The sequence below is a fragment of the Hemitrygon akajei genome, chromosome 11 (genome assembly GCF_048418815.1).
Source record: "Hemitrygon akajei chromosome 11, sHemAka1.3, whole genome shotgun sequence".
Lineage (NCBI taxonomy): Eukaryota > Metazoa > Chordata > Chondrichthyes > Myliobatiformes > Dasyatidae > Hemitrygon > Hemitrygon akajei.
The window spans coordinates 106,939,887-107,084,065 of NC_133134.1; positions in this window are offsets into that span (position 1 = coordinate 106,939,887).

The following is a 144,179-nucleotide window of genomic DNA, read 5'->3' on the forward strand; positions in this document are numbered from 1 at the left end:
TTCATCAAAGGTAATAAGTCCCATGGTTAAGGATATTAATAAATGTCATGTCTTTCCTGATGTCCCTATCCTGAGAATTAATTTAAAAATACCTAATCTATTTCATCTGCTGATTTGGCTCCTGCATGAGTCTGGTTTTTAAGCTCAGCTAATGAATTTCAGAGTAATTTTCCCTATGAATTTGTAGCAAACCAAGGCACACTGTGGGCAGCTCACCGTATTTCCTGAAAACACCTCAGAATTGAAATAATTATTGTTTGCACTATGGCAACCATAACTCAAATATTTAATGCACAAGATCAAGTACAGGTTTACAAGAAATACAGCAAGTTAAGATACTGGATAGTTTATTATTATCTTCAGCACCTGCATTTTTTTTAACTTTGACGTTGCCTGGAAAGTTTTCTGAATTGTAATAATCACCTCCTCAGAAGATCTTAAAGTGAGGGGAAAACTTCTAATCAGCTGCCAAGATTTTATTGGTTGATCATCAGTGTTACGACAATAGATGGGTGGAAGACTTGGCAAAAGTGGAGAGTGAAGTTTATCACCTGAGATATGGTTGTGAAAAGGAAGAATGCCCAGTTTTTATCGATGTATTGTTGAAAGCGTTCTATTTGGATGCATAACAGCTTGGTATGCAAACTTTTCTGATTGTGATTGCAAGAAACTGCAGATAGTTGTGAACCAGCCTCCTCTCCATGGACTCTGTCTGTACATCTCACTGCCTCAGTAAGGCAGCAAACATAATCAGTGACCCCACCTACCCTGGACATTCTCTCTTATACCCTGTCCCATTAGTCATAAGATAGAAAAGCCTGAAAACACGTACCACCAGGCTCAAGTACAGCTTCTATCCAACTGTTATCAGACTGTTGAACAGACCTCTTGCATGATAACTTGAATTGTTAGCCTCACAATCTATCTCATTATGATCTTGCACTTTCTCTGTAGGCTTTACACTAAATTCTGCATTGTTATTATTTTACTGTACTGTATTCTAACTCAACATGCAATGATTTACTCTGTATGTACAGTATGAAAGACGTGCTTTTCTCGTTATCTGAAGAGACCAGTACAAATACCAATTAGGTAGAATAATTAGAGTTCATTTGTTGGCTACAGTGATGAGAAATATTACAGAGTGATATTGGTAAGAACTACTCAAACAAATTTTCTCAGAATATTATGAGACATATTGGGAGGAGTTGAGGATGTCACAGTTCTTTTTGCAGCAGCAGGCAACAAATAAAGTTAACTTCATTTATTTCACAAGTTTCACACGTAGCTTGGATTGGATTGTCTGGACTTACTTCCCCAAGAGTGAGGGAGACTGCGAGGTGGTCTGATAAAGGTATATAACATTATCAGACTACAGATAGGGTAGAGAGCAAGAAGCTTTTCCCCGTGGTGGGGATGTCAGAAACAAAAGGGTGTAAGTTCCAAGTGAGACGGAGGAAACTTAGAGAGGATCAGAGGGGAAAGTTTTTTTTTTAAACACAGAATGGTTGACTTCTGGAACTCACTATCAGAGGAGCTAGTGGAATTATGTACAATCACTTCACTTAAGAGGCCCTTACTTGGGGTTTCAATATCCAAGACAGGCAGTAGGAGGCAATGGATAAATGTGGGCTAATGGCACCAGTATGGATATGCATATTCAATGGTTAGCATGGACATGGTGGGGTGAAGAGCATGTTTCTACATGATCATTGCATGATCTTTTATAGAACAAATAAAGAACATAATAGTGACTGTTTCCTATTTCCCTTCATAGCTGCAGTCTGACTCTTTGAGTTCCTCAAGCACGTTATATGTTGCTACAAATTCCAGCATCTGTTGTCTCTTATGTGCCTAAGGCAGTGTTTTCCCTGAAATTTTCATTACTTGCCGAGCTTGGTAGAGTAACAGAGCATTATTGGTCTAGAAGTTATGTAATGTTTTGACCTGAAAAACCAACTTTTCAAATAATATAATTTTCTAGTGAACAACGTATTTTGAAAACGAGGAAGCATTAAGAAGAGAAGAGGGACGCCTCACGTCTTAATAAGCTGGTAAGGAAGGCGGGCTCTGTCGTGGGCAAAGTACTGGAGAGTTTAACATCGGTAGCTGAGCGAAGGGCGCTGAGTAGGCTACGGTCAATTATGGATAACTCTGAACATCCTCTACATAGCACCATCCAGAGACAGAGAAGCAGTTTCAGCGACAGGTTACTATCGATGCAATGCTCCTCAGACAGGATGAAGAGGTCAATACTCCCCAATGCCATTAGGCTTTACAATTCTACCGCCAGGACTTAAGAACTTTTTAAAAGCTATTATTAATGCTTTTTGAGATAGTGATTTAGATGCATATCATATTTTTTTACTGAGTTAAGTATTGTATGTAATTAGTTTTGCTACAACAAGTGTATGGGACATTGGAAAAAAAGTTGAATTTCCCCATGGGGATGAATAAAGTATCTATCTATCTATCTATCTATCTATCTAAAAAGGATCTAGTGCTTTCCCGGCGTACTTGATGAATAAACTCTGCTCAGGCTTTCAGTCAGGTAAGGTATTGATTATAATTGAAATTTCAATGACTAACTCTGCCATCTTCTTTAGGGATGTAATTTTGCCTTAGACAACGTTCTATGTGCTGAGAAGAACCAATATCCTTTATAAGACAAAATGAAAAAGTAACAACAGACAGTGAACAAAAAACAAGGTCAACAAATCAGGAAAAGTATTCAATAACAGCTTTCAGCAGAATTTCACAACAAGATTACCCATAACAGAAAGCTGAGTTCCCTCAATACATTTATATTAAAGTTTAGCATCAAGCAGCAAGAAGGGCTTTCATTGAACATACTGAGCAGAGCACTCAAACAGACCAGCTTCAATCAATGCCTGAAGTAGAGTGAGTTCACATTGATTGGGGTGATATGCACTCATTGGTCATTTTATTAGGTACCTCCTGTAACCAATTATGTGATCATTGAGTGTATGATCATAGAATTCTGCTGCTGTCATCCATCCACTTCAAGGTTCAATGTGTTTTGCATTCAGAGATGCTTTTCTGCACACCACTGTCGCAATGTTTGGTCATTTGAGTTACTGTCACTTTCCTGTCATCTCAAACCAATTTGGCCATTCTTCTCTGACCTCTCTCATTAACACGACATCTTCACCCACAGAACTGCCATTCACTGTGTGTTTTCGTATTTTGTACTGCTCTCTGTAAACTCTAAAAAGTACTGTGTGTGAAAATCCTAGGAGATCAGCAGTTTCTGAGATTCTCAAACTATTCCCTTTAGCACCAACAGTTATTCCATGGTCACAGCCACTTAGATCACATTTCTTCCCCATTCTGATGTTTGGTTTGAACAACACATGAAACTCTTGACCATGCCTGCATGCTTTTATGCATTGAGCTGCTGCCAAATGATCGACTGATTAAATATTTACATTAATGACCACGTGTACAGACCTACTTAATAAAGTGGCCACTGAATGTACCCCTTAACAAATATTGTCCTAGTACAGCAGGGGAGGGTGGACAAAAAGCCGGAGGTTAAAGAAAGAGGCAAGTGCATCTGAATGGATGGTGCCATTGAGGTTTGGCTTGGACTTAGTTGGTTTTATAGCTTCAGATGGATGATTTGTGGTGCAGAGAGAGTAATTAGAATTCATGTTAGGGTTTAGGTACCGGGATATGGGGCTGTTAGAGATCATGACAATGTCTAGGCCGCCACTCCACATTCAAAGGCCTGCAATGTAAACATGGTACAAAGGACATCTTTGCTCAAATGTTTTATAACTTCAAAGCATTAAATTATTCAAAGAAACTGTCAGCTGATTTCACTGAGTACATTCCGATTTAAGTCGCATTGTCTTACGCATAATTCCTCATGGAGGCTGAGGAAAGAATGTACCTCCCTGAGCCCTTTTGATGGAAGTGCCCTCCTGCAGTGAGCAGCTTATCAAGACTAAGCCCATCAGTGCATCCAAGAATGAGCATAGTTTCAACCACAAGAAATACTGGCAACCAGCACAAAATGTTGGAGGGACTCAGGCAGCATCCATGGAAATGAACAAACAGTTGATGTTTTGGGCTAAGACCCTGCATCAGGACTGGAAAAGAAGGGGAATGATGCTAGAATAAATAGATGGGGGAGGGGAAGGAGAAGAACTAGAAGATGATAGGTAAGGCCAGGTGGGTGGGAAGGTAAAAGGCTGGAGAAGAAGGAATTGGACAAGGAGAACATAGTGGACCTTAGGAGAAAGGGAAGGTGGAGTGACGCCGACTGGGGGCGGGGGTGGTCAGAAGCAGGTGAGAAGAGGCCAGAGTAGGGAATAGAAGATGAGAGGGGGAGGGGAAAATTTTTTTACTAAAAGGAGAAATCAATTTTCATCCCGTCAGGTTGGAGGCTACAAAGATAGAATGTTAGGTATTGCTCCTTCACCCTGAGGGTGGCCTCATCATGGCACAAGGGGCGACCATGGACTGACATGTTGGAACAGGAATGGGAATGGGAATGAAAATGTTTGGTGGTCACCAGGAATTTCCACTTTTAGTACATGGAGTGGAGGTGCTCAACAAGGTGATCCCCTAAACTGCAACGGGTCTCACCAAGGTAGAGGAGGTTGCATTGGGAGCACTGGATAGAATAGATGACCTCAACAGATTTTTCAGGTGGAGGGTTGCCTCAGCTGGAAGGACTATATAGATGTGAGTGAGGAGGTGAATGGGCACATGTAGCACTTCTTCCCCTTGCAGGTTAAGTGCCAGGAAGGAGATTAGTGGGAAGGGATGAAAGGACAAGGGAATCATGGAGGTAGCAAACCCAGTGGAAAGTGGGAAGAGGGTGGGTAAGTTAAAGATGTGTTTAGTGGTAGGTTCCCTTTTGAGAAGGAGGAGGTGTGGAGACTCTTGGGCTGGTAGGTAAGGGCAAGAGAAAGCCGGCGGGAAGATGGTGTGAGCATGGATGTCTGGGAAATGGAGAAGATGGGGGTGGGAACAGCATCAATGGTAGAGGAAGGGAAACCCCGTTCTTTGAAGAATGATGACACCTCTTATATGCTGGAAAGGAAAGCCTCATCTCAGAAGCAGAAGTAGTAAAGACCAAGGAACCGAGAAAAAGGAATAGTATTCTTACAGGAGACAGGGTGGGAAGAGATATAGTGAAGATAGCCATGGGAATTGGATGGTTTATAAAAGATGTCATTGGACATTTTGTCTCCAGAGATGGAGACAGAGAGATCGAGGAAGGAGACCAAGTAAATTTAAGGGCAGGGTGGAAGTTGAAGGCAAAGTTGATGAAATTGACTAGGGAAGCATGGGGGCATAAGCAGCTCCAATGAAACCGTCAATGCAGCAGAGGAGGAGTTGGGGAGCATTGCCCGGGAAGGGTTGCAACATGGAGTGTTCTACATTGCCAATGAAAAGATGGGCATAGTTGGGGATCATGCGGATGTCTATAGTTACCCTTTGAGTCTGAAGAAAGTGGGAGGAGCTGAAAGAGACATTGTTGACCAGTTTTCCAGAAGGAAGAGGTTGGCGGTGGCAGGAAACTGGTTGGTTCTTTCTTTAAGAAAGAAGCAGAGAGCATTAAGGCTTACTTTATGGAGGATAGAAGTGTGTGGGGTCTGGATATTCATGATGAAAATAAGGCAGTCCATTCCAGGGAACTGAAAGTTAATAAGATCAAGATCATGAGAATTGTTGTGGATGTAGGTGGAAAGGGACTGAACCAAAGGGGATAGAATGGATTTGAGGCATGAGATCATGAGTTCAGTGGGGCAGGAGCTGGTAGAGGCAATGGGCCTACCTGGACAGTCAGATTTGTGTGCCAGGAGTGTAACAGTCAGTGAGGAGTGGAATTAGATTTCACTAAAGATAATTCAGTCAGCCAGGATGGAAACTTCCACTGCCTGCAGTCAGACTGCACACAAAGGAAGTGGTTGTGTTTGTCAGAGCTCAATCATTCCACCTCAGGACATCATTGCAGGAATTCCTCAGGGCTGTGTTCTTCATCCAACTATCTTCAGCTGCTTCATCAATGCTTCCTTCTTTAAGGTAAGAATTGGGGATGTTCAATTCACAAGATAGTGCCAATGAACAACACAGCCAAGGATGAGGTCGTCCAGTTTGTTAAAAAAAACCTACTTCTTTCGCATCTTCTTTTTCTTTCAAATGTAGTTTTTCAGCTGTTGGAGACTGTAATCTTTAGCGATCCAGTACCTTGCTGTTTATGAGAGGGTTCCGTGAGGCTGCAGGTGAAGCAGGCAGCTTCGAGACCAAAAAGCCTGGAGATGAGGTGCGAGCCCATGATAGACTCCACTTCTCACTGATTGAAGCATTGAAGAAGATTGAAATCATCAAGGAGTGACTGGAAGCTGAGAAGGTGCTCAGCGCCGTCTACCAGCCTCTTGCTGGCTGCTGTTGGAGGAAGGTGGCTGCGTGTGCTGGTCTCTCTTTCTCTCTCCTTCTCATGATGCTCCCGGAAAAAGGTCTCTGCATTCTCTCTCTCTCTCTCGCTTGATGATGCTAGAGGAACATCCCTGCGTTTGAATTATTTCTCGCTCGAAACTGCCAGAGGATTATGCTGGAATTGTGGGTCTTGGGCAAAGTTTAATCAATATGGTTTGGGGATTGGACTCTGTTGTTTACATTCTGGTGTGCTTCTCATTCATGGTGCTTCTTTTTTGTTGTTATTTGGAGCGATATTGATCTGGGCAGCCTGCGGATTGCAAGTAACACACTGCTAGATTGAACTGAACAGAGTTGAACCGAATATTCCTGGACTATTTTGTTTTTATATCTTATATTCTATGTGTTTCATTCGTTTCTTACCCTTTGCACGTTTTTTTTGTGCGTGAGGGGCTCAGTGTTTGATGTTTTTCTTTGAACAGGTTCTAGAGTTTTCTTTGTTTCATGGCTGTCTGTGAGAAGTCAAAACTCTGTGTTGTATACTCTATATGTACTTCCATAATAAATGTAATTTGAACTACTTCTCAACAGATGAACCAGCCTGCCCCTGCAAGCAGCAAGACCAAGGAATGGGTTGATAACCAGTGAGTAACACATACATCACAGGATTCCCTACAGTGATCTCCCCCAATCGGACAGATCACCCTACACTTGACATTCATAGTCATTACCAGTATAATGCCCTGGTTCACATGGTTCATATTATTTCTCTGCTATGCTTTTCTGTTCTCTGTGTAAGCAGCTTGTTCGGGTTACTGTTGACGATAAGACATGGGAGAAATGTATGTCGTCCAATGGGAAAGAACGCATTCAGGGGAGGTTTCTCTGATGAGGGACACTAAGGTTGGGCTTGCATCTTTTGAGAGGAGAGAAGAGAGAAGACACCAGAGGGAAGAGGTCAGAGGAGTTGAACAGGAGCGAGGACAGGATTCGATGACGTCCGGCGAGATCGAAGGAGGATCAGTGAAGGGGAAACCGTGAGCTCCAATTTGTGCACATTAGATTGTTTCATTTAAAATGGGCCCTTTTCCTTTTTTGTTCTTTCTTTACTAACCCTCTAGTCAGATTAAGAATTATAAAGCTAAATCTTTAAATTGAACATGGTGTTAAGTTGTATGCGGTGTACAATAACTGTCTGTTAATTCGTGGTACTGATTTGTAAGAGGGTAGCAAATCATGCAGCATCCACGCAAACAGAGGGGATCTGGGGAGCTTGCTCTTCAATATCCCATGTTTGGCAAGGCTGGAGGGTGTCTTTCCTAGACTTACGCAGCCAGCGGAACCAGAGTGTTCCACCAGCACTGAGTCATTTCAATTGAGAGACTCAGCTGAACCAACCACATTAGTACAGTGGCTATAACAACAGTTTTGAGACTAGGTATTCTGCAATGCAATTCCACAACCCCTTACATCCACAGACCTCTTCACCTGCAGACAAGGAGTGTGATGAAATACTCTTCGTTTACATGGATGAATACAGGCTCCAACAACACCCGGCAAGCTCAACATCATCTTGCACAGTTTGATTGGGACATCATCCATCCTAATCATTCAGTCCCGATCCTCCATTAACCTATGAACTGAAAAGTTAACTCTGTTGCTCTCTCCCCAGAAACTGCCTGAACTGCTGAGTGCTTCAACAGTTCCTCCATCACAGTGCATGTTGGCCGTAGTGTGTACCAAAAATAAAATGCTTGGCTGGATACCAAAGATGCAATTTTGAATTTTAAGCTATTCCTTTCCTTAAATTTTAAAATAAGTAGCAACATCAAAATGCACCATTTGTTCTGAAACAATTTGAAGGAATTCCATTAAAGTGACAATTCTGGCATCAAATTATCATATAGTCTTCCTACTCTGCTTGTGGATGTTAATAGCATACACACCAGTTGCTGCATCAAACGGGAGCAATGCATGGCAGAGACATGTGATTACCACCTGCAGCATCCAAATTTCAATGTCAAGTTCAAGTTTGTTGTCATCTGTACAACTACATGTTTGCACAGGTGTAAATAAAAACTCCATAAAGCAACATCATGGCATATAGCATCATATAAGCAACATATCACAAGAAAAAAATGAAATAAAACATGAATTATACACAATTTTTAAAAGAATACCTTTAAAATAAAAGTGGTCCATTTTAGTGCAGGTTTATCAAAGTGGTCATAGTGTTGCTAAACTGTAGTGATAAGGGTTGTACAGGTTGATACAAGTATTGAATGGTTGAAGGGTCGTAACTATTCTTGAGCCTGGTGGTGTGGAACATCAAGCTTCTGCATGTCCAGCCAGATGATAGCTGCAAGAAGATGGTATGGCCTGGATGGCGACAACCTTTTACGATCAATGTTGCCTTCTTGAAGAGAAGTAACTGTGCTTGAAGCTGGTGATGTGGGACTTCAGTCTTCTGTACGTAATACATTCATACCCAATATGTTTTGTGTATTGGTTGCCTCTTACCCGATTTTCTACATTACTTTCGATTTCTCATGAGCTTGATTTCAATAATTTGGATAGGTACATGGATAGTAGGGATATATATGGAGGGCTATGGTCCTGGTGCAGGTCAAAGTGAGTAGGAAGTTTAAATGGATTTAGCATGGACTAGATAGGCTGAAGGGCCTGTTTTGTGCTGTATTTCTCTATGCCTCTCTAATGACAAATAGTGCCAAAACTGATTTGGAAATCCACGATGCAAAACTTAAGTTAACCCAATTTAAAGGCTTGCAATATTACTTTGAAAGATTGCTTGTACTTGGCTTACATTTGATTAAGTTTTCAATGATTAGCCAGTCTCTCTGAGCACAAAATGTACTGCATACAGCTCTGGTCACCATAGTATAGGAAGGACATAATTAAGCTGGAGAGGGTGCAAAATAGATTGGGAAAGATGTTGGAGAGTTTGTGTTATCAAGAGGGATTGGATAGGCTGGCACATTTTCTCTGCAGCAAAGGATGCTGAGAGGTGACATAATGGAAATACATAAAATTATGAGAGGCACAGAAATGGTGGATTGTTAGTGTCTGTTTCCCATGGTAGGAATATTCCAAAACTAGAGAAAATAGGTTCAAAGCGAGAAGGGATGATTTAAAGGAGATCTTTAAAGGAAATTTTTCAGCCAAAGAGTAATTGGTATCTGGAGAAATCTGCCAGAGGAGGTAGTGGAGGCAGGAACAATAAGCATCTGGGCAGGCACTTGAACAAGCAGGTTATAGGGGGATATGGAGGTAAGTGCGATTGGTATAGATAGAGATGATGTTTGGCATACACCTATTGAGCTGAAGGGTTTGATTCTGTCCTGTACAGCTCTGGGATTTTATGATGTGGATAACCATCTCATTTTGGCTGTGAGAAGCCTGTAAATATTGAGGTGTACACTCTACTCTATGCTGTACACGCTATGATTCTATCTAATATGGGATATGGAGCAGTCCCTTTTTTCCCTAGGGTATGAGTTCAGCCTTTAAGGGCAGTCAGCCCTTTCTCAGTTGACCAGCTAAACCAAGAGTTATGATAATGCCATGCTGCTGCAGTATAATTGGATTCAACTGCAAGTGCTAAACCAAGCAGCCACATTATTTGCGGCAAGAGGGACGTAATTAACATTTCGCATCAAAGATCCAATGTCAGAGTCATTGACTCTTGTTTCCCTGTTCACAAAAGCTGTCTAATCTGCAGAATGTTTTCAGCATTTCCTGTATTTATTTCAGATTTCTAGCACTTGCAGTTGAGTCCAGTTGTTCTGTTAACGCATGGCATTATTATAATTCTATTTATTCATCATTTGCTCAGAGTTGGTTGGTGCTTCTTCACGATCCAATGTGGTTTGACAGCTCTTCAAGACTTCCCCTCAGAAATGACTAAGCAGAGGATACATTTAAATAATTCAAAACAGTCCTCTTTAAGGGCATGACTTTAAATGACGAGCTAAGGTGATTGGTTGCAATCCCACAGATCCTTTGTTGTGGAATTGTTCATGTGGACCAGCTTGTGTCAAAGCCATAACTGGGAGATTTTAGTAATTTTGACAAAGGACAAGAATCCAATTACATGGTACACTTCTTCCTTCTGCTCTGTGTTTAAATCACAAGAAAGACATATTTCTCAATGCAAGAATTGCTAACCTACCTGTTAGTGAAGTCACTCACCTACCTGTTCGGGGCCTGTAACACATTAAATCATTTACCAGTCCCCAGCTGCAGTCAGCATCATTTCATACCATGTCAGGTTTCTATATGTAAACATGGGCTGGTCGCAGGATTAAGGAGCTCTTTGCCCTTGCCCAAAATGTGAACTCTTATAGTTTTCCAAGAAATCCTCTTTGATAACTTGGTATTGTGTATGCACACTAACAACACATAGAACCATACAGCACAGGAGCAGAGCCTTTGGTCAACAATATTCTGCTGGCCTAATTAAACTAGTGAATCAAATGCCTACTAATCTAGTCCCTTCTGCTACACAAGTACATATCACTCCGTTCTCTGCCCATTCATGTGCATCTTAAAACTCTATCGTATTTGCCTCCACTACCACCCCTGCAGAGCATTCCACAAACCCACCACTCTGTATGTAAAAAAAACTTTGAATCTACAGAATCTCCTTTCACCTTAAGTGTATGCTGTCTGACAATGGACATTTCAATGCTGAGAAAAATGATACTGCTGTCTACTCAATCTATACAGGTCTTTAGCCATCTGTTGATCTCAGGGGATCATGGATTTGCATCTTTGGTGAACTGGGTTAAGCAGTGTCTGCTATCACCAGTACCTGCTGCTTCCTGCGTTGTGTCATCGCTGAGTAGTGATACTGGAGTGTCCTCTCCAGGGTGCAAGCCTGGGCGGGAAGATTTGAAGAACCAGCTGTTGCCCAGGCAGTGGGTTCTGCCTCTCTACGTCACTGATGTAGTCCAAGAGGAGGGCAAGCGCCAATACAGTTTGGCACCAGTGTCATCGCAGAGGTTGCCAAAGTGAAGTTCTTCCTTAGGTACCCCGATTCTGGATTTCTTCCTTGGGGTTTACTTCCAAAGCCTTTCCCACAGGTGGGTATGTCTGCGAGGCAGCGGAGGTCAAAATTGGATTTTTCCTTCTCCTGGGCGGGCTGCCGTCCAAGACTGACGAGCCCCACCTGCCTGAAGCAACTGGTTTTGAGGCGCCAGTGGTCCACCTTTGCCCTTCCGCTTGTCAATAGAAACAGTTCTGCTGGGCCTAGTAACTAAGCCACACATAAAGGCCAAGAGTTGAACTTGGTTGTCAGAGGCTGTTAGAGGCGCACCCCATTTGGAGAACTTTACAGGTAGTGGGAGCTTATCCCCACTACCATTCCCGGCTATGACAACATTAGGAACCCTATCTATGCTACTCAATCTGTGCTTCTCATAATTTTATAAATTTATATCATGTCTCCCCTCAGCTTCTGCTGCTCCAGAGAGCACAAGTTTATCCAACCTCTCCTCTGGTTTAGGCAGCATCTTCATAAAACCTCTCCAAAGTCTGCAAATCATTTCAATAATGGGACAACTGGAACTGTATGCAATACTCCAGATGCGATCTAACCAGAGTTTTATAAAGCTGCAACACAGCTTCCTGACTGTTGAATTTAGTGCCTCTGCTAACAAAGGCAATCATGCCATATGCTTTCTTTACCACCCTATAAAAGTGTGCAGCCACTTTCAGGGAGCTAAGACTTGGGCCCCAGGATCCCCGTTATGAATCAACACTATTAATGTCTGCAATTAAAAGTCAACCGTCCTGCTCCTGCCATCTGGGAAACTGGTTACTTTATTATCTGGGCAAGTGTGAGGTAATAGAGCAACCAGTTTTACAAACGGCAGGAGCACGGAATTGAAACCAGCCAAAATCAGCAGCATCCACTTGTGGGAAGACAGTAGGGGGTTGGGGCATCACGGTGCCACATTGTTCTAATCCTCTCATTCTCCTCACGAAACGTCCCCAGCGTTTGTTTAAACTTCTGTTCCAGTCCTAGCCATTTTATTTGAGCAAGAAGATCAACTGCACCTTGCAATAAACAAGCAGAAAACTGTTTAGGAATGCCGGAATTTGGAAGTTATTCCCACAGGAAGTTATTCAGGAAAATAGACTGACTACCAGAAAGAGAAAATGCGAGGGAAAAAGGAATAGAAACCTCTGTCAGTTGGGATTGGATGAGATCAGGTACGAGAGTCCTTTGCAAAGACTGAGCAGCAAAATCATGCATCAGACCACAAGAAGCCACCATCAAAACAATATCAGATTATTTGGTTCTGATGAGATTTAGGTAGGGCAAATATTCTTGATGTTTACCAACACACCTGATTTTTGTATAGTTTGAAGAGAAAAATAAAACATATTAACAGGACTAGTTCCCCAAATGTATTCACTCTCTACTATTGTCTCTTATCAGATACATTGGTAAAAATAGAAAATTGGGTTATTAATGTCACATGTACAAAGGTATAGTGAAAAAGTTTGTTTGCAATGCCATTTATATCACAACAGTGCATAGAAACAATAACAGAATGCAAAATCATGTGCAACTAATACTGAGAAAGAGTAATGTACACAGACCAAAAAAAATGCAAGGCCAGAATAAAGTAGATTGTGATGTCAAGAGTACATTTTGTTATATTAGGGGTTTGTTCAGTAGTTCATTAACAGTGGGATAGATGCTGTCCTTGAGCCCGCTGCTGGGTACTTTCGAGCTTCTCTGTCTTCTGCCCAGTGGGAGGGGGAGAGGAGAAAGAATGTTCAGGTATTTTGTGCAGAGAATGTCCGGGATATATGTGGCCTTTGGTAATGATGACTGTTTTACCGAGGCAATGAGAAGTGAATAAAGAGTCCATGAAACCTTCTGTGATGTGCTGAGCTGTCTCCACAACTCTTAATCGTTTTCAGCCTTGTGTCACTTCCACCTACAACACCTAGCTTCTGACAACATTCCTGCTTTGCCCCATTGCCCCAGAACTTGTTCATTCACATAGAACAGCACTGCACTAAACAAGCCTTTCAGCTCACAATGTGGTCTTGATTGTGGTGCAGAATTTATACTAAATGGCCTCCTCCTGTGTATCATCCATATCCCTCCATTCACTTCATATTCATGTGTCTAATATGTCAAACTGTCTGCTTCCACTATTCTCTCTGGTAACCCTGTCCAGGTCCTTACCACTCTCTGCATAATCACTTGACCCTCACTTTCCCCTTTAACTTAAAAGAATGTCTTTTAGTGTTTCCTTAAGGTTGTTATAACTGGGGGTGGTAATGGGAACAAGCTCCCACCGCCTATTAAATGATCCCAATGGCATGCGCCCCAAATAGCCTCCGACAACCAAGTCCAGCTCCTGGCCTTCGCGTGTGGCTTAGCTACTAAGCCCGGCAGAACTGTTTCTACTAATAGGAGGAGGAGCAAAGGCGGGTTACTGGCACTTTAAAGCCAGTCACTTCAGGCAGATGGGGCTTGTCAGCCATGGTTGGCAGCTCATGTAGGAGAAGGAAAACTTTGATTTCAAATCTCCACTGCCTTGCGGCTATACCCACTCATGAGGAAGGCTTTGGGAGTAAAACCCCGATGGAAAAATAGGGAGCTGGAGTCCCGAAAGCAGTCCAACATTGAGCTCAATGCTGACTGGCAACTCCTACAATGATGCTGGTACCAACATGTGTTGGCCACTGCAGTTCCTTTGGGTTCATCAGATGCATGGAGAGGGGGAGCTTGCTACATGGGCAACAGCTTGCTCTCCATATTGTAAACACAAAGTACACTGCAGATGCTGTGGTCAAATCAACACGTACAACAAGCTGGAGGAACTCAGCAGGTCCTGACGAAGGGTCTCGGCCCGAAACGTTGATTACTCATTTCCACGGATGCTGCCCAACCTGCTGAGTTCCTCCAGCTTGTTCTCCATTTCGTACTGCCCAAGTGTGTATCTAGACAGGTAGGACGCAATATCCATGGTCAACTCTGATTGTTGGAGGCTCTCACCTCAGTTCACCTCATGTCCTCTGGTGTTTGATATTTCTATCCTGGGAAAAAGATTTTCTCTATCTATCCTAGTTCTGCCTCTCATAATGTTAAACACCTCTCTCAGGTCTCCCCTCAGCCCTTGACTCTCTATGTCTGTCCTTATAAATCACAGCCTCTAATCCTGCCAACGTGCTAGTAAACATCATCGGCACCCTTAGGGGTGGGAGGGAACTCTGAACTCACAACTGTGAGAGTGCAGCTAAGGCAAATAGTACCAATCAATACATTAATACACCAATCTTCACCAGTGGCACACACAAAAGTTTTCAGATCAGGGTAAGCACTGAGGACTTATGATGAAATTAAATGAATGGTACGTGTTATGGTAGTCATGGACTCTGTCGATGTTTCTGGCTCTCTACGTGTGAATCAGTAACATAATGTACCAGTGACATTCAGTGGCAGAGCCAATACACTACAACAATGTGTGTTACACAGCAGATCAGGCAGCATCTATGGAAATGAATAAACAGTTGACGTTTCGTGCGAGACCCTTCTTCAGAACTGGAAAGGAAGGGGGAACATGATACCAGAATAAACAAGTGGAGGGAGGGGAAGGAAGGCTAGCAAGAAGGTTAAGCCAGGTGGGTGGGAAAGGCAAAAAGGCTGCAGGAGAAGGAATCTGACAGGAGAGGAGAGTGGACCATGGGAACAGGAAAGAAGGGGGGCACCATCATTTTGTGCGTGTTGTTCTGGAGAATCTCTTGTGTGTTCTCGAGCTTCAGTTCCTGCTATTACCCAATGAGATTATCATCTTGTGTGTAACCTGTCTATTTAAAGATTATGCCTAGGTATTAATATTGAGATTGAAGTTTGGGTGAGGTATGGAAAGATCCATATTGAACATGAGATCAAGAGTGAATTATATTGTAAATTATGTAAATTGGTGTCAAGTAATGTGTAGCTCTAGAACAATTTACACTATGCACATCAAAGAGGAACATCCCAACTGATGTTCTCCTGTCACATATTTCTGTGATGACATAACTCATAAATAACAGATGTGTAAGTCATCTTATGTGCCATTTCAACAAACCGAATGGTGTGAAAAGAGCTGCTTTTTATTTTGATCTCCTTCTAGGTCACACAATGCACCCACAATGCCTGTGCAGTGTCCTATACAGCATCTGATGCAAATAGGACCTGACTGGTTCTTGCTGTGCATATAAAATACACATCTATTGCGTCTCTCAGTGAAGCGTTAAATGTGAAACATCAGGATCAAGAAATTAATTCCTTCTACTATCTTCTAATCAGCTAAAGAACTATGACATACCTCCAGCTGGTTTATGCAGCAAATTATTGAAATGGATTTACATATTTGAAATCCTTTAAACGAATAACTTGCAGGGTCACAGGAAAAGAAATACAGCATAACAAATGGGCACCGAGACATGGAACAACTGATGCGCTGAGCTGTATAATTCAGGCAACAAGTCTAATGATAAACAACAGAACAAGAACTGATAACAATCTGTGAAGTGTTTAGCATTTCTCAGCTTTAAATTTATGTGCAATAAAAAAAAAGCATCTGCATTCCAGGCATGGATTACTTCTAAACTAAGCTCTCTTTGAAGGCCATAAAACACCATCCATTCTGCAGAAAAATACACATCTTCATATAGAAAGTATCAGACTGCTAATTGTAGGTCACTAAATTCACAAGTACCTGGGTTGCTCCATTCAGATATATGACTTCAGTTTCACTGGTACTCGTAGCGCCTTATTCACTGCATTTGAGAGGTAATGGCAATTGTCTGCTCAAGGACAGCAAATTCATCTCAATGACCTTGTAGCTAGGATGCAAGCTGTGTGGTGCTGTACATGTGAATCCCTCCAGATGCGTGCACACTGTCCAGGAACCACAGGAGAATTCACTTCCCAAGCATTGGATTGGCTGAAGATTTGTTGGCCAATATCATGCCCCAGGGAGCTTCCTTAATTCTCTCCCTGCTGTGCAAGGATGCTATAATAACAAGTGGCCGACAGGACAAAATGTTATTTTCTTGAATTCCTGGCTTGAATTCTTGAATTTTCCTGCTCCTATATAGCGACTTGCCTTGGGAGCAAATTAAGATGCAGCCTGAGGAAAAGATTCAAGGATGTTTACCAAGTCTTTTTGAAGAAACATAAGATCCTCACTGACTCTGGGAACATCTGGCCTCTGTTCAGAAGAAACGTTCATATTGGTGCTGAGAATCTTGGATCCAGGCATCGGGAGATCACAGAAAATAAACATAAACAGTGGAAATGGTGACACACCCACTTGACCCAGCAGCCATCTGCAACTTCATCTATGGATGAGTTAGGCCCTCATTAGCTGTCTCACAGCTCACTAACGTGAAAAGAAGTAAGGTATCCGCAAGCTTGAGGGTCAGCTTAGGTAGACATTCTGTAGTGTCCAGATGTGCAAAACTGATAGAGACCTATCCACAAAGATTCAAGACCCAAGATGCATGTACTAAATACTGACTTGAAGGAGGTGAATACTTAAGTTATAATTAATTTAGATCACTTTGTAGAGATCTGTTTTCACTTTGACAAGAAAGAGTCTTTTTTTTGTTAATCAAAAAAAAGCCAAATTAAATCCATTGTGTTTCAGGGTTGCTAAACAATAAAGCATGAAAACTTCCAAGGGGTTTGAATACTTTTTATAGACACTGTATGATACAGAAAAAACAATCAGAAGTTGTGGACATTGATAAAATACTTGAGTGGAAGTTTTAGAAGCCTGAAAGTGGACTTCAGTATTGTATGGAGAGTTTCTTGTGTCATTGTTGAATGGTGACCTCTCCATCTTCTTGTTGCAAGGAGAAGTAACAGAGATGTACAAGATCATGATATATTTAAATCAGAAGAAACTGTTCCTATGGGCAGGTGATTGAAGAACCAAGGGGAGGGGGGAATCACAAAGATTGTCAGTGATGAGTAAATGACATGAAGGGAGGTGTGAAGGAAAACTTTACTTTCAGAGAACAGTTATGAATGGAACTCACGTCCTGCAGGAGGTGGTGAAGAGTCAATCAAGCTTCCAAAAGTGGACTCAAGAAGCATTTGCAGGAAACTACCGTAGCTGAGTGGGGAAGTGGGGATATGGTGGGAGAATGGGAATTGGATAGCCCTGAATCAGGCTAGTATGAACCAGATTTACATAGTCATGCAGCACAGAAACAGGCCCGTCAGATTACCAAGGCCACAATGCTAGCCAGGTCACCATCTATACTATCCTATTTTCCTGCACTTTCCTGCCTTGTTGATTCAAATTTTCACCTGCATGCTTGTCAACTATTGGGTCAGTCTCTGCTCCTGCCATCTCCTCAGCCAGAGCAACCAGAAAGGTTGAATTGTCCCTTCTTGTAATTTAATGCAGCATCAAAAAAGGTTTTGCTAAATCAGAATTATTTCCTGAGTACACATCAGTCTACGCCACTAAACTATGCATTCACTGTCTATTAACTATATTAAAGAAATCCCGCAGCATGATGTAAATTTCAACATCGTACCCTGGTGTTTGACCTATATATAGAAATCAATATCAATTGACATGATTTGGCTCAAATTTTGTGCTAATAAAACTACAACAAATCACGTCTCAAAGGTCGGCAATAAATCAGGAGTGAGGAAAACAGTTCAAAAAGCAGTCAGCAAAGGGCCTCTGAAAATACTTAGGAAGCTAAAATGAAGCAAATTGCAAGTATCAAAATCCACGGTTGAAGAGATTGTCACAGAAAATGTATCTGGAAAATCCTTTCTGGTTAATTTGGAAACTGTTACTGTGTGAAAGTGCTTGCAATGAGAGGCAAAGATTGGGGAAATGTGAATTGATTGACTTAACATCACCTTAATTCAGGTGCTCCTACTATCCTGTCCTTCGATGCTTAGAGGAAACATGATTTTGGGCCAATGGACTTTTTTAAACGGCATTTTGAGCTGTTTCATCTCTCAGCCTTGAGAGTGCATCTCTCACTTTCAGCCCAGGTGGCAGAGGAAAAACCATCGCAATGTTGTGGTCACTGCCTTCTTGACATTTCCTCTCTCTCTCTCTCTCTCACACACACACACACACACACACACACTCTCTCTCTCTCTCTCTCTCTCTCTCACTCTCTCTCTCTCCCTCTCTTTTCACTCTGCTCTGTCATTCTCCGAGTATTACATGGATGCGCTCTACACCACGCATCACAGGCATGAAAGTCAAAATATGACTGCAAATGTTTGAAAAATTCAATACAGAAACAGAAAATGTTGAGAACACTCAGCAGGTCAGACGACATCTATGTAAAGAGTAATAGTTAACACTTCAGCATCAGAAACCCTATGCGAAGGGTGGCGAGTTAAGGGTCATAGACTCAACTTGTTGACTGTTCCTCTCCCCACAGAGGTAACCTGCCCTAATGGGTGTTTCCAGTATTTTCTTGCTTTTGTTACAAGCTGCATCATGATGTCGGCTGGGTGATTGCAACCTGTCATTGGTTAACAATGAGGGTGACCTCTAGGAGAAGGCACTGCTCCTTCCCTTTTGGGCCAGCAACATAACCCTCAGTAATTACGATTGTTACCAAATAAAACACTAACTTGCAGCAAAACTACTATATTTTCCTTCAGAATAACACTTTGTGAAACTTATTTCTGGTCATCCTCACCATATTGCTGAATGTGCATTGGGTTCTGCTTTCACAAGCTGATTTTATTGAAGTCTGAGGCACTTTTGTGCTGGCTTCAATTAAATAAGTAAGTTATTTATTTCGGTTCTGACATTTATCACTGTAAGTGAGGCTGGCTAATATACCTTACTGTTAATGATTGTGTTCTGTCCTAGCTCTTGTAACTACTTCCAAATGTTTGATTGATTCCTCGGGATACATGTAAAGTGTCATCAAATATTCAATAATTAAGAGGAAGAAACAAATAAAAGATACCCTTACCTGTCTCAGGCAGCATTTTATATCTTTCCAAGATGTCCCAATGTTCTTTTCTGCTAAGGAACTACTTTAGAGTGCAGACATGTTTGCAATACTAAAACATGGCAATCAATCTGTAACCAGAAACCTCCCAAAAACTGATGTACCAGAACAAACTAATAGTCCTGGCTTTTAAACATGATAAATGAAATGGAACAATGATAACTCCTCTGCTCTTCAAATCCTTTATACACCAGAAAAATCAGATGTATCCTTGATTAAGATTAAAGGGTTTTGTCAAGAAAATTGGGGTAGTGTTAGATCTAAAAGGGGATGCTTATAATGTATTTCAAAAAAAACAAAAACCACTAGCCAGCCAATTTGGAGCATTGCGAATCCATCAAAGGAGGACAAAAGGTTCATTTATGAGGAGGAAGAGAAGGGGTGAAAGTAAAAGGTGTGTGAAGGCAAATATGGGTCCCCTACAGTCAAATAAAGGGGAAATTATAATTGAATAAAGAAATGGCAGAAAAAAGAGGTATTTACCTTGGTTCTCTCTGTGACGTGGTATCAAAAGACTACTCAGTCAGGATACTGGAGGAACTCAGTATTGATAAAGACATAATATTTGGGAAATCAATGGGCCTGATTTTCTACATGTCAGAAAACTAATGGAAGTGGTCCTGGGAAATGTTGGCTGCATTGGTGATCTTCTTCCAAACTTCACTGGTTTCAAGAGAATTAAGGTTGAACAAAAATGACAGCAAAATCCACATGCTGAAAATGGATCAATATTGTTGTGTCAACATATTATCAATTGACCATTTAGTTTTCTCCCAAAATGTCCTAAACAAAATTCAGATAGCTTTCTATTTATATCAGTACTGGGAGAGTTTAAAAAAGAAAACCTCTTACTGGCCTTTCTATTTATTGTGGGATCTGAGCATTCAAAACCACAGACAGTCTGAAGCATTTATCAATTCAAAATGATAAAGAATAAAAGTGACTGACATTGATTCAAAATTGTTTGTCCCCCTTCTCTATGCTTTGCATTAATTCTGTCCCAAATAATTGAACTTTGTTTCCACCCTTTCATCACATTTTACCCTGATTTATTTTATCACACGGCTGCAGCCAGTGAATGGGGCAACAATAGAAATATAAATAACCATAGCAACTGAGCCTTCTGAAGGAGTACATTAGAAAATATGTTTCAATCTATCCTTCCTCCTCATACACTTCAAATTAAAATATAATCCTCACGTACAAAATTGTTTTTGTATTAAATATATGGCTGATTTTCTTTAGATTCTATGAATGTAGTAGAGAACTCTGTTCCTTGCCACTATACTTAGGCCATGTAAGAGTTTTTTTAATATTATAAATGACATAAATATAGCAGAAAATAACAGAAAAAAGGTAATTACTTTAAAATAGCATTTCATCCTCTGTGGCTACAAAGAGTGCACAGCTGACTATATCCCTTATAATATTCAAACAGCACCAGTAAGCTCTTCAGGGAACCACTCATTTTACCCAAAGGGATAGACTCCTGAAGCAAAAGTTCTCCAGCAGACAATGCCTGTGAGGATCCTGTATACTGCCTCATCAGCAACATTTTATCATATGTAAGCAGCCTGTCATTCCTTTTAGCACAGCAATATCTGTGTCCTTGCTGCAATTTCTCTTAAGATGTTCCTGAAGTTAATTCTTTACCATGTGATCCTTGTGCTCTGGTAATGGGATGTTGCATGCTCCAATAGTCTATTTTCCTTATTGTTAAGGAAACCACTTTCAGATGCTGAATCAACATAAATAGAAATTTCAGTCAGTGCACAGCTTATATTGTTGCTTGGGTATTCATTTGTGCAACGCTGGAGTCGATTCACAATCACTGTAAAACCCTTACACTGGAAGTGCTGAGTGCATGGAAATGCGACTTCCTGTCACTCACCAGGTTTCTCACAGGTTATGTCATGGCAGTCAGTCGGCAGTTTCTCAATGGAGCAGGAGGTTCAGTGAGAGCAATGCTGTGTTCACTGAGACTCCATCGTCATCAGCAGTGTGATGAGGGGAGTGAAACAAGATCATCCACTTGTTTATCTAGAGCCTGTTGTAGGCACAGAGAGACTCCAGATGAGGCATTCCGGAGCACAAATCTGCTGGAGGAGCTCAAACAGGTCGAGCAGCAGAGGCAGAGGAATGGTTCACAGTTCATCACAGGAGAGAGAAGGCTGTGCCTTGGATCACACCTTTCCTGATATCCCAGAATTGAACAGCTCTGAAATTAGGAAGTGAACAAATACAAAAACATAAATGGTGGACTGGACTGTATCCGGGGATTCATCTTCGAGTCTGAATGAGTACATCATTTCTGCCACTGACTTCATTAAAATTTGCATGGGTGTGTGCCTATGAGAACTTACTGCATATACCCAAATCAAAAGCTGCGGATGAACCAAGAGGTTTGCAGTCTGCTGAGGGCTAGATCCGTGGCGCTCAAGACTGGCCACCCATGTTTGTACCAACTATGAATTACGGTCAGCTTTTTCAAGAGGTAAGGATTAATTCAGAGCGAGGTTGGAGGCGAACATTGGATGTATGTCAAATCTGGCAGGGTCTGCAGGACATTACTTCCTACAAAGTGAAACCTAACAGTGTGATTGGCAATGAAGCTTCACTCGCAGATGAGCTCAATACCTTTCATGCTCACTTTGAAATGAAGAATTAAACTACAGCTATGAGACTCCTTGCAGCTGCCAGTGACTCTGTGATCTGTCTCGGAGGCTGACGTCAGGCTATCTTTCAAGAGGGTGAGCCCTCGCAAGGCGACAGGCCCCAGTGGTAAGGCTCTGAAAACCTGTGACAACCAACTTGCGGAATTGTTCAAAGACATTTTCAAACTTTCATTGCTACAGTTAGAACTTCCTTTCTGATTCAAAAGGGCAACAATCATACCAGTGCCCAAGAAGAGCATGGTGAGCTGCCTAAATGACTATCGTCCAATAGCACTCATGTCTATGGTGATGAAGTGCTTTGAGAGGTTAGTTATGGATATAATTAACTCCTGTTTCAGCAAGGACCTTCACTCACTGCAATTTGCCTATTGCCACAATAGGTTAGAGCGGACACAATTAAATTAACTCTTCATGCACATTAGAACACCTGGACAATACAAATGCCTATGTCAGGATGCTGTTTATTGACTACAGCTCAGTGTTTAACACCATCATTCCTACAGTTATGAACAAAAAGTTCTACAACCAAGGCTTCTGTACCTCCCTCTGGAAATGGATCCTTGACTTCCTAACCGGAAGACCACAATCTGTGCAAATCCGAAATAGCATTTCCACCTTATTCACACTCAACACTGGTGCACCTCAGGGATGTGTGCTTAACACACTTCCCTACTCTCTCTATACCCATGACTATGTGTCCAGGCACAACTCAAATGTCATCTACAACCAGAATTTCAGCTGGTGATGAGAAGATGTACAGGAATTAGATGTATCAGCTAGTTGAGTGGTGTCACAGCAACAACCTTGCACTGAATGTCAGTAAGACCAAAGAGCTGATTGGGGACTTCAGGAAGGGTAAGATGTGGGAACAAAAACCAATCATCATAGAGAGATCAGAAGTGGAGACAGTTTCAAATTTCTCTTTCTCAATATCTCTGAGTATCTAACCTGACTCCAACATATCAATGCAGCTACAAAGAAGGCACAACAGTGGCTACATCTCTTGAGGAGATTTGGTACGTCATCAAAGACACTCACAGATTTCTACAGATATACTGTGGAGAACATTCTAAATGGTTGCATTATCACCTGGTATGGGGGATGGGGGTGGGGGCTAGTGCTTAAGATTGAAATAAGCTACAGAGAGTTGTAAATTAAGTCAGCTCCATCATGGGCTCTAGCCTCTGTAGTATCCAGGACATCTTCAAGGAATGATGCCTCATACAGGGGGCATCCATCATTAAAAAGAACCCCATCTCCCAGGACATGCCCTCTTCTCATTACCACCATCAGGAAGGACATACAGAAACTTGAAGCACACACTCAATGATTCAGGAACATCTTCTTCCCCTCTGCCATTTGGTTTTTGAATGGACATTGAACACATGAACACTACCTTGCTACTTATTTTTAAATTTCTATTTTTGCACTACAGTACTTATTTACCTATATATATATATATATACCTTTTAAATTTATTTTCATAACTAGATAATAAAAATAATCTACAGTATTTATGAAGATAAATTTTAAAAGTTTGTGTAACCTTTTTAAATTTTATTGAAAAGCATGATGTTAAACGTTTAGAGATCATTGCTTAGGTCTCTACTGGATGTGTATGTAGTTCTGGGCACTAGGCTCCTGGAGAAATGTTGCAGTGTGTCTTTGGGATTGAATAGGCTGCTGTTCTTTGTGTATTCAGTTGTGTGCACATATGGTGATCCTGATTGGACAGAAAGCCTGTTTACAAAAAGTAACAGTGTCACTGATATTTAGACTGCAGCAAAATGTGACGTGCCGATTTTTAGAGTAAATCATTGCTGCCTTAATCATGTTGTGAAGATTTGAGGCAAGTCAGCAACGAGGAAGAAATGTTCCTCAATGGAATTAATGTGGGACATTAATGGATTTAGTTTGACAAGCTTTAGGTAATTTACCAAAACCAAATCTGATGTTCAGAAGTGTTTCCCTGTAGTCAGAGAAACCTAAAGACATGAAAAAATACAAGTTGAAGGCCTTTCAGCCCCTCATGCCTGCTGCACTCTCTAACTCGATCATATCTAGTTACTAATTCCATACGTTATTCCCAACCTACTCCCAGTATCCCATGATCCTTCCTGCACTGAGAAGTATAACAAACAACTCTGTCAATATGTTTAATGACTTGGCCTCTACTGAAAATTCCACAAGTTCATCACCAACTGGGGAAAGGACTTATCGCGATTCCTGTTCTAAATGGTATTACTTGTAGCCCGAGCCTGTGGTCCCTAGTTCCGGACTTCTCATACATCAGTAAAAGCCGCCCTGTATCCAGTCTGTCTTTTCTGTAAAACCATCGTGAAAACCGGCCTCCCATTTATTTATTCTGTCCACACTTCACGGTGCCTAGAGAATGCAGCCAACATGATCAAAAACCCCACCACCCAGACATCCTCTCCTCTCCCACTTCCCATCAGACAACATGATCAAAAACCCCACCACCCGGACATTCTCTCCTCTCCCACTTCCCATCAGACAACATGATCAAAAACCCTACCAACCGGGCATTCTCTCCTCTCCCACTTCCCATCAGCCAACATGATCAAAAACCCTACCAACCGGGCATTCTCTCCTCTCCCACTTCTCATCAGACAACATGATCAAAAACCCTACCAACCGGGCATTCTCTCCTCTCCCACTTCCCATCAGCCAACATGATCAAAAACCCCACCACCCAGACATCCTCTCCTCTCCCACTTCCCATCAGACAACATGATCAAAAACCCTACCACCCAGACATCCTCTCCTCTCCCACTTTCCATCAGACAACATGATCAAAAACCCTACCAACCGGACATTCTCTCCTCTCCCACTTCCCATCAGACAACATGATCAAAAACCCTACCAACCGGGCATCCTCTCCTCTCCCACTTCCCATCAGACAACATGATCAAAAACCCTACCAACCGGGCATTCTCTCCTCTCCCACTTCCCATCAGCCAACATGATCAAAAACCCTACCAACCGGGCATTCTCTCCTCTCCCACTTCCCATCAGACAACATGATCAAAAACCCTACCAACCGGGCATTCTCTCCTCTCCCACTTCTCATCAGACAACTTGATCAAAAACCCTACCAACCGGCCATTCTCTCCTCTCCCACTTCCCATCAGACAACAAAATCAAAAACCCCACCACCCGGACATTCTCTCCTCTCCCACTTCCCATCAGCTAGAAGATAGAAAAGCTTGAAAGCATTTGACACCAGGTTTGAGGGAATCTTCTATCCCGCTGTTGTAAAACTCTTGAACTGACCTCTTAAATGCCAGAGATGAACTTTGGGTCTCTGAGTCTACCTCACTGTGGACCTTGCACCGTATTTAAAGGAGCAAACATCCTTTCCCTCAACATATCAGTCTGCAGCAGCAGCTCAGATGCTCAATAAGTGAGTAACTTAAATGTTCTACTCCGCAAATCTGTCATTATCTTATTTTGATTTATACTTTTTTAAATTATTTTCATGATACACCCTGGAGTAGGCTCTTCCAGTCCTTCAAGCCAGGCCACCCCAGCAACCCCACAACTCTGATTAACCCTAACCTAGTCACAGGATAATTTACAATGACTATTTAACCTACCCGTTACGTCTTTGGACTGCAGGAAGAAGCCAGAGCATACGGGAGAAACCCACACATTCCACGGGGAGGATATAGAGACTCCTTACAGAATAGCGCTAGAATTGAGCTCTAAACTCTGGAACACCCCAAGCTGAAATAACGCCCTGCTAACCGCTACACTATTTGTGTCTTAGTAGCTTTCTGAAGATATTATAGAAGCTGAGCCTCATAAAGGCTGCAGAGAATATTTATTAGAGTGGGGAACCTCAGAAGAATCAGAATCAGGTTTATTATCACCGGCATGTGTCATGAAATTTGTTTATTTAGCAGCAGCAGTACAGTGCAATACATAATATAGAAGAAGAAAAAAAACAATAATAATAAATAAGTAAATCAATTTACAGTATTACGTATATTGAATAGATTAAAATGGTCCAAAAAACAGAAATAATATATAGTAAGAAAGTAAGGTTGTGTTCACGAGTTCAAAGTCCATTTAGGAATCGATGGCAGAGGGGAAGAAGCTGTTCCTGAATCGCTGAGTGTGTGCCTTCAGGCTTCTGTACCTCCTACCTGATGGTAACAGTGAGGAAAGGGCATGCCCTGGGTTCTAGAGGTCCTTAATAATGGACGCTGCCTTTCTGAGACACAGCTCCTTGAAGATGTTCTGGATACTTTGTGGGCTAGTACCCAAGATGGTTTAGATGCCTCTCTAAACCTGCTCCCAGTACTGGACGTTCATTCTACAGAGTTGTAACTCTTCTCTCTACTCCACACGTGCATAATGATGTCACTGTTTTCTCTTTAAGGCACATGCAGCTAATTTAGCATTACCGATATGAATACATAAGTTCACTTAAACAATAACAAAAAATATTCAACAATCACCTGGTTACAGAAATCACTGCCAATTTCTTCCTCCCTTCCAACTACCTCTTCCCCAATACGAAATTAAAACGTGTTCTCCTCTGACATGCTAAATCGTGAATCTCTCAGGTTAGGGTCCAACCCATCACAGTACATAACGCTTTACCAAAGTCATAATGGCACTGATGCCAGCAGTGATAGAGATTGACTGTTCTTTTCTTTTCGTGTATCATCAAAGTCGATCTATGTAATTCCAAGAGGAATGAATGGATTAGATGCTGTTTCTTCTTGCTGGAGAGCTTAGATCAGGGAGATTGCCTTTGAATAAGAGGCTGCAAATTAGGGCTGCAATGAGGAGATACTCTGCTCTGTAGTAGTTAAAATTTTCTGTTGATGCTTAGCCACTGAGCACACACAGATCAGAGATCCATGGGCAGGGAACGGAACAGAGATTGAGCAGAACAAGTGGGTGAGGTACGGGACCTGCCACGATTTAAAAGCACAGCAACAGGCTCCTGGATGTTCCCTCTTCAGGATTTATTTCTCTCCTTTTTTCTCCTTCTTCTGTCTCCCTGCTCAGTTTCCACTACCCCTACCATCCTGATTTAGTTCACCCTCCTTCCCGTCATCCCCCCACAATATAGCATGAGCAGACACCCTCCCAGAGGCTGCAGTCTTTAACATAGACATTGCAGCACAGTACAGGCCCTTCGATGTGGTGTCTACATTTTAACCTACACCAATGTCAATCTTGCATTTCCCACACAGCCCTCCATTTGCCCTTCACCCATTTGCCTATTTAAGGTCTCGTAAATCTCAATCATGTATCCACATGAAACGTGAATGATTTCACCATCCACCCTGCGCATTCTCTCTTCCACACACCCCTCCCCATTCTCATTAGGCAGAGGATTCAATAGCCTGAAACACATACCACACACGCAAGGACAGCTTCTATCCCACTGTTATAAGACTGGAATGGACCTCTTGCATGATAAAAATGAACCTTGACTTGGCCCTTTTACATTATTGTCTACCTGAGTTGCACTTTCTCTCTAACGGTAACTCTATATTCTACACTCTGTAATTGCTTTTCCCTTGTAATGATGAAGGGACATGATCTGTGTGGATTGTAATGCAAAACAAAGTTTTCACTGTATCTCGATACCCATGTGACATTAATAAGCCAAATATCAATTGCTTATTGCCCAGTGGACTCAAACATGAATATACTGTCGAGTCTGATGCCCCCAGTGGGCACTTTACTAAGTACCTCCTGTATGTTCATGGTCTTCTGCTGCTGTAGCCCAGCTACTTCAAGGTTTGACATGTTCTGCATTTAGAGATGCTCTTCAGCGAACCACTGTTATAGTATGTACTTATTTAAGTCACTGTCACTTTCCTGCCAGGTTAAATCATTCTCCTCTGACCTCTTTCATTGACAAAGAATTTTCCCTCTCAAAATTGCTGCTCACTGGATTTTTTTTATCTGTTTTTCACACCATTCTCTGTAAACTCTAGAGACAATTGTGCATGTAAATCCCAGATCAGGACTTCCTGAGATACTCAAACCAACATTCATTCCACGCTCAAAGTCACCTATATAACACTTCTTCCCCATTTTGACATTTGGTCTGAAGAACAGCTGACCATGTATTTATGTATTGAGTTGCTGCCACGTGATTGGCTGTTTAGATGTATGCATTAACGAGCCGGTGTACAGATGCAGTTTGATAAAGTGACTGTTGAATGTATATCTCTTAACAGGGTATTTCCACCTGGGCACTGTTGAGACACAACTCTTCTCCCCCCTCCACACCACCACTCATCCGGTACAGGTGACCCAAAATGTACTAGAGATAGAGATCAATACCTATCTTTCATTGTTGTTGACTCTGTTCCCTGGTCATCAAATCCATCTCTCTGCCAGCTGACCAGACTGTTTGAAATCTGCTGTACTACAGATCAGCCTTGGGTGATGGACACCCTGTACATAGGAACAAATGTCTGGGGTCCAGCCAGAAGGATGGGGATGGATTTGCAGGCTGCTGCAGGGCAGTAGGCATCTTATGCTGGGTGGGAACAGGGTGTTTCCATGTGCCTTCTCTCCCCTCCCAAACAAAGAGCTGCAACGTTCAGGGTTGGAGCCAAGCAGAGCTGGGGGAGCACAAAGCAGACTCCCTTGCTCATTCACCAAATCAGTGGTGGTTGCTCTTTGCGCACCCGCTCGCTCTTCCAGCACCACTGTTCCTGTGACCCAGTCCCACACAGTTTCTGTTCCATTCCGACTTAGGAGCAGTCAAGGTCTAGTTCTAGGAATGGAACCTGTTCATAACCTGGAGTCTGCCTGTATTGAGACTAAAATAGCCCATACTTATGCACACTTTTGTGAAAACAGGCTCATTCCAATTCAGTCCCTTAGCCATCCAGCTTTTGTTATGTCCTGGCATTGCTTCTCCAGTCAGCCTCCCACATTCTGCCTTCTATAAACAGTTCTATCACTCAGGTGTCTATGTCCGAACTCATTCCAAATGCCTCCTCTCCTCAACTTCTTATATTGGCTTCTGCCTCCTTCCTTTCCAGTCCTTCCTTTGCTTTTAAAGTGCTGGTTCTTGCTTTTAAATCTCACTGTTGTTTACTTCTCCCCGTTAAAACTTCATAAAACTTGATATTTCCCAGGGGCACAGCTGGTAGAACTGCTGTCACACAGCATCAGAGACATGCATCTATCCTGACTTCCAGTGCTGTCTATGTGGAGTTTGCATGTTCTTCCCACAACTACCTGGGTTTCCTCCAGGTGCTCTGACTTCTTCCCATGTCCCAAAGGCATGCAGGTGAATTAATTGCTGTAAGTTGTACCCGGAGTGGCAGAATCTGGGGAGAGCTGATAGGAATGTGGGAAGGTTAAGAATGGGATTAAGGTAAAATCAATCCAAACAGGTGATTGATGATTAGTGTGAACTCGGTGCACTGCTGGGCCTCTTCCCTTCAAAAGGTAAAGTTTGGCCAGCTTTTGAAAGCAAAGGATGTTGCCTTTCAGTTGTTAGGAGAAGGACAACATGTTGGGCAGCATCGATGGGGATAGCTTACAACCTGGGCATTGAGAACAGGAGCATCGGGCAAGGAACTTCACTGCTCACCAAACCCTGTGTGGATTGCACTTTCATAAAACAAACACTGCTGAAAGGTTGGAATAGGTGACCAGAAACTGTTTTCTGCTTGTGGCCTGTCTTTTCAATTTCGACAAGAAGGAAATACTGGCTGCCAGCTTCACCTGTGTTTTCCTCCTGGGCATTCTGTGCACGTGATGTGCTAACACGTGGAGCAGCCCAAACATACACTCAGGATTTCACCGTTATACAGAATGTATTTCCCATACCACCCTCAGAAGCAAGACCTGATATCAAAGAATCTGACAGCACTGAGCCAGTGAAGCAGTGGTAAATTAGACTTACTAATCACTAATTAGAGAGGGTTGTCATCCGGCTGCCTCATCCCTTAGGGAGGGAGAGATCACAAACAGCATTATTATATAAAGACAGATCCCCTGTGTGGATATAATTCACAAACAGGTTTCCTAGGTGTATATTTAGAGAGGAATTTTCCTGAAGTACTTTCTTGGGATTGCCTCTATTTATAGAACGGTCACTATTTGGAGAGTGGTCTTTTGGGAATTTGACGCTATTTACAGAGGTGTCTCCTAGTGCAGCTTATTGTTTGAAGGGATTCATACTGTTTGAAAACAATATGTCTGATAGATAGTACAGTAATAAAGGAAAAGGAAACATGAGCTGAGAAATGGCAGATGAAATTTAATGCTGATGAGTGTGAGGTGTTGCACTTTGGGAAGGCAAACCAGGGTAGGATTTACACAATGAACAGATGCAGGGCTCTGAAGAGTACAGTAGAACAGAGGGATTGTGGAAACAGATCCATAATTCCTTGAAAATGGCTTCATAGGTAGATAGTGATATAAAGAGAGCTTTTGGCTCACTGGCCTTCACAAAACAAAATATTGTTTTGAGTGCAAAGTATTGAGCACAGGAGTTGGAATGTTTTGTAGAAGTTGTATAAGATGTTGTTGAGGCCAAATTTGGAGCATTGTGTGCAGTTCTGGTTACCTACCTATGGGAAAGATATCAATAAGATTGAAGGAGTACAGAGAAAATTCACAAGGATATTGTCAGGACCTGAGGGCCTGAGGTTTAGGGAAATGTTGAATAATTTAGAAGTTTTTTACTTGAAGTGTAAGAGAATGAAGGGAGATTTCATAAAACAATACAAAATTTTGAGCATAAATAAGGTTCATGCAAGCAGGCTTTTTCCTCCGTGGTCAGGTGAGACAATGACTAGAGGGCATAGGTTAAAGGTGAAAAGTAAAATATTTAAGAGGAACCTGAGGGGGAGCTTCTTCACTCAGAGGGTGTTACAAGTGTGGAATGAGCTGACAGCAGAAATGATTGATGCAGGTTTAATTTCAATCCTTAAGAGAAGTTCAGATAAGTACATGGATGAGAGGGATATGGGGGGCTATGGTCCAGGTGAGGTCAACGGAACTATACAGAAAAACTGTTTGGCATGGCCTAGGTCGGCTGAAGGATACGTTTCGTGGTTATAGTGCTCCATAACTCTGAACTTAGTGACTAGTATGTTATTCTATTTCCAGAAATATGATCCATTGAATTCAACTTGAAAAGCAGGTCTGCTTAAGGAATCTTATGTTGAAGCCAAAAAAACAAAAACTGGAGATTAAATCTGAAATAAAAACAAAAAAAAACTTTTAGCAGGTCAGGATTCAACTGTGGAGAAAGAAACGGAGTTAACATTTCAGTCAATGAGTTCTTTTGGTTAGAGAGTTAAGGGTTAACGGAGAAGGCAAAGTAATGGGGTTGAGAAAAGATTTTTTAAATCAGCCATGTTTGAAAGGTAGATCAGACTTGATGGGCAAATGTCCCAATTTTGCCCCTGTGTCTTATGGCCTTAAGGTTTTTTCAGAATGATGATTAAGCCATATTGATCTGAAACATTGATTCTTTCTCTTCACAGGTGTTATCTGACCTACTGAGTGTTTTCAGCATTTATTTCTGTTTAAAAGCCTCTTATGAGATTCATGTCATGCTAAGCATTACTAACCAAAAATATAAATGTAGCCACTTACTTGGGCCAGTTGCCTAGTAACCAGAACTCTTATAATTTTTCACAATGGTAAATACAGAAAACAACACCTGGTCAATTGTCAATTACTTAAGTCTTGTTGCTACGCAGCTTTTTAAAAACTTAGTGATACAGCACTGATTAACCCTAACCTAATCACGGGACAATTTATAATGACGAATTAACCTGCTCCATATGTCTTTGGACCGTGTGAGGAAACTGGAGCAACAGGGGAAAACTCACACATTCCACAGGGTGGACGTATGGAGACTCCTCACAGGATGGCACCGGAATTGAACTCTGAACTCTGGAATGCCTTGAGCTGTGGTAGCATTGTGCAAACTGCCATGCTACCATGGCGCCACATGAAGCTTTTGATATCAAGGGTACCAGGACTGTCAGTCTGTTTCAAAATGGCATCGTTTTCTTTAATTTCTCATTTCACTCAGGGTGTTCCATGGCCTCTGATGGATCTCTGGATTTTCATGGAGTCACACAGCAAGGAAACAGACCCCTCAGTCCAACTGTGCCGAGCCAACCAAGATGCCTCATTCAAGCTAGTCCCATTTGCCAGTTTTTGGCCCATAAATTTCTAAAAGTCCAATCCATGTACTTGTCCAAATGTCTTTGCTAAGTTGTTATTGTAGCTGCTCCATCCACTGCACCTGGCAAATCATTCCACATGCTGTATATACCAGGTTTAAAATTGACATCACCTTTTCCCAGGATCCATTCTCCACAGATGCTGCATCAAAGATGTGCATTTCCCAAGGACCTACACCACCCTATAGGAAGATCTTTAGGAAAAACGCAAGTGTTGCTTTTAGCATGCATTTAATCATCAACCTCCCTTCAATAAATGATATCAATCCAACCCCTTTCCAAGTTTCTAAGTATTCTTGCATAACCTTCTTTCTCCAGGTTTCTTATTTCCATCTTGAGAATATTTGTTTCCAAACTATGCTCTTCCTCTAGTTATTTCATGTTTGGAAAGTCTTGCTCATTGATAATATGAACGCAATAGCAAGCTGGCTGCCTCACAGCCTGGTATGGAGGCTCCAATATCCAGGAACAAAATGTGCTGCAGGCCCATTAGACTCAACCAGCTCCATCAAGGGCGCTAGTCTTTTCATAAACAAGAGCGTATTCAAAAGGCAGTGTTGAAAGAAGGTGACATCCATTATTAAGGGCCCTCACTATCTGGGACATACCCTCTTCTCATTACTACCATCAGGGAGGAGGTTCAGGAGCCTGAAGAAAATACACAATCACTGCTTTAGGCGCAGATTCTTCCCCTCCTCCATAAGATTTTTGAGTGGTTCCTGAATCCATGATGACTACCTTTCTATTCCATTTTTGTAATATTATTTTTGTTTAGTTGTTGTAACTTAGGATAATTTTTGTGTCTTGCACTGTACAACTGTTACAAAACATCAAATTTTCTGACTTAGTGGCCACTGTATTGGGTAAAACCATACTCCTTTTCCTTAACGGGAATATCTAATCAGTCAATCATGTTGCAGTAACTCAATGCATAAAGGGTCATGAGATTCAACTGTACTTTAGACCAAATATCAGACTGGGAAAGAAATGTGATCTAAGTTGCTTTGACTATGTGATGATTGTTGGCGCTAGACAGGGTGGTTAGGGCATTCTGATTGTGATCAAGGTCACCAGGAGACACTGACGTTGGTGATACAGAAACCTTTATTCAGCACACAAGGAAGCATCATACTGGAGACACTGTTAGAAGAGCCTCTCTATTCCAAAATTACATGACATATTTATATGCTATAGATCTAAGGTAGCAGCAGGATAATTAAATAGTATATGTATCTACAATGCTTCCTTTGAATTAAATGTAAGCTTCAAACACCTAGATCTTCACACCAACACCTCAGCCACCCACAATAAATGTTAATTACCATTGTCGCTGAACTGCATTCATAGATATGCAGACATATCGGGTCAATGGGGTGTTTCTTAGTTTGCAGTTGACCCCAGTCTACAGCTCCAAGAAGACCTTTGTTCTGAGATGCATTTCAAAATCAATCTGCAATCCACATTCAGATATGAAGACTAGTTGCTGTTGAAATTAATATTTTCTATATTCCATAACTCCAGAATACACCCTAACATGAGTATATTGAAACTGCTGACCTCTTCAGACTTTCATGCATGAAAGCCTCTAGAGTTTATGTAGAATGATGCAAAAAAAAAGCAGTTCCGTGGGTGAAAATACTTCCGTAACGAAAGAGATCTGAAGAGAGTGGCCGATTGTTTCAAGCTGACAGGAAGGTGACAGTGGCTCAAATAACTACGCATTACAACAGTGGTGTGCAGAAAAGCATCTCTGAATGCATAACATGCCAACATGAAGTGGATGGACTCCAGCAACAGAAGACCACACCGGGTTCCACTCATACTTAATTAAACTGACCACCGAGTATACATCATTGATGATAAATTTGATTCTGATTCTCATCTGCTTTCCCCAACAAAACTGTTTGTCCTGGACCCTCTCCTCACATCACCCTTCTCTAATAAATCAAACTTCGGTCACTTGAGTGTATAGGTGCATTTGAAAACATTCAGCAAATACGTGCTTAAGGTCTGAATGAATTTCTGCATACAGCAGACCACTCTATGGGTTCATCTGGACTGTCAACCACAGTGGGAGCGGTGCAAAATATCCACAAGATAAAGAGCAAGATTCAAGTTTATTTATCATGCATACATCGAAGTAGGCAGTGAAATGTGTTATCTGTGTGACAACCAACACACCCAACTGTTTACCTGGGGCAGTCCACGAGTGTTGCCACACATTCTGGCAGCAATATGGTATACACACAATGCTCAGCAGAACAGCACAGAACACAGCAATCAACAAAGCAACAACAGTAAAACAAGGCCGTTACTCCATCCCACCCACCCGCATACAGTCCTCTAACACCGAGAGAGGTAATCTTTCTTTTTGTCTCCAGCTAATAGTGGACATCAATTTGGACTCAGATTTGAAGTCAGACATTCAAAGACTGGGTCTTTGACTACCCTAGCAGACTCAGAGGGATTCACAGACCTGGTGGTCAGCCAATGTGCCTCGATGCCTGGAAATTTGATTTGATCCTCAGCACTGACCACAGGATCTGCCAATCACCAATCACCAAACCCCAGTCCTTGAACTCTGAACTTGCTTTGGACTTGAACTCTGAATGTGACTCTGAACACCAGATCTCGAACTCCAGTACCACTGATTCACAAACCCAGGAGGTCATCAGACCTTGTTTCTCCTGCCCCCACAGAACTCCAACTCCCGTACCTGCTGATAACTCACTGACCCTGTGGGAGCCACCTGCCTTTGTCCGTACTAGTCGGTTAGCCTGTTGTCTGGTCCGATCTCCCAGCCTGATCTATGAATATTCTACATCCATGTCACTGTCCTTCAAGCACAGAGTATTAATACTCTGGCCTGTACTCTGATTCCTCTAACTCCTCCTTATTCCTGTCCCTAAACTCTAACCTGATTCCTAGCTCCCCTCTGTTTCTCCAAAACCATCTCCATAACCCAAATAATGTAAAAAAACAACTAAATCTGAGCTATCACTTTCCTCACACTCACTGAATGTACCAGCCTTCCAAGATTTGAAACTGGTATCTAAATTTCCTTTATCTTAATATCCCTTAAACAAGACTGATCATAAAAGCCAGGCTATAAATGCAGACTCAACATTCTCCAAATGGTTTTTCAGTCTATATCGTACTCTATCCGGCAAATCACTTTCTATATAGAATCAAACTTCCCTCAAACAACATTTTCATCCTGGAAAATTTCAGGTTCAGTGGCTGCTTCAATGAGCAGCATCAATTTCTGCGGTAATATTTCTGATTGTAAAATGGATACGGGCCAGTAACCACCAGTGAGATAAATTTCAGATAGTGCCAGACACTAGGATGCACAATCCAACAAAACAACTTCATTAGCAGTTAATCTAAAAATAATTGCCTAGTCCAAGAAAGCACATAGACTGATCATGTAACACATGTGAAAGCACACAGAACTGAGTATATATCACATGGGACAGAACATAGAACCAAAGGTTTCACATATAGCATGTGGAACAGAATGTGGGTTAACACACTGAATAGAATGTATCATACATGGGATAAAACAGAGAGTGGAATACTTCTTTAGTTTAGCTTCCATTAGTCTTCGGTGAAATGCTGTGCTATTGGTGTCAGCAGTGAGTCTTTTCTGGCATCTGTAGTTTACAGATTATCAGTGAAGGTGAGGCAGGGCAGGTCAGCTTGTCCGAGTGGAATGCATATCCTACATCATACGGGTGGGGAGGGTAGTCAGAAATGTGTCCAGTGTTGCAGACGACCAGGCGTGCAGGAAGTGACTGCAGCTACAGCGGCTCGATCTCTTCTTTTTGGAACTGGAGCAGTGGCTCGGGCAAACAGCCACCGGTCACGGTTCATATATTGTCACCTGTGATATGGACAGAAAGAGAGATAAAGTCCGGTAAACTAATTTTAGGGAATGAGGATCGAGATTAAAAATAATTCCCAAATGTGGTGAGTTCCAGTGTAAATTTCAGTGTGTACAGAAACTGGAAGATAATACAGATGATTATATGGTTAGAGAGATGGTGCAGAAGGAGTAGGGGTGAGAGGTTTTAGATTCCTGAGGACGTTGAGACCCTCTCTGGAGAAGCTGGTACCTCTACAAGCCAGACGGGTTCTACTGTCATGGAAATTGTTCCAATATATTTGCAGGAGAGTTTTCCCTTCATCTTACCCCTACTGGTTCCCATTATCATCCTCCTTTCTTACCAGATTCTAGCCCTGGTTCCGTTTGTGATCCTGCTCAGTACCCTCCCAACTGTTTCCACCTTCAACTTCCCTGCTCCCACCAAACTCCATCCACCTCTTAAGCTTTTTGACTGCATCCAACTCTCACCTACCTAACTCAGTCTCCCAACTCCACTCCTCCCTCTCCTCACCTGTCTCCTTCTGTCTGTTATCCTTCACCCCTCCTCCGTCCATCTATCAGTCACCAGCCTTTGTCTCTCCTCCTGATACTAAAAATCTTCCCTCTTCACACTCAGTCTTGATGCAGGCTTTCAACCTGAAACATCAACAATTTCTTCTCTGTCGTCACACCACTGTACCACCCAAAGATACTGCGTGACCCATCCTGTTTCTCTCACTGTTTGTTTCTCTGCCACAGATTTAAAACCATGGGCAAAAGACATAGAGAGAGGAGAAAAGGGGTATTAAAATCTTTCCAAGAGTTGTCCGGAGTGGAAAAACTGTTTCTGGAAAGTTGGTGGAAGCCAAATTTAAAAGTAGTTTCACCTGAAGTTGTGGCAAATAAAGAATTGCAGAAGTGTGGGGATGTGAGATGGCACAAGATGTTCTTTCAAAGGTCCGCAGCTTGCACAGTGACCCCTGCTGTGCTGTGAGATTCAATGCTCCGATAATGAAGAGGGATGGCTTGCTTGAAGAGGAGACGGATGCCGCTAATGAGTTTCACTGGCCTGAGAAGTACTTCTATTTACATCTTTCATGGCCTCAGAATGTCCAAAAGCACTTTACAGTGAATTAAGCAACTTAGATGTGTCCTCGCTGTTGGGATGTAGTAAATACAGTAGTCAATTAGCACACAGCAGGCCATCACAAACAGCAATGTAATAATGACTAGTTAATCGGCTTTTTCCTTAATGATGTTAGTGGAGGGATGGACAGCACATCGAGTACTTTTCCCTGACATCAAGTAAAAGAGACAATGTTTTGAGATAATGGGCTGGTCATTTAAGGACAAGCTATAGAGAACTTCCTTCCCTCAGAGAGCGCTGATTCTTTTCTCAGAAGTTTCTGGAGGCTAGATCATTAGAAGTATTCAAGCAGAGGTAGAAATTCTTCTGAAAAACCATGGACTTGAGGGTTTATGGTGATCTTGCACAGAGTCCTGGGGTAAATCAGCCACAGACAAACTGCATTACAGTGCAGGCTTGAGGAGAGTAGTAGCATCCTCCTGCACATGCTTTCTTGCATTCCTGTGTCATTTTCTGATTCACTGCAAAGGTCAGATTGTTGAATAGCACTTCCCCTCCTTAGATACCCATTTGATTCAATGTTTGAGTGTATAAAATATCTGACCCATTCCCATCATTTCATTATGCCATCTTTATCTTAACTCCTCCTCCCTGCCCATTATGCCGCTGGCATTTTGGGGCAGCAATGAATGCCTCCATCTCAGGCAGTGTTCTGGACTTCCTTCATTTTGTCAGTAGCTTCCTCTCAGTTTTCACTATTGTCAGTCATGCAAGTCCTGAGTGGAGGTTTAGGAATACTGTTGCTCTCAGATGTAGAAGGATTCCTCTTTCCCGTTTCCTTAACAATTTTGTTTAAGCAATCGGGGTTGTAATCCCTGAGTTGAACTCCTGAACCTGGAGGATTGGTGGACCACTCGTAGTCTGGCCTCTACCCTTTGACAATTTGGCACGAGTGATCGTACTAAGAGTGAAAACATACACCCGTGACTCCAGCCAATATCGCCCTCCAGGTCATTGAGGCATATAAGTCTCCAAACCACGACAAAGTTGTGGGACTCTTGGAGATTTATCTTGTCTACTGGATCAAAAAATTCAGTGAATAGGTCCACTGTCATCTCAAGGGATGTCATTCCACTTGATGCTCACCCATTATCACAATCAAGATATTTCGATAGGAAAATGTTCCAGAATAATCAGCAGTTTGAAAGTTTGGTGATTGTGTTCTGCACTTGTGATGACCCTAATGAAATTTCCAGAGGCTGTAGTGATGAAGCCAGGCAATGAACCACAATTGTTCCCTTACACTTTGAGATACAAATAGTAAAAAGTACTTGACAAGATAACTTTGATTAGTGATTATTTACAATCCATAGCCACTTTATTAGGTACAGATGGTACCTAATAAGGTGGACACTGAGTATATCTTTGTAGACTTCTGCTGATGTCTCTTCAAGGTTCAATGAGTTGTGCTTTCAGTCATGCTCTATTTAGAGTAACTGTGTCCTTCCTGTCAGCTTGAACCTCTCTGGCTATTCTCCTCTGACCTCTCTCATTGAAAAGACGTTTTCACCAACAAAAATACTACATACTGGATTCTTTGTGTTTTTTCGCACCACTCTCTGTAAAAACTAGAGACTGTTGTGCATGAAAACCCCAGATCATAAGTTTCTGAGATATTCAAACCACCCCATCTGGTACCAACAATCATCTCACAGTCAAAGTCACTTCGATCACATTTCTTCCCCATTCTGATGTCTGGTCTGAACAACAACTGAATCTCTTACATGCATTTATGCATTGAGTTAGTGCCACATAATTGCCATGAGAACTGGAAAATTGCAAATGTCACTCCATTAAGGACTGGAAATTTTAAAATAACACTCAAGTCTTTAAGAAGGGAGGGAGGGAAAAGAAAGGAATAGGCCAGTTAGTCTGACTTCAGAGGTTGGGAAGATGCTGGAGTCCACTATTAAGTATGAGGTTTTGGGTATGTGGAGGGACGTGATAAAATAGGTCAAAGTCAACATGGTTTCCTCAAGGGCAATTCTTGCCTAACAAATCAGTTGGAATTCTTTGAGGTAATAACAGGCAGACTAGACAAAGGAGAGTCAATAGATGTTGTTTACTCGGATGTTCATAAAGCCTTTGACAAGGTGCTGCACATGAGGACGCTAAACCAGGTGGTATTATAGGAAATATACTAACATAGATATCAGAATCAGAATTAATATCACTGGCATACTGTATGTTGTGAAATTTGTTATTTTGTGGCAGCAGTACGTTGCAAAATATAACAATAAAAAATTCTACAAATTACAATAGGAAGTGTCTTTATAAAAATAAAGTAGATCAAAAGCAGAGCCAAATAAGTGTGGTAGTGTTTATGGGTTTATTGTCCATTCAGAAATCTGATGGCAATGGGGAAGACGTTGTTTCTAAAACATTGAGTGTGTATCTTCAGGCTCCTGTACTCCTCCTTGATGGTAGCAATGAGAAGTGGGGATGTCCTGGATGATGGGGGTATTTAACAATGGACGCCACCTTTTTTTGAGGCATCACCTTTTAAAGGTATCCTTGATGCTGGGGAGGCTAGTGCCCATGATGGAGCTGGCTGAGTTTACAACTTTCTGCAGCTTTTTACGATGCTGTGAAGTGGCCCCTCCATGCTAGATGGTGATGCATTCAATTAGAATGCTCTCCACAGTATATCTGTAGAAATTTATGAGTGTCTTTGGTGACAAGCAAATTCTCCTCAAACTCCTAATGAAATATGTTGTGCCTTCTTTGTAATATCATTAATACACTGGGCCTTAGTTAGATCTTCAGAGATGTTGACACCCAGGAACTTGAAACCGTTCACTCTTTCCTCTGTTGCTTCATTGATGAGGTCTTTGACTTGAGCAAGTTATGCAGGCAATCACCCTAGCGAATTCCTCCATCTATGTAACCGAAAGATCAGTCATTTGTGTCTGTGCATGAAAGAGGAGGTGGGGGGGAGGAGTGAGTGAAATGTGGATGGAACCAGCAGAGGGAGGAGGGAAATGAGTCATGAGGTGGCTTAAGGGTGAATATGCTAACGGACACAAAAGTGGGAGGCTGAAGGAGAATCAGAAATGGGGGTTGGTGTACACTCTAGAAATCCAGATTCCTAGAAACTTTACACGACAGCCACCTGACCTCGTTACGTTGGTTTACTGTGAGGCAAATATGTTCTTGCTGTAAGACTGGATACATATAGTCAATGTTCCTTCGTATATTATCCTCTCCCTAGATTGATCAAAAACAGACTTATTGCCTGACATTAGCCTCTAGACATGTACATGTGAATTACTTCAGGTTTTTTGTGTTCTTTCTTGTATAATTTTCGATGTGAATGTTGTGTCTCTGATGCTAAGTGCCTGTGATGCTGCGGCAAGTATGTTTTCCGTTGTTCCTGTGCATATGAGAATAAACCCATCTTGACTTAAAGAAATACAAAAGCAGACATTAGGAATCAATTTCAAATTTCACCTCTAAGTTCTGCATCATTTTCCATTTCTGTGCCTGTCATCAAATGACATTTTGTTTGCTACCGGCTGTGGTCGTGATAGAACAGAATTTTAATCATCTGGTCACAGAAAGAGCCCATTGTGTTTAATGTGATACCAGCTCGACAAATGTCATTACCAATAGTTTGACAGGGCAAAGAGCTGAAACTCTGCAGGCTTGGATTTTGACACATGTCAGAGGAAACATGAGTATGTTGCCACGAGGATAATCGGATCACGGCCTGGAATTTATAAAAAATTAACTGATGGCATAAGCAATGTACAAAAACACTGTGTATTAACAATTGTATTTATGCAGCACCTTAAAGGGAAATTCCAAAACATATCACAGGACTGTTATTGGATAAGATTTGAAAAACAAACTGGAGAAGAAAATATAGACACAAGAGATGACAGATGTTGGAATCTGGAGTAACAAGAGAACAGCTGGAGGAACTCAATGGATCAGACAGCATCTGTAAAGGGAAACAGTTGAGGTTTTGGGAGGGGATCCTTCATGTTGACTGTATAAAGAAATGTTATTACAAATGACCAGGTTGCAATGATAAGGAATAACTTCAATGTAGAAAGAGAGCTCAAAAAGTTACATGGAAGGAATTCCAAAGTTTGGGGGCAAAACTCTTAGGATATGGGTTATCAAATCATAAGTACTTTTTTTTCCTAGGGCTGGAATGGCTAGCACGAGAGGGCACAGTTTAAATGTGCTTGGAAGTAGGTACAGAGGAGATGTCAGGGGTAAGTTTTTTACAGACAGTGGTGAGTGGGTGGAATGGGCTGCCGGCGACAGTGGTGGAGGCGGATATGATAGGGTCTTTTAAGAGACACCTGGGCAGGTACATGGAGCTCAGAAAAATAGAGGGTATGAGTAACCCTAGGTAATTTCTAAGGTAATTACATGTTTGGCACAGATTTGTGGGCTGAAGGGCCTGTATTGTGCTGTAGGTTTTCTATATTTCTATGTTTCTATTTATTAGCTCTCATTATCTCTCTAATATTGCTTATTTTTATCTGCTTCTTGTGCTTCTGAGCTTGAGGTTATCCCTATTTCCAGAACATTGTGTGACAGAAACCATCATTTAATTCATCTTTCTTTTTCTCATTCCTAGTATAATTTCACCTGTCTCATCCTATAAGGGACCCAGACTAACTTTGGCTGATCTTCTCCTGTTGGAAATGGATTTTGCTATCTGTTTTATGCTTCTCTCTAGATTGCTGCTGTTTCCCTTTCCTTACCAGTACATTGGTCCTCTTTTGCTTTGATAAAATTTGCCCTGCCCTACTGTTTTGATATTATTATACAGCTTTTCCTTTTAGCTAATAGAATGTTTAACTCCCTCTTTAGCTACTGAGAAACCAAATTTCCTCTTGAGATTTGGAGTGTTGAAAGAACATATGGATTTGCTACAGACTCATAACTAAAAGTTTAACTGTTTGTCATCTAATTTCATACCTTTTAACAAATATTTGCCATCAACATTTGCCAATTTCTGCATAATTTTCTGTTTGAAAAATAAACTTTCTTCCTAAAACTATGCTAAACAACATAAAACAGTACACATTTCTCTTACAAGTGTAATGCCATCCAGTCTGTAGATCAATAGTGATATTGCCAATTCACTCAGAGTGTCATCAGGTTAATACATTCTATATTCATCACACCAGTGCCACTCATGTGGCCTCTTCATAAACCCCCCATGTGTTAGCAAGGCTGTGATACAGGATCCAGCTCCTCACTGCCCACTGATGGCAGGGCCTCAGATGCAAGTCATGCCCCAACAAGGCCTTGGAACATACAGACAAGAGAAAATCCGCAGGTGCTGGAAATCCAAGCAACATACACACAAAATGCTGGAGGAACTCAGCAGGCCAGGCAGCATCTGTGGAAAAAAAGTACACTCGATGCTTTGGGCTGAAACTCTCCGGTTTTTGTGTTTATGGCATATCTTTTATGTGTTACGTACCCATGGGTATCTTGTACCTGTCACGTGACCGTGATGCAATTGAGGCTGTACTGGAGATGAGGTCTTGTGATGGGGGACTGATGTCATTTTCCAGCCAGTGAGAGGTCATGTGATAGTTTTTTTCAGCAGGGTATAAAAGGAGAACCCTTCCCTCTGACGCGGGGCAGTCGGTGGATGATTTCACGAGTGATTCCACATTGCTGCGTATTCCGATGTTATGATGCAGGTTTATTTTAAAGTGGAGCTTTATTTTCTGCCTTAAGTCTCAAAGGTTATTGCCGGCAGTTTCGCTACAATACTGCCAGTGAAGTCAGTGGAGAGTGAAGATTTGTTGGAGTTCGGACATACTGAAGGTTTTGGAAAGTTAATGATGACTGTGAAACAGATTCGACCTTTGTTTAATCTTCGCACGAGGAAGTAGTAACTTGTGTCCGTGATAATTCCTGCTTTGCCAAAAAAGAGCAGTGAGTGGGATACAAAGTTTCGCCAAAGAAAAGTCAATGCCTTTTAAGCCGTTTATTTCCTTCGATCGTAAATCCTCTGGGAAAAGCATACTGCAGCTGGGATCAGCAGTAACACGATGAAAGAGAATTTAGCACCTTTCAAGAAGTCTCTCCTTTTAACTGACTGTGTAAAACTTTGGACCTTCGCATTGTTACTTTAAAAACTGTTTTTGCATTACCGCTTTAAGAACTGTTCAAGCTGCTGCACAGCAGCTGACTTCCAGTTAAGTTAGTCGTTTGTTTACTTTTGGTTTTATTTAGCAGAGTGTAATAAATGTTTATTTGTTATAAAAAACCTTCCTCAATTATATATTCATTGTTGCTGATTTGTGACATATGAAATAAAAATAAACAAGTCTATGGCTGTTTAATAGGGCTCCAGTAACCAAATACTAGCCTATTGGCCCTTGCAAACAATCAGTTAGTGATTTTTCATGTACTGTAATAAACTGGCACAGTCCAGACTGAAGGAGTACATGCTGGGGGACACACTGAAGCTCAGTGCAGCCAACACCAAGGCTCTGTGGAAAGGACTGCAGTATGGACTCCTTCCGCTACAGCACAGGGAGGGACAGGAGGTGGATGGGGAACCCAGTTGAGCAATGAATCGGTGTCACCTCAAGGGGCCATATTATGGCACTCATTCTTTGTTTGTGTTTTTTAGGTTTTACATAATTGAATGTACTGATTTCTTTTTACTGTTTCTTCCTTTGCATGTATTTTTTATGAATGTAGTCCATTGTTGAAAATTATAAGATGTTACATGCACCGCTAGTATCCTGAATCAGACTATATTTTCCATAACCATTAGTTCTTTTTCCCATAGATGCAGACTGATCGGCTGAGTGTTTCTAGCAATATCATCTTTTATATTAGATTTCCAGGCCTATGCAGTTTTTATTGCATTTTAGTGTAACCATTACTGTTTACTTACAAACCTCACCAATCTCATGTTGTCCCTTAAATACGTACACAACGCTGGAAGAACTCAGCAGGTCAGGCAGCATCTGTGAGAAAAGATGCTGCCTAACCTGCTGAGTTCATCCAGCGTCGTGTACATATTCTTTGATCCACAGCATCTGCAGTTGTATTTTCATGTTGTCCCTTGTTGTTTCTCAGCTCCTCCCAACACCTTGCTTCCTATCCTTCTGCATACTCAAGCCTCTTTTTATTCCCAAACTGATGCCTTTCCTCTCTATTGCCTTTCTTCCTATTACTTATCATAAAATCATAGAACACTACAGCACAGAAACAGGCTCTGCAGCCCATCTAGTCCATGCTGAAATATTATTCTGCATTGCCCATCAATATGCACCCAGACCATAGCACTCCATAGCCCTTCCATCCATGTACCTATCTAAACTTTTCTTCAATATTACAACTAAACCAGCATCCACTACTTCCAATGGTAGCTTAATCCACACTCTCACCTGAGAGTGAAGACTCGGGCTTCTGCTACTCTGTGGATAGCACCTCCACTAAATGTATTGCTGTCTTATTTTTATGGTCTTTGAATGGGCATAGAATCTTCAAAACATTATAACCTGGACAATGGTGATACCTAAGTCAAACTGCAGTTTATTGATTATAGCTTAGTGTTCAATGCCATCATAACTTCAGTTCTAATCAACAACCTCCAAAACCTGGGCCTCTGTTACTCCCTCTGCAACTGGTTCCTGATTTCCTCATCGAGAGAGCACAATCTGTATGGATTAGAAATACATCTCTTTCCTCACTGATGATCAACTATGGTGCACCTCAAGGATGCGAGTTTAGCCCACTACGCTACTCTCTCTACACCCAGACTGTGTGGCTAGGCACAACTCAAATTATATCTATAAATTTGCCAATGACACAACTATTGTCAGCAGAATCTCAACAGCTCTGAAGATCTATCCCCGGCCCAAAATATTGATGCAATTAAACAGAAGGCATGACAGCAGCTATATTTCATTAGGAGTGGTATGTCACGAAAGATTCTCGCAACTTTTCTCAGGTGTACTGTGGAGAGCATAGTAACTGACTGTATCACTGTCTGGTATGGAGGGCCCACTGGACAGGATTGCAAAAAGCTGCAGAAAGTTGTAAACTCAGCCAGCACCATCATGGGCACTAGCCTCCTCAGTATACAGGATGCCTGAAAAAGGTGGCGTCCATCATTAAGGACACTCATCACCCAGGACATGCACTCTTCTCATTGCTACCACTAAGGAGGAGGTAGAGGAGCCGGAAGGCCCACTCAGCATTTCAGGAACAGCTCCTTCCCTTCCGCTGTCTGAACAATGAACCCATGAACACTACCTCAGTATTATTTTTCTTATTTTTTGCTCTCTTCTTTAACTACTTATTTAATATGATTTTGTATGTGTGTATATATATATATATATATATATATATATATATATATATATATCTTTTGTAGTTTATAGCTTTTTAAAATATTTTGCATTGCAATGTACTGCTGCCACAAAACAACTGATTTCACAAAACATGCTGTTGTTTAAGTTATTAAGCCTGATTCTGTTCCTGAGGCATGTAAAGGCCATTTGGCCCACTGGTGCAACACCCACAAAATGCTGAAGGAACTTTATCATCAGGGCTGCAACTGCGCTTTCCCTATTTTTCTTGCCACTTACAATCCTAGAAATGTAGGTATTTCCAAATGTCGGTAATTTTGCAAACACATTTGTGTATCTGCTACTGGATAGCATCTATTACCTCCAGTGTACTGGATGCCACAAGTTGATTTAATTTGATGAAATCCAACATGCTTTCAGATAAACAAATTTCAAGGCCCATCCTTCCTTTGGATTTGGAATTGGTGTATTATTGTCACCTCTACTGAGGTACAGTGAAAATCTTGTCTTGCATAGTCTTCATGCGGATCAGATCATTACACGGTGCACTGATGTTCAACAAGGTAGAACAATAATAATGTTGGATAAAGTGTAACTCTACAGAGAAATTGCAATCCAGGTACACAGTAGGTACAAAATCTGAAGAAAAGGCCCTTGTTCACAATGGGATGCATCCCAGGTGCTGGAAGAAATGGCAGGAGTTATAACAGATGCATTTGTGATAATGTATCAAAAGTCTCTGGACTCTTGACCAGTTCTGCCAGACTGGATGACAATGAATTTCATGCCACTGTTGAAAACAGGATGTACAGGAACGGCAGGTAACTATAGGCAAGTTATCTTGACTTTTATAGTCGGGAAAATGCTTGAAGCTATCATTAAGCCGTCTAGATAGAAGTGGTTTCATCAGGTCCACACAGCATGGAATCATACAGGTCAGGTCCTATTTGACAAACGTACTGGTGTTTTTAAGGATATAATGAGTGCAGTGGATAGGGGAACAAATAGATGTTGCATGCTTGGATTTCCAGCTGAGGTGCTACATAAAAGACTTAGCCATAACATAAGGATGCATGGAATTGTGGGTAATGTATTAGTGTGGTAAACCATGTACATCGGTTGTAACTGGGTTATCTGTCTGGACGTGCCTGGACACACCCCTCTGCTGACTGCTCCTGTGGCTCCTCCCACAGACCCCTGTGATTGTGTCACTGCTCCTCCCACAGTCCAGGGCAGACATACAGCATGGACGTGGATCCATGCCTTAAAATTACTGTTAATAAAATTGATGCACTATCAATTACTCCAAAAGACTGGAAGTAGAGCAAATACTGAAAGGCTTTTATTAACAGTAAAATGGATCCACGTCCATGCTCTATGTCTGTCCTGGACTGTGGGAGGAGCAGTGACACAATCGCCTTTATACAGGGGTCTGTGGGAGGAGCCACAGGAGCAGTCAGCAGGGGGACGTGTCCAAGCACATCCAGACAGATAACCCAGTTAAGGCATGGAACACGTCCTGAGACCCGACAAGTTAGACCTCGACCTGCAAACACCTGAGGCCAGAAGCGCTTTCGAACTCTGAGTAGCCTGCTTCGAATCATACCTGGAGGAGATTGAAGTGACCAAGTCTGCCGTGAAGCGCAGAGTTCTGCTCTCCAGGGTCAGTCCACGGGTCTACTCAATGATTAGAGACCAGCCGAGATACGACGGCGCGAAGAGCATTCTCAGAAGACAATACCTGCGGCCGGTAAATACCATCTATGCACGATATCGCTTAGCGACAAGGAAGCAGCGGCCCGGAGAGTTGAGTGCTGAGTTTGGCTGGGCCCTACAGACACTCGTGCGGGCCTGCAATTGCAAGGGGCTGACGTTGGAACAGCATGCGGAGCTCCAAGTAAGAGATGTTTTTGTCATGGGGACCAAGTCAGTGTACGTGCACCAGCGACTGATGGAACATGCCGATCTTACCTTACCTTCGGCGATTGAGCTGGCCGACTCGCTGGAGGCCACTCTGCACAACTCTGACGCTCTCCAGGCAGGCAATCTCCCGACGGCCTCGTGGATGCCACAGACCTCGCAACCCGCCGGCGAATCAACCACGGCTGCTGCCAGTCGCGAGTCCGTGAAGTGTTACTTCTGCAGACTCGAGAAGCATCCCCGGAAAGCTGCCCGGCCCGAGAAGCTACCTGCTCGAGCTGCGGAAAGAAGGGCCACTTCGCCAAGGCCTGCAAGACCAAACCACGAGCGGGATCGAGCAGCGCCGTGTGCGAGGCATGAGGGTCGCCATCTTGGCCGTCGCCATCTTGCCTGCACGCCGCCACCATGTGCGAGACATGGGGGCAGCCATCTTAGTTGGCTCCACCTTGCACTGCCTATGACCCATGGGTGCTTACCAGGCACCCCACTGCACTAGACCAAGACAGCAATTCAACTCTGGCCTCCGTGACCCTCGACCAAAGCGCTTCCCACCAGCTCGCAAGGTCAATGATGGACATCTTGGTGGAGAGGCTCAGGACAAGCTGCCTGTTTGACACGGGCAGCACGAAGAGTTTTATCCACCCGGACACGGTGCAGCATTGCGGATTCATGACATGGCTGGTCAGCCACAGGGTCGCCATGGCTTCTGGGTTGCATATAACAGAAATCCGGGGGGGGGGTGTGGTTTGTGTAGCGACACTAGTGGTGCAGGGCACAGAATATCGAGACTTTACATTACTGGTCATGCCTCAACTGTGTGCCCCTGTGCTATTGGGGCTCTGCTTCCAGAGCCACCTGAAAAGCGTGACAATGGAGTATGATGGGGCCCTCCCACCAATAACTGTCAGAAATCCCCAGTTCTGTAGGAACATCCCACCCAACACCATGCCAACAACCATGCTACGGACACCACTTGCGGCCTCTCCACCCTCAAGATCCCTCCCCCACCGCTGTTCACCAACCTGACCCCCAACTGTAAACCTGTGGCAACTAAAATCAGGAGGTACAGCGCGGGGGACAGAGCCTTCATTAAGTCGGAGGTGCAGCGGCTGCTCAGGGAGGGGATCCTTGAGGCAAGCACAAGTCCTTGGAGGGCCCAGGTGGTTGTTGTTCGGAACATGGAGAAAAATAGGATGCTCGTGGGCTATAGTCAGACCATCAATAGGTTCACGCAGCTTGATGCGTACCCCCTACCCTGCATCGCGGATATGGTCAACCAGATAGCTCAGTACAAGGTGTACTCGACCATAGACCTGAAATCTGCTTACCATCAGCTCCCCATCCACCCGGAGGACCACCTCCTTCCTTCGAGGCGGACGGCAGGCTCTATCACTTCCTGCACATCCCCTTCGGTATCACAAATGGTGTATCTGTCTTCCAGACGGAAATGGACTAGATGTTGGACCAGTGCTAACCGAAGGCCACGCTCCCATATCCGGATAACATCACCATCTGCGGTCATGACTGGCAGGATCATGACAACAACCTCCGAAAATTTTTCCAAGCGGCCAAAGCTTTCAATCTTACCTATAACAAGGACAAGCGTGTGTTCGGAGCCACCCAACTTGCTATCTTTGAGTGTGTCATAGAGAACGGAGTCATAGGCCCTGACCCCAACTGTATGCGCCTCCTGTTGGAACTCCCTCTTCCTAACACCCTCAGAGCCCTCAAAAGGTGGCTGGGCTTCTTTTCATATTACGCCCAATGGGTCCCTAACTACGCAGACAAGGCCTGCCCCCTGGTCAAGTCCACCACATTTCCCCTCTCAGCTGAGGCCTGCGCGGGCTTCAGTCACATTAAAGGGGACATTGCCAAAGTAGCGATGCATGCGGTGGACAAGACCATTCCCTTCCAAGTAGAGGGTGATGCCTCCGACTTCGTGCTGGCTGCTACCCTCAACCAGGTGGGAAGACCGGTGATGTTCTTCTCTCGTACCCTTCAAGGCTCTGAAATTCAGCACTCTGTGGTGGAGAAAGAAGCCCAGGCCATAGTGGAAGCTATTAGGCACTGGAGGCACTATCTCGTCGGCAAAAGGTTCACCTTGCTGACTGACCAGCGCTCAGTTGTGTTCATGTTCAGCAACCAACAACGGGGCAAAATCAAAAATGATAAAATTTTGAGGTGGAGAATCAAACTCTCCACCTACAATTATGACATCATGTACAGGCCTGGGAAGCTCAATGAGCCCTCCGATGCCCTATTCCAGGGAACATGTGCCAGTGCGCAGATCGACCGGCTATACGCCCTACATGCAGATCTTTGCCACTTTGTGATAACCCGAAACCTGCCTTACTCCCTTGAGGAGATCAAGACGATGACCAGGGACTGCCAAGTCTGCGCGGAGTATAAACCTCACTTCTACCGAACCAAAAAGGCACAACTAATCAAGGCCACCCACCCCCCCCCCCCAACTTTGAGCCACTGAGTGTCGACTTTAAGGGCCCCTTTCCCTCCACCGACCGCAATGTGTATTTTCTTAACGTAATCGACGAGTACTCACGGTTCCCCTTCGCCATCCCCTGCCCCGATACCACTACCACATCAGTCATAAAAGCCCTGTGCAAGCTCTTCATTCTGTTCGGATACCCATGCCATATCCACAGTGATAGAGGGTCCTGGTTTATGAGTGACGAGCTGCGCCAATACCTGCTGGCTAGGGGTATTGCAACTAGTAGGACCACGAGCTATAATCCCCGGGGGAATGGACAGGTGAAGAGCGAGAATGCCACGGTGTGGAAGGCCACACTCTTAGCCGTTAAGTCAAAGCGACTGCCGGTCTCTCACTGGCAGGAAGTCCTTCCCGAGGCACTCCACTCCATCCGCTGTTATGCATGTCCATCAATGCCACCCCTCATGAGCGACTCTTTTCTTTTCCCAGGAAGTCAACCACCGGGACCACCCTACCGGCTTGGCTGACGTCCCCAGGGCCAGTGCTGCTCCGGAAACATGTGAGGAGCAATAAATACTCCCCGATGGTCGAGAGGGTTCACCTATTTCATACGAACCCCCAGTATGCCTCCGTAGTTTTACCTGATGGGCGGGAGGACACAGTCTCTATCCGCGACCTGGCGCCCGCAGGAGCACCAGACCCCTACCCTGAATACTCCATGGTGACTATTAACCCCGTACCCCCCGATATATATACCCACGAGACACCGTGCACTCCAAGCCCTACACAGACACCTCACAACGGATTACCAACGCCTAATGGGCTGGCACCTCAAGTCAGGCCAGAGCCAGCACAACCACCGTCGCCGGTGCAATCACCACCGGTGCTACGTAGATCACAGTGACAGACTCGACCACCTGATAGACTTAATCTGTAAATATTCTTGTTTTAAATATTGTCAGTCACCTCACCCCGTGGGACTCTCTTTTTTAAAAAGGGGGGGTGAATGTGGTAAACCATGTATATCGGTTGTAACTGGGTTATCTGTCTGGACGTGCCTGGACACACCCCTCTGCTGACTGCTCCTGTGGCTCCTCCCACAGACCCCTGTGATTGTGTCACTGCTCCACCCACAGTCCAGGACAGACATACAGCATGGACGTGGATCCATTTTACTGTTAATAAAAGCCTTCTAGTATTTACTCTACTTCCAGTCTTTTGGACTAATTGATAGTGCATCAATTAGCATGGAAAGGGGTTAAGTTAACCAACAGAAGGCAGCAGGTTAGGTGTTTCTCTGGTTGTCTTGCAGCCATGAGTGAATTGCCCACAACTGTTTACAAGATACAGTGCATTAACGATTTGGAAGAGAGGAACAGGCGTCGTGTATCTACGTTTGCTGATGACACTAAGTTGATTGATGAAGCAAAAGGACGTGGAGAGTCTGCAGAGAGATATAAAGAGGTTAAGTGAGTGGGCGATGTTCAGGCAGATGGAGTACAATGTTGGTCAATGCAAAGTCATCCAGTTTGGTAGGAAAACTCGAGGATCAAATTATGACGTTGAAGTTCAGTTCAAGTTCAAGTTTGTCATTCAACCAAACACATGTTTACAGCTAAATGAAACAAGGTGCAAAGCACAGTGCATACAGTCACACACAGCACATAGCACATAGTTACAGTAGCAGTCACATAAAATAATATTAGTGCAAGTCCCTGAGTGGTACAGCCTGCAGACTGGGATGTTGCCCTGAAGCCACTTTTCTGTGAGAACAGGCATGCATCCGTTCCTTATCCTGTGTTGCTTCAGCAGACGAAGGCAAATCAACTTGTCTTGTGCTGGGTCAGCCACAGACAACTCAGCTCATCCTCCCAGAGGAGCCGGACTCCAACCGAGCGTAGATGATATTTCCAGCTCACCCGTTCTGCCTCTGTTCTGTCCCACACCACCTCTGGTGTCTCCTCCACTGCATGGTTGTAACAAGCAATGCCACAACATGAGGGCCTCGTCCTTTCATCAACTGAGGCCACTCGACTCCCCCGCATCAGTCCCACCAATGAACCGGGCTTACAGAACTTTATATCACCAATGTCCATCAGTGTCTTGCAAACGCAAGAAAAATGTATAAGACACACCAGTTGTTGGACCATGAGAGGCAGCTGCAACCAAACACACCACCAATTTACCAGAATTTTACCATTTATAATTTAAATGGTGAAAGATTGCAACTTGCTGCAGGGGGACTTGGGTGTGTTTGTGCATGAAGCACACAATGTTAGTTTGCAAGTGTAACAGGTTATCAAAAAGGCAAATGGAACATCGGCCTTCATAGCAAGAAAGAATTGAATTTAAGAACAGGGAGGTTATTGTGAAGCTGCACTTGAAGTACTCTGTGCAGTTCTAGTCTTCTTACATGAGGAAAGATATATTGATTTTGGAGACATTCCAGAGAGGGTTCACCAGGTTGATTCCAGAGAGTAGGGAGTTAGTTTATATGGAAAGATTGTGCCGCCTAGGAATATATACTCTGGAATTCAGAAGAATGAGATGGGATCTTACAGAAACTTATAAAATTATGAAAGGAATAGATGAGATACAGACAGGAAGTTGTTCCATTTATAAGTGAGACTAGAGCTAGGGGACATAACCTCAAGGTTTGGGGAAAGATTTTGGATGGAAATGAAGAGCAACTGCTTTTCCCAGAGAGTAGTGAGTCTGATCTTCTCTGCCCAGGGAGGTGTCATTAAATATATTTGATACTCAGATTTTTCCATAACAGGGAATTAACAGTTATGGGGAAAAGACAGATAGATAGAATTGAACCCACGGCCAGATCAGCTACGAGCTTATTGAATGACAGAGCAGGCTCAATGTGCCAAGTAGCTTACCCTTGCTCCTATACTTATGTTATGTTTCTATGTATGATCATAACAAGGTAGACTGTCAGGTCTGCACTCTAAGTTATCATGCTAGGATATATTTAATAGTTTTATAACAGTGGGGTGGAAGCTGTCCTTGAGCCTAGTAGCTCATGCTTTCCGGTTTTTGTATTTTCTGCCTGATGGAAGAGGGAAGAAGAGAGATTATCCAGGATGGGTGGGAACTTTGATATTGCTTGTTGTTTTACTTTGTATGGTCCATCAGTAATAATTGGCAAAATCAATGAAAATCTTGACAGATTTTGCTACTCTGTAGTATTACAATGCCCTTTCACTCTACAGTTCCCCTCATCTGACTCTCCCTTCCCCATCTATTCAGTTTAAGGTATTTCCTATGTTACGTACCCGTGACACGTGACAGTGGTACCCTTGTCACGTGACTGGGGTTGAAGTTATACTGGACATGAGGTAATGGTCTTGTGATGGTGGAGTGATGTCATATTCCTGCCAGTAGAGGTCATGTGACAGGTTTTTTTTACAGGGTATAAAAGGAAGACCCACCCTGTCAGGTGGGGCAGTTCGAGGCGGAATTTGCCAAGCTGACTTCATGTCCCTGCGTGATTTAATGTGATGACGCAGTTTAGTTGAAAAATGAAGTTTTATAAACTGCCTAAAGTTTAAAAGGTCATTGCCAGCAGTTTCTTTGCTGGTGGAGAGTGAAGAAAAGTTTGGAAGATAAAAATCGAGGAGAACCGATTTTTCGAAGGTGGAAAGTTCGACCTTATGTGATCCTCATTCGGAAGGATTTCGTTGACTATTCTCGCTGTTAATCCCTGGGATGACCAGAAAGGATTTGAGAATAGTGTGGAAGAAAGGTCAGTACCTTTAAGCCGTTATATTTTATAAAATTCTTCGTGGGAAAGTTCGACGCCAGGGAATCGAAGGACAACGACGTGGAAGAGAATTTAAATCGCTTTAAAAAGTCTCTCCTTTTAAAAGGACTGTGAGCTTTTGAACTTTCGGCATACCGCTTTAAAGAACTTTTTTTTTCAATACCGCTTTAAAGACTGTTTGGAATTGCAGCGCTATTAAGAACTGTGAATGTGTCGCACAGCAGCTGAGTTCAGGTCACGTTTGAGTTTGTTTACTTTTGAGGGGGTTTGTTTTCAGTGTTTAATAAACGTGTTATTTGTTATAAAAAACCCTTGCCTAACTCATCTATATTTATTGTTGCCTGAATACGTAACATAATTATGGGGGCTGCGTCCGGATTTGGATCGTTTGAGTTTAAAATGCTTTTTGAATTTTGAATCGGTGTTTTGGTAACGGGGAATACTCGATTCTTTTGTTTGTTTGGCTTGTGAGTGGTATTCGGCAACGATGAATATTGATGAGTTTCTGGATTCGCCAGCTGCGGGTTTGTTAGCGAAGGCGAAAAAAACTGAAGTATCTGAGATTGCTAATAGATTGCAACTTAAAGGTATTTTGGCGACTACATCAAAAGCTGTAATACAGAGAAAGATCGCATCACATTTTGTGGCTTCGGGTCATTTTGATGAATCGATTTTAGAATCGTTTCCAGTAAGTAATCTGGAGATGCAGTTGCAAATCGAACAAATGATGTTAGACAGGTGTAAATTGGAATCTGACCAGAAAAAGAGAGATTTTGAATATGCAATGGCGAAATTAAGGTCTGGAAATCAGTCTTCTGATTCTAAAAAACCATTTGTTGCTAGCCAAGAAATTAAATTGGTCCCTCCATTTAGTGAAACAGAAGTGGAAAGATATTTTCAACATTTTGAAACTATTGCTCGGATGTCAGAGTGGCCGAAAGATAAATGGTCAGTGTTGTTACAGAGTGTGATTAAAGGCAAAGCACAACAAGTTTACACAGCTTTAACTGCTGCGCAAGCATTAGATTATGATATTGTGAAAACGAATATTCTCAAAGCATATGAATTAGTCCCAGAAGCTTATAGGGAAAGATTCAGGAGTTTGAAGAAGTCTGTGGAAAAGACTTATGTGGAATTTGCCTATGATAAAGCTATGTGTTTTGAGAGATGGGTTTCTTCTAAAAATGTAAATGAGGACTATTAGACTTTGAGAGAGCTGATTTTAATGGAGGAATTTAAAAGAAGCATTCCTGTTGAAGTAAGGACCTACTTAAATGAGAGGGATACTGATAAATTGCAGGACTGTGCTAGATTAGCTGATGAGTATGTTTTAATCCATAAGAATAAATTTCCTCAGGGTAGAATTTTTAAGAGGAAAAATAATATGGAGACTCAAGGTAAATCAGAAATTAAATCAGAGGTTAATGAGAAAGGTAAGGAGGAAGGAAAACCTGTGAAGGAAAGACAGTTTGGTCTTATTTGTAACTATTGTAAGAAGCCTGGCCATGTAATAGCTAACTGTTTCAAATTGAAAAAGAAAGAGAAGGAAGCAGTTCCAGATGCTTGTGTGCAACATACTGAAGCACCTGTAAAGTTACAGGGTTTGGTAAACACAAATGAGGATTTGTTAGAGTCTGACCAAGTTAGAAAGGGATATGATCATTTTATAACTGAAGGGTTTGTATCCTTGAAAGAAGGATCTACTCTGGTGCCAATAAAAATTCTTAGGGATACTGGAGCTTCTCAATCACTGATGTTAGATAGTGTGTTGAAGTTTAATGAAGAGAGTGATACTGGTGAGGTAAATTACATAAGAGGTGTTGGAAGTGATTTTATGCCTGTACATTTACATGAAGTAAATTTAAAGTCAGGGTTAGTTACAGGATTTGTTAAAGTAGGATTACAGCATAGCTTACCTGTGAAGGGTATTTCTTTGTTGTTAGGTAATGACTTGGCGGGTGGACAAGTTTTTCCTGAAGTGCATTTGACAATGGAGTCAGAGGAACCAGAGGTGAATTCTAACACAGATTTTTCCTGTGTTGTGACTAGAGCTATGGCTAAAAAAATTGATGTGCAGAATGAGGTTGTTACTCATGACTGTTCAACTCAGGATTCGAGTTTTGAGGATGTGTCAGAGACTTTCTTACCTTCGTTGTTTGAACAAGATTCTGGGAGTAAGTCTGACTATGAAGATTTATCTCTGTCTCGGAAGGAGATGATAGCAGAGCAGAATAGAGATCCTGAGATTATAAAATTAAGGGAACAAGCTTTACTAGGTAGTGAAATTGAGAAGGTGTTAGTAGGATATTATTTGGAAAAAGGAGTGTTGATGAGGAAGTGGAGGTCGCCTACAATTCCTGCAAGTGAGGAATGGAATGTTGTTTATCAGGTAGTTGTTCCTAAAGTTTATCGGAATGAGATTTTGACTTTAGCTCATAGTGTGCCTTTAGGTGGACATCAAGGGGTAAGGAAAACTGTGGACAAGATTTTAAAACATTTTTACTGGCCTGGTTTAAGAAAAGATGTGGCGATGTTTTGTAAGACGTGCCATACTTGTCAAATTGTGGGTAAACCAAATCAGGTTACACCAGTAGCTCCATTACAACCTATTCCAGCATTTGGTGAACCGTTTTCTAAAGTTATTGTAGATTGTGTTGGTCCATTACCAAAGACAAAAACTGGTTATCAGTATTTGTTGACTATCATGTGTACTTCGTCTAGGTTTCCAGAGGCAGTACCACTTAGGAATATAAAAGCTAAAACTGTGACAAAGGCTCTTATAAAATTCTTTACTTATTTTGGATTGCCTAAGGAAATACAAACTGATCAAGGTAGTAATTTTATGTCTGGATTGTTTCAACAGATAGTTTATAAATTGGGAGCTAAGCAAATCACTTCGTCTGCATACCATCCAGAATCGCAAGGTGCCTTGGAGAGGTTTCATTCTACTCTCAAGAATATGATTAGGACATATTGTGTGGAAAATGAAAGTGACTGGGATGAGAGTATAAACTTACTTTTATTTGCAGTAAGGGAATCAGTACAGGAATCTTTAGGTTTTAGTCCATTTGAACTTGTGTTTGGGCATAGAGTTAGAGGACCTTTAGCTTTATTGAGGGAACAGTGGATTAGTAAGGAAGTGCATACTAATTTGTTGGACTATGTTTTGAAATTTAAGGACAGGTTACATAAAGCTTGTAGTTTAGCCAAGGAAAATTTAAAGTTGGCTCAGGAGAAAATGAAAAGTTGGTATGATAAGGAAGCTAGGTTGAGGATGTTTAAGCCTGGAGATAAGGTGTTGGTTCTTTTCCCAGTGCAGATAAATCCTTTTCAAGCTAGATTTCATGGTCCTTATGAAATTGTGTCTAGAATCAATGATGTGGATTACGTAATAAAAACTCCAGATCGCAGAAGGTCAACACAACTTTGCCACATAAATATGATTAAACCATATTTTGAGAAACAATCTGATACTGTGACTGTTGTGGTTAGTGAGAATGAGTTTGATTTAACTGGGAACATGATAGATGATTCATCTGACTTTCATTCTAAATCTAACATTGTTTCTGTTAGGTTACCTAATTCGACCATTCTGGAAAATATGGATGAGAAATTAGCACATTTACAGCTAGAGCAGAAACAACAGATGAAGGAATTGATTTTTAAGTATAAGGATTTGTTTCCAGATGTTCCGAGAAGGACTACTATAGCTTCACATGATGTAGATGTTGGAGATGCCAAACCTATTAAACAACATCCATATAGGATGAACATGGAAAAATGTGAACTTGCTGAGAAAGAAATTGAATACATGTTAGAGAATGATATTATTAGACATTCTAACTCGAATTGGAGTTCGCCATGTGTTATGGTGCCAAAACCTGATGGTAGTATTAGGTTTTGTACAGACTATAGGAAGGTGAATGCTGTAACGAAAACAGATGCTTATCCAATTCCTAGAGTAGATGATTGTGTAGATAAAGTTGGAAAAGCAAAGTTCCTTACAAAGATTGATTTATTGAAAGGGTATTGGTGTGTTCCATTAACGGACAGAGGTAGAGAGATTTCTGCATTTGTAACTCCATCTGGGTTATATGAGTATAATGTTCTTCCATTTGGGATGAAGAATGCCCCAGGTACTTTCCAGAGGATGATTAATTCTGTGATTCAGGGATTGAAAGATACTGATGCTTATATTGATGATTTAGTGACAGGAAATTATACTTGGGAAGCACACATAATTGCGGTGGAGAAATTGTTTGAAAAGCTTTCAAAAGCTAACTTGACTATAAATTTAGCCAAGAGTGAATTTGGACATGCCACTGTGACTTATCTTGGTTATGTTGTAGGTCAAGGTAAGGTAGCTCCTGTTCAGGCAAAAGTTCAGGCAATTTTAGAGATTCCCACTCCGACGGGGAAAAAAACTCTCCGAAGATTTTTGGGAATGGTAGGATATTATCGAAAATTTTGTAAGAATTTTGCTAATGTTGCCCTTCCATTAACTAACCTTCTGCAGAAGAATGTGAAGTTTGTGTGGACAGTGCCTTGTCAGGAAGCATTTGAAAAATTGAAAACAATGATATGTCAACAACCTGTGCTTAAGGCACCTGATTTTGAAAATCCTTTTTCATTAGCTGTAGATGCTAGTGATGAAGCTGCGGGAGCAGTATTGATGCAAAGGAATGAGGGTGATGAGGTTGATCATCCAGTAGCTTACTTTTCTAAGAAATTTAATAAGCATCAAAGAAACTATTCAACAATAGAGAGAATTGTTATCTCTTGTTTTGGCTTTGGAATATTTTGAGGTATATGTTGGTACAACTCAAAAACCACTTATTGTTTACACTGATCATAATCCGTTAGTTTTTCTGAGTAAGATGAAAAACAAAAACAGAAGATTGTTAAATTGGAGTTTGATGTTACAAGAGTACAATATTGTGATAACTCATATTAAAGGTAAAGATAATGTGGTTGCTGATTGTCTATCTCGATGTTGAATGTACAATGTAATTTTTTTTTTGGAGTGGTTTTTTTTATTGTAACACTCCTACTGTATTGTATATTGTGTATGTTATATAATTTATACATTTGTTTTTCTTGTAAGTAATTGTTAAAATTTTTGTTCTTGTCAGACCAAAAATGTTTTTTTTGGAGGGAGGTGTTACGTACCCGTGACACGTGACAGTGGTACCCTTGTCACGTGACTGGGGTTGAAGTTATACTGGACATGAGATAATGGTCTTGTGATGGTGGAGTGATGTCATTTTCCCGCCAGTAGAGGTCATGTGACAGTTTTTTTTTACAGGGTATAAAAGGAAGACCCACCCTGTCAGGTGGGGCAGTTCGTGGCGGAATTTGCCAAGCTGACTTCATGTCCCTGCGTGATTTAATGTGATGACGCAGTTTAGTTGAAAAATGAAGTTTTATAAACTGCCTAAAGTTTAAAAGGTCATTGCCAGCGGTTTCTTTGCTGGTGGAGAGTGAAGAAAAGTTTGGAAGATAAAAATCGAGGAGAACCGATTTTTCGAAGGTGGAAAGTTCGACCTTATGTGATCCTCATTCGGAAGGATTTCGTTGACTATTCTCGCTGTTAATCCCTGGGATGACCAGAAAGGATTTGAGAATAGTGTGGAAGAAAGGTCAGTACCTTTAAGCCGTTATATTTTATAAAATTCTTCGTGGGAAAGTTCGACGCCGGGGAATCGAAGGACAACGACGTGGAAGAGAATTTAAATCGCTTTAAAAAGTCTCTCCTTTTAAAAGGACTGTGAGCTTTTGAACTTTCGGCATACCGCTTTAAAGAACTTTTTTTTTCAATACCTCTTTAAAGACTGTTTGGAATTGCAGCGCTATTAAGAACTGTGAATGTGTCGCACAGCAGCTGAGTTCAGGTCACGTTTGAGTTTGTTTACTTTTGAGGGGGTTTGTTTTCAGTGTTTAATAAACGTGTTATTTGTTATAAAAAACCCTTGCCTAACTCATCTATATTTATTGTTGCCTGAATACGTAACACCTACAGCACTGGTCACTTGATTCCCAAGGACACTTGTTTCCGTTCAGTTCACTGAAGCTTATATCCACTTCCCCCAGAACTGGTGCAGGTGCTCCACAACTGAGACCCATTCCTCCCTTAACAAGCTCTGAGACAGAATGCAAAGCACATTTCAGATTTATTTATCACGTACACATTGAAACATACAGTGAAGTACGTCAATTGTGTTAACAACGAACAGAGCCTTACAATGTGCTGGGGGCAGCCTACAAGTGATGCCACATATTCCAGTGCCAATGTAGAACATTTAGTTACAGAGGCACATGACTTCTGCAAGAGAATGATAAACCTCGGTTCAGTCAGGTATTCATCACTGGGGGATAAGAAAATGTATGCACTGTGGATTAAGCTCAGAGGTGAAATACAGGTTGGATATTCTGCCTCAAAATTCAGATGTCATCTCTATGTTATTGTGTGTGTACATAATAGAGAACTTCAGTTCCTAGTGCACAATGCGGGTGGTTCACACAGAACTGGAAATAATGTTGGGCAGCTTGTCGCAGGCTCTCATTGTGGAGCTAGAAGCCATGTATTGTAAATTAAATTGGGAAGATGTGTGCACATAATAAAGAATTGCAGTTCCCAGTGTACAAAGTGGGCAGTTCACCCAGAACTGGAAGTGACATGGGGCAGCGGGTTGCATACGCTCATGTCGAGCTGACGGGAGTGTTCCATAAATAAACATGTGTTAGTTTTACTCAAGCAAAGCTTGTCTTTTATCAAGACCTGCTGTACACAAAATTCAAATAGATGAGACAGTAGCTCCTGTTGTCCATGCATTCAGGAAAATTCAGTTTGCACTTAGAGACAAACTTAAACAAGAACTAGCACACATGGAATGGATACATTTCATATAGACAACTGAAGAACCAACAGATTGGGTGAGCTCCGTGGACATTGTGCAAAAGAAAAATGAAGCATTGCAGATATGCCTGGACCCAAGAGATCTCAATAAAGCCATCAAGAAAGAGCATTTTAAATTTCCAAAACAGGAGCAAATCACGTCCCAGTTTGCAGGTGCCAAGTGGATTAGTAAACTAACGCATCATCTGGGTTTTGGCAGATGAAGCTTGATGAGGCAGGTTTGAGACTGTGTTCTTTTAACACAACACGGGGAAGATATCACTTTCTTTGGCTACTGTATGGGATTCTGTCTGCTCCAAAAATCTACTATAAAACCATGCACATGACTTATGAGTGCAGACCTGATGGCAAAACCATGACAGGTGACATCATTATCTGGGGGTTCACCAAGGAAGAACATAATGCCCAGCTAGGACAGGTGCTTAGACATGACACCGAATGCCAATTTGAAATTAAATAAAGAGAAATGTGAGTTTGGTGTTAAGACAGTGACTTTCATCAGAAATGTCATATCAGAAAAGGTAGTGAAGTCTGACCCAAGAAAAACATCAACATTGAGAACAGGGAGAAGCCCCAAAACAAAGAGAAGGTGAGGAGTTTCTTGTGGTTGATGACCAAATTATCTCCTTGCTTTTATATTCTATTCCCTTTGAAATAAATGCCAACATTACATTTGCCTTTTTTACCACAGGCTTAACCTGTAAATTAACCTTCTGGGAGTCTTGCATGAGGACTCCTAAGATCCTTTGCACCTCTGAAGTTTGAACCTTCTCCCCATTTAGATAATAGTCCACACTATTGTTCCTTTTACCAAAATGCATTATCATACATTTCCCAACACTGTATTCCATCTGCCACTTTTTGCCCATTCTTCCAATTTGTCTAAGTCCTGCTGCAATCGCATTGCTTCCTCAGCACTACCTACCTCTCCACTTAACTTTGTCATCCTCAAACTTTGCCACAAAGCCATCAATTCCATTATCCAAATCAATGACAAACAGTGTGAAACATAGCAGTCCCAATACTGACCCCTGAGGAACACCACTAGTCACTGGTAGTCAACTGGAAAAGGCCCCTTTTATTCCCACATCTGTGGGCTGCCCCCAGCACATCCTTGGATGGTGTCAGTCGTCAGCGTAAATGACACATGTCACAGTATGTTTTGATGTTTCAATGTACATGTGACAGGGTAGTATGATATTGCGAGCAAGCACTTGCCCATGTAGTAGGTTCCTCCTCTCCACTCAGCTGATGAATCCAAAGGAACTGCAGAGACCAATACAGTTCGGCACTAGCCGTGTTGCAGGAGTTTCCAGAAGGCAATGCGCATAATGCAGGGCTGCCTTAGAGTCTTCAATTCCAGAGTTTTCCTCGTTGTTTACTCAAAAAACCTTCCCTGTCAGAATCAGGTTTATTATCACCGGCATGTGACGTGAAATTGTTAACTTAGCAGTAGCAGTTCAATACAATACATAATCTACCAGAGATAGAGAAAAAAAAACATAATATAAATAAACAAGTAAATAATTTACATATATAGAATAGATTTTTTTTAATGTGCAAAAACAGAAATACTGTACATTAATAAAAGTGAGGTAGTGTCCAAAGATTCAATGTCCATTTAGGAATCAGATGGCAGAGGGGAAGGAGCTATTCCTGAACCGCTGAGAGTGTGCCTTCAGGCTTCTGTACCTCCCACCTGAGAGTAACAGTGAGAAAAGGGCACGCCCTGAGTGCTGGAGGTCCTTAAAAATGGACGCTGCCTTTCTGAGACACCGCTCCCTAAAGAACTATGAGTGGGTATAGCTGGAAGGCAGCAGAGCTTTGAGATCAGAGTTTTGCCTTTCGTAGATGAGCTGCTAACCACAGTTGATGAACCTCATCTGCCTGAAGCCTTCGGGTTTAAGTCACCAGTAAACTGCCTTTGCTCCTTTTCCCATCAATCGGAAGGGTTCCGCTGGGCTTAGCAGCTAAGCCACACACGAAGGCTAGGAGCCGGACTTGGTTTTCAGAGGCTATTAGAGATGCACGCTATTGGGAGCATTTAATATCATAGAAATGATTCCACAACCTATGGACTCACTTTCAATTACTCTTCATCTCATGTTCTTGATATTTATTGTTTATTTATTTATTATTATTATTTCTTTCTTTTTGTATTTGCACCGTTTGTGTTTTTGCACACTGGCTGAATGCCCAAATTGGTGATTCTATTCTGGTTATTATTCTATTATGGATTAATTGAGTATGCCCACAAGAAAATTAGTCTCAGGGTTGTACATGGTGACATGTATGTACTTTGATAATAAATTTACTTTAATCTTTGGTAGGTAGTAGGAGCTTATCCTCACTACCACATTCAGCTACAACTTTAAAGAACCTCGGAGACTCTCAGTAAATATGTTAGATATTAATGAAGATTATGTGTTCAAAATCCTGGAGACACATTTGATCAATGCCCTCCACAGAGTCACATAATGAATACTGATCTGGAAGACATGAAGATGATATAAAATGAAAGTGGCTTTTGCCAGATGATGATTTTTCAGTTCATATTATGCGATAAAGTTCATAAATAACCCAGTTCAAATGTGATGAGATTCCTCTGTAATGAAATTCTTCAGAAGTTAGCAGTTTGCCGGAGTCCACAAAGGAATTCAAAAATGCAGACTAATGTTCAAAAGGATGTGTTTCAAAATACCTGTGACTAAACAGCACTGAAGCAAGATTTTGGAGTCACGTATGAAAGGCTTAATGCTTTTAACTAAGTTCACGTCTACGGCACTTTTCCACACATCTGCATGGTCACATATTCTGGTCACACTAACAGAGTGCTGATTGGAAAAGGTTTAAACATTTCCCACTTCAAGAATCAACAGCTGATCCAATTTGAACTCTGCTTCAGGGAATGGTGGTTTGTGATATTACACCCTTACAGAATCTTTCTGAAAAGCCTCTCTGCTTCCATTGTTGTTTATCTGAGTAGAATGATGACCCACACACACTGAAGCCATGTTATTGACTTTCACAGATAGAGCAGCAAGAGATGCAACTATTTACCAAAAGCACGACTGGAAGATTAACTCGGAGAAGGCTACTTGGTCAATTCCACCTCAACTCTAAAGACTATTAAAATGATTATCTTCCTTTTATAACAGTGAACTGTCACTAAAATTAGTCCAGCACCTGCTTTTTCTGCACCACCAAGTAACAGGCTCCCATAGCGAACAGGATGAAAAATGTCAACATAGAATGAAGAGAGAAGTTAGGAGTGCTTTTTCACAAAACTAATAGTAGGTTTCAGGACAGCGAGAATAAGGATTGTATAAAGGGACACTTCGGTGGATATGGTGAAAGGGGAATGAAATGGGACAAAATGAAAGGTGACTGTCAGGAATCTGGCACACAGTAGGTGTGCCAAATAGGATATTGAATCGTGTAATTCTATAGAGACTGTGAGAATCAAGGAGTTCTCGGATTTTGTGACTGAATGGAAGAATGATGATTTGATGAGTTTTTATTTCAGCAGGAAAAAGTTTGTAGACAGCACACGTCAGTCTCGAAACAATGAGGAAGAGAAATGCCTATTGTAGTGACACAGAAACTAAAGGACAAAAATGGTTGCAGTGATGAGAGGAAGCCAACTACCATACGATGAGCTTTGCACATTCTTCCTTCAAATCCAATGGGGTCTAAAACAGACTTACAATATAACAAAATGAGTCATAAAGACCATTCAGCCCATCAAGTCTGTTCCACCATTCCAACATGGCTAATTTATTATTATTTTCAACCCCATTCATCTTTTTTCCTCATAATCTTTGACACCCTTACTAATAAATAAAACTTACTAACCTCCTTTTTAAATATACCCACAGCTGTCTGAGCAATGAATCCCACAGATTCACTACCCTCTAGCTAAAGAAATTCCTCCTTACCTCTAGTCTAAAGACACATCCTTGTAGTCTGAGACTGTAGCCTCTGGTCCTAGACTCCTCCACTGCAGCAAACATCCTTTCCACATCCACTCTATCTAGGTCTTTCATCACTTGATAGATTTTGGTGAGATCTCCTTTCAGTCTTCTAAACTTCAGTGAGTAAAAGTCCAAGCAATATATCAGAGTGATATTTGTCCTGGAAAGATAAGCAAATATTCATTCTGAATGTGACAGGTTTAAAAGTAGAGGGCACATGGAAACTGATTGAGAGTTGGATATAGGCAGTATAATGATACTTCACCTGTTTTGCATTTGGGTCTGGAACTTGGACAAATAATTTACACACTTGATTAGTTGTGGAGTAGACCGGTGGGCACATTTTGAGTCTTTTTATATGCAAGTGTGTTTCTGTCCCTTAATGTTCCTCTGGACATTTCTCCTCTGTAGAAATGCTGGAGTCCCAGAGACTCTTTGCTGTCATAGAAAAATAAGGTTACATGGAATCAGGCTCAATGTGTACATGACAGATATTCCCCTGATGGTCTGCACAAAAGTTCCTTTTTGCAGCCATCAATCGTTTAGAAACCAGTGCATCTTTTCAATCTTTAGGTGAAAATCTGATCTGGGCAAAATGATGGTGTAATCCATTTCTGAAACTTTCCACTAAAAGGATGTTATATTTTGTTAACTTAATTACCAAGACACAGGGTGATACATCAGGGAAATGGCCCTTCAGACCATTGAGTCTGCAGTGACCGTCAACCAGCCAGTTACATTAATCCAGCATTAATCCTATTATTTATTCTGACCACATTCCCATCAATTTCCTTCAGATCCTGTCACTTTCCTACACACTAAGGGCAATGTCCTGTGGTCCATTAACCCATCACTATAACATCTCCACCTCACTGATAATTAACACTGGCGCACCTCAAGGATGTGTACTTAGCCCACTGTTGTAACCTCTCTACGCCCATTACTGCACAGCTAGGCACAGCTCAAATGCCATCTATAACTTCGCTGATGACTCAACTATTGTTGGCAGTATTTCAGACGGTAATGAGAAGGCGTACAGGAGTGAGATGGTTCTGCTGATTGAGGGGTATTGAAACAACAACCTTGCACTCAATGTCAGTACGAGTAAAGAACTGACTTCAGAAAGGGTAAGAGTCTTGCAGTATATTTATACCTCCTACTGCAATTTACTGTTTTTATTATTATGTATTGAAATGTACTGTTGCAGCAGAACAACAAATTTCACTACATATCCCAGTGATATTAAACTTGATTCTGACTCTGAAGCTGCATATCATTGGGATGTGGGAGAAAACTGGAGCACCCAGAGGAAACCCACTCAGTCACAGGGAGAACATGCAAACTCCACATTGACAGCAGCAGAGGTGAGGACCAATAAATGTCTCTGGAGCAGTAAGAGTAGCAGCTCCACCCACTGCAGAGCTGTGCTACCCATGGTAGTAATTATTGATTACAAATACCATATCTGCTCTGTTTTGCATTGTTACTCAATTTAACTTGTGGGAGGTGTTCTGCTAAAAGTTTGAGGTAAATTTTATACCATGCCAACAGTTCACCAGTTGAACATCACAGTACAAGTGGAGCTGAGCCTTCCTCAAGCAGTGTTCCAAACTCAAGGATAGCATCTATCATTAGATTCTTGAATGGACTTCTTGTACAATAATATGGACTCTTGACTTCACAATCTATCTCACTATGACCTTGCTCTTTATTGCTCACCTGCACTGCATTCTCTCTATAGTTGTTACCCTTTATTCTGCATGTTACTCTTTTAACTTCTGCCTCAAAGCACTGTGTAATTCATCATTCCATTTTGATGAACAGTATGCAAGAGAAGCTTTACACTGCACTTTGGTACATCTGACAATAGTCAACCAACACTAATACCAGTCCATGGCCTCCTCTACTGTCCCGGTCGGTCCACACTCATGTTGGAGGAGCAAACACATTATATTCCTCAGGGTAACCTCCAACCAGATTCCATGAACATCTATTTCTCTAACTTCTGGTAATTGCCCTCCACCTTTCACCTTTCCCATTCCCGTTTCCACCTCTCACCTTCTACCGTGACTTGCCCATCACCTCCCCTTATTGCTCCTCCCCCCTTTTCTTTCTTCCATGGTCTTCTACCCTCTCCAATCAGATTCCCCTTCTCAGCCCCTTATCTTGCTTTCCAATCTACTTCCCAACTCTTATGTCACCCCGCCTCCCAGTTGTACCTATAATCTAGCACCTTGTACTTCTTCCTTTCTTCCCTCCACTTTCTTGCCCTGACTTCTCATCTATTTTGCCAGTCCTGATGAAGGGTCTGACGAAATGTCGACTGTTTACTTTTTTCCATAGATGTTGCCTGGCCTGCTGAGTTCCTCCTGCAGTTTGTGTGTGTAGCTTTGGATTTCCAGCATCTGCAGATTTCCTCGTGTTTGTACACATACCTGTCTGGCCACGTCTGGCAGTCCACGTGTATCATGCTCCCAGTAACATTATCAGCACATCAGGGCTGTCGTCGGCCTCAGTAAAACCTGTCACCAGCTCCATCCTGAGGGCAAAGTGATGTGGTGCAGAAAGTAAGCCATTCATAAGAACATTCAGGGTTGGATTATGACCTTGCACTTTAATGTCTGCCTGCACTGCACTGTAACACTTTATTCTGTGCTCTGTTATTGCTTTACCTTGTACAACCTCAATGAACTCTCGTAATGAATTGATCAGTCTGGATTTTATTTTTGTTTAATTTTAGTTTGAGATATACGAGGATAACAGGCGCTTCTAGTCCAACAAGCCCACACCGCCCAATTGCACCCATGTCATTAACTAACCTACTAACCCAATGTCTTGGAATATGGGAGGAGACCAGAGCACCAGAAGGAAACATATGCAGTCATGGGGAGACTCATGCAAACTCCTTACAGGCAGCAGCAGGAATTGAACCCCTGTCACTGGCACTGTAAAGCGATATATGCTAAACACTATGGTACCATGCAGTCCCATGGAGGGTTTGCAAGCTAATTTTTCACTGCACCTCGGTTCATGTGACTATGATAAAGCTATTTACCAACTTATTAACCCCAGGACATGTCGGTTATTGCAAAACTCTATGTCTTGGTGGCATCTTCATATTCATGTGTCCCTTGGGTCCTCAGAATTGCTCTACATGTCACCTTTCGCCTGGCCGTTTAAATATTCCGTGGATAAGGAGCATAAAATCATACCAACAGAATGTCAACAGTTAACATACAAGAGGCTTGCTGCCTGTTCCTGTGCAGTTATGGAACAAAAACACCTGAAGCTCCTAGAACTGAAATAATATGCCAACGGTGGTGAATGCAGCACTTCGCATGGATAATCCAAACACCCCCACAACCCGACGCGAGGTGCAATCCTGTGATAACCTGCAGCACAGCTCTCTACCCAGCACCACTGCAAAGCTGTTGAACAGACCTGGAGAATAAACCCTCAGTGATTTATTGAACATGCTGCTTTTGCCATAGCGCTGTGTTAATAAAATGTGGGGGCAGTGACACACAAATTGAAACTGCAGGCAATCAGAGACATAAATTATCCCAGGAATGAAAGGGTTAATGTATAAGGACCTCTGGGCTTGTACTCACTGGAATTTAGAAGAATAATGGGGCGGGGGTGGATTTTAATTGAGACCTACGAAATATTGAATAGCCTAGGTAGAGTAGACGTGGTGAGGATGATTCCAGTAGTGAGAGAGTCTAAGACCAGAGTGCACAGCCTCAGAATACAAGGACATTCCTTTTAGAACAGGCATTAGAAGGAATTTCTTTTGCAGGAGAGTGGTGAATCTGTAGCATTCGTTGCCACGCTCAGCCATGGAGGCAAGTCATTGGGTATAGGGAAAGTGAAGGTTGACTGGTTCTTGATGGACTGAATGCCCTAATTCTGCCCCTATGCATTATGGTCTAAATATTACAATCTGGGATTTGTACTTATTACAAAGGGGCTTGCATCAAGAAGGCATTATTGAAGTGCACACAAATCATTGAATCTGAATTGGATCACAGTGCACAGTTCTATCTATTATAGAGATGCTGAAGAAAGTGCAAAAAAGATTTACAGTGGTGATAGCGGAACTGAGAGTTAATAATTATCTTTAAAGTCTGCACAGCCTGAACCTGTTTTCTCAGAGAGATGAAGTGCCGAATAAGAAATCTTCAAATTTTAGGGTAGATAGAAAGGAATTATTTCTATTTATAGGTAAGTTTACTTTAGAAGCTATAAATCAAAGACAGATTAATACAGAAGTAAGGAGGCACTTCGTTATCCAGAGAGTAGGAACTTGGTTGCTGTCTTTGTGGAGTATATACATTCTCCATGTGTTTCCTTGGTGTGTTCCAGTTTCCTCCCACATCCCAAAGAAGTGTCTGTTAGTAGGTTAATTGACCACTGTAAATCACCTCTAGTGAGCTGGTGAATGGTAGAATCTGAGTGGGTGTTTAATGAGATTTTTGTAAATGGGTGTTTGACCATTGTGCAGACACCATGGTCTGAAGGTCAGTTTCTGTATTAAATGAATCTTTGCCTCTTTAGAGCTGTGAGTTCTCTGTTGATTCAAGTGCATTCTTGATATTTGATTTGTTCTGAAAGGTCACTGCAGGCTACTACATCAGCCTTTGGTGTTGTCTGTTCTCCAGAAGTTCTTGGCAACGCTACAGGGCAGCTCTAGCTGAAATTGCACTTCTCATGGACCATAAGGGAATGGTTGGTGTCTGGAACTTGCTATGGCAGGGAGTAGCTGAGGTTGTCACATTCAAGGTGAAACTATTTAAGCACATGAACAGAAGGATATGCTGTTGGAGTCAGAGGGAAGTGAAGCATAAGTATTGCAAAGACCATCAGGATAAAAAGGCTACTTCTGCAATTTTGATTCTATGCAAAATTATTACAAAAAATCCCAGAAGAATCTTTAAAAATAAACTTAATGAAAAATGTGATCAAATGCGAACAAGTGACCTGAAATACTAAAGTAAAGTGACTCAGACACCTAAACTAAAACAGCTTGTGCTGCAGATGCTCAGCAAGTGAGGCAGCATCTGTGGAGAGGGTGACAGAGTTAATTTTTGAGTTGATGACTGTTCATCATTTATCTTTCACCTCAGAGATGAATGGGATGCCAACAGTATAAAACTGCCCATTGAAATTCTGCATGATAGGGACAATGAAAAGTTAGATTGCATAGTATCCAAGGAGAGCTAACTAATTGTCTACTCAATTAACTTCATGATAGTAAGCAGAAGATGATGGTGGAACTTGATCAGTTGAGTAGGTGGGCTAAGGGATGACAAATGGAGTTTAGTTCAAGTAAGTACAAGGTGTTGCATTTTGGGAGAGCAAATGAGGGTAGGATTTTCTCAGTGAATGACAGGGCCCAGGAGACTGTTGTAAAACAGAGAGACAGAGGAGTGCAAATGGTTCCCTGAAGGTGACATTACAGGTAGACAAGGTGGTGAAGAAGGCCTTTGGCATGCTGGCTTTCATCAGTCAGGGCACTGAAGTTAGACATTGGGATGGTATGTTACAGCTTTACAAGGCATTGGTGAGGTCCCATTTGGAATATTGTGTTCAGTTTTGTCACTCTGCTATGAGGAAGATGCTATTAAACTGAAAAGAGTACCTGCAAGTTTGTGAGGATGTTGCTGGGACTAAGTTTTGGAGAGAATATGGGCCAAGATGGCGGCGCACGCAGCTTGCAGTGGCCACTCCGGAACTGATTATCTGTTATTTGTGAAGTGGGGTGCCGTGCGCAATCATAATTGATTGAAAATGGAAGTAGAAGCACAGAGAAACATTGGGAAATTCCAGGAAGACCTTATTCATTGCTGCTGCTGCTGCTATGAGGTCCGGGACTCTGCTGGGAAGAACAGGCCCCCAGTCCTCGGGGTCGCGTTGCCGATGGCCGTTGGCGGGGCTGTCTTAACACGCTCAGCAGAGGAAGGTGCTCAGAGAAGCTGTGCAGGAGGGGATGGTCGTCGGCTCGGAGGTTCGATGGACTCGGAGTCCTTTCGACGGACTCAGGTCGCTTTCGGTGTGTGCTGCATCTGCGAGGCTGGTTTCGACAGAGCTTCCATTGTGTGCTGCGTCTGCAAGGCTGAGTTGGGCGGCGCCTTGGAAGTCCATAGTGGGGGTATTCCCTTCTGCTGCCGACGTGGGATGGCGAGTCTGTCGGGACCCTGGGGACTTGTGGAAACTGTGGTGATTTCTTTTGAACTTACAGTCCTTTAACATCTTGGACTATTTTTACTGTGCCCATAGTCCGTTTTTTTTTATCAATTATGCTATTGTTTGCACTGTTGTAACTATATGTTGTAATTATGTGGCTTTGTGCGGGTCTTATAGCTTTAGTTTTTGGTCTTGTTTGTCTGGTGGATTCGGAGCTTTCCGGGGAACACGCTAGACGGTAGCGCAATATTAATACGCAGCAGCCTCTCCGGACTCTGGATTGGGGATTGCCAAATGTTATGTGGATTTTCTGGTGTAGTCTGTTTTGTCATATGCTTTTGTAATATCATTCTGGGGGAACGTTGTCTAATTTTTAAACTGCATTGCATTTGTGGTTTCTAAATGACTATAAACTGAATCTGAATCTGAATGTATAGTCTTTTTCCATGGAAGTATAGGAAAATGAGGGGTGATTATAAGAAGGTATTCAAAATCATGAAGGGCATAGATCAGGTGAATGTGCAGTCTTTTTCCCAGGGTTGGGGAATGCAGAAAGTGAGAGAAGAGAGGTTTAAGAGGAATCTGAGGGGCAAATGCATCACCAGAGGGTGGTAAGTATATGGAATGAGCTTCCAGAGGAAGTGGTTGAGGCAGGAGCACCAATGACATCTGACTTGAATAGGAAGGTTTCAGATGAATATAGGTCAGATATTGGCAAATGGGATTAATTTATTTGGGAATATGGCACCTGATTAGTTCCAAGGGTTTAGATGGGGCAGAGTTTGTTAAGTGTGTCCAGGATGGATTCCTGTCACAGTATGTTGACAGGCCAACTGGGGGAATGCCATACTAGATCTAGTATTAGGTAACGAATCGGGTCAGGTCACAGATCTGTCAGTGGGTGAGCATCTGGGGGACAGTGATCACCGCTCCCTGACCTTTAGCATTATCATGGAAAAGGATAGAATCAGAGAGGACAGGAAAATTTTTAATTGGGGAAGGGCAAATTATGAGGCTATAAGGCCAGAACTTGCGGGTGTGAATTGGGATGATGTTTTTTCAGAGGAATGTACTATGGACATGTGGTCGATGTTTAAGGATCTCCTGCAGGTTGTTAGGGATAAATTTGTCCCAGTGAGGAAGATAAAGAATGGTAGGGTGAAGGAACCATGGGTGACAAGTGAGGTGGAAAATCTAGTCAGGTGTAAGAAGGTAGCATACACGAGGTTTAGGAAGCAAGGATCAGATGGATCTATTGAGGAAGAAAGGAGCTTAAGAAGGGGCTGAGAAGAGCAAGAAGAGGCATGAGAAGGCCTTGGTGAGTAGGGTAAAGGAAAACCCCAAGGCATTCTTCAATTATGTGAAGAACAAAGGGATGACAGGAGTGAAGGTAGGACCGATTAGAGATATAAGTGGGAAGATGTGCCTAGAGGCTGTGGAAGTGAGTGAGGTCCTCAATGAATACTTCTCTTCGGTATTCACCAATGAGAGGGAGCTTAATGACGGTGAGGACAATATGAGTGAGGTTGATGTTCTGGAACATGTTGATATTAATGGAGAGGAGATGTTAGAGTTGTTAAAATACATTAGGACAGAAAAGTTCCCAGGGCCTGACAGAATATTTCGCAGGCTGCTCCACGAGGCGAGGGATGAGATTGCTGAGCCTCTGGCTAAGATCTTTATGTCCTCGTTGTCCACGGAAATGATACCGGAGGATTGGAGGGAGGCGAATGTTGTCCCCTTGTTCAAAAAAGGTAGAAGGGATAGTCCAGGTAATTGTAAACCAGTGAGCCTTACGTCTGTGGTGGGAAAGCTGTTGGAAAAGATTCTTAGAGATAAGAATCTATGGGCATTTAGAGAATCATGGTATGATCAGGGACAGTCAGCATGGCTTTGTGAAGGGCAGATTGTGTCTAACAAGCCTGATAGAGTTCTTTGAGGAGGTGACCAGGCATATAGATGAGGGTAGTGCAGTGGATGTGATCTACATAGATTTTAGTAAGACATTTGACAAGGTTCCACATGGTAGGCTTATTCAGAAAATCAGAAGACATGAGATCCAGGGAAGTTTGGCCGGGTGGATTCAGAATTGGCTTGCCTGCAGAAGGCAAAGGGTCATGGTGGAGGGAGTACATTCAGATTGGAGGGTTGTGACTAGTGGTGTCCCACAAGGACCTGTTCTGGGACCTCTACTTTTCGTGATTTTTATTAACGACCTGGATGTGGGGGTAGTAGGGTGGATTGGCAAGTTTGCAGATGACACAAAGGTTGGTGGTGTTGTAGATAGTGTAGAGGATTGTCAAAGATTGCAAAGAGTCATTGATAGGATGCAGAAGTGGGCTGAGAAGTGGCAGATGGATCAACCCGGAGAAGTGTGTGGTGGTACACTTTGGAAGGATAAACTCCAAGGCAGAGTACAAAGTAAATGGCAGGATACTTGGTAGTGTGGAGGAGCAGAGGGATCTAGGGGAACATGTCCACAGATCCCTGACAGTTGCCTCACAGGTAGATAGGGTAGTTAAGAAAGCTTATGGGGTGTTAGCTTTCATAAGTCAAGGGATAGAGTTTAAGAAACAGGATGTAATGATGCAGCTCTATAAAACTCTGTTTAGGCCACACTTGGAGTACTGTGTCCATTTCTGGTCGACTCACTATAGGAAGGATGTGGAAGCATTGGAAAGGGTCCAGAGGAGATTTAGCAGGATGCTGCCTGGTTTAGAGAGTATGGATTATGATCAGAGATTAAGGGAGCTAGGGCTTTACTCTTTAGAGAGAAGGAGGCTGAGAGGAGGCATGATAGAGGTGTACAAGATATTAAGAGGAATAGATAGAGTGGATACCCAGCACCTCTTCCCCAGGGCACCACTGCTCAGTACAAGAGGACATGGCTTTAAGGTAAGGGGAGGGAAGTTCAAGGGGGATATTAGAGGAAGGTTTTTCACTCAAAGAGTGGTTGGTGTGTGGAATGCACTGCTTGAGTCAGTGGTGGAGGCAGATACACTAGTGAAATTTAAGAGACTACTAGACAGGTATATGGAGGAATTTAAGGTGGGGGGGTTATATGGGAGGCAGGGTTTGAGGGTCGGCATAACACTGTGGGCTGAAGGGCCTGTAATGTGCTGTACTATTCTATGTTCTATGTTCTATGAATCTTGGTTGGAACTATTTCAAAGCTCTAAGACTCTATAACTCTAGGGCTCGAAGTAAATCTGAGGCGCTAAGATGACCTCATACGTCCCTACGTTGCCATTGGTCTCAGGGGTAAGTAGACTACCATATATCCCAGACTTGAATTCTGTCTGAACTCATCCACATATAGCAGACCAATGCATCTTGCACCCAAATGGTTGAAAGCCAGCCCATACCTTTGTAACCACCAGTAATCAGAACACATTGGGTCATCATTACTGCTGATCAGTCCTGAATATTTCCCTATCAAATGCACACTACCTTCACTGGGATTACTGATACAAAACATAACTGTCACTGAATGTTGGAAATCTAAAAAAGAACCTTTAAGTTTTGGAAATACGCAGCTGGTCAGACAGCATCTGCGGAGAGAAACCGAGTTAATGTGTCAGGTCAGAGACCATTTAACAGAATAAGGCATGGTCGGGGAAATAATTCTAAATATCTGATTTCTTGCTAGTTCCTTGTTTATCTTTAAATTATGCTTCGAAGAGGGAGCTTGTTTCCCAGTTCTTACAGTTTCAATCACTCCTCAGGGGGAGTAGGTATCCTAGTGCTCACAATATCAGTCACTTCTCGAGGAAAATCTTACTTACCAGTGCGTACAATTGAAGCCTCTCCTAAGGGGGGGAGCTTTCATCGCAGTGTGTACAAGTTAAATCAAACTGCAGATTTATATGAACGTGCAAGCTCTCAAAAACTGCCCTGAAGTTTTCTGTAATAATAATTCTTGAAACCTTAATGTAATTGCTGAGCAAATGCCACTTCACCACATTTAGTGGAGAACAATTTTGGCATCACTGAGGGATGTGTTGAGCTCCTGTTCCTGTTCAGTATCACAAGACTGAGCAATGTCTTTCAATCCATTAACATTACCATTACCTGGTTGCCATGGATTCACAAGCAGGGCATGTACATGGAGTTGGCCTGTAGCTAATAAGGCAGAGGTCAGAACACATTTGGAGTATTGTGAGCAGTTTAGGGCCCAATATCACACTATTTTGCTCTATTTTACACTATCTATCTATTACATATTCTCATTGTAACTGATAGTAATTTTCTATGTATTACACTGCACTGCCACAGCAAAACAACACATTTCATGATATCTATCAGTGACAATCAGCCTGATTCTGAATCTACACGTTCCCTCGTATCTATTGGTCACATCCAGCAACCCTAATACTAACTCAATGATTTTCCTTTCGTATATCCATGACGGTTCCACCCAATTTCGTTCCTCTTTTCAAGATATTCTGTTATTACATCTTTTCCTGTAGATCTGGCATTTTCCTACTGTTGATGTCTGGCTATATTTCTTCCCAGGTTTTAAACAGGGAAGAGGGTAACCTGAGGACAAGAAAAACAATATCATAATGTTTCTTATGTGTACTCCCCTGCTTGAAAATATTAGCGTAGTGTTGTAGGAAAAGAATAGTAAGGATTAATAACATGTAAATTTGGATGTGGATTACGCTAATGTGGTGAGAAGGAGCCACAGACAAAGTCTAAAAATATGGAACACAGCAAAAATAACTCCCAAATTTCAGAAATTCCATTAATTTTGCTATAGTATGCACCCATTTTTTGTAAGAGAAAATTGGATTTACTGTTAACGAAGTTACAGTTATCGGTAATCATTTTATACTGTAATTAAGATCTAGTTTGTTACGTAACGCTTTCTGTAACCATCTTTCTGTTATCAAAAACCTTATTTTGCCATTACTCAAGTTTGTGTGTAATCTTGTCAGCTGGGAGGTACAAGCTGTACCAAATTCACACTTGGGCAGATCAGATTTGACTTGTCTTTGATGCACACCAGTTTTAATGAATCGCCTGTTATTTCAAGCATCAGCTCCAAGTTGCTTTTCTGTTTTCTGCTACGACTGGTGTAGTTGGCAGGTTACCCCTCTGGGTCATAACCAACAATGAAGCTCCCGGCTAAATGAGTGTGTTTGAGACACCACCCTGTTTGGTTGGAGTATAGCCCTATAGTCGACTACAACAACTAAAAGAGAACCTGGAGTGTAAGGAATTTTGTATAGGATTAGTGGGTTTGATGGTCAATAGGCTAGGGGGCTCAGTGACTCTATCCCTTAATAATAATTAAAATGCCTTCAACAGAAAGAACAGGTATGTTATTAAAAAAACATGCATTGCTGCTGAACTTGTTTAGCATTGTCGAAATAGGGATTGCAGAAGTTCAGTTGTCCAACTTTGAACAAGTTAGGAGTGCCACTTCAGCACCCAAGTAAGAGATAACACTGGAAGTATTGATCGTGTTGATCCCATGAGCTAGGTAGAGTTTCCAAAGTAAATAATAAGATCCTTGTGATACAGACCTATAACCCACAAAGGTGACTTTCTCAATTTTTGTTCAATCAGTCCTCATCAAAACAGAAGTGAAGGTTGTTCCTGAGAAAGTAAGAGACTGGAACCACAGGGAATATAGATCCAGTTTGTTTCTGTAGAATTTTCATTGAGCAAGAATCTCAGAAAGCATACGTTAGACTCACATAAAAGGGGAAATTCCCGTTTGAAAATCTCAGTTAAATAAAAAAAAACTGTGAACCTGAATATTTTGTCCATAATCTCTCTGCTTCTTGTAAACTGATGTTGATAGCAACGAATCCCAGTTGCAGCACCAGCTGAATGAAATGTCAAATCTCACATTAAATGCCAGTCCCTCAGGTTATATTAATGGCAACTTTTGGCACCAATGTCATTGTATTAAAAAGTAAAAACTTCATTAAAAATAACAGTTTCAAACTCCATCATAAGAAGTGCAACCTGAGGTTACCTTTCATACTGTGTTATGCTCAGCTTTAATAAATTCCAAATAATTTTCATCAATATTGAATATAGCACCTCACTGAACTACATCAGAATAGTGATACAGGACTAGCCAATGAACTTTCAGGAAGGAATTAGGTTCAGGATCAGGTATGGCTCCATGAGCATCAGCAGCTCTCTCAATCATCTGAGTCAAAAAGCATTTTTTGTTTAAAACAGAGATTAATAAAATAAAAACATTCCTCAAGAGCAATTGAAAAAAAAAATCAATTTTTACAGCTTTAAAGCAATCTTTAAAACATCTCCTCCGTAACCGCCATCAGCACAGTTGCACCACAGGGCTGTATGCTTAGCCCCTGCTCTCCTTGCTTCACATGAATGACTGTGTGGCTAAGCAGAGCACCAAGTTTGTTGACGGCACCATTATTGTAAATTGAATCAAAGGTGTTGATGAATCAACATAGGAGGGAGACTGAATATCTAGCTGATTGGTTCTACAACACCAACCCCTCACTCAATGTTGGCAAGACCAAGGAGAAGATTCTTGACTTCAGGAGGAGGAAGTCCAGAAGTCCATGAACCAATCCTCATCGGAGGAGCGGAGGTAGAGAGGGTCAGCAACTTTGAATTCCTCAGTGTTATCATTTCAGAAGACCCAGCACGTAAGCACAATTATGAAGAAAGCACGGCAGCACTTCTGCTTCCTTGAAGCTTGCTAAGATTCGGCATGACTGGCTGTATCACAGCCTGGAAAGGAAACATCAATGCCCTTGAACGGAAACACCAACAAGAAGTAGTGGATATAGCCTAGTCCATCACGGGTAATGTCCTTCCCATCAGTAAGTACATCTATGAGAGGCACAGTCACAGGAAAGCAGTATCCATCGTCAGAGCCCCCGCCACCCAGGACATGCTGTCTTCTCTCTGCTTCCATCCAAAGAAGGTATAGGAGCATCAGGACTCACACTACCAGGCTCAGGAACAGTTAGTAACCATCCAAAATCAAACTCTTTAACCAAAGGGGATAACGTAACTCAACTTCACTTGCCCCATCTCTGAAATGTTTCCACAACCTACGGACTCACTTTCAAGGGCTTTTCATCTCATGTTCTTGATTTTTTTGGCTTATGTATTTATTTATTTGTTTGTTTATTTGTTTATTTATTGTATTTGCACAGTTTATCTTTTACACATTGGTTGAAAGCCCAGATGATGCAGTCTTTCATTGATTCTATTATGGCAATTATTCTATTATGGATTTACGCTGCATGAAAATGCATCTCAAGGTTGTATACGATGAGATATATGTACTTTGGTAATAAATTTACTTTGAACTTTAAAATTTGAATAATGATACTTTTAATGGCAATCTACTCTTTGACCAGTTTGACAAGGGTGACCCTACCAAGAGCAAAAGCATAAAGTTGTGACTCGAGCCTTTCAAAAGTCAATAGATTCTGGCCTGGTTCCGGAGGACTGGAAGATTCCAAATGTCACTCCGCTATTTAAGAAGGCTGCAAGGAAGCAAAAAGGAAATTATCGACCTGTTAGCTTGACATTGGTGGTTGGGAAGTTGTTGGAATCTATTGTCAAGGATGAGGTTATGGAGTATCTGGAGGCATATGAGAAGATAGGCAGAATTCAGCACGGTTTCCTTAAAGGAAAATCCTTCCTGACAAACCTAGTGCAATTTTCTGAGGAAGTTACAAGTAGGCTAGACAAGAGAAATGCAGTGGATGTTATTTATTTGGGTTTTCAGAAGGCCTTTGACAAGGTGCCGCACATGAGGCTGCTAAACAAGATAAGAGCCCATGGAATTACAGGAAAGTTACATACGTGGATAGAGCGTTGGTTGATTGGCAGGAAACAGAGAGTGGGAATAAAGTGGGGCTGTATTCCTTGGAGTTTAGAAGAATGAGGGGGGACCTCATAGAAACATTTCGAATATTGAAAGGCATGGATAGAGTGGATGTGGCAAAGTTGTCTCCCACGATGGGGGAGTCTAGTATGAGAGGACATGACTTAAGGATTGCAGGGTGCCCATTCAAAACAGAGATGTGAAAAAAAAATTTTTAGCTAGAGGGTGGTGAATCTATGGACTTTGTTGCCACGGGCAGCAGTGGAGGCCAAGTCATTGGGTGTATTTAAGGCAGAGATTGATAGGTATCTGAGTAGTTGGGCATCAAAGGTTATGGTGAGAAGGCGGGGAAATGGGACTAAAGGGAGATTGGATCAGCTCATGATGAAATGGCAGAGCAGACTCGATGGGCCGAATGGCCGACTTCTTCTCCTTTGTCTTATGGTCTTATGGAGCCAATATTGCTCCCCGGGTCTTTGAGGCACACAATCATTCAAACCGTGACCTCTTTGAGATTCACTATGTACTTACCTTGAGATTAATTTTTGTCATAAGCATTAACAGGAAAATAAACACAATGTTATTTATGAAAAAAACTATACATAAATAAAGATTGAGAAAGAACCAGTGTGCAAATGAAGACAAATTGTGCAAATGAAAAATAGATAGATAGACAGACAGATATATAGATAGATAGACAGATAGATAGATAGATAGATACATACATACATACATACATAGATAAATACAGAGATTGATAGATAGCTAGAGAGAGAGAGAGATAGATAGATAGATAGATAGATAGATGGCTGATGCTGAGAAAATGAGTTGTATGGTTCTTGAAAGTTAGTCTGTAGGTTATAGAATCAGGTCAGAGTTGATGTGAGTGAAATTATCCACACTAGGTCAGGAACTTGATGGTTGGAGGGTAATAGCTATTCTTAAACCTGTTGGTATTGGACCTAAAGCTCTGTACCTCTTGCCAGATGTAGTAGTGAGAAGAGAGCATGGCCTGGATGGTGGGTGCTACTTTCATGTGGCAGCATTCCATGCAGATTTGCTGAATGGTGGGGAGGGCTTTGCCTGCGATGGACGGGGCTGACTCCTCCACTTTCTGTAGACACTTCCATTCATGTGCATTCCTGAGCATAGCAGCCACATGCAACCACACAGAATACTCTCTACTGTGCACTCTGAAGTATGTCAAAGTATTAGATGACATGCCAAAGTTACGCAAACTTCTCACAAAGCAGAAGCGATGTTGTACCTACTTTGTGATGGCACTTATGAGCTGATCCCAGGAGAATTTGGAATTTAAAGTTACTGTTCCTCTCCAACTCCAATACCCTAAAGAGGACTGGCATGTGGACCTGCAGCTTCCTCCTCCTGTAGCCAATAATCAGCTCAGTGGTTTTACTGACATTGACTAAGAGGTTGCAGTTGTTGTACCATTCAACCAGATTGTCAATCTCCCTCCTACATACATGCAAATTCATCGCTCCCCCATTGATTTGGGCAACAACGGTGATCTCGTCAACAGACTTAAATGTGGCATTGGAGCTGTAATTAGCCACACAATCATAAATATAAAGTGAGTAGAGCAGGTGCTAAGCACTCAGGATTGTAGTGCGGATCTGGTGACTGTGGGGGAGATGTTGCTGCCAGTGCGTACTAATTAGGCCACGCAAGCATCCAGTTGCACAAGGAGGTATGGAGGCAGAAGTCCCGGAGGTTAGTAATTAGTTTTGAGGGATGATAGTGTTGAATGCTGCGGTGGTATCAATAAAGAGAATCCCGACTTATGCATACTCATTGTCCAGTTGTTTCCGCAGCTGAGTGAAGGGCCAATGAAATTGTATCTGGTATTGATAGTAGGCAAATTGGAGTGGATGCAGGACACACCTCAGACAGGAGTGGACACGCTTCATGAAAACCTCCTGAAGCCCTTCATCACAGACGATACAAGTGTGGCTGGATGATAATCATTGAAGAAGGTAGCCGCGTACTTGCCGGGCGGGCTTTTTCCACTGAGGTTGAGTGAGACTAGAATTAGTGGTCGTGAGTGAAAGCTGAAAGGTGAATTGATTAAGAGGAACATGTGAGAGAACTTCTTCACTCAGAGGTTGGTGATAGTGTGGAATGAGCTGCCAGCAAAAGTGGTGGATTCGGGTTCAATTTCAACAATGAAGAGAAATTTAGATAGGTACATGGATGGGAGTACTATATAGGGATATGGCCCAGGTGCTAGGCAGAATAATAGTTTGTCAGGGACTAGGTGGGCCAAAGACAAGTGGTTGGAGAAGATCCTGTGAGGCAGGATTTATGAGCATTTGGAGAGACATAATCTGATTCAGGATTGTCAACATGGCTTTGTCAATGACAGGTAGGAGCCTAATTTAATTCTTTGGGGAGGTAACAAAACACATTGGTGAAGGTAGAGTCGTGGATGGAGTGTATAAGGATTTCAGTAAGGTACTTGATAGGGTTCCCCATGCAAGGCTCATTCAAAAATTAATAAGAGATGAGATCCAAGTAGAGCTTACTTTGTGAATCCAGAAACGGCTTGCCCACAGAAGGCAAAGGGAGGTTGTAGATGGTTCTTATTTTGCATGGAGTACGGTGACCAGTGATGTTCTGTAAGGATCTGTTCTGGGACGCCCCCTCCTTGTGATTTTTATAAATGATCTGGATGAGGAAGTAGGTAAATTAGTAGGGAGGGTTAGTAATTTTGATGATGACACAGAAGATGGGGGTTTGTGGATAGTCTGGAGTGTTGTCAGAGGTTACAGTGGGACATCGATAAGATGCAGAACTGGACTGAGAAGTAGCAGATGGACTTCAACCCAGATAAGTGTGAAGTGGTTAATTTCAGTAGGTCAATTTTGAGGACATAATATAATATTAATGGTAAGACTTGGCAGTGTGGAGGATCAGCAAGATCTTGGGGCCCATGTTCACAGGACACTCAAAGCTGCTGTGCAGGTTGACAGTGTTGATAAGAAGCCGTATAGAGTGATGGTCTTCATCAACCATGGGAATGTGTTCAGTAGCCGTGAGATAATGTTAAAGCTATATAAGACCTTAGTTAGAACCCACTTGGAGTACTGTGTTTGGTTCTGGTCACCTCATACTATACAGAGAGTGCAAAAGAGATTTACAAAGATGCTGCCTAGATTGGAGAGCATGCCTTATGAAAACAGATTGAGTGAACTTGGTCTTTTCTCCTTGGAACGATGGAGGATGAGAGTTGACCTGATACAGGTGTATAAGATGATGAGATGGCATTGATTATATGGATAGCCAGAGGCTTTTTCCCAGGGCTGAAATGGCTAACACAAAGAAGCTTGTAAGCAGGTAGAAGGGGGATGTCAGAGGTAAGTTTTTTACACAAAGAGTGGTGGATGTGTGGAATGCACTACCAGCGACAGCGATAGAGGTGGATACAATAGGGTCCTTTAAGAGTCTCTTACGGTAGATTGTTATGTGGAGCTTAAAAAAATAGAGGGCTATGCGGTTGGGTAATTCTAAGCAGTTTTTAGAGTAGGCTACATGGTCAGTACATCATTGTGGGTTGAAAGGCCTTTAGTGTGCTATAGATTTCTATGATTTCTATGACGTCTAAGGTCTGTTTCTGTACTGTAGTGTTCTATGACACTGTGACTTTGTGCTGGGTATGACTGAAACCTGCTTGAAGCAGGTGGGTACTTCAGACTGCAGAGAGGCTGATGATGTCCATAACATCCCAGCCAGTTGATTAGCACAGCTCTACAGTACTCAGCCAGGTACACGACCTGGGCCAGATACTTTCCATGGATTCACCCTCCTGAAGAATGCTATCACCTCAGCCTCAAAGATGTGAGAGGGTTGGAAGGGTTTCAGAAAAATAATGCACTCATAATAAATACAATATAATGTCATATCCTATTAATATTCATGCAGTTAAGTGTCAGTAACTATAGTAGCATTTCTTGTAACAGATAATTAGTGCTATGTCACGGCACATTTATTTTACCTAATTGTAATATTGTGTAGATTTTTAATTGTCATGCACCAAACACTAACAAATTGCTCAGACAGAGAAGCATGAAATTAAATGCATGAAGCAAATGAGTCAGGCGAATGTATTTAATGTAACAGTTCACTATTCTGTTTAGGGATAATGGAATTTATTCTCTTTTAGGTTTAGCACTGTCTGCAATTCCCAAGGGGAATACAAATATCATTAACTGACGGTAAATGGAAAATAAAACAGTAATGCTCCATGCAGTTTGACATTTCTTTAATGAGAACAGAAAAGCAGAGTGATTTACAGGTACAGATGTTTACATTTTTCTTCGTCAGTTCATCAACACTTAATTAGAAATAAGAGTAAATAAGCCCATTTGAATCAAGGCTCCTTTTTGTTGGTGCTTTCTGACATGGTTATCAAAGCAAATAGGAACTGGGTTCACTTGCGCATCTATCACAGGGGCTTAATATATTTCCCTTTCATTTATGGACCTGTATATCTGACCTACATTATGAAAGTTTTCTCTAAGCTGATTGTAAGGTTGCAAGACTGCTTGAGATGGCCTCGTGATGAATCTGGCAGAACTGCGATCTCACTGTACTTGTGCCCTAGGTTCAATCCTGACCTTGAGTAATGTCTACTTGCATTTTCTCCCTGCTACTCTTCGGTTACTGCAGTTTCCTCCACTATCCCAAGTTTACAAAGGTTGGTAGCGTAACTTGTCATTGTATCTTGCCTCTTGCTTGTTTTAGTTAAAGGGAAAGAATCAAAGGAGAGTCCATGGGCACATGAAGTTAGCTTGGCTAATTAGAACAATGGCATCATAACTCACAACCTTCAACATTACCTTGGATAAAGTTGTCTTTCTATCTGACAGCTCATATGCTAATTATGTGTGAGAGAAAATAACTTGCTGAGATATAAAGAGCTAAGGAAAGGGAGAATGGGATAAATGGGATTGCTCCCCTGGGAGCCATCATGAACCCAATGAGAAAAATGGATTCCTTATGTATCACTGCAGGATAGATTCTTGCTGAAATCTGTAGTACATTGACATAAATTTGCAATTACATTTTTAGGGATATGAGGTATCTGATCTAGGCAACAGAAGTGTCATTGTTACAGACGACCAGCTTGGTCCATGTCTTCCTTACTGATGTGAGATGCCTAATCAGGTCATCACAATGCCCACCACTGGTTATCCTTCAGGCATTTACTGACTTCCATTGGTGCCATTCGGTAGGAAGTTCAAAAAGTTTGACACAGTGCTATCTGATATCAGATGACACCGTACATCTTGCTGCACACAGATTTTGCAGTCCATCTCCCCTCGACTGTATCATCCTCATCCCGTCTATTATGTCTGTGAATGGATCATTTGGTGAGCCAGTATTTGTCATTAAGCAAATGCCTTTTTGTTTGATGTTTGACCATTATTCTAGAAATATAATTTAATGGGAAACACTTTATCAGCAATTTGAAGGACCAATGAAAGGATTTTTTATTGATGCTTTAATTTAAAAGGCTTTGAATATCTTAAGGAATTTCTGTGGAAATTCATCAATTGAACTCCATTCAACAGCTCGTCAACATGCTGATAAAATATTTCCCATCAAATCATATTTCTAGGATTATGGTCAAACATCAAACAAAATGCCTATGCTTAATGACAGATACTGGCTTACCAAATAATCCATTCATGGACTTAGAATGGACAGGATAAAAAATGGATTAGTCACAGAACCAATGAAAGATTATGATATATTGTCAAGTTGGGAGAGTGTCTGATTTGTAGGTGATAAGTTTCCAACAGAATCATTGTCTTTGTGCATCTCAGTGGCGGAGGTGAAGTGTGATCTGTGTTGCTGTAGAATCTTCTTGGCATCAACACAATACATCCTGCAGCCCACACACAGATGACAGTCACGGCGGAGGGAGGCACTACAGATAGCAGACAAGCCGCCAGTTAAATGTTTTGTCCTGGATATTATTAAACCTCATGAATTGTGTTGCAACTCTCTAATGTGGTACTCACAGCATCTCATCACATGAGTCCAAATCGCAGGGTAATTTATCCAGGCAGAGATGGACAACACAGTAATGCTCTTTATCCAAACAATCTGAATCAGAATCAGATTTATTATCACTGTTGTATATGTTGTGAAGCTTGTTTTGTTCCAGCAATATTGTGCAAAAATATAAAAATTACTGTATGTTACGAAAAATAAATAAATGATGCACAAGAGGAACAGTGTGGTAGTGTTCATGTGTTCATAGACTTTTCACAATTCTATTGACTGAGAGGAAGAAGCTGTCCCTAAATCGTTGAGTGTGGGTTTTCCAGCTCCTGTACTTCCTCCCTGATGGTAATAATGTGAAGAGGGCATGCTTTGGATGGTGAGTATAGATTCAAGATGGATGCTACTTTCTTGAGAGACCACCTTTGTAGGATGTCATCGATGTAGGGAAAAGTTGTGCTTATGATGACTGAGTCTACAGACTTCTGCAGCCTGTGGATGGGAACTTCCATACCAGATGATGATGCATCTAGCCAGAATGTTCTCCACCATATATCTATAGAAATTTGCTGGAGTCTTTGGAGGCAAACCAAATTTCCTCAGTGACATGTAGTTGCTGGCATGCCTTCTTTGCGATTGCATCGATATCTTGGGTTAGGATAGATCCTCTGAGATATTGATGTCTGAGAACCTGAAGCTGCTCAACGTTTCCACTGCTGATCCCTCAGTGAGGACTGGGGTGTATTCTCCCACCTTCTCCCTCTTAAAGTCCACAGCCGATTCCTTGGTCTTACTGACATTGAGTGCAAGCTTGTTGTTGCGACACCGCTCAACCCGGAGATCCGTCTTACTGCTATAGACCTCCTTGTTATCATCTGAGTTTCTTCCAATCTCAGCAAACTTACTAATGGTATTTGAACTGTGATAATCACACAGTCGAGAGTTTAGAGAGTGTAGAGCTGTGAGATAAGCTTGCCTCCTTGAGGTGTGGCTGTGTTGATTGCCAGAGAGGAGATGTTATGACTGATCTGCACTGACTGTGGTCTCCCAATGAGGAAAAGAAGGACCCAGTTGCAGAGAGAGATACAGAGGTCCAGGTTTTGAAATTTATTGATTAGTACTGTGGAGTTGAATACTGTTTTACGTGTTGCGGAGAGCCAATGAGACTGTATGCTCTGTAGACCTGTTGTGGCGGTAGGCAGATTGCAGTGGGTCCAGATCCTTTTGTCGGAACACGTTAATTCAGTGCAGATCAGTGCAACCTCTCAAAGCATTTCATCATAGTAGATGTGAGTGCTACCAGGTCTTAACTGAGTCAGCTTACCCTGCTCTTGTTGGGTATAAGTATGACTGATGCCTTTCTGAAGCAGATGGGAACCTAAGACTGCTGGAGTGCAAGATTGAAGGTATCTTTGAGCACTGCAGCCAGCTGGTTAGCACAGGTTTTCTGTATGCTGCCAGGTAAACGACAACCGGGGCCCGATGACGCTCAGATGTTGACCTCTGAGAAAAGAGATCACAGGGTCGACAGATGCTGTGGGGGTTTGTATGGGCGTAGATTTATTCTCCCTTTCAAAGCTTGCATAAAAAACCTTGAGCTCATCGGCGACTGGAGCATCACTGCTGTACATGCTGACGGGTTTCACCTTAGAGGACGTATTGATATACAAACCCTGCCACGGCTGGCAAGCATCCAATTATGGCTCTGAATTTACAGTCTTCCCCGAAGGAAACCCCTCTCTGAGAACAGACAAGTTAGATGCGGCTGAAGCCAGCTGCTGCGAATCCACATAGTGGTGTTACACTAAGAAGGACTTGGACAGAAAATGCACCATTCTGTTCATGTCAGTGTCAGGCAGAGTCTGCTAGTGGGAATGCTAGCTGCTAGCAATAGATGTGGGGTTTCATTGCACTGAACTAGTCATCTGAAAAGCAGGTGAGAGGGAGGCTGTCTGGGGTAACATCAGACTCAATTGACATCATTTGTGAGAGAGTTCTAGATTTTCATGAACCAAACTGATAATAAACCCCAAAGGAATATTATGTATTATTTTAATCTCAGTATCAACTTTCAATTACCCAATTATTTACTCGATCCATTGGCAACCTTTGGCCTAAACTAAATAAAAATGAAATACAATTTATAATCCACTTACGTTATTGACAAGAACTCACCTGTATTTGATGTATTTATGCACCATAGGGCAAGTAAGAAATTATTGTTTGGTGGCTTATTGATCAGTCATAAGAAAACGCTTTCCCTCAGGTGTAATTTCACAAGATTTACTTGACTGCTGATAATGGAAGCCCGTTCTCTTCTCTTACTCAGTACAAAAAAACTCTGTGACAATATTCCCATTAAGAATTCATTCAGTTTGCTTCTGTGGAATGCATCAGAAATCTAATATGGGATACAATTAAACTGCATTTGCAATGGAATCCTGAAACCTACCATAGGACAGCATTGCAAGGTATTTTGCTATTGCATATTAAAATAACATTAAATAATGTAATATTGCAAATTTTAACATTAACAACACATCTGTTGTATATCTGTGTGATTGAGGATATAGCAATTACAGGCCAAAATACTGAATTGACAGCAAATATGCTTAAAATACAAATTGAAGTTATCACAATGCCACATTCAGGCAAATATGACAGAGGCAGGGATTGAATTACAACTAAACTGAACTGAATTTATTGCTTCAAGTAAGCTTTATCAGTAAGAATCACTTGATTCTGGAATGGTTTGGGAGTAGTGGAGAATTGCAAATGTCACTCGAGTCTTTAAGAAGTCAGGAAGGCAGATAAAAGGGAATTATAGGCCAGTTAGTCTGACTTCAGTGGTTGAGAAGATGCTGAAGTCCATTATAAAGGATGAGCTTTCAGGGGAAAGTTAACATGGTTTCAGTAAGGCTATATCCTGCCTGACAAATCTGTTAGAATTCTTAGAGAAAATTACAGGCAGGATAGACAAAGGGGTTGATGTTGTTTACTTGGATTTTCAGAAGGTCTTTGACCAGGTGCTGTACATGGGGTTGCTTAACAAGATAAGAGCCCATAGTATTACAGGAAATATACCAGTATGGATAAAAGATTGGCTGACTGGTAGGAGGCAAAGAGTGGGAATAAAGGGGATTTTTTCTGGTTGACTGCTGGTGACTAATTGTATTCTGCAGGGGTCACTGTTGATACTGCTTTTTTTCACATTATATGCTCATGTTTTGGATGACTGAATTGATGACTTCGTGGCCAACTTTGCAGATGATACAAACATACAAACAAACTATCCTCACTGAAGAGCAGCATTAAATGAGTCTGTGTCATTCCCCCAAAACTTTCCTCTGTCTTTTTTGAAACAACATTGCACCTCACCTCCAATAAACTTCCTGTGGGAAGAGAACTGATCGTCACAATTAATTAAGAGCTGTTCAAGCAGTGGCGACTGTACTTCAGAACCATGTTTGCTCAAACCGCAGTCTCCAAGTAGCAGATTTTAACAATTCCTACAATATTGTCTGCTTCCTCCTGGGAGTCACACTGTCACAGACCTGTTCCTCAGCTATTTTGATTCATGCATATATCAAGAAGCAATTGAGAGTGTTCAATGCAATAAGGTCTATGGAACCAGATAACTTTCCCGCTGTAGTACTGAAGAGTTATGTGCCAGTAGCACTCATATCTACGGTGATGAAATGCTCTGAGAGGTTGATCATGGCTAGAATGAACTTCTGCCTCAGCAAGGACCTAGACCCACTGCAATTTGCCTAACGCCACCATAGGTCTATGGCAGGTGTAGTCTCAATGGCTCTTTACATGGCCTTAGATCATCTGGACAATACATACACTTATGTCAGGATGCTTTTCGTTGAGTATAGCTCAGCATTTAACAGCATCAGTTCCACAGTCTTGCTTGATAAGTTACAGAACCTGGACCTCTGTACCTCCCTCTACAACTGGATCCTTGGCTTCCTAACCGGAAGACCACAATCTGAGCTGATTGGTGATAATACCTTCCCCTCACTGATGATCAACACTGGCACACCTCAGGGGTGTGTGCTTAGCTCACTGCTCTACTCTCTCTATACCCATGACTGTGTAGCTAGGCATAGCTCAAATACCATCTATAAATTTACTGATGATGCTGATGATGTAGAAACTCAGATAGAGATGAGAGGGCATACAGGAGTGAGATATACCAGCTGGTTTGAGTGGAGTCACAGCAACAATCATACAGTCAACGTCAGTAAGATGAACGAGCTGATTGTGGACTTTAGGAAGAGTAAGATGAGGGAAAACAAGCCAATCCTCATAGAAGCATCAGAAGTGGAGACAGTGAGCAATTTCAAGTTCCTGGGTGTCAAGATCTCCAAGGATCTAACCTGGTCCCAACATATTGATATAGCTATAAAGGAGGCAAGACAGCGGCTATATTTCATTCGGAGTTTGAAGAGATTTGGTTTGTCAACTGAGACACTCAAAAACTTCTGTAGATGTACCATGGAGAGCATTCTGACAGGCTGAATCACTGTTTGATATTGGGGAGGGTGGTGCAGGTCTACTGCACAAGACCAAAAGAAACTATGGGAAGTTGGTTATTAACCTCTCTAGTATCCAAGACATCTTCAAGAAGCAGTGCCTCAGGAGGGCAATGTCCATCATTAAGGACCACTGACACCCAGGGCATTTCCTCTTGTCATTGCATTGTTACCATCAGGAAGGAGGTACAGAAGCCTGAAGGCACATACTCAGTGATTCAGGAACAGCTTCTTCCCCTCTGCCATATGATTCCTAAATGGACATTGAATCCATGAACACTACCTCATCTTTGTTTAGTATATATTTTTTCTGTTTTTGCATTACATTTAATCAATTCTGTACATATACTTACCATAATTGATTTCCCAATTTATTTTTTGCTCGTTTCAATATTATCAGGTACTGCATTGTTCTGGTGCTGTTAAGTTAACAAATTTCACGACACCTGCCCGTGATAATAAGCCTGATTCTGAATTAACTACAGATTCAGCTAATATTTTCCAGTGCAGTTACAACACTGGCCTCGACTGAACTATGTGGAAAATCTCCAAAGTATGTTTCTTAGCCATCAGTTATCCAATGGATCTGTGAAAGGCAATTCTATCAAACAGTATCCATTCATCAATAAACTGCTCACTGATGCCCAGTTCAAGATTCAAAGTTCAAATTAAATTTATTATCGAAGTACATATATGTCACCATATACGACACGGAAACTCATTTTCTTGTGGGCATACACAATAAATCCAAGAAACACAATGGAATCAATGAAAATCCGAACTCAACAGGATGAGCAAGCAGTTTACAAAAGACAACAAACTGCAAATATAAAAGAGAAAAAATAATAATAATAAATAAATAAGCAATAAATATTGAGAACATGAAATGAAGAGTCCTTGAAAGTGAATCCATTGGTTCAGTGATGGGACGAGTGAAGTTGAGTGAAGTTATCCTCTCTGGTTCTGATGGTTAAGGAATATTAATTGTTCCTGAGCCTGATGGTGAGAGTCCTGAGGCTCCTGTACCTTCTTCAAAATGTGAAAAGAGAACATGGGCTAGATGGTGAGGGTCCTTCATGATGGATGCTGCTTTCCTGCAACAACACGCCGTTTAGATGTGCTAAATAGCTGGGAGGGCTTTACCAGTGATGGCAGGGCCACATCCACTAATTTTTGTAGGAATTTCCATTCAAGGCGATTGGTGTTTCTAATGATGCAACCAGTCAATAAACTCGCCAGCACACATCTACAGGTGTCCCCCATTTTTCGAACGTTCGCTTTACGACACCTCACTGTTACGAAAGACCTACATTAGTTACCTGTTTTCACTAACAGAAGGTGTTTTCACTGTTACGAAAAAAGGCAGTGCTTGCCCCGAGCAGGCAGGCTCCTGCCCCACATTCTAGCTGGCATTGCTTAAACACGTGCCTGAGTGCATCTGTGCTTTATGTCGATTTATTTTGTGCATCCGTTAGCAAGATGAGTTCTAAGGTATTGGAAAAGCCTAAAACAGAGCGTAAGGGTGTTACAGTTAATGTAAATCTAGACATAATTAAGCGTTTCGATTGTGGTGAATGAAGTAAGGACATAGTGAGTTTGGCTAAGGAGGCTGGTTGGTGGATGTTGAAGAAGTTTTAGCATCCCATGACCTAGAACTGACAGATGAAGAGATGATGAAGAGGAAACAATAACAATTGAAACCGAACGCAGTAGCGAACAGCCCGAAAGTGAAGATGTACAGGAACTGAACGTGAAGCAGTTGCGTGAGATTTTCGCTGCGATTGACAACGCTGCAATGATTGCAGAAAAGTATGACTTTACTTTTGAAAGGGTACGTAGGTTTAGGGCATATTTGCAGGATGGTTTGAGTGTTTACAAAGAACTGTATGATAGAAAAATGCGCAAGGCTAAGCAGTCAAGCATACTGTCGCTTTTCAAGCCTTCCACATCAGCCACAGCAGATGACGAATCTCGACCTTAGACATCGAGGCAGGCAGACGTAGAAGATGATGACCTGCCTGCCCTGATGGAAACAGACGACAATGAAATGACACACCAGTCTCCCACCACCCCAACCTCTGACAACTCAACCTAACACACCATCATCAATGTGCTCGCTGTCTTCCCGATTCTGGTAAGTGAAACTACACTGCACATACATTATTTCTACTTTATATAGGCTGTGCATTTTTATGGGTTATTTGGAATGATTTGGCAGCTTCATAGCTTAAAGGTTACTGGAAAGAGTGTTTCTGCTGAGAACACTTGCGTGAGATTTTCGCTGCGGTGGACAGCGCTGCAATGATTGCAGAAAAGTATTCCTACTTTATATAGGCTGTGTATTTATCAGATCATTCCTGCTTTTACTATAGCTATTATTTTAGGTTTTATGTTTTATTTGGCATGATTTGGTAGGTTATTTTTTGGGTCTGCGAACGCTCACAAGTTTTTCCCATATAAGTAAATGGTAATTGCTTCTTCACTTTACGCCATCCCGGCTTACGATCCATTTCATAGGAACGCTGTACCTTCGAATAGCGGGGGAGATCTGTATAGGAGTTTCTGAAAGTTTTAGACGATGTGCAAATCTTCACAAACTCCTCAGGAAGTAGAGGCGCTGCCATGCTTCCTTCATTATTGCACACGTGTGCTAGGCCTAGGACAGAAAGTCTGAAATTATAACAAAAAGGAATTTAAATTTTCTGACCCTCTTCAGCTCTGATCCCCCAATGAGGATTGGCTCATGGACCTCTGTTTTCCTTATTTTGACTGCTCAGATTCTGATGTTAACACAGCCTTTTTCCACACATGGATCAAAGAGCAGAGTTTTATTGGTGAGATGTGACTGCCTCTGCCATCAAGGCGTACTGGTCAACCTAACAATAGTGGACATCAAGAAGAAAACACCCTATTGGTTGGACTCATCCTAGCACAATGGACCTTGCTTATGGATGTCTCAGCCCCGGACTGCCTGCAGGAGAGGTTCAGGGCCACATTCCAGGCCCAGCCATCTTGAGCCGATCCATCAGTGGCTTTCCTTCCATCATAAAATCATCAGTGGGAGTGTTCATTGATGACTGCATTATTTTGAATTCTATTCACAACACATCAACAGTTGAAGGCATGGCCTGAACAAAGGTAACTGTTATTGGATCTGCTGATATTAATCCAGAGGTTCTTTGGAAAGCAAGAATGAATCATAGAACGTGATGGTTATGACAATTTTATTAAGTGCGACAAGAACTAACAATGAACAAAGAAGACAAAGAGAAATAAGTCAGGACTGTTTCATATGTAGACGGGATATAACAACATTCCAGTGATAACAATTATCCTTCAGGGTTGTGATCTCAGGATTACTACCCATACCATGAGCTAGTGAGGCTAGAAATAGGAAGATTATACAGTTTAGCAAGTGGCTACTGAGTTGGTGCAGGAGAGAAGGCATCAGAATTTTGCATTATTGGGCTCTCTTCCAGGAAAGGTGGGACATGTACAGAAGAGATAGTTTGCACCTAAACTAGAGGGGACTAACATCCTAGTGGGAAAGTTTGCTAGTGCTGCATTGGGCCGGGGGGGTGGGGGGGGGTCTTCCACCAGAGATGCAGGGGGATGGGAACCAGAGTGCCAGGACATAGAGTAGAGAGGTTGTGAAGACAGATTTTGTTAAGACCTCACACAAAGTTAGAAAGCAAGAAGTTGAGCATGATGTAAGTATTGTTCTGAGCTGTGTATATTTCAAAGTAAGGAGTATTGTAGGAAAGATGGATGAGCTCAGGGTATGGATCAACCCCAGGATATGATATTGTAGTTATTAGTGAGACTTGGTTGCAGGAGGGATATGTCTGACCGCTTAATATTCTGGAGGTCCTTTGTTTTGGACTTCAGAATCTTGACCTCACAATCTATCTTGCCATGGCTCTGACACCTTATTGTCTGCCTGCACAGTACTTTCTTTGTAGCTGTACCTGTAGCAATATATTTTGCATTCTGTTATTGTTTTCCCCTTTCTATTTATGTTTGGAAATTATCTGAATGGAAAAAGCAAATTTTTCACTGTTGCTACAATAATAATCCAACTATCAATTACAAGTTACCTGTCCATTAGTACAGTAGACTGCTCAGCAAAGGGACAATCAGGGAGGCAGTAAAAATGTTGGGTTTGCCAATAATATTTATATCCTTGAAAGAATGAATAGAAATTTGCCATGGCTGAATTTCAACACCTCTGCTAAGGGATTCAGTTGAAATATTAGGAATTCTGCTTACCAGACACATATTGATGGCCCTGTTGAATGTCTCCAGTAGTTTCTCTGTCTGCAATACAGAAATCAACAGGTTGTATTTCGTTCCATGAAGTGTACTTGCTTGTGCCCTGAAGGTAGGTCTCAAATATTGGAGGGTATCGCCATGTAAAATCTTCATCTAATTAGCATCAGAATGCAGAGCTAAATGTGGGAAAAAGAATAAAAACATCACATCCGCTTCCATCAGTCAGCTTCAATTAATCACTTTAAAAATAGCAACCTTTGTCAAAACACAAAGAAATCACTCAGAATCACATTGAAGAAAAGGTTAAGTAGCTTTCAATGAATTTGTTGGAAGATACACAATAGGATTCTATAGAAAATTTGTCAGGTCATAAATTCTTAAAGCCAGATTCCAATGTATGGTTGAGTCTGAGGTCTCATGTAGGCTGGACCTGAGTAATGAAGGCATATTTCATTCACGGAAATGTGCCATCCTTACCCAGGACATCAATAAATTAAGTGTTTTGTTTGCAATAATCTAGTTAGTCTGAAGACAAAAAGAGAAATTTCCTCTCCAATTGGTCTCCACAGTGATTTGCCACCTATCACAATGCTTTGATCTGTCTGAACAGTTTGCTGGGGCAAACTATTTTGATACAGGTCCACAATCCTTTATCTGAAATTCTGAAATCCAAAAAGCTCCAAAAACCGAAGTTTTATTCGCCAACAGCTGATGTCACTCAGTTGTGACGTGGCAGAACTAGCAGAGGCCACCAGACGTCAGTGGTGGCTCAGCGCGTGTACTGGTTACAGGTGCATTTCCTGTTCGCTGATATTTTGTGTTCACTGTTGACATTGTGTTTATTTTCACTGTGAAAATGTCAAAAAGAGCTGCAGATACCCCTAAGGGTAACAATGAGAAAAAGGGAAGGAAGCATCTATTATTATCAATAACGCAGAAAGTGGAGTTATTGCAGAAGCTTGATCGTGGTGTGTCTGTGCGGCATCTTACTGAAGAATATGGTGTCTCAACTACCACTGTATATAATTTAAAGAAACAGAAAGACAAGTTACTGAAGTTTTATAGTGACAGTGACATTCTACATTTATTCCAATAAGTCATTCACCATGTGTTTGATTCCGTTTGTTTGAAGCTGTATATTTTCATGTTTTATTGAATATTTTTGCTGGAAATATTATTTTTCTTGTCATTATTCACTAATCAATACAGTATGACAACTATTTACATAACATTTACATTGTATTATGTATTATAAGTAATCTAGAGATTATTTAAAGCATACAGAGAATGTGCATAGGTCGGGAGCTCCACCAGGTCCTAAAGTCCACCCGCACTGAGACAGGTTAAATAAGGGACTTGAGGATAAGTATTTTTGGTATCTGCGAGGGGGTCCCGGAACCAATAAGGAGGGATTCTGAAATCTGAAAAATTCTGAATTCCAAAATGAAACTTGCCACAAGGATTTTGGATAAGGGATTTTGGACCTGTATATGCAACAATAATAAACCAGTTACCAATACTGATGCCAGCATTCTATTGATAAACCACATGTAGAAAGGCCATGGCAAATTAGACATCAGAAGATGCAAAAATAGTGCAGGTCCTGGTCAGTGACAGAAACAGAGAAAGAAAGAAAGTGAAGAGTAAAATATGACAAAAAAAGATAGAGGAAAAAGGAGGTATGTAAAAGAAGTTGCGGGGAATTCCAATTCAGTACAAAATATTTTACTATTTCATTAGGGGAAAAAATGTAGTCTGGAGTGATCATTGATTACAGTATGTTGAAGCTGCTCCCATTCACTGATTCTCTAAAGACCAAGAGACACAGGATTAAAATTTTAGGCAAGAGCGCAAGGGGAATGTAAGGAAAGACATGCTTTATTCAGAAAGTAGACATGATCTAGAATTCAGAGTATGAAGGCATGATGCAACAGAATTAATCAGCACCTTCAAAAGGAAGCTGGACAGGCGTTTGAGATATGTATGCCGGATGATGAAAAAGAATGGACTGATAGGAGTGCTGAACCAATACCTCGAATAGACCCAGAGGGCTGAATTACCCTTTTTCATAGTTGTTCAAAGGAAGTGTGAGTGATTGATAATAACCAATGACTGCCCTCGTTGGTTTCCGAGTTCTGGGAAGTGGTCCATATTTCCCGGAGTTTCCTTTATAACACAGTTTATTTTTTGTTGGCAGAATCTCGGATGGCAACAGAACAGAGGAGAGACAGATTGGCTGTTAGAGTGGTGTCGGAACAACAACTTTGCACTCACCATCAGCAAGTCCAAGGAATTGTCAGTGAACATTGAGGAAGAGAAGCTGGGAGAACACACATGGGTCCTCATTGAGGGGTCAGTGGTGGAAAGGGTGAGTAGCTTCAAGTTCCTGGGCATCAACTTATTGATGCAATCACAAAGAAGGCACAGATATGATTCTACCTCATTAGGAATTTAAGGAGATTTGGTGTGTAAATGCAAATTTTTATTGTTGTACTATCGAGAGCATTAGACAGGTTGCATCATGGCCTAGTAAGCAGCCTCTGATGCACAAGATCATTAGAGGATGCAGAGGGTTATAGACTGAGCCAGGTTCAATTATGGGCAGAACCCTGGACATCTTCAAAAGGCAGTTCCTCAAGACAGTGACATCTATCTTTAAAGACCCTTACCAGGACATGCCCTCTTTGGCTTACTACCATTGGGGAGGAGGTATATGAGCCTGAATACCCACCAGTTTTAAGACCAGCTTCTTCAAAACCACTCTGGAACAGTCCAATAGTCCATTGTCCCCACAGGTTTCAAGCCAACCGCCATCTTCCCAGTGCCTAAGAGGGTGAGAGTAACCTTCCTTAATGATACAATCCAGTTTCAAAGATCTCAACAATAATAAGGTACTTTGAGTGATTGGTTATGGATTGTATTAAATCAAATCTCATCTTCCTGTTGCATTGATACAGTTCGGATATCACTCAACTTGGTCCACTGATGATGCCATTGCCTCTGTCCATTATTCCATCCTGTCCCATGTGGAAAATGGTGTCTCATACATCAGGATACTACTTATCAACCTCTACTCAGTGTTTAATATGATCATCCCACATTAGCTGGTGGGTATGCTGTCCTTGAAGGTTCTCAACACCTCAGTCTGTAACCAGCTCTTGAATTTCTTAGTACAGAATAACCACAGTCAGTCCATGTTGGCTGCAACATCTTTAGCTCCATCACAATAAGTGCTAGGGCTATGTGCTTAGTCCACTGTTGTTCACCTTGCTGATTTCACTCAGTCCCTCAACACCACCTCTTTAGTCAAGCACTTCCTGAGGATATTGAGGTGAGTGAGGCTCCCCACCCCCATTCTAACTATTTTTTACAGGAGAACCATTGAGAGTGTTCTGAGCAGCTGCATCACCATCTGGTTTGGGAATTGCAAGGTATCTGACTGCAAAACCCTGTAAAGGATTGGTAGGACTGCTGAGAGGATCACTGGGGTCTCAGAGTCTTTCTTCCACCCATCCGAGATACTTCCCAGGAGAGATGCATACATAAGGCCTTTAGCATTTTCAATGATCCCTCCTATCATTAATAGGATCATTAATGGAGAATGTGTGGAGCAGGTTAAGACCTACAAGTATCTGGGAGTACAGTTAGACGAGAAGCTAGACTGGACTGCCAACACAGATGCCTTGTGCAGGAAGGCACAGAGTCGACTATACTTCCTTAGAAGGTTGGCGTCATTCAATGTCTGTAGTGAGATGCTGAAGATGTTCTATAGGTCAGTTGTGGAGAGCGCCCTCTTCTTTGTGGTGGCGTGTTGGGGAGGAAGCATTAAGAAGAGGGACGCCTCACGTCTTAATAAGCTGGTAAGGAAGGCGGGCTCTGTCGTGGGCAAAGTACTCGAGAGTTTAACATCGGTAGCTGAGCGAAGGGCGCTGAGTAGGCTACGATCAATTATGGAAAACTCTGAACATCCTCTACATAGCACCATCCAGAGACAGAGAAGCAGTTTCAGCGACAGGTTACTATCGATGCAATGCTCCTCAGACAGGATGAAGAGGTCAATACTCCCCAATGCCATTAGGCTTTACAGTTCTACCGCCAGGACTTAAGAACTTTTTTTAAAAGCTATTATTAATGCTTTTTGAGATAGTGATTTAGATGCATATCATATTTTTTACTGAGTTGAGTATTGTATGTAATTAGTTTTGCTACAACAAGTGTATGGGACATTGGAAAAAAGTTGAATTTCCCCATGGGGATGAATAAAGTATCTATCTATCTATCTATCTATCTATCTATCTATCTATCTATCTATCTATCTATCTATCTATCTATCTATCTATCTATCTATCTATCTATCTATCTATCTATCCTCCCAAAAATCTCTTTCACCCTCCTACCATCAGACAGGCAATACCATAGCATTAGGACATACTGTTAGGATGAGAAACAGCTCCTTCCCCTAGTTATGAGACTACTGAACTCCCTGCCACCATTCAAGTTTCACCAGGTATGAAGCACCAGTAGTGTTATACTGTTTACTTTTAACTTGAGATGTAAATGCACCATATAATTTGTTAATTTATTTGCAGTGATATTAGTTTATGTGTTGTTTGTGAGTTATACATACTGTGTAGTACACGTTGGCCTGGAGGAACGTTGCTTCATTTGGGGGTACACATGTGTACAGTTGAATGACAATAAACTTGAACTTTAACTTCCCATCCACCATGATATTTCTGAATGGTCCGTGAATCCATGAGCAGTACCTTGCTGTTTATCGTTTGCACTAATTAATTTATAACTTACTGCTGCCACAAAACAACAAATTTCATGACACGTCATTAATAATAATCATGATTCTGATTGCTTTATTGAAGAGGGTTATGATTAAGCTTCTCTTCCCGGGTGTGGGAGATGAGGCTGTGAGCCTGCATTTGACAATACTCTTCACCAAGTTTGGGAACTTTAGCAGGGATACAGTGCTGTTTTCCACCTGGGAAGTGTCTGTTGGTTAGGTGTGGCCAAGAGGTGGGCTGCAGTGTGTTAGAGTCAAGAATTCACATTAGAGACAGAGAACAACACCCAACTAACTGGAATAACAACACATCAAAAGTCCTACTATATTATATACACAACTGAAACACCACACACAAAACCTTCAGTCATCTCTATTTACTTTTTATTGCTGCTGGCCTTGACCCTTTATTAGATTCTGATGAAGTATCTCAGCCCAAAACATTGACTGTTTATTCCACTCAGTAGATGGTGCCTGACTTGCTGAGTTCCTCCAGCATTTTGTGGGTGTTGCTCATGATTTCCAGCATCTATAAAATCTCTTGTATCTATTTACCTTTTTTTTAAATCTTTCTAACCTTCTATTCTATTCATCTCATAACTTAAACAGCGGTCATATCTCCTTTCGCTTCTGCCACTCAAATTTGATCCAGTATGTTATATTTTCCTTCCATTTTTCCATTGAAGTCTGAACATTTTTATGCACAGAAGTGGTTAACTAACATTAGAACTGTGTTTGATTTTTCCGTTTAATCTCAGTCTCCCTTTGCTTCCTTCTAACCTCACCATTCCTCACTGTGATTTTGACAGCCACCTTGATATCACAGTAGTATTTACCTATTTAAAAGTCACAGCAGGTAATTAGCTCATTAGAACAAAATGGCTTGTTGGAGACAATGACTCTCCTTTTCCTTCCTTTCAACTCCAGTTGAAATGTTTGCCCTTTCCAGATTTAAAACCCACAACATGCATATGCAAATTACAAAGGCAACAAAAGCTTTTGTTTTATACATTTAAAAGTAATTTGAATGATAATGCTTGCTTGAGAATAATCCCAGATTTAACCTTCACTTTATTTTCATTTCTTTCAAATTGTTTGCATGAATATTTTCCTTAGCTCCTTATATTTAGACTGGCCGCACTGTGCAAATCATAATTAACTTTTCACTCATGCGGAGAACATTTCGTATGTAACCAGCCCTTCTGGGACTTATTTATTAACTGCTGTGCAAATGCAACTCACCCTCTGTAACAAATTTTCAGGAAAAAAGTAAAATGCAGAGAGTAAAATAAAATTAGAAAGAAGAGGGAGCTTGAAGGTAATGGCTTGATGCTATTTCTTACTGTCTGCTTACTGAGTTCTTGTCTTACCCATTAGTCTCAAACTCAGAGTCAGAATCAGGCTTATTAACACTGACATATTGTATGTGATGAAATAAGTTGTTTTGTGGCAGCAGTGCAGTGAAACATATAACTTAAATTGTAACACTCTGGCTAAGATTTTTACCGTCATGTTGTAGGTATTTCATTTTAGCAGTTCTGCATGAACAGTCTCTTCTGCTTTCAGCATGTTTGGGTTTGAGCTAAAGATAACAGGCTATGTTGTTCAAATTAGGAATGTTGCGTCAGCCAATCAGGATGATGGAATTGGAAGAAGTTTCTAGAGAATGCTGGGTGGAGAGGTTTTTGTGGGACAGACACTGATGTTGACGGGAGCTGGGAGAAACAGGAGGGAAGATGGCTGAGGAGGCCGTCCCTGTTGCACAAGATGTCTTGTGCAGAAGAGTGGCTTCAAGAAGAAAGGACCAATACTCCCATGGGGAGCCCATTGGTTCAAGATGGATTCCAAGTGACATTTGTAGAGCCGTGTGCGCTTTCACAAAGACCATTGGTCCAGCGCGTCAGTTAAAGACAACTTCAAGATAAGCTTCGAGTTATGCGTACGTTTGGACTGGGTTAACTGTAATGGCCCCTTTTTATTTTTTATTTATTTTTTCCCTACTAACTGTTCAATAAAGCTGACATTTGTAAATATACTTTTTTTATAATTCTATGCAGTGTACATTCTGCTATTTCTTACTAACGGCTAATTGTATAGAGGCAGTATTTACACAGTATTTGCGCAGATCGGCTGGTTGAGACTTCCCAACTTCCCTGTTTTGCTGGTACCCAATTCATACTGACCCGAGACATATGGAGCTCGAGAAAGGTGGTTTTCTCACCACTGAGTCCAGTGGCTGACAGCAAGGGGCCAACAAGTCGTGTCTCCAGAGATGCGGATAAAAACAGATTTCAATAATAAGAAACATAAGTACATCATTCATTGCAGCGCTCACAAGATTCTTGAGGAACTCAGCAGGCCAAGCAGCATTCCAGGAAACACGTAAGCAGTCGATGTTTCAGGCCAAGACCCTTCTTCAGAACTGGAAAGGAAGCAGTCAGGTTAGGAAGGCAGCGGGAAGGGGAGGAAGAAGTACAAGGTGGTAGGTAATAGGTGAAACTGGGAGAGGGGGAGTGGTGAAGTAAGTAGCTGGAAAGTTGATTGGTGAAAGAGATAAAGTGCTGGAGAAAGGGGAATCTGATAGGAGAGGACAGAAGATCATGGAAGAAAGGGAAGGGGGAGGAACACCAGAGGGAGCTGATGGATAGATAAGGAGATAAGGTGAGAGAGGGAAACAGCAATGAAGAATGGTGGAGAAGGGGTGTCAAATACCCGGAAGGTCAAGAAATTGATGCTCATGTCATCAGGTTGGAGGCTCCACAGACAGAATATAAGGTGTTGCTCCTCCATCCTGAGTGTGGCCTCATTGTTGCAGTACAGGGGGCCATGGACTGACATGTGAGAATGGGAAGTAAAACTTAAATGGTAAGCCACTGGGAAATCCTGCTTGTTGTGGTGGACAAAGAGAAGGTGCATGATGAAGTGGTCTCCAAATCTAGATCAGGTCTCACCAATATGCTGGAGGCCACCCTGGGAGTATCAGATACAGTAGATAACTCCAAGAGACTAGTAAGTGAAGTATTGCCTCACCTGGAAGGACTGTTTGGGGCCCTGAATGATAGTGAGCGAGGAGGTGTAGGCACAGGTATTGCACTTGTACAGCTTGCAAGGATAAGTGCCAGGAGGGAGATCAGTAGGGAGGGACAGTGGAGAAATAAGTTGTGTAGGGAGCGATTCCTGTGGAAAGCGGAAAATGGGGGGAAGGAAATAAGCACTTGGTTGTGGGATCCCATTGGAAATGGCGGAAGACTAGTGGGGTGGTAGGTGAGGACAAGAGTGACTGTATCCCTGGTGTGGTGGCGGGAGGATGAGGTGAGGACAGAACTGCTTGAAATGGAAGAGATGTGAGTGAGGGTGCAGGTAGGGAAGCCTCTTTCTCAGTTATTCTAGAATGAAAAGCCTCATCCTGAGAGCAGGTACAGCTAAGATGAAGGAACCAAGAAACAGGACATATTATTATGTGTACATAATAAAGAACTTCAGTTCCCAATGGGCAACGTAGTTGATTTTCCCGGAAATGGAAATGATTCAGGTGTGCTCATCGTACGTGTTCGGGATGGAGAAAAAGACATTGCTGTTTATCTGTAAATAAAAGTGTTTTTACCCATGCTGTTTGTCTTTACAAAGAACAAAACATAACATGATGTAAGAAGTTGACATGAGGTCTAATCACGAAACATAAATGAATACCACAAGTGACCTGAAAAGAGACACTAATTCCGACAGGAAAATAAAGATGGCACAAGAAGTGAGTGAGATCAATGATCCATGTGGCAATAGAGCACATTGAGTCCTGAAGTTCACCAGGAGATTAAGGTGAGAGACACTGAAAATCCCCGTAATGGATAATTAAAGTCCCCCCGCACCTATGCAGTTTAGCAGTAATTTAAAAGATAATTGGAAATGCTTCAAACAGCAATTCAATATATATTTTGTGGTGAGCAGCACCAGAGGGACAGAGGAACAATTGAAAGTGTCTGTCTTTCTACATGTAACTGATGAAGATGCTTTGGACATCTACAACAGCTTTCCAATTGATGAGACAGACTTTAAATTGGACACTGTGATGGCAAAATTTGAGGACTAATTTTTCCAAGTAAAAATGTCATGTTTGAGAGACATAAGTTCTTCTTCTGTGACCATAACTAAAGTGTTAGCTTTGACCAATACTTAGCTGAGCTTCTCACACTGAGCAAGTCCTGTCAGTTTGAAGATTTGAGAGATTCACTAGACAGAGACAAAATAGTTTGTAGAATCCCGGAGGGGCTCAGATGCTTGCCTGGTGTACACAAAATCCTCATAGATGAGACAGTAGCTCCTGTTGTCCATGCATAGAGGAAAGTTCCATTTGCACTTAGAGATAATCTTAAATGTGGAATGGATAAATGTCATACAGACAATTGAAGAACCATCAGATTGGGTGAGCTCACTAGTATTTGTACAAAAGGACAATGGAGCATTGTGGATATGTGTAGAACCAAGGAATCTCAAAAAAGCCATCAAGAGAGAGCATTTTAACTTGCTAGTATAGGAGGAGATCATGTTCTGGTTTGCAGGTGACAAGTGGTTTAGCAATCTCGACATGTCCTCTGGGTTTTGCTGGAAGAAGCTTGATGAGGCAAGCTCAAGACTGTGTTCTTTACACACACAACAGGGAAGATATTACTTTCTTTGGCTACCATGTGGGATTCTGTCCGCACCAAAAATCTACCATTAAACTCCCTCATGATCTTTGAGGTCACACCTGGTGTTGAGACCGTGATGGATGACATCATTGTCTGGGAGTCCACCGAGGATGAACATGATACATGACTGAGAGAGGTGCTTGACATGACGTGGAATGTTAATTTGAATTTAAATAAAGAGAAACATGTTAAGACACTGATCTTCATAGGAGAGGTCATATCTGAAGAGGGAGTGAAGCCTGACGAAAGAAAGATGCCAGCAATTGAAAACATGGAGAGGCCCCAAAACCAGGAAGAGGTGAAATGTTTTTTGGGAATGGTGACTTACCTGGCTAAGTACATTGCTCAAGTGTTTACCGTGTTAGTACCATTTAGGTCACTCCTTGAGCAGTGAAATGAGTGGATTTTGTCTTAAGAGCAAGGAAAGTGTTTCCAGGTACTGAAAAGTGTCTGAACTGAAGAGCCCATGCTGAAGGGTTATGATCCGGAAAGGTGTACTAGGATCTCAGCTGATGCGACCCGGTACAACCTTGGAGCAATACTACAGCAGCAGCATGAATGCACATGGCAACCTGTGGCCTATGCATCAAGGGCTTTAACAAGTGTGGAAGCTAACTATGCACAGAAAGAGAAAGGGCTTCTTGCCAGTACATATGCATGTGAAAGGTTCCATCAGTACATCTATGGACAAGCTTTCGAAGTGGAGACAGACCACAAACCACTGGTCTCAATTATGTCCAAACCACTGAACGACTTTCCCATGAGGATGCAGTGCATGTTGATAAGGCTGCGGAAATATGACGTGAAGATGATCGGCACACTGAGAAAATATATGTTTGCTGCTGATGCACTGTCTGAAGCAGTCAACAAGAAACAAAATAGTGACCAAGAGATTAATGTAGATATACAGGCCTATGCTAACATGGTAGTCACCTCCATCCCAGTATCTTCCAATAGATTAGGACAGCAGCAGGGACAGATGAAACAATGAAAGTACTCGAAGGGACAATACAGAAAGGATGGTAGCAACTATGAATGACTGTTCAATGTGTATTCAGGATTATTGGGCATGCAGAGCTGAACTGTCAGCAGTGGAAGATATGGTCTTCAAAGGAAACAGGTTTGTGATTCTAGTGTCGCTATAAAAGAAAATGCTCCAGGAGATATATGAAGAGCATCTTGGTGAAGAAAAATGTAAGTAAAGAGCTTGTAACGTGATGTATAGGCCAAGGATGAACCAGGACATTGCTTCACGAGGGATATATCTTACCTACCGACCAAAGCAGCAAGTTGAACCGTTTATACAACACTGGGAAAAGTCACATTGCTGTAACAGATTACTTTTGTAATTACCCAGAGGTTGCAACAGCACAATCAACATCCAGCAAAGTGGTCATCACTTTCCTGAAAGCTGTGTTCGTGAGGCATGGAGTTCCATATGAAGTTGTATCAGACAATGGTCCATAGTTTTCAAACTGTAAATTTGATTCCTTTGCCAATGATTGAGCATTTCGACATGTAAATTCAAGCCTATATCACCCAAAATCTAATGGTCTAGCAGAGAATTCTGTCAAGGGAGTGAAGGGCCTCATGAAGAATGTGCAAGGTGAATAGAGGACTTCCATAAAAGACTGATGATTTACAGAAGTGCGCCACTACAAAATGGTCTTTAACCAGCCCAAGTGCTGAGAGGCTGATGCGTATGTAGTCACCTCACAGTGAACAAAACTCTGTTGACAGCTAAAGGAGCATACAAGGCCAAATTAGCTAAAGTAAAACAGTACAGTACAGTACAGTAAACAAAACAGTATCTCAACAAGACCCCCAAAAGCCTACCAGTCCTTAAACCTGCAGAGCAAGTGCAAATCCCAAGACACGATTCTAGCACATGGTCCATGCAAGAATATGCAAGAGGAAGTTGCTCTACATTCCTACCAGATCCAGGTGGAGCAAGCAACACTTCTGAGAAGGAACCATGTAGATTTACAACCACAATCTCCAAACCATCGCTGTGACACGTCACCTGTCAGTACACTCAAGGGGCTAGCTGATGTAAACAATAAACTTGTTGATCAAAATTCTCAGAAAGACAAAACATGAATGTGTTAAATGCAAGTAATACATCTGTGGAAATATAGAGCAGACTAAAAAGGATTATTAAACCACCTCAGAGACTAATTGAAAGTTTGAAAGTGAGAAAAGGACTGGCTACAGAATGTAAATATCTTTGTTGCAAAGGATTATTGCTTCTTGCAGATTTATGGTTACATAGTATTTTGGTTGCTTTGTGCTTGTGCTATTATGTGTGTACATATTAACGTAATTCAGTTCCCAGTGGGCAATGCAGGTGGTTCACCTGGACTGGAAATGAAACAGGCGAACTCGTCACATGTGCTCAAGCTGGAGCAAAAGCCATTGCTGTAAACTGTAAATGAAATAGTCTGAGCATTTTTACCCATTCTGTTTGGCTTTACAAAGAACAAACATAACAGGAGTGGCATTTTTACAAGTGACAGGATGGGAAAAAGTACTGTATGGTCTAGATTGCTGTGAGATTCAGTGGATTTATAAAAAAATATCAGTAGATATACTGTCTCCTGAGATAGAGACAGAGAGATCAAGAAAGGGGAGAAAGGTGATGGAAATGGACCAAGTAAATTTGAGGGCAGTGTGGAAGTTGGAGGCAAAGTTGATGAAATCGATGAGATCAGCATGGGTACAGGAAGCAGAACCAAGGTAATCATTGATGTAGCATGGGAAGAGTTGGGACATGATACCAGTGTAGGCTTGGAACATGGACGGTTCCATGTAGCTGATGAAAAGACTGGTGTACCTGGGACCAATGCGAGTTCCCATGGCTACACCTTTGGTTTGAAGGATGTGGGAGAAGCCAAAAGAGATATTGTTAAGAGTGAGGACCAGTTCCACCAGATAGAGAAGAGTGGTAGTGGAGGGGAACTGGTTGGGTCTGTTGTAAAGAAAGAAGAAAAGAGCTTTAAGGCCCTCCTGATGAGGGGATAGAAGTGTTTAGGGACTGGACATTCATAATGAAAATGAGACAATTGGGGCCAGAGAACTTAAAGTCATTAAAAGGATCAAGAGCATGTGAAGTTTCATGGATGTAGGTTGGAAGGGACTGATCTGGGGCGATAAAACAGAGTTGAGGTATGCAGACATGTTCAGTGGGGCTGGAGAAGGCAGAAACTTGGACAGTTATGCTTATGGAAATTGGATAGGAGGTAGAAACAGGAGGTGTGGGATGCAAGTACTATGAGGTTGGTGGCAGGAGATGAGAGATCCTTCAGAGTTGATAAGGTCAGTGACAGTGTGGGAGACAATGACCTAGTGCTCTTTAGTGGGCCCTTTTAAGAGATAAGTAAGCGGAGGTGTCTCAGAGTTGTTGCTTGGCCTCAATAAGGTAGAGATCAGTCCGTCAGTCTACAGCACCTCCATTATTTTTAGGTTTGTTGGTAAATTTGGGATTAGTGTGGAAAGAGTCAAGAACAGCGAGTGAGGTTTGAATTTATGAGAGGAGTGTTAAATTTGAGATGGTTGATGTTTTGTCAGCAGTTAGCAATAAAAAGATCCCGACAGGTCATAAAATTAGAGCGGGTGTCCCAGAAAAGAAGGAGGGTTGAAGAGAGGAGAAAGGATCATCAATGTGGCCTAGAGAGTCCTTGCCGAAGAATTAGGCATGGAGACAGAGGTGGTGGAAGAAGCTCTTAGTGTCATGGTGGCAAAGAACTCACTGAGGTGTGGGTGCACAGGGAGAAAGGTGACGCCTTTATTCAGGACAGAACATTCTGACTCAGAGAGGAGAAGGTCAGAGGGAATTGTGAGGACCTGGCATGAATGAGAGCTGGGATCAGAGGTGGAAAGAGGGTTAGTAGTGTCTGAGGAGAGAGGAGGGTGGGGGTGTTTGTGGAATGTGCAGTGGGAGGATCGAGGCTAACGGTGAGGCCTGAGAGGCACGGGATTGCAGAGTGGCGGTGGGAGAAGGGGTGTAAAGTCTCATCCTGGAAGTGCTGATTTAGAGGTTGCACAATTCGCTGTTTCAAGGCATCTGAGGTTGTTAGAACCAGCACTGACAGCAGTGGAACTGGGGTTCTGAATCTGCTCAGGATCATTGAAAGGGTGTCCAAAGCCATTGGATTCAGAGATATATGTTATCCAGGGGTGTGCGATGGTATCGAGGTCCAAGGGTGAGGCAGCAGAGATCGTGGCCTGAGTGTGCCCAGAGCTGCCGTCATTGGAGATGGTAGTTGCTGCGGTCTGTAGACAGGTGATCTTCTGATCCTTGTTCATACTGTGTTGCACCATGTTCCCAGGAAGGATACGTGGCTATGGTAGCAGGACTGGGTGAGTATGTGATCGAACATTTGGAGGGCAGCAGAGATCACAATGGGGGAGCAGTGAGAGAGGGTTTCACTGAGCTCCCATTGAAGGGAAGATTTAAACTTCTTCATGGTAGGCATCCCTCGAAGAGACTTTGCAGTAGTAGTTTTATCACAGTCAAGAGAACATCTGCAGATGTTAGATCATTCTTTGTTTCAATCAGGTATCATTCTTGGATGTGTGTGTGTGTGTGTGTGTGTGTGTGTGTGTGTGTGTGTGTGTGTGTGTGTGTGTGTGTGTGTGTGTGTGTGTGTGTGTGTGTGTGTGTGTGTGTGTGTGTGTGTGTGTGCGCGCGTGCGTGCGTGTGTGTGCCCGCGCGCGTGCGTGCGTGCGTGCGTTCAGGCTCCTGTGCATCCTCTCTGATTATATGTCCTGGCCAGTGGGGTTCCTAATGACGTATGGTGCCTTCTTCAGGAATCACCTTTTCAAGATGTCCTCAATACTAATGCCAATGTTGGAGCTGGTTGAGTTTACAACTTCCTGCAGCTTTCTCAATCTCGTGCAGTGGCCCTTCCATACTAGACAGTTATCCAACTAATTGGAATACTCTCCACAGTACATCTGTAGAAATCTGCCAGAGTCTTTGGTGATATACCAAATCTCCTCAAACTCCTATAGATTTTGAGAGATGGGCTAAATGCAGACAATTGAATCCCACAAAACCGTGGTAAGCATAGTCTCAATGGGCTGAAGAACCTGTATCTGTGCTGATTTACTCAATGACTCTATAAAATTGCATTTCCATTCACCACATGAAACCAAGGAGAGAAAATGAATTTGGTTGGAGTGCAAATGTTTATGCCAACGTTGGGGTTGATTTCAGGAATCTGCAACCCAGTTTTAAGTAAAGTGGTTTGGAAATTCCCGCTCCAGAAAGTCATTGTAAAGTTAAAATTTTCATTCTGAAATAATTTTCAGTTTACAGCTTTCTAGATAAACATTGCAGCTTAATTAAACCAGTAAAGATTGGAGCCTTGCTCAGTCAAGGATGTTGCTGAACCATTTTGGAGGCACCCAAGCATTCATGTTATCTTTATTCTAAGGACTGGTCTCCAGCTCATAGACATGGGCTGTCTCCTCAGCAAGAGTCAAGGCATGTTCTTTATGGAATGCCTTTTCAGTTGTGTGTTTAATGTAAACAAACAGAACCCAGCTGAGGGAAGGAGATAAAAGAGAAGAGAATGAGAGGAAGGAAGAGAGCTGAGATGGAGAGGAACAGAAGGAAAGGACAAATCAAGAGACACAAGTCCGGGAAAAGAGACAGAGAGTAGAAGTTTAAGGGAGGAAAGACTATAAAGGAGGATGGGATGGTGGGAGGGGGGGGGTCAGGATTGTATAAGATTGCATGTCCATGCCTTTATGTGATACATCACTGTGTGTGTTTACTCAAGGAATGTGTCTGTATGTGTGTGGTCAGAGTATAATGGCATGTGTTTAGGTTGTGTGTCTCTATGTATGTGGTCAGTGGTCAGTGTATGAGTGACAGTATGTGTGTAGTCAGAGAATGACTCTGAATGTATGTGCATATGTGTTCGTATATCTCTGGTCAGAGTATGATGGTGACTGTGTTTAGAGTGTGTGTGTGTGTGTGTGTGTGTGTGTGTGTGTGTCGTCAGAATGTGCAGCAGATCCTGACTCCTGCCATTTTGCACCCTCTTGCTTCTTGATCGAAGCCTCCCTCTGATAGCTCTAAGCATGGCTATTGTGCAATACCCTCTCCTCACTAAAAGAAACTATGCACCGACATCATCCGTTCTTCAGAAATGGAGAGGAAATAAATTGCCTTCAACCTTTAAACATTGCAAAAAGTCAGGTAGAGTTTAATTTGTGATCTCACTGTGGACTTGGATAGTCTTTGAGACCAGTCATCTCCTAACGTCACACGTTGGTCAGCTGCAGACCAGCTGCTCATTTATAATTCAACACGTACAACCCTTGCAATTTAACTTCATCCTTTTACATTTCTATTATAATTTTAATATAAATACTTCAGAACAGGCCGTTCTTTGCATCGGGTATAAACAAGCCATATAAAGGGACCCTCAAAAATCAGTCCTTCCATCAAGTGGGAAAAGTCTCCCTGGGTTCGTCCATGCTCTGGTACTTTCCTATCCACTGGTTTGCCACACCCGCCTTGTCTCATCTTCTCTCCCCTCAGCCTTGGGCCCTGAACTCTTCCCCGGTGAAGCAACAGTTTACCTATGGAGGTTTCAACTGCACCTCACATTCACACACCAGATTCACCCAAAGACCCTTATTTTCTCTCTGAGAAAGAAGTTCCTGACGTCCTCCTGTAGCACAAGTAGCAGAAAGAGCACAACTTGTATCAAGGTGGGATCCATCAAAGACAATCCCTGAGGCCAGACCTATGAAGAAAGGTATGACCAATATGAGTAGCTTAACCACTGGTGTCCATTGATCCTGAAAGAGAGTCATCTCTTAAAACTAGCAACTTTATGAGTTTTGCAGATGGAAAAATTAACTCTGCAGGATGGAAGTTGTTTTAAATGGAAATGCTTAATAAATGCAGGTTTGCTAACAGATAAGCATCAACTTTTTAAGAGAACATTTAAGAAATTAGTGGCTGGAAAAAAAATGACAGTCAAATCAAATTTCCTGACAGGAGCACTGCAAAATGCCTATTCTCATCTTGTGCAGTAATTTCCTCCAAAACTCAAGTATTATCTTCTGTCTAGTTCCTTGAAGTTTTCCTGTAGGGGTGGGAGGTCAGAGAATGGGACAAATTTAACTGCACAGAATGGAAGTCACATCCAATATTTTTTTAAAGATGAGCACCTTAATAAATCTGCTTTCATAAGTGCCTGATAGATAAGCAGTAGCAAGTGATATGCCAGACGTGTTTGAGGATACCGCCTAGAAGTTATTTCAATGCACCTTGTGTCATTATAATCTAGTGAGCAGTTATACTTCCCTTTAAAAAATTCACAGCATCTGCTGGATTGAGGTTAATAAAACTGTCCACATTTAACACCTCTGAGACACTGAGTCAATTTCAAACTGAAACAGACAAGAGCATCTGCAATTTCTGATAAAACTTTCCTGAGATATGTTTGCTTTAACTCAGTACCGGCAGTATAAACCCTATTCATCACTCCCTAATGACCTAAATGTACATTGAGAATATCTTATACAGAAAAAACAATATAGACAAATTGCAGTGACTCATGTCACCCCAGATAAAGTCATTACTTTTTCAACTAGTTTGTGCAGATATGAGGGAGACCTGTGATCACATTGTATGCATAGGTGTTCCTGCAGTGCCTATTAGTGTTAATATCTGATAAATGAGCTTTCTCTACTACCTTGCAGGTGGCAGATGGTTTGCCGAAGTCTGCTGTTAATTATTGCTAAGGAGAATGGGCAGTGCAGTGCTACATTAAATAAAAATGTGAAGCAAGAACACATGGCTTAATCCTTGTCCCCACTTCCTCCTCCCCTGTCTCTGGAGAGCAATTGGATCCCAATTGCCGCCCATTAATAACTCAATGTGATAGGTTGATCTGGTTGTTTCCATGGTTATCTAAGACAAAGTTATGTCAATAAATATACAAATGCTTGAAAAATTGAATTTAAGAACACAAGGAAATAATTTGTGCAAAAATAATATTTGATCCTCTGTTTCAATTTCAACTGAATCAATGAGAAACCAGAGGAAAGAATTATAATTATCCAGGCAGCACTGTCCACTGGTGACTGTTAAATGTACCTTCTCCCGTGTGTGTTTTCTTAGTGCTCACAGTATATGACCACTAGTTGCATTGTAATTTCCAGCAAAGGTGACCCCATTCTGAACTGAATGAAATGTTCTCAGCGATATTGGCACTGAGACCTCTGCTTTTGTTCTTGTGAAAAAGACATCCAACCACCTGTAGCTGATCTTCTCTGGAGTCAGTAGATTTGCATTTAAATTACTAAGCTAGTACCCATAAACTGGATAATCAATCTTGGGGTCAGAAATGAGATCCCAGCGACAACTGGAGAATTTAGATTCAGATAAGTAAGTAAATCCAAAATAAATAGTATATAGGAAGTTAGGTAGAAAGCTGAAGAGCAGGACCTTCAGAGTAGAAATCTTTGGATTGCTGCCTGTGCCAAGTGCCAGTTCGAGTAAGATTGGATGATATGGCCGATGAACATATGGCTGAGGGATTGGTGCAGGTGCGGGGTTTCAGAATTCTGGACATTGTGATCCCTTCTGGGCAAGGTTATGACCTGTGCAAAAATGATGGGTTACACCTGAGCCCTATGGGGACCTGCCAGGGAGGATTTAATTTAACTTGGCGGGTGGTGGGGACCAGAATGATATGGCTGAGGATGGGGCAGTTGGTATACATGTAGATGTAGTGTGCAGTGAGACTGTGAGGAAGGACACGCCGATGATAGGGTAAAATTGCAGTCAGTGGGATGATTTAAAGTATAACATAGGGATAGAATCAAAAAGGGTAAGGAATATAGGACTGAAGGTGTTAAATTTGAATGCATGCCATATACAGAATGAGGTAGATGATCTTGCAGCACAGTTAGAGATTGGCAGGTATGATGTGGGCATCGCTGAGTCATGGCTGAAAGAAGATCATAGTTGGGAACTTTACATCCAAGAATACACAATGTATCTACAGAACAGGCATAGAAGGTGGGGTGGCTCTGTTGGTAAAATATGAAATAAAATCCTTAGAAATTGTTGACATAAGTTTGGAAGATGTAGAATCCTTGTGGGTAGTGTTTAGAAACTGCAATGGTACAAAGGAGTTATATACCAGTGCTCCCAGTGCAGCCTCCTCTATATCGGCGAGACCCGACGCAGATTGGGGGACCGCTTCATCGAGCAACTCCACTCTGTCCGTCACAACAGACAGGATCTCCCGGTTGCCACCCACTTCAACTCTGCTTCACATTCCCATTCGAATATGTCCATACATGGCCTCCTCTATCGCCATGATGAGGCCAAACTCAGGTTGGAGGAGCAGCAGCACATATACTGTCTGGGTAGTCTCCAGCATCTTGGTATGAACATTGAATTCTCCAACTTCCGGTAATTCCCTCCCTCTCCCTTTCCCCATCCCACTTTCACTCTGCCTCCTCTTCCAGCTGCCTTTCATCTCTCTCATGATTCTGCCTTCTTCTACTACCCATAGTACTTTCCCCTTACATTCCTTCTTCACCTTTCCTGCCTATCCCCTCCCTGCTTCCCCTCCCCCACCCCTTGATCTTTCCTCTGATTGGTTTTTCACCTGGCACCTACCAGCCTTCTCCTTCCCACCCTCCCCCCACCTTCTTTATAGGGCCCCTGCCCCCTCCTTCTTCAGTCCTGACAAAGGGTCTTGGCCCGAAACATTGACTGCCCATTTCCACGGATGCTGTCCGACCTGCCGAGTTCCTCCAGCTTGTTTGTACATGTTGAGTTATATACATGCCTCTGAACAGTAACCAGGATATGGGATATAAATTACAATGGAAGATGGAAAAGGCATGTATAAAGGACAAAGTATTGATAGTGATGGGGTATTTCATTATACAAGTAGATTAGCAAATCAGGTTGGTGTTGGATCCCAAAGGAGGGAATTTGTAGAATGCTTATGACATGTTTTTTCAAAGCAGCTTGTGGTTGACCTTACAAGGGGAAAGGCAACTTTAGATTGAGTGTTGTGTAATGAGCAAGATTCAATTACAGAGCTTAAGGTAAAGGAACCCTTAGGATCCAGTGAGCCCAATACGATAGAATTCACATTGCAGTTTGGGACAGAGAAACTTCAAAGATTCAAGGATTCTAAGTACATTTTTTATCAAAGTATGTATAATTTATATAACCTTGAGATTTGTCTGCTGACAGGCAGCCACAAAGCAAGAAACCTGAAAGAACACAATTAAAGAAAGGAAGACCAACACCTATTGCACAGAGATAGAGGGAAAAAAACACGCAATGTTACAAATCACATAAATAATAGAAGCAAGCAACAGTGTTGGAAACCAAATTGAGTCCATAGATAAAGTCAGATGTAGCAGTATTACAGTAGAATAAAGTGAATTACAGAGGCATAAATAGGTGTTAGCCAAAGTTGATTGGAATGAGCCACTAGCAGGGTTGATCACAGAACTGCAATGGTTGGAGTTTCTGGGAGCAGTATAGAATCATCACAAAGGTAAAGAAGATTCTAAAGGGAGAATGAGGAAACCATGGCTGACAAGGGAATAGATGCCAACTCAACAAACTCACACCGTAAAACACATACACATGCTCAGAGTAACAATTCAAAGGCCACAGTCATGCAGTGGTTAGTGTGATGCTGCTACAGCTCCGGATGTTGGAGTTCAGAGTTCAGAGTTCATTTTCAGTTTCCCCAGTAAGAAACTTTGTACGTTCATTGTGTATGTGTGTGGATTTCCTCCGGGTGCTCTGGTTTCCTCCCACCATCCATAGACGTACCAGTTAGTAAGTTAATTTGTCATTGTAAATTGTCTTGTGATTAGGCTAAGTTTAAATATATGAGTTGCTGAGCAGTGTGGCTTGGCGGGTTGGAAGGCCTAAAATAACTACATAAATAAATAAAATAAAAAATAAAACAAACTGAGAAATTTGTGAAGGAAGACTCAAGATTCAAGATTTTTTAATGTCATTTCCAGTACACAGGTGTAAAGGAGAATAAAATAATTGTTACTCCGAATGTGATGCAGCAAAAAAATGATACAAATTACAATAAAGAACACAGTAATGAAAAAAACACAATAAATATAAATATAAGATACCTTATATACATTGATTATTTGCATGTCCATAAGACGATGCTGGACATAGGAATGTGCATACTTAAGGCGATTCTGACAGGAAGTAATACAGTAATGATGGTGAGGGGTTGTGAAGGGGTGGGTTAGTGGGTGGAGGTGTTAATCAGACTTACTGCTTGAGGTTCGTAACTGTTTATGAGTCTGGTGGTCCTGGTGTGGATGTTACATAGCCTCTTTCTTGATGAGAGAGGGACAAAGAGTCCATGAACAGAGTGGTGTGATCCTTCATGATGTTATGGCCCTTTCCCTGCATATATCTGTATATATGTCCTTGATTACAGGTAGGCTGGTGCTGGTAATATATTGGGCAGTTTTGATTATCCATTATAGAGCATTCCTGTCTTCAACAGTGCAGTTTCTGTACAATGTGGTGATGCAGCACGTTAGCATGCTCTGTACTGCATATCTGTAGAAGAAAATGAGAATAAATGTGCATAGTCCAACTCTCTTAACCTCTTTAGAGGGATTGGTGAGATTTCTTGATTGTGTAGGTTGTAGTTAGGTACCAGGAGTTTGAAACTGCTTCCGATTTCCACTACTGCGCCAATGATATTATGAGTGGTGTGAGTGGTACGAGTTCTCCTAAAGTCGATAACTATCTCCTTTTGTCCTGTTGACATTGAGGAAGAGCTTACTTACCTGGCAACAGGCCTCAAGCTCTTCCACCTCCTTTCTGTCAGCTGCTTCGTCATTTTTAGAAGAATAGAAGGCTGTTATAGTATTTTTTTAAAAACAAAGTTCTGTGATGAATGTAATGCTGTCAGGAAAATGAAGCTGCTGATTTTTTCCAAGGCTATGCTATGATCTAAGGGAATATGAGTTGGAGTTGGGACAGAAGAACTTTAAACAGTGATCAAAGGGGAGGGAGATTAGATTGTTATGAAGGTGAAAAACAAAAGTGTGAAAATCATAAGTTTAGAAGGGAGTTTAACTCTGTTTAAGTAGTAATCAAATTGGGTTAGAATGATCAGAGCCAAACAATTCAAGTGTCCAGCACAACAAAGTAACTGAAGCCTAGTTTATTATCATAAAATAGGAAGCTCAAATAAACCACACAAAATACTACATAGTAAGTTACAAAGATTTCAGGGCTCTCAGTTCTTCATCGACACTTGTTTGTTACTGGTGTCAGGGGAACACTGAATTCAGACAGTCGTGAAGACACCCCTAGATCCCAGGCACCAATCATGACTTCTGGTCCTCGCTTGAAGTCTGATGAACCCAGGGAAGGCACCCCAATAAATAGGGAGTTCCACAAGCATAGTGAGACACACAATAACAGATAAATTCTTTGATCTTATGTTCTCATGCTATTAACTCAGCCTGATTTCTTTCATTCAAAAAGCAGTGTTCAGCATACCCTTATAAATCAATTAGAGTTTATAATGGTCACTCCTTACTCATTAATCCACCAATGTTTTGAACACAACATTCCTTGGATTTATAGAAGGGTATTAATTTTACATCAACGATTAACCTGAAAACAAAAAAAAGAATCCATCAAGCCACTTTGACAGACACTAAGATAGACACTAAGACACCAGCTACTATCAACAAACATTAGACCATAACAGACTTACAGTGTTTAATCTGTACAGACACTTTATAATTATTACTCAATAACAGGCATACATGCCTCACATGCTAAGGGTTAAGAAAGAGTTTAATTGTCATTTTGAACTGTTCAGCCGTTCATTCAATGTATTACAAAATGTAATTGAACACAGAAACAGGCCAGATGTGGAACAAAATTCAAAAGTAGATCCAGCAATTTTGATTCTTCTTTAATTTCAGTAACCAATGGTTTCCCTGGTTTGAAGCCATGACTATAAAGTCAGATTTGGAGAGGTTTCCTGGAGTCTGCCTTTTATTAAATAATACTCCAACCAACTGTATAAGCAGCTCAGAGGAGCAAAAAAAAAAGCTCCTGAAAGTTTGCTAATTAAAACAAAACAGATTAATGTGTAATATCAAATCCAACTTATCTGATCTAAATGCCGCCTCATTAGTTCTGCTCAGAATGAAGAAGAATGTTTGACGTTAGTTCATCATTTGTTCAATATTAAATGAAGAGCAGCTCCTTTTGTCAATACTCACCTTCCAGGCTTAAATATCATTCCCAATCTTCAAATTAAAGTTGCATTTCACACAGCAAATATCATGCAAGTTGCAGAGGTCGAAATCCATAAGGAAATGATGGTTAATCAAAGTGCATTAAATAGAAGGGTCATTTCAAATTTGTCAATCAAACACCCCAATGAGAATGTGAGTTTAAGCAGCATTTAAACAAAGCTGGATTATGGGTGACACAAAACATCTTTATTCAGATGAAAATGTGTCCTTTTTGTATTGATTTCAGGATGTTGACTGCTTTTCATTCTGTTTTTTTTAAAATTACACTTGAAAAGAGACAGACTTGTATTTCTACAGCACCTTTCACAACCTGACAACATCCCAGGGCATTTCATGTGTGTAGCATTCCTCCTAATGTTATGTAGAAATAAAGGGAGCCTCTGGTGTTCATAAAACAGGCAATTAGAGGTGGCATTTACTAAAATCAGTGCACCAATTTATTACCAAGGACTTGTGATAAGGAATGTGATTGTCAAACGCATGTGGTAAACTCAAACAAATAGCAATGTGATATAGGGCAGACAATCTGCAATGTTCACTTGAGAGATCAATGTTGATCAGGAAATTGGGGGAGAATTTTGTTGCTTGGCTTTAACTTTATTATTCACTTAGTAGGATAGAGTTTTTGCTTAATGCTTCTGGTCAAAGCACCACTTCTAACTCTGTACTGCACTGTAGAGGAATATCAACTTGGATTTAATGCTCGAATGTCCAGAGTGGGACTTGAACCAATAACCCCCTGATCCAAGGTAATTGGAAATTGGATTATTGTTGTCACGTGTAAAATGCTACAGTGTAAAACTGCGTGTTGCATACCATCCATACAGATCACTTCAAAGCATAAGTACTTCAAGGTAGTACAAAGGGAAAAGCAATACAGAATGCAGAATATGGTGTTACAGCAACACAGAGCAGAAAGCACAGTGCAGGCAGGCAATAACGTGCAAGGGCCATTACAAGTTAGACTGTGAAGTCAATGGGCTAGAAGCTGTCCTTGAGCCTGCTAATGTATATTTCCAAGCTTTTGCTTCTTCTGCCTGAAATGAATGAATCTCAGGCTTGTATATGGTGACATATATGTACTTTGATAATAAATATACCTTAAACACATTTCCCTTTTCTGTTCTTCATGCACATTCAAATAAATGTCACAGAGCTTGTTATTTTTGTGGCAGCAGTGCAGTGCAAGACATAAAAATTACAGCAACTACAATAAAACAAAATAAATAAATGGTGCAAAACTGAAATACTCAGGTCATGTTCATGGGTTTGTGGACCATTCAGAAATCTGATGGTGGAGGGGAAGAAGATGTTCATAAAACATCTTTCAACCCTTGTACTTTTCTATGATGGTAGTAACAAGAAGAGAGCTGGTCCCAGATGGTAAGAAATCATGTTCATTAAAGGATGCTTATTTTCCTGTGATCTTCAACAACAAACATTCATTGAGTTATTAACAATTTAAATTTTAAGTTATGAAAATTTTGACACCTACTGTGGCCAGCCCAGAGCAACAGGAGGCTGATGTGCCATCCTGGTGTGACAGCCACATTTGCGCTAAATAATGAAAACTGCAAAAAACAGACTACATCAACAGATCAAAGTCCTACCATAAGCAGTGTATGACAATTAGTAACTAAGAGGAAGTAGGAGCTTCCAGAATGACAGGCCCAAGAGACCCAAAACAAGACTGAAGCATTTGTGTCCAACCTCAGTAGGAAGTGCTGAGCAGATGATCCATCTTGGCATCCCCTTTAGATTTTCATTATCACAGCAATTAATCTTTAGCATTAGACTAGCATTTAGATTAACAGTCCAGATGAAGGATCTCAACCCGAAGTACTGAGTATCCATTTCCCTCCACAGATGCTGGTGATTTCCTCCAGCATTTTTTTTGTAGTCTTTTACCAGTTCAGTTCACTCCATACAACTCCATGAAAGAGTTGGGAGACACCAACCATCAACCAAGTATTACTAATCATCCACCATTGACACATCATGTCCACAATGTATATCCACAAAATGACAACAGCAACTTGCCAAGACTTCTTCCACTGATATTCTCAAATCTGTAACGTCAATCATCTGGAAGCTTCCCATGGCATTCTTCCTCACCAGTAACCACATCTCCATTTTGACATCATCTGCTAACTTCCTACCTTTATGACTAAGTCACTGATACTAACTTAAACTTTTGACATCACTGAAAAAACATCAGGACAAATGTACAAACAAGTGCACTCCACTTCACATACAATGCCCTTGAGTTCTTAACATAAATGGTGCAGATGCTGCGAATCGGAAGCAAGAAGAGAATAAGATGGAAATCCAATGAGCAGAGGGAAACAGACCAATTTCATCAGGGATCTTGTTCTTGTTTTATGTGCCTGTCTTGTGAGGTACCTTATCAAATGCCTTTAAAATTCAAGGAAATTAGATTCTGGAATGGTTCTGGAAGACTAGAAAATGGCAAATGTCTCTCTACTCTTCAAGAAGGGAGGGAGGCAGAAGAAAGGAAATTATAGGCCAATTAGCCTGACTTCAGTGGGTGTGAAGATGTTGGAGTCCGTTGTTAAGGATGAGGTTTCTGGGTACTTGGAGGCACATGATAAAATAGCATGATTTCCTTAAGGGAACTTGCCTAACTAACCTGTTGGAATTTGAGGAAATAACAAGCAGGACAGACAAAGGAGAATCAGTGGATTATAAACACAAAATACTCTGCAGGTGCTGGGGTCAAAGCAACGCACACAACATGCTGGAGGAACTCTGCAGGTTGGGCAGCATCCGTGGAAACAAACAGTCAATGTTTTGGGCCAAGACCCTTTGTCAGTGGACATTGTGTACTTGGATTTTCAGAAGCCTTTGCATATGATGCTGCTTAACAAGAGCCCATAGTATTACAGGAAAGATACTAGCATGGATAGAGTATTGGCTGATTGGCAAGAGGCAAAGAATTGAATTTTGAATTGAATTGAATTGACTTTATTTCTTACATCCTTCACATACATGAGAAGTAAAAATTTTTATGTTACATCTTCATCTAAATGTGCCATGTGCAATCAAAGTGATTTATAATATATAGAACAGTCAATGTAATATAGAATACACTCAAGTCAGCGTGAGTTCATCAGTCTGATGGCCTGGTGGAAGAAGCTGTCCTGGAGCCTGTTGGTCCTGGCTTTTATGCTACAGTACCACTTCCCAGCCGGTTGCAGCTGGAATAGATTATGGTTGGGACCAGAGGTGTTCCCCAGGGGTTTTAGTGTAAGGTAGTGTTTCTTTGTACATACACTGCATGTCAGTGATTTGGTTGATAGAATTAATGGCTTTGTGGCCAAGTTTGCAGACAATACAAAAATAGGTGGAGGGGCAAGTAGTTCTGAGAAAACAGGTAGGCTGCAAAAGGACAAATAAATTATGAGAATGAACAAAGAAGTAGCATATGCAATACAGTGTCAGGAAATCAATGGTCATCCACTTTAGTGGAAGGAATAGAACACAGACTATTTTCTAATCTGAGGTGCAAAGGAATTTGGGAGTCCTTGTTCAGGATTCACTAAAAGTTATCTTGCAGGTTGTGTTGGTGCTGAAAAAGGCAAAAACGATGTGAGCAATCATTTTGAAATTTCCTGAATATAAAAGCAAGGATGTAATGCTGAGGATTCACTTGGAGCATTGTGAGCAGTTTTAGGCCCTCCATTTAAGAAAGGCTGTGCTGACGTTGGAAATGGTTCAACAGAAATTCACGAGAATGATTCCAGGAATGAAAAGCTTATCATATGAGAAGCTTTTGATGGCTCTGTGTCAGTGCTCACTGGAATTTAGAAGAATGAGGGGGAATCTCATTAAAAGCTATCAAATGTTGAAAGACCTTGAAAGATTGGATGTGGGGAGGATTCTTCCTTTAGTGGGTGAAGTCTAGGACCTCAGAATCAAATGATGTCCATTTAGAACCGAGATGAGGAGAAATTTCTTTAGCCAAAGAATGGTGAATCTGTGGAACTCATTGACACAGGTGGCTGCAGAGCCAGGCCATTGTCTGTAGTTAAGGCAGAGGTTGATCGATTCTTGATAAGTCAGGGTGTCAACGGTTACAGGAAGAAGGCAGGAGAATGGTGTTGATAGGGAAATGGATCAGCCATGATCAAATGGCAGAGCAGTCTCAATGGGCCAAATGGCCTAATTCTGTTCCTATGTCTTATGTCTTATAGACAATGTATCCTCTGGGTCCTCCCACACTACTCTTCAGTTTACGTTGTCAAAGATCAAGTAGAAAATGATTGTTAATTCGTTAATTCTTGTCAGTTAGACCTAATCTTTAACAAAGTAAAGGAGGAAAATATTGAACAATTATACCCAGAGTCAGACAAAGACCCCTACATTGGAATTGCTCAATAAGTTTTTGAACATTGCAAGACAGTCTTTCTAGCACTGGGAACCTTGATCTTGAAGCTGATGTCTGAAGGAAGAACCTGGATTAGAAATCCAGTAATGTAATGGATATTCCCTTCCTGGGCCAGAGAGCTTCTTGGTGCTTGCTAATCTCAGCTTTCTAAATACACCAGCTGTCACTTGTAAGATCACAAACAGCTGGAAGTAAACTTCCAACTATGCTTCGTTTAGCTTCTGGTCATATAATGAGTCAATCTTAAGTTCATAAAATGTAAATGGAAAGCAGTAATCAGCTTGAAGAAGAAAACTAAGTTTTGTAAAGTAGCTCTGTTTATAGCGTCCTACCTTGCATGCTCAAAGAGATGCAGAATAAGTAACCAGTTTGATTAGTTTGGCTTGTTTCAAGTTGATAAACTGACTCTAAGTTGATTAGTTCGAGGAAGCTTGCAGACCAGATAGATAATATAATTTAGCATTTCAAGTACCTGATGTGTTTATTGTTGTGGGTTCATGTACTTTAGTTAGCTGGAAGTATGTTTGGACCCAGCACCTGAATAGTGAGTATTGTCAGCTAAGCCTAATGTAGAGAATAAAAAAGGAAGTAAGCTAGTCAATGAAGATTGGGTGGTACAGTATAATCTCCCTTTAGTAAGCATGCTCATTGCTGTTTATATTCAATAAGACTTAAAGTCTTTGATTGACTTTGCAGTGAGGAAACTCAATACCATCACAGCTGGTGTCCAAACTGGTCAGTCATTGCAGAGGTATTATCTTAGAAAGAATTATTACTTAACAGTAGTGTACCTCCGAAAGCTCTCAGTAAGAGCTACGGCACCCAACCTAGTACTATAAAATGTTCAACATCCTCTTTTCAGCAGTTGCACAGGCAACTGCTGGTCAATACCATGAGTGTGCTAATAATATTTCAGAAATCTGAAATAATACACCGACTGCTCCTTAAACAGAACATGATAAATATTTTATTCTTCAAATCAGAGACTGGTATGATGAGGAGATAGAATATAGAGTAGGATGCAGCTTACACAGGCCGAACCCCACTGTATAACCTACTTCACTCAGACCATCACAATTTGTACCAGATCCCAACAATGAGCTTCTGCCAGGAGACAACGATCTGGCCACAGAAACCAAGCACCTGGGAGGGCAACACTTGCTTATATGACAGAACCTGGTGACCCAATTCTTTGTGTTGATTCATGTGGATATTCTGTATTCCTTATGGAAAACCTTAGGGGGTACTAATGAATCCTGGAGAAAAGATGCTTGGAAACATGCACTAGAGCTACTAAAAAAATTTATTATAGCCACTCTAAGAAGAATACAGGGATAGGCTACTGTACAGCAGCGGTTCCTAACCTGGGATCGATGGACCCCTTTGTTAATGGTAAAAATGTTTGGGAACCCTCACTGTCTAGGATCTGCTGCAGCTTCCCCATCATAGACTTCCCATCAAGCCTTTGGACCTTTGACTATTCAGAGTTTGTAGGCAGTGGCTACTTCAGAATGCCGGGAGGTATCAGGCCTTCTGGGCCAGTCATACTCCCCAAGGTATTCATCAGTTCTTATTAATGTTATTTCCCAAAGCTTCGGTAGCACCCACATGTGAGTGTGGAAATCCATTCCAAATATATGTGTGGATTTATAAGCAAATAAATAGTGGAAATGTGTGTGTACTGTATTGAGTAAAATAGTCAAAAGACAGGGCCTAATAACACCTTATAAGATCAGAGAACAACTAGCAAGGGCAGATTGGGACCAGTCCTGCCGAAGGGTTTCAGCCCAAAATGTGGACTGTACTTTTTTCCACAGATGCTGCCTGGCCTGCTGAGTTCCTCCAGCATTTTGTGTGTGTTGCTCAGATTTCCAGCACCTGCAGATCTTCTCTTGTTTCAGATTGAGATCCACTTCGTTCTATAATATTACCCTTTTATGTTAGTGAAAATCTCTGCACTATATGGGGAATAGCCCTAAATCATCACCTGATACATGAACAAACTCATCCCTTGGGCCGGTCACATACACAGTGTTCTCTTGCATCAGCCCCTCTGCAGGGAAGACATAATCAACAAACCAAACAGGTTCACTAGAGACAGCCTGCCTTAGGAAGAGATATCCACCAACAACTTCAATGGCTAGGCACTAGGTATAGCCCACGACCTTTAGCTGCACTCCACTTCTTTGCAGAAAAAAGATACTTTTTTCAAAGGGACATGGCCTATCCCAAGTTGCCACTCCCTTCCCTGTAGCTCAGGGAAAACAAAATGTAAAAGGGAAAGCCAATCTTAATGCAATAGAAATTGCACAAGAGAATTTCAGCAACAATTCTAATCAAGTGTTCCATCTGATGAAGAGGAAGCAGGCAAACCAGTTTCGACTTTCCATATGCTAAAGCTCATAGTTTTGGCAAAATTCGAATCAGCCGTCCTGATGCAGCAACAGTCATTACAACAACTGCTGCCAAGATTGACTCGTGAAAGATATAAATCTTGCTTAGATCTGGTTAATGACTTCTGGTCACACCTACTTCTTGAAACTGAAAGGCAGAGGCTATGTAGTTAACATTAACAAATCTCAGCTCTGTTGTAAAGAAGTAAATTTCCTAGGTTGACAATTATCAATCAGAGATGTGCTTTATTCCTGAATTTAGATGAACATTCACTCAAGCATGATATCCAAAGACTTAAAAATTCCTATAATCATCTCTAGACCTGTTGAATTACGTTAGAGCTTTTATATCAGACAATGCTCAGTTTTTAACAGAAATTTTTAACAGTTATACAACAGAAATAACCAGAAAAAAACACATTATGAGGCACTAGAGAAATTGAGGAATTCAGTTCTGCAAACAATAGATCTCCAGATCTCCATTCCCTCTGCACTAATTCTAATCTCACCATCAAACCTGCAGATAAAAGGGGTGCTGTAGCAGTCTGGTGAACTGACCTCTACCTTTCTGAGACCCAGCAACAACTCTCAGACAACTGCTCTTACTTATTCCTTGAACAGGATCCCACTAAGGAGCACCAGGCCATTGGCTCCTACACCATCACTAACCTTATTAGCTCCTGGGATCTCCTATCCACTGCTGCCATGGTTCCCAAACCTCACACCGCCCATTTCTTTCTCCTAGCCAAGATCCACAAAGCTGCTTGTCCAGGTAGACCCATTGTTTCAGCTTGTTCCTGCCCCTCTGAACTCATATCTGGATACCTCAACAATATCTGGATATCTTATCCCCTCGATTTAGTCCCTTCCTACTTACATCCTTGACACCTTGCACTCTCTGCATCTTTTCAATGATTTCAAGTTCCCTGGCCCCCATGATCTTATTTTTACTATGGATGTCCAGTCTCTATACACCTCCATCCCCCACTAGGAAAGACTCAAATGCACTTCCTTCTGGACACCAGACCCAACCAGTTCCCCTCCACCATCACTCTCCTCAGCCTAGTGGAACTTGTCCTCACTCTTAATAATTTTCTCCTTTGGCTCCTCCCACTTCCTTTAAATAAAAGATGTAGCCATAGGCACTCGCGTGGGTCCCAGCCTTTTTGTCGGCTACGTGGATCAATCTATGTTCCAAGCTTACACTAGTGTCAATCTCTCTCTTCTCCTTTGCTACATTGACAACTGCATTGTTGCTGCTTCCTGCACCCATGCAGAGCCCATCGACTTCATCCACGGTGCCTCCAAATTCCACCCTGCCCTCAAATTTAACTGGTCCATTTCTGACAAATCCCTCTCCTTTCTCGATCTCACTCTCTCTCTCTGGAGACAGCTTATCTACTGATGTCTATTATAAACCCACAGATTCTCACAGCTACCTGGACTATACCTCCTCCCATCCTGCTACTTGTAAAAATGTCATTCCCTTCTCTCAATTCCTGCGTCTCCTCCGAATCTGCTCTAAGGATGAAGCTTTCCACTCTAGAACGAAAGAGATGTGATCCTTTTTCAAAAAAAGGGGCTGCCCTTACTCCACCAGCAACACTGCCCTCAACTATATCTCTTCCATTTCACACATGTCTGCTTTTATCCCATCCTCCCACCACACTACCAGGGATAGGGTTCCTCTTGTCCTCATTAACATCCCACCAGCCTTCGCGTCCAGCACATAATTCTCTACAAATTCCGCCATCTCCAATGGCATCCCACCACCAAACTCATCTTTCCCTCTTCTCCCTCCCCACACCACTTTCTGCTTCCCACAGGGATTGCTCCCTATGCGACTCCATTGTCCATTCATCCATCCCCACTGATCTCTCTCCTGACACTTACGCTTGCAAGCGGAACAAGTGCTACACCTGCCCCTGCACCTCCTCCCCCTCTACCATTCAGGACTCCAAACAATCCTCCCAGGTGAGGCAACACTTCACCTGTGAGCCTGTTGGGGTCATATACTATGTCCAGTGCTCCCAGTGTAGCCTCTTGTATGCCAGTGAGACCGAACCTAGATTGGGAGAACATTTTGAGTGCCCATCCGTTTTAATTACACTTCCCATTCCCATTCCAATATGTCAATCCATGGCCTCCTGTTGTGCTGAGGCCACACTCAGGTTGGAGGAACGACAGTTTGTAGCTCCAACCTGATGGCATGAGCTTCAAGTTCTCAGACTTCCGGTAAACATCCCGCCCTACTTCATCACTCCCTATCCCCTCTTCCCTCTTTCACTTTATCTCATCACCTCCCCTGATGCTCCTCCTCCCTCTGCTTTCTTCCATGGCCTTCTGTTCTGTCCTATTGGACTCCACCTTCTCCAGCCCTGTATCTCTTTCACCAATCAACTTCCCAGCTCTTTATTTCATCCCTCCCCCTCCCAGTTTCACCCAACCCCTTGTGTATCTGTTTCTTCCCCCACCTGTTAAATCTACTCCTCCTCTTTTTTCCTCCTGCCAAAGGGTCTAGACCTGAAATGTTGACTTTTTTCCATAGATGCTGCCTAACCTGCTGAGTGCCTCCAGCATTTTGTGTGTGTTAATTGGATATCCAAGCTCTGCCGATTTTCTGTTGATTGAGACATAACAAAATGACTTGTTCTGTGAATTTGTGTTCCTCCAAAAACCACTATAGCCATCTGCTATAATGAGGGAGAACAAACACAAGCCTCCATACACTATTAACTTCATCCCAACAGAACAGAAATTTACTGCCTTAGAATGAGTTTTAAATGAGTATTCCATAAATTTATTGCAGTGGGACCACTGCAAGGGGACAAACCAATTATTATTCAAAGATTGCAGCATTTGAAAAAATGATCGTAAATTACCAACAAATGAACAGGGAGCTACCATAGCTGGATAGGGGAATGGCAAATGCTTTTACAAGATGACACCTTAAAGTAGGAGTATGATCCTGAGAGCTATGGCTTATAATGCTTATCTTCATGAAAGATGTAGAACCATCTTCTCCATGACTTAATATACTGTAGCACATCATCCATTAGAACAGTCTTCTCAAATATGGTACTGTGATGAATTGGTACTAGAAGTCCAGAAAGATAAACTCACTCAAATATTGTACCATGATGGAAGAGCAATGAAAATCCAGAAAGATAAACCCCCTCAATTATAATCCCTGCTCTTGATTATAAAGGGAAAATTTAACCAAAACTGAATTTGAACCTCATGGGTTTCACGTGCATCCTTTAGGCTCAGTTTGCAGAGAATAAAACCCTAGAAGTATGTCTGAAACAAGTAAATAAAACAGAACCAGTGCTAATTCTAATTATGTCTGAATGAATCTGGCAGAAAGAGATCTTCCCAAATGGTCAACTGCAGGATGGAGAACACACAGAGGTAAACCACTTCCCGCGTGGAAGAATATTTATAAATTATTACTGATTGGACTATTAGTACAGATGTTACACATCCCAGGACATACTGCACACCTCTTACTCAGTTATGGTAATAACTAGATAATAAATAAGTATAACAAGCTGGTGGGATGGATCTTACTATGGTGAGGGAGGCACAGGTTTTGCTAGTTAATAAGGAACCAAAGATTAACCAGGATGATGTTTTAGAACTCTCCTAGAAATGACTGAACCCAATCCCAAAGGACTTCCAACATGGTACAAATATGAAAGTAAGGTTTAGGTATGCCTCACTAAAAAAGATAAGAAGCAAATATCTCCTGCCCACATGTGGGAAGCACTGATTCGAGAAGTGTTTCAAAGATTTGGATAAACTTATGTGGCAGCCAAACAAATCATGCAAAATTAGCCACATTATACTGGTGACCTTACATGATGATTGCAAGCAATTTGCAGCAAATTACGAAGAATGTCTGACCTATAATAAAGGAGTAGTCACAAGCTCAATTTCTATAAGAGAAACAGAACCAACTGCACCAGTGCAGGTGTGGCAATTAATTATATAGGCCTACTTCTGGCATCCTGATGTGGCCTTCCTCATCAGAAACCTAATAAGCATATTCTTGTAATTATTGATCTTTGTATGGGATATAACTGGTAAGTCTCCCCAACTTCTTGTAGTAAGACTGTGATGGTCACAGCTTTCCAGAACTCCAGATTCCCATATGCTGGCTCTCCTGCCTGCAAACATGATGATCAAAGGTCTTCCTTCATTGGTAAAAGCTTTCAAGCCATGTAAGAACAAATAGGCATGCAAGAGTAGTACAGCACTCCATTCCAGATCAGCTGGATGGCATGGTTGAGTAAGGGAATCGAGAGATTGTTTGGAGGCCTGACAAAACTGGTCCAGAACAACAAAGGCTACACTTGTTCCAAAAGTGCAACTGCCCGCAAAGTGCCAATTGCGAAAATAGGAGTACACTAGAATGTTACACTTTATTTCTTAATTTACAGTGTCCACCTAAATACATCCCTGATCGCTAACTCAGGTCAACTGTTGCCTACACCCAATACATTTCTGCTCAAACAACTGAGAGAGTTAATGGGAGTTCAAGAAAAAAGCAGAAAAACCTGACCAGAATCTTTGGCGATCACAAAAAAAAGGTAAAAAAAAAAGAAATCCCATATAAATAATTTTAGTTTCTAATAGGACTGATTCTATCTGTGGTTGTGGAAACTGGGAGGTGAAACAAGACTGTAAGTAAAACTGTCTCCATTGATAACATCACATCTGCTCCAGTAGAATTTACCCCCTATAATGAGTGTAACGTTTATGCTAGAATGACACATGGGTCCACCATAACACCTCTACACAGTGATGAGTGGAAGGGTGGGGTGAGATATATTGAAGAGATAAAACACATGTTCAGATCTGAATAGAAATGAAAAAAAATCCTATTTAGTTGAGGAAGATCTCATAGTAGTATTGCCCAGGGATAATACAGCAAGAAAGTGTTGTTGTTTTCAGTGTAAGAAAGACTCAAATCCCAGGAAGAAATGTTTAATATTTGTGCTTATAATAATATTCTTCAGTGTTGCCTTACTTATTACTTACATTTTCGCAAACAAAGTTCATTTACTACGGAAATTGCCTCATCTAGCTCAGACAGTTCTAAAACTTAATGACTCAGAGAATATTAGATTAAGGGGCAGCTGGGGCTAGTCAGCCGTAATTGGCAGCTCATCTACAACAAAGAAAACTCCAATCTCAAGCCTATACACACTCATGGGGAAGGCTTTGGGAGGAAAACCTGAGGGAAATATCTGGAGTTCCTAAGGCAGTCCTACATTGAGTTCAACACTGACTGCCAACCCTGCTGGTACCAAACCATATCGGTCTCAGCTGTTCTTCTGGATTCATCAGATGCATGGAGAGGGGGAACTTGCTACATGGGCATCAGCTTGCTCTCCATATTGTACTGCACAGATTTGCATACCTAGACAGCTAGAACGCAACGTCCATGGTCAACCCTGACTGACGGAGGCCTCACTCACTCAGATTAAGGGGATCTGTGAGCACTGATGATTCTAATTGAAGTATAACTAAATGGACCTTATCTTGCGGTCAAATGTGAACTAATACACTGGATTAGTTCCTGTCCGCTTTAATCTGGCAAAGTGATTGTTCCTGTCCACTTTAAAATTACTCTGACCGCATTTGCAGATGAAATAAAATTAGATACATAGGAAGGCAAAGAATCACTTGCAGAAATGATTCATAAAACTAACAAAACTGAAAGATTCCAGCCCAGATAATGGTTTACAGAAGACGAGTGACAACTTTCTGGTGGTTCATAAAGCAAGAAATACAAGTAAATACTTTTTCCTGTAGAAAATTGTGGTAAATGATCACCGCAAGCAATGAAAAAGGCAAAGGCGAGACTGGCTTGAGGGTTGAGGCATGCAGGTGCGATGCAAAGTCAGAGCGAGGTCGAGGCATGTTTGAGAAGAAGTCGTTGGAACGAGGTTGAGACAGAGTCGGGGCCTGCAAAGCATAGAAAAGTCGGAGTGGAGCGGAACCATTCCTCCTTAACCAAGAGCGAGATCTGATTGATCTAAGCACCAGGCCTACTTGGAAAAGTTGGGAATGGGCAGGAACGAGGCAACAGGGTCTAAGTCCGGGCCCAGATCTTAGCGCGTAAGATATTTGGATAATTTAACCACCGGGTCGAAGGATTAAAAAGGCAGGGGAAGATGACTGGAGGCAAGGGTTGGGCTGGTTCTGCTTGTTGCTTCAAGACATTTCAAAGTTGAAAGCTCAGCGCACTGCTCTCCATGGCACTGAGACTGAGGCTGTGAACCTGCTGCTCTAAGTTTCTTACTTGCGAGCCCCATGATGATTTTCTCCACTGTGTGATGAGCCGAGGTTGAGGCTGTGGGCCTGCTACAGCTGCTCTGGGCTTTGCGTCCATGGACTCACTTCCATTCTGAATGCTGTTGCTTGCTTTTGTTGTTTGCACATTTAGTGTTTTTTTCTCTCTCTCTGTGCATTGTGTGTTTGTTGGTTCTTTCAAGATTCTTGTTTTGTGGCTGCCTGTAAAGGTTGTGTGATTTTCATATACTTTGATAATAAATGTATTTAGAACTTTAAACTTGAAGGTAAACTCATAGAGGAATCCCTTGACATGGATCCGTCTATATTTGAAGACACTGTTAAGTCATTGAAAGGCCAAAGTCATGGTAAGATGACAATAAAATTGTTAGACTAGAGCATTGTTAAACCCCTATTTTTTAATTAAGACTTCTACATTAAACAGATAGCTTTAAACTTTCCCTTTATGGCCAACAAGTATATGAATGTACTTATTACAAAGATTTTAGATATTTCCATTTTTCTAATTATGGCCACTGTTCCACTACATTGTTAAATGTCAAGGTAACATGACAATTTTCTGCATTTCTGGGATATATTCTAAATGATTCAGAAAAGCCTTTGATCCAGGTTTTTGCATGGGAAGATAAGAGGGAAAGATACACTGAAGCAGAAGACAAGATAAAACAAAAAATATTTTCCTCCCTGGTCAACTGAAATTGATAAAACCAATAAGCTTTTTAGAGACTTTAATCCCATAGACTGTTGTATCTACCCAGATCTTCTATTTGCCTTTAATCAAACAGACGTGAATAGTTTCTGCTGTGGTGTGAATTATACCTTATGTTGGATCTCTGTTTAATTTCTGATCCTTAGGGTTTTTCCAGGAGACAACAATGGTGAGCAGTCTTCATTCCAAGATTTCAGTTAATTTTAGAGAACAAACAAACATACAAATTCGAAGGAAACTAAATAAAGAGCTGGGAAATGATGCTGAAAGGGGAATTAATGTTAATGGATTTAAGACAAAGGAATAAAGATATAAAAATAGCACTTCTGTAAAAATCAGTTATAGATTAGATAAAGAAAATTTCATAGATAGTGATGAGTTAATTAATAGGCTACATAATTAAAACAATTACATCACATGGGTACTGTCCTAGTACTCAGCCAATGAAAAATGAGAAAGGTGATAAACTTGCTCAACTACTTTCAGCCAGTGAGTGTGAAAAATGTATGAGTTTGTTAAAAAGTACAAAATACATATCTTGAATTATTTTTTAAAAAAGTGGTCTCCAAAGGTCTCTGCTTTTGATTCTATAACAGACTGGCAGAATCACAACTGAAAATTAAGAGTATTGGCTTTTAAGCAAACATAAGAAATGTAGATATTGATAATAATATCCAATAATTATATTTGTGCTTGAAGTCTTCCCACACTACTTGTCTTAATCTGGAGTCTGTTTAGCTCACTTACAGTGGCTAGCATGTATCCACTTACTACATTATCTGTTGAATTGGTAGTTAACAGTACTTGATAAGGACCATCCCATTGAGCTCCCAGGTGTTCCTTACGCAGTTTCTTGACTAGCAACCACTTACCAGGAATCAAGGTGTGTCCTCCGTCCAATGGACCACTCCAAGCAGCAGAAACCTGTTGAGAAGTAGACTGAACAGCTTGTGTTAGTTTTGCACAATAATCAATTAAACTATCAAACATAACTCTCTGAGATTGAGAGCTCCCAGTAGATAGATAGATAGATAGATAGATAGATAGATAGATAGATAGATACTTTATTCATCCCCATGGGGAAATTCAACTTTTTTCCAATGTCCCATACACTTGTTGTAGCAAAACTAATTACATACAATACTTAACTCGGTAAAAACAAATATGATATGCATCTAAATCACTATCTCAAAAAGCATTAATAATAGCTTTTAAAAAGTTCTAAGTCCTGGCGGTAGAATTGTAAAGCCTAATGGCATTGGGGAGTATTGACCTCTTCATCCTGTCTGAGGAGCATTGCATCGATAGTAACCTGTCGCTGAAACTGCTTCTCTGTCTCTGGATGGTGCTATGTAGAGGATGTTCAGAGTTATCCATAATTGACCGTAGCCTACTCAGCGCCCTTCGCTCAGCTACCGATGTTAAACTCTCCAGTACTTTGCCCACGACAGAGCCCGCCTTCCTTACCAGCTTATTAAGACGTGAGGCGTCCCTCTTCTTAATGCTTCCTCCCCAACACGCCACCACAAAGAAGAGGGCGCTCTCCACAACTGACCTATAGAACATCTTCAGCATCTCACTACAGACATTGAATGACGCCAACCTTCTTAGGAAGTACAGTCGACTCTGTGCCTTCCTGCACAAGGCATCTGTGTTGGCAGTCCAGTCTAGCTTCTCGTCTAACTGCACTCCCAGATACTTGTAGGTCTTAACCTGCTCCACACATTCTCCATTAATGATCACTGGCTCCATATGAGGCCTAGATCTCCTAAAGTCCACCACCATCTCCTTGGTCTTGGTAATATTGAGACGCAGGTAGTTTGAGTTGCACCATATCACAAATTCCTGTATCAGTTTCCTATACTCCTCCTCCTGTCCATTCCTGACACACCCCACTATGGCCGTGTCATCAGCGAACTTCTGCACATGGCAGGACTCCGAGTTATATTGGAAGTCTGATGTGTACAGGGTGAACAGGACTGGAGAGAGTACGGTTCCCTGCGGCGCCCCTGTGCTGCTTACCACCGTGTCAGACCTACAGTCTCCCAACTGCACATACTGAGGTCTATCTGTCAAGTAGTCCACTATCCAATCCACCATGTGAGAGTCTACTCCCATCTCCGTTAGTTTGTGCCTTAAGATCTTGGGCTGGATGGTGTTAAAGGCACTAGAGAAGTCAAGGAATGTAATCCTCACAGCACAACTGACCCCATCTAGGTGAGAGAGTGATTTGTGCAGCAAATACGTGATAGCATCCTCCACTCCCACCTTCTCCTTATACGCAAACTGAAGAGGATGCTGGGCGTGCCTGGTTTGTGGCCTCAGATTCTGTATTATCAGCCGCTCCATGGTCTTCATCACGTGCGACGTCAAGGCAACAGGTCTGAAGTCATTCAACTCCTTTGGTTGTGGTTTCTTCGGTACCGGGACAATACAGGATGTTTTCCACTGTCTGGGTACTCTTCTCTGCTCCAGGCTCATGTTGAAGATGCGCTGTAGTGGTTCTCCCAGCTCAGTCGCACAGGCCCTCAGTAATCGTGGGGAAACTCCATCCGGTCCAGCCGCCTTGCTGGTACAGATCTTCCTCAGTTGACCTTCCACCTGTGCAGCCGTAATCCTGGGCGTGGGCAAGGTCTCCTGTGAGTGGCTATTTTCCTGTGACGGAAGTAAGCCTGGTGTGGATTTCTGCGGTGAGGATGAGATTGAGCTGTCGAACCTGTTGAAGAAGTTGTTCAGCTGGTTCGCTTTCTCCACATCTCCACTTATGTTTGCCCCCCGCTTTGCACTGCATCCAGTGATGATCTTCATCCCATCCCACACCTCCTTCATGCTTTTTTTCTGCAGCTTTTGTTCTAGCTTCCTCCTATACTGCTCCTTTGCCCCCCTTATCTGTACTCTGAGTTCCTTCTGAACTCTTTTAAGCTCCAACCGATCACCATCTTTAAAGGCCCTCTTCTTCTGGTTTAGGAGGCCTTTGATGTGACTAGTGATCCAGGGCTTATTATTGGGATAGCAGCGAACAGTTCTAATAGGGACAACTGCATCCACACAAAAGTTAATATTAACAAAGTTAACAAAACTTTGACAAAAATAAAAGTTAACAAAAGTTAAAAGTTAATAAAAGTTGTGACACAGGTATCCCCCATCACAACTTCAAATGGGCTCAATTTTGTTTATTTTTGTTTGGGGTTTCTCTGATGCTGCATCAAACCAAAGGAAGAGCTGTAGGCCATGCTACACCTTCCTCGAGATGCTTAGTCAGTCATCGTTTGATGATGCCGTTCATTCTTTCAACTTGTCCTGATGACTCCCTGATGTGGGCAATGAAAAGACCGTTCAATGTTCACCAGTCGACGTAATGAATTGATAAACATTTCCAGTGAAATGTGTTCCTTGGTCAGAGTCAATGTGGCTTGGCAATCCCTATCTAGGAGTACAGTCCTTAATCAGAGTTTTGGCTGAGTATGTGGCAGTAGCCTTTCTTACTGGGATGGCTTCCATCCATCTTGAAAAATTAATAACACTATTAATAACACATCCAAATATCCTTAGCACTTCAGCCGAGTAATGTAGTCCACTTGTGGATGTATAAATGGATCAAGTGGAGCAGTATTTAGTTGAAGTAGCTTCTCAGTTGATCTGGGGTTTGTTTCCTGGCATGTCATACATCTCTCTACTGTTTGTGAGTTGCATCCTGAAACTTTCAGTTCCACCACTATTGGTGAATCTTTCAACCATCTTTTGCACTCCTATGTGTGCTAAGGAGTGTATCTGCTGTGTCAGGTGAGGAAGCAGCTCAGCTGGAGCTACCGGTCTGTGATTAGTGTTGTATCTACGTACTCCATCAGTTCAGAATTATAGGTGTCTCAATTATATAAGAATTTAGCATTCCGGAGTCGATTGTCAAGGATGAGGTTACGGAGTACCTGGAGGCATATGACAAGATAGGAAGCACTCAGTATAGTTTCCTTAAAGGAAAATCCTGCCTGACAAACCCTTTGCAATTTTTTGAGGAAATTACAAGTAGGCTAGACAAGGGAGATGCAGTGGATGTTGTGTATTTGGATTTTCAGAAGGCCTTTGACAAGGTGCCACACACGAGGCTGCTAAACAAGATAAGACCCCATGGAATTACGGGAAAGTTACGTACATGGATAGAGCGTTGGCTGATTGGCAGGAAACAGAGAGTGGGATCCCATTCTGGTTGGCTGCCAGTTACCAGTGGTGTTCCACAGGGGTCTGTGTTGGGCCGCTTCTTTTTACGTTGTATATCAACGATTTGGATTATGGAATAGATGGTTTTGTGTCTAAGTTTGCTGATGATACAAAGATAGTTGGAGGGGCCAGTGGTGATGAGGAAATGAGAGTCTGCAGAGAGACTTGGATAGATTGGGAGAATGGGCAAAAAAATGACAAATGAAATACAGCCGGTTGTTAGAGGCTATTTGAGGCGCACGCCATGAAGAGCACTTTTAGGTAGTGGGAGCTTGTCCCACTACCACTCCTCGGCTTGACAACCTTGGAACAAAACTACAGTAAGAAATATGCATATATATTAAAAAGTTAAATTAAATAAGTGGTGCAAAATTAAAAATAAAAAAAAGTAGTGAGGTAGCCTTCATAGGTTCAATATCCTTTCAGAAATCTGACAGCAGAAGGAAAGAAGCTATTCCTAAATCTTTCAATGAGTGCTTTCAGGCTCCTGTACCTCCTCCCTGATAGAAGCAATGAGAAGAGAGCATATCCTGGGTGATGGGGCCCTTTATGATGGATGCCGCCTTTTTGAAGCATCACTTCTTGAAGGTGTCCTGGATTCTGGACAGCCTAGTGCCCATGATGGAGCTGAGTTTACAACTTCTTGCAGCTGATTTCAATCCTGTGCAATGACCCCCCCTCATAACAGATGCTGATGCAGCCAGTTAGAATGTTCTCCATTGTACATGTATAGAAATATGTGAGTGTCTTTATTGACATAGCAACTCTGCTCAAACTCTGAAAGAAATATAGTTACTTCCATGCCTTGGTTGTAACTGCATTAATATGCTGGGTCCAAGATAGATCCTCAGAGATGGTGAGTCCCAGGAACTTGAAATTGTTCTACCTTTTCACTTCTGATCTCTCAATGAGACTTAGTGTGTATGTCCCCTCAGCTTACCCTTTCTGAAGTCTGCAATAAACTTTTACTGGCATTGAGTGCAAGGTTGTTGCTGCAACACTACTCAAACAGCTGTCCTATCTCACTCCTGTACGCCTTCCTGCCACTATCGGAAATTCTGCCAACAATAGTTATTTGTGTTGTGCCTAATCGCACAGTTATGAGCATAGAGAGAGTAGAGTTGTGGGCTAAACGCACATCCTTGAGGTGTGCAGGTGTTGATTATCAGTGAGGTGGAGACGTTATATGTAATCTGCACAGACTGTGTTCTTCCAATAAAGAAGCCATGGATCCAGTTTCAGAGAGAGGTACAGAGGTCCAGGTTTTGGAGCTTTTTGATCAGAACTGTAGGAATGGTTGTGTTAAATGCAGAACTAGTCAATAAATAACAGCCTGATGAAAGTATTAGTATTGTCCACATGATCCAAGGCCACAGGATGACCCAGTGATATCATATTCATTACAGACCTATTCTGGTGATATGCAAATTTCAGGAGCTTGCTTAGGCAGGAGTTGATTCTGGCACTTTATCACTGAAGGTGTGAGTACTACTACACAATAGCCATGAAGACATCTCATCCTGCTCTTCTTGGGCACTGTATGATTGTTAACCTTTTGAAGTGGGTAAGAACTTCTGACACAAGCAATAAGAGATTTAAAATGGCTTTGAACACACCAACCAGTTGGTTGGCATTGGTTTTCAAAGCCCAGTCAGGTACACCATTGGAACTGTTGCCTTGCGAGGTTTCGCCCTCTTGAAAAATGTTCTGGCACCAGCTTCCAAGATGGGGATCACAGGGTCATCAGATGCTGCAAGTATCCTCATATCTGTAGTTTTATTCTCCCTTGCAAAGCACGCATAAAAGGCATTGAGCTCATCTGGAAGGGAAACATCACTGCCATTCATGATGTTCTGTTTTGTTTCGTTGGAAGTACAAACCCTGCCAGAGTTAATGTGCATTCGATTCCACCTCTGACCTCAATTGGAATTGGTCCTCTGTTCTTGAGATAGCCCTCTGTAAGTCATATCTGGCCTTCTTGTACAGTCCTCGATCACCAGACTTGAATGCCATAGATCTATCCCTCAGCAGACTATGATTCTCGTGGCTCATGCAGATGGTATGGTTGCTATCAGAATGCTATGTTATAGCAGACCATTGGGTGTTCACTCCCATAAGAGGGACAAAACCAATCCTATGTTCTGACATCCTTTTCTGGGGGCTTAGAATTAAAGATACAGACAGAATCCTCAATAGAGGAGCTGCATTCTTCCTTACTTTTGTAAATGTTTCATCTTTTATGTATATTACTATATTGTGCAATCATGCTACAGATGGTTAAAATTTTCTGCTATTGAAATGTGTGATTACTTGTCTTTAGGCAATATGAACACCCTATGAAGAAGATTAACTATTTTCAACTTATTGAGACATTGACAGCTGACCTGATGAGTTAACTTCAACTGTCACACAGGGACAGTGATTCAAGCTTGCATCAAGGAAATTGTAAGAACAGTTTGTTGGATGAAAATCTTAAAGATAGCTAATGAATATGGACATACGAGCGATACATCCTTGTTGTGTATAATAATGGTGACATTCCTTTGAAGTTTGAGAAAAGCGTGCAGCTGAGGTTGAGGAAGGAAATGCTCTAAAGGGAAAATCACATAGGAATCCCTACATGGAAGTTCTCAATGAGTTATTTGAGCATTGGAGTAAAGAGACATTTTCTAGCAATTGTAACCTGCTGGAACAGATGTAGGACTAATAGTCTGTTTCAAAGCAAAGTCTTGGCAGAAGTCTTGATCGTAAAGCTGATGTCAATAGGAAGAAGCTGGGTTAGAAATCTTCGCTTAGCAAGTGGTTTGTGATGGACAGTTCTTTCCTTGGCCAGTGGCCTCTTTGGCTGTTGGCTAACCTTGGCTTTCTCCGTACAGCAGCAGCCAATTGTAGGAATTCAAACAGCTATAAGTACATTTCCAACTATGTTTTGTTTAGATTCTGGTCATAAAACATGAGTCAGTCTTCAGTTCTTAAAATATAAATGGAAAGTAGTAATCAGCTTGAAGTTAAAAATATTGTTCTGTTTATAGCATCCTATCTGGCTGCTTAAGTAAATACAGAATAAGAAAAAGGGTTATTTAATTTGGTTTGTTTCAAACAGACCATCTGACTCTAAGATGTTTAGTTCAAGGAAGCTTACAGAACAGATGGATAACACGAGGAAATCTGCAGATGCTGGAAATTCAAGCAACACACACAAAATGCTGGTGGAATGCAGCAGGCCGGGCAGCATCTATAGGGAGAAGCACAGTTGACGTTTCAGGCTGAGACCCTTCATCAGGAAGGGTTTCCTGACAAAGGGTCTCTGCCTGAAACGTCGACAGGGCTTCTCCCTATAGATGCTGCCCGGCCTGCTGCATTCCACCAGCATTTTGAGAACAGATGGATAATATCATTTAGCATATTAATAACTGATGTGTTCATAGTTTGGAATTGTATGTTCTCAAGGAAATTAGCTTCACTGTACTAATGAAGATAGTTGAGTATTGTCTTTGAGATGCTTTTATACCTATTATGTTAAAAGAGTGTCTGAGGAAATATCACATGCTTGTGAAGTCACCCAAGTAGAGTATAAGGTCATAAATACAGAGAGCAGCTCAAGCTCATTTGGAATGGGACAAAAGAACATAAAGAAAAAAAGAAGAAACACAGGGTGAACTAGAATCCATTCTTTTGATCTCAATTTCGGTGATGGATGTTTTATTGGTATGTCTTCTTAGTTTATAGGAATTATACATGTACTTTGAAAATTCTTGTCCTTTGTGTCTTAGAAATAGCTCATAATTTGAAAATGCTTAAGACAGAAATCCCCTGTAAGTTTAAAATATATTTTAAGAATGCTGTTTGAATTTAAATGGACATCACCTAAAATAAATTAACAGTAGTTTAAACTATGTTGTTAGATGTAAGTATCTTCTCCTTGGTAAGGAGGGGGATTCACCACTCAAATAGTCGTTATTGACAGCTAAACCTGCCATGGAAAACAAACAGGAAAGTGAACTAATTTCTGAAGGTTGGGTAGTTGCAGTATAATCTTCCTTTAGTAAGAATATTTGTGGCTATTTATATCCAATATGGGTTAAAAGCTTTATTTGACGTTAGAAAATCATGGTCAGTAAACCCAACTCCACCACAGCCTGTCACCCCAGAAATCTGATGGGAAAGAGGAAGTAAGTTCCTAAAATGCCCCAAATTGCTTTCATTCCTACCTGATCAGTAATGGTTCTTAAAAATCAGAAGGATCCCATGAACTATCGAACAAACCACCTCTTCAAAATTAAAGGAAACCAAATGAGGATGCAGAGGGTCAAGGATTCAATCAATTCCATCATGGGCACTGCCCTCTCCATCATTGAGGACATCTTCAAAAGGCAGCACCTCAAGAAGGTGCCATCCATCATTAAGGACCCGCACCATCAGGAACAAGCTCTCTTCTTATTACTACTGTCAGAAAGGAAACACAGGAATCTGAAGATCTACACTCAAAAATTTGGATACTTCCTTCCACCCTCCCAGTAGGTTTCTGAACAGTCCATGAACTCATGAATAAATAAATAAACAGTGCTAAGGAGGAAGGGTGATTACATTGTTATTCCTCTTTTACAGTTTATTGATCCGTTATGAAATCATCATTGTAAATGATGTTTTTTGTTATGTTTGAACTGACTGAAATAAATTAATTTCATTCATTCATTTATTCATTCAATTTCATTCATTCATTCATCTACACTCAGTGGCTACTTTATTAGGTATCTCTTGTTACTGTTGCCTTCCAGTCAACTTGAACCAGTCTGGCCATTCTCCTCTGACCTCTTCATTAAGAAGGCATTTCCATCCACAGAAATGCTGCATACTGGACTTTCTTTTCATTTATTGGACCATTCTCTGTAAACTAGAGACTGCTGTGCATGAAAATCCCAAAAGATCTGTAGCTTAGGAGATACTCAAACCATCCTGTCTAGCACCAGTAATTATTCCATGGTCAAAGTCACTTAGATCAGATTTCATCCCCATTATGAGGTTTAGCCTGAACAACAACTGAACCACTTGACCACGGCAGCATGTATTTTTTTTGGATTGAGTTTTTGCCACATGATTGCCTGATTAGATATCTACATTAATGAGCAGGTGTACAAATATACCTAATAATGTGGCCATTGAGTGAATTTCTTTATTTCCACTATGGTAATTTTTATGTCTTGCAATGTACTGCTGTCATAACACAGAACATTTCATGACATATGCCTGTGATAATAAACCTGATTCTGATTTTGACATACAAGAACAGAAGACCTGTAGTGATAGAAAGGACAACTGTTGGCCTCCACCAGTTGTGAAATTAGAACGGTGATCTAATACATCTCATTTTCAGAGGAAGGTTTCGCTATGAATAGGGTCACAGATATGAAAGGTCTAATCCCATTCTATAAGTGTTCGTGTATCTTGCCTAAGTACTAATGTCACCAAGTCAATGGCTTTAAATCTCTGCAGGACTGACTTCCTTTGAATGTTTGAGAGAGGTTAAAGGCGGCAATGAAACACTTTACTGAGTGTTGCCAAAGAGATTTCAGTGATGTCCACAGGATCAACAGTGATCCTTCTATTTAAAGCCAACTAGGCTGCATCTCTAGGAAACAAGATGTTCAAACATGACTTAATAGAATTCTTCTGATACTTTGAGGCACAGGATATGATAGAAGTAGGAAGGATAAACCATCTGTTCAGACTAGGTAGAATAAATATTAGAGAGCCAATATAAATCAGATAGGGAATTCAAAAGAAATTCTGCAATGAGATCTAGCAATAAGAAACACACCGTCTAGGGAAATTAGTGCACCAGTATTCCAGGAAGTAGTTCTTTCAAGAGGTTTCAGAAGCATTAGAAGCTAACCTCATGGGAAAGACTTTGTTTGAGCAGGTGGATACCAGAATAAGTATCCACACTTCATAATTTCAAAGACACCATTGATTAATCATATTAATCAAACAACAGTATCAATGCTGGAAAAAGTTTTGATTGAATCAATTTAATATAATTGCAGAATAACAAGAGAAGCAAAGATGCAGAAATCTGTAGTTTCTATCAATCACAATACCCTGTCAATATCAATGCAATTGTATCATTCAGTAATGCAAACATTAAGTAAAATGTATCATTCTCAATGCAAAGCAGGGAAAAGACACCAGGGCTTATCTAATGAAAAGCTATTGACATGAAATATTTTTTTCCTTTGTTCTTAGATGCTGTCCAACTCACTGGGTAAATACACAGAATCACTATTCCTTCCAGAGCTCTTGACTGATATTGATCAGTGTAAAAAGAGATTGGGATGCTGTGATTCAATCAACTATTGAACAGTTACCCTCAAACCCTCTCACATGGAGATCGAAGAGCAAAATATAACAGTGGCCATTTCTTGTGAACCAGCCTTTATCAGTCAGTGCTATCAACAAGGAGAAAGGACAGCACTGTGAAGCAATGGTGGAGCTCGTGCCTCAGAACTCCAGCCTCCTGGGTAAAATCCCGACTTCAGATGCTGCCTGTGGGGAGTCTGCACGTTCTCCTTTGACCTTGTGGTTTTGGTCTGGGTGCTTATGCCAATGACGTGGGCTTGTAGTATAATTGACTACTGTGGATTACCCTAGTGTGTAGGTGAGTGACAAAAAATGAGGAGAGGTATTGGAAAATGTGGGGCAAACAAAATGAGATTAGTGTAGAATTAGTGTGGTTGAATGCCAGTATGAACTCAGTGGGCCAAAGGGCCAGTTTCTGTTCTGTATGAGTCAGAATAAAGTAATAAAAATATTAGATAATTACTCCATGAATAAAATATCAGAGTGAGTTAATGTTGTTGATGCACTTGGACAGAGAAAACAGAGAGAGAAAGACTGGTGTTAGTGGAATAAACTCAAGAAGATTTATCTGTATTAATAATACGGGAACTAGCTGCAAACAGATGAGGAGAACCTGAAAGCTAATTTTTTGCTTAGGTTGCAATTAATGGTTAATAAGTTACATTGGGATTGCTCATTACATTTGTCAACATCTGAGCATCTGCTTTGGCCTATAAATAAAGCAGTTGGTTTGGATGGTAAGGCCATTACATTTTAGAAAGTCTTGTAGGTTCAAACACCCCTCTAGAGGTACATAACGTAGTGTTATATGCTGATGATTTTGTATTTCAAAGGTTTTTTGGGTCAAGAATAAAGCATTAAACTTGTTGCTTCTGATCATTTTATTAAGTGTTACAAGAGCAAAGAATAGAAGGGAACATGCATGGCAAGAGATAGGAAAGACACTCGACAAAGGTGGTGTTGACTTCTTATATCAGACTACTGATAACAGTAAATTCCATTCAAAACATTAGCCAATGAAATAGCCAGATTCTAGTAATGTGACACCTACCACTGAAACCAAGAGTTTTCCAGAAAAATACAGGCAATTTTCACCAGTGAAAATCTCACTGAACAATTGCTTTATATAGGCACAAAAATAACAATCCTGCAGCCCAATCCAACAGTAGACAGATGTATTAATGCAGGTGTCCTCCAGTGCTGCAAACAAGGGGTGATTGATAAGTTTGTGGCCTAAAGTAGAAGGATTAATAACTCATCTCCTTCTACCTTAGGTTACGAACTTATCAATCACCCATGATGAGTTATTAACTGATGAGTTACTAACTTCAAACTTTCTGCATAATCACTCAAAGAGTTGAACTGCATGCGCATGTAACGAGAGCTGTATAACTCATCTCCTTCTACTGTAGGCCACGAACTTATCAACCACCCCAGCTCTGGACACTTTCTGGAAGTCCAAGATCTGTATGCTCCAAGACCGCTGGACTAAGTGTGTAAATGTAGGAGGGGACTATGTTGAAAAATAAATGTGCTCGGTTTTCTAAAATTGACTCCTTCTACCGTAGGCCACAAACATATCAATCACCCCTCGTAATCCAATATCCACATGATAGAATATGCTCAATAACACTGTCTCTCAGACACTTAAAAGCTGGGGTCTTGGTTTTCAAATTGAGATTCCTGCACTTAGCAGGGTTAGAAAACTGGGAGGTAAACCATATCAAATATCCAGATTGAGGAGTGAGGAAGATAGAGCAGGTAACCCAAAGAGACCTATAGTATCTGAAGCCTATACCTGCAAAAGTTCCTGAGGTGATGTGAGATCTTGCATTGTGTTATACTCAGTACCTGTCCTTTCATTGAATGATATGTTCCTTGTTACATTCTGTGCTTTTCTTCGAGTCATATATCAGAATACTTCTAAGCTTATTCACTAGCCTGCAATGTGGCTATTCTCCAACTTGATAAATACTTTGGAAGTCTTGATGCTTACAATTGTTTTATGTGAACGCGATGTAATGATGCAGCTCTATAAAACTCTGATTAGGCCACACTTGGAGTATTGTGTCCAGTTCTGGTCACCTCAGTATAGGAAGGATGTGGAAGCATTGGAAAGGGTACAGAGGAGATTTAGCAGGATGCTGCCTGGTTTAGAGAGTATGGATTATGAGCAGAGATTAAGGGAGCTAGGGCTTTACTCTTTGGAGAGAAGGAGGATGACAGGAGACATGATAGAGGTGTACAAGATATTAAGAGGAATAGACAGAGTGGACAGCCAGCACCTCTTCCCCAGGGCACCACTGCTCAGTACAAGAGGACATAGCTTTAAGGTAAGGGGAGGGAAGTTCAAGGGGGATATTAGAGGAAGGTTTTTCACTCAGAGAGTGGTTGGTGCGTGGAATGCTCTGCCTGAGGCAGTGGTGGAGGCAGATACACTAGTGAAGTTTAAGAGACTACTAGACAGGTATATGGAGGTGGTGTTTATATGAGAGGCAGGGTTTGAGGGTTGGCACAACATTGTGGGCCGAAGGGCCTCTAATGTGCTGTACTATTCTATGTTTCTTTGTGAATTAGAAGACTTTAGATAATCCTATATAATTTTTAAAAAATTCTTTAAGAGTGTTCTGATTTCCATATCTAATACTTTGGAGAGTAATATGGCTATATTTCCAATATAATTTGCATATACTAGTGTCCATGTAATTTACACCACACCTGGGTGCAAGGGACTTGTGCTCCTGTTTTCCCAGAGAAAAGGGATGATCAGTATTATCTTCTTTTCAGAAGTTGCTTAGCTGTTATTTCAATCACAGTCGCTGGTTAGTAGTTATTTTGTTAATGATATTTCAGGATTGAATACCCATGGAGATGCAAATTTGCAAACTCCTCTAAAGCAAACTGAGTGTTTGTCCTTACTTTTTCATCGGGAATACAGCATCCAGCAAGCTTTAGAAGTCTTGACGCTTGCAATTGTTTTATGTGAATTAGAAGACTTTAGATAATGCTACATAATTGTGGTTCCAAGGAGGGAAAGGTGGCTGACAACTGGTTGAATTGAGATTTCAAATTTCCAGCATCTATAGTAATTTTCTTCTGTTTTTGCAGGAGGATCTAATTAAGATTTTTAATGTGGTTAATAGCTTTGATAAGATAACTGAAGACAAAATATTGTTCAGCTGAAGGCATCTAATTCTACTTTCAAAATCTTCAAACTGAACCAAGGAGGTGTTGGGAAGCAAAGGGTTGCAGAAATCCTTAACTATGGAATATGGAAACCAAAATCCTTCTGAGGCCTGGAATCAATTTAAAATTTCAAAACTGATTTTGTTATATTTTTCTTTATGCAAGAAAATAAATAGGAAAGAATCAATGCAGGTTAATGGA